The sequence below is a fragment of the Girardinichthys multiradiatus genome, chromosome 3 (genome assembly GCF_021462225.1).
Source record: "Girardinichthys multiradiatus isolate DD_20200921_A chromosome 3, DD_fGirMul_XY1, whole genome shotgun sequence".
In the NCBI taxonomy this organism is placed as follows: Eukaryota; Metazoa; Chordata; class Actinopteri; order Cyprinodontiformes; family Goodeidae; genus Girardinichthys; species Girardinichthys multiradiatus.
This window is the reverse complement of record NC_061796.1, coordinates 49,086,080-49,225,466: the sequence shown is the minus strand read 5'-3', so window position 1 is coordinate 49,225,466 and position 139,387 is coordinate 49,086,080. Positions and strand designations below refer to the sequence as shown.

Here is a 139,387-nt window from a genome sequence, read left to right as displayed (position 1 = left end):
AACAACTGTCCCTATAAAGAGAGAATAAACGTTGCCTGTAAAACCGACGATTAATGTTACGTTAGTTACACTCATTTAAATAAGAGTGTATTGAGAGCCCTGCGTTTGTGTGCTATGACTAATGGTGCTTTCAAGTTGTACAGAAATGTCCTACAAGATCTATAAGATCTAAGTCTGAATTTTAATTAGAACCCCCATGAAGTTGGATTTCCAACTCGGAAAGTCCGATCAATCTCCCTAGCCCAACAAAGAATTTAGGCTATTGTGAAAGTAACTACTTGAGTGCTAGATGAAGCGCAAATTACACAAAAATAATTAGGCTTGGATAAAACAATTTCAAGACTCTACAAAGGTCTATGCCAATCCAAACGAACATTGTCCCATGTGAAACAAAAATGGAAAAAAGAAGGCAATTTAACAATATCTGAACTGGAATGGACATCAATCTGTGAGGTACATTGGATAACATCCAACTCTATGATATGGAGGGGATTCAGCGGGAAGAACATGGTGAGGTTTTTCATAACTCCAATCCAAGGAAAACATTTTACTAAATGCGGAGGACAAGAAGCAAACCATTACCACATATTTTGGACATACCCTTTGATTGTACCGTTTTGGAGTGAATTCCATAAAAAGAAACTTTTTAAAGTGTTTCGCATGGACATACCCTTTTAGCTAAAATCAGTATACCTAGGTTTATTACTTGGGGATAATGTGACATATAAAATTAAATATTTGTTTCAAATCTTGAGTGTGGCAGCCAGGAAAGCCATTACTAGGAAATGGCTCTGCCCTAAACACCAACGCTAAACGAGTGGTTTGATATCATAGATCATATCTTCAAACTAGTGAGAATAACATTTAAAATCAGATTACAAGACAAATTTGAGGAAAAATTAAGTAGGTGGATTGAGTTTATCACAACTGTAAGGAAAGATTTTATTTTCAAATCTGGTGTAAATGGTGATTGTGTTTTATTTCCAATCTTGTATAAATACTGACGTACATCAATGGCACACACTTTGGGTTACATGTAACGTTTAAGTGTCTTTATTGCACTGACAAAAACTTTGAAAATAAAGAATTAAAAAATAATAATAATAATTAGGCTTGGTTTGTTTTTAACTGTGATTGTAAGGGATATTGGGAAATGGTCCAAAAGAAGCAGGTTATATGAAACAGGTCAGCTGATGTGCCACAGACCAGGACAAAATCAGGGATATGTTCTGACACCGTTGGACAGAACTTATAGATTCTACCAGACAGGTAAAATCTGCTGTTGAACCCTAACCCTTAAAGCTATTGTTATAAACATTCACATGGATAAAAACAATTCTCCAACAGAATAAATTCAGACATTAAAATAAATTAATTTAGGCAAAGAGACCAAAAGGAACCCCTAACCCTTAAAACAAGTTAGTGTTGTTATCTGTAAAAACGTTATTTACTACCACATATTCACAGGACTTGGATCAGTGTGTTGGCTTTTTATCAGTTATAAGTGTTTTTTACACATTGGTGTCTGAAAACTTCCTCTGAAATTTATGATTTTTTTTTCTGTCTCAAATACTCATGTACAGTAAATGTGTTTAAAAAGCCTGGATTTGGTTTCTTAAAGCCTTTTTGTCATATTCTGTAAGTTGGGAGTTGAACAAGAACTTGTGATGAGCATGGTGAAGGTTTAATAGTGAAAACTTGCAGAAGTTACAGAATGAGATGAACAGGACATTAGGCACGGGCAGAGTTACAGCAGAGAGGCAGCAACGAACAATAAAAGCCAGAGACTGAGCTCAGAGTGGAGAATTGCATTGGATCCAAGTGGGCTTAACCTGTGTAATCTTTTTCTACCTCAAATTCCCATTTTTCTCTGTAGAGTAGAAAGAGAAACGTTCCCTATACAAGTTATAGCAGGTATTTCAGCAATGGTAGGTAAAACATAAGGCAGCAGGGAAATCCAGTTATCCATTAGGACCACCTGTTTTTATTTTGAGTAAATTTATTGTTTATAAACCATTGTGATAGCGTCGCTTGTTTTTTGCATGTTTTTGTGGTGCTTGTAATATCCTTTGGTGGGGTAAAATTAAGATGCTGGAGACAGTCAATTCCAAATGCATCACTATTTATTTAATCGGACTGTGATGAATTGGCGACCTGAACCCCGCCTCGCACCCATAGACTGCTGGAGATCCGCACCAGCTTCCCTGCGACCCATTATGGAAGAAGAGATATAGAAGATGAACGAATGAATTTATTTATTTAATCGAATGAACCACAAAACACTGACATACACCAATCCTTCTCTCCCGGAAATACATCTCCATTCAGCATTTATGTAGTACGACAACCAATGAAAATGATTGCTGTCAGCACGTGATAGACAGACTTGTCTAATCACATTCAATATGCAACCGATCTTTCTGCCACCATTTGGTGGTCTCTTTCAGCAGAGAGCAACTTCTAAACACCAGAAAGTTTTCTCTTGGCATTTTTTTCACCATTGTTCATTGACGGCAGCTTCACGGAGATCCTGGCCAGCAGAGCTGCGCCTCTATATCGACTATACCACCGGAGACAGCGGAAAGGGAAGAGAGCCGGCGTGTTCATGAAGCTCCTACAGCGGGGACTCCGTTGATCTGCTCCCTTCTGCTTCACGAAACGTGGCTGAGTGAGAACACCCCGGACTGTCCACTTCTGATACCGGGCTTTCAGCTGTTCAGAGCGGACCACAACGCAGACTTATCGGGGAAAATGCGAGGAGGCAGAATCTGCTTTTATATAAAGGAAGGTTGGTGCAGAGACATCAAAGTGTTGAAGAAGACAGTCCCGACAGTCCTGACCTGGAGTCATTATTCATAAACCATTTTATTCACAGAGGGAGTTCTGCTCGTCTGTACTGGTTGGCGCTTACATACCACCTCAAGGCTCCACTTCAGATGCTGAAAAACAACTGGCTGAGCTGATAACAGACATGGGGAAAAAGCATCCAGAGTTTCTCATCATTGTTCTTGGGAATTTTAAAAGTGAAAACCTCTCCAATGAACTTCCCACATAAAGAAAGCACATTAAGTGTCCCAACAGGGATAAAAACACTCTGGACCACACCTACACAACTTTAAAGGATGGATATCATGCTGTCACCAGGGCTGCTTTGGGATTTTCTGACCACTCTCTGGTCCATCTCATCCCAACCTACAGGCAGAAATTAAAAGCTTCCAAACTTCTGGTTCAAACTGTAAAGAAGTGGACTGATGAGTCAAAGCAGATGTTACAGGCCTGCTTTGACTACACAGATGGATTGTTTTAGAAACAGTCCAATCTGTGCATCTGTGTGATAAAGCTTATAGTTTTATCACACAGATATAGTTTATTTTCTGTTATTTCAGCTTTTCACTTAATGTTTTCTCTCTTTTCTCTTCCTAGAAGCTACACCTCGACATGGCTACTGGCTGAGCTTCTACTGTGACTAACTGTATGTGCTCTCTTTCATTCTCTTTCTCTTCTGTTCTCGGTGGGGTCAGATGCTTTTCCACTCTCTCCTTGATCCTCCCCCATTTTTTGCCCTGCTTCAGCTTTTTGTCTATGTTTTTCTTAGAGCCTCTGTTCGCACATCCTCCTAATTTGTTCATTATGGATTTGGTCAGCTGATCTCTCAACGCAATCAATCAAATTTTCTCGACGGGAAGACAGGGTAAAGGGGAACCCTCTTGTCCAGACGGGACATTCATCTCCAGATACGCAATGAATTCCTGGCAGCAGTGTAAGATTGTGTGCCTGACAACAATGTCAGTCAAGGACGTGGAAGATTTGTACATAATTGGATTTCTGATAACAGGATTTCTGCTTTTTGGAGTTGGCGGTTACTTGGCTTATCGAAAGATTTGTAAAACATCGGCAGCTGTTCAAAGCACTCCAAAGGTGCCTGGGATGTTTGAAGGGATCTTTAGAGCTCTCAGCACTCAGACTGATAAGAGAGCAGAATCGCAAGCTGGACATGATCCTTGAACAGAATCGCAGGCTGGCTACGTTTCCTGGACTCAAAGGTGATATGATTTAATCTTGGAGAAAGTTGTTTGCTCAGGATCTACTGAAAGTACCAGAAATTTGGCTATTTGGATTTGAAATTGAGAAATACCAGTAAGACTTTGAAGTCAAGCGGAAAATCACAGCCGGCCTGAACATTTATCCAGGATGTTCTGTAAATACGACGCTCTGCCCCAGCAACCCCCTTCATCAGTGAACTAAACTAAGTGGCCGTTTGATAAAACTTCCATCTCTTTTTCAAGGACAATGGCTCCTTCATCAGTGTTGACAGTCTAATTCTTTGCACACATGATCATACTTAAATATTGGCACCCTCACCATGCCCCTGCAAAATCTTTGCCTATGTGTGTTGCTCCTTATTTTTACCTAAATGTGGATTTCATTTCTTCATTTCTTCTCCTTTTCATTGATTTTTAGATTTACTAGTGAAAGGAAAATGATACCAGTTTCTTAAAAATTTGAACAAAAGCTGTTTTCACACCAGTGACTCAGCTTCCGTAGTTAGAACTCAGTGATTGCTTAAATTTCAATGGATGCAAATGAATGTTATTATGGGACTACAACAGCATTATACCAGCGAATCCAAGGATCTTTCTCTCTTAGCACAAGATGCTTTCCCCTACATAGATGACTTAATGATATAATTACCTCTTTAGAAATATTGTTTTAGAACCAGCTCTTACCAGTAAAACCCAAAGGATTATTAATGTTATATGTATCATTGTAATGTTGGCCAGAGATTTTTAGATTTCTCAGAAGGATTCATAGATTTTTAAATTTCTTAGAAGGATTGTAGTATCATTTGATTTGTTTTTCTGTGTCTCTATCTGTGTTTATTTTCTTTGTGATTGTATTATAATTGTATGTACAGCGCTTTGAGTGTCTCGATACTGAAAAGCGCTAGATAAATAAACTTACCTTACCTTACCTCTAGACTTGAAAACTGGCTCAGAGTTTATCTGTTCTTTCTTTCTAGATGAAACAACTAAAGGAGCTACATCCATTAACATTTACTTTTCCTTCCCATAGAAAGTACTCCTGGATCAGTGCTTCTTTGTTCTCTTTGTGTCTCTGCTCTGTTCTCTCAAACCTCCAGTCAGTCGTGGCAGATGGCCGCTCACACTGAACCTGGTTCTGGTTCTGCTGGAGGTTTCTTCCTGTTAAAAGGGAGTTTTCGGGACTTCCGGATGAGCAAGCAAGATGGCGACAGCTTAACCAAGTGGCTTCCCTCTAAATCCCAGAAACCGCCTCTTTTTAAGCAACTGCGGGATATAAAAAACACTAAAGAGTAATTCAAAATGCCTAAATCCAAACCAAATAAGACTCCGTTGTCTCAACATCTGATTTTACAAGACGAGGAAACAAAGGAAGAGTGCACAGTGAGCCTCTCGGAATCAGAAGTATCACTGGTGTCTAATGATGTAGCTAACAAGACTGCTAATCTATAAATGATTCTCCAAGAACTAAGAGAGTCACATCGTGAAAATGGAGAGGGCTTCCGAGAGGTGAAAGAAGAATTAAAAAACATAAATGGTAGACTGGATGAAGCAGAAATGCGCATTATGGAAGCTGAAAATAGGATCCAGCAGATTGAATAGGTGACTATGAAGCTAATTAAAGTGCAGGACGAAATAGAGGACAAACTGATTGGGCTCGAGGGGAGAACAAGACGTGAGAATATAAGGCTCAATGGTATTGCAGAAGGCTCTGAAGATAGCTCCCCCTCTATCTCAACCTACAGAGAGAATCTACTCCGAGATAAGTTGGACATTCCGACATCATTTGACCTGGGTATTGAAAGAGCTCACCGCGCTCTGGGACCCAGAAGCGAAGCGGGTCCTCAGAGAAAAGAAGATAAATTTTCAAACCCCATTCCCTGCCAAGCTGAGGGTATTCTATGAGAACGATACATGTGTCTACAAATCCACAGCTGAAGCAACAAAAGACATGATGAGTCGAGGCTTCGATGTCACCATCATCCAACCATCTACAACGTGGGCGGACAGAATCAGGAGTGCGATGTGGACCAGGTCTGGAAAGACTGATAAGGAGCTTGTGATGAATGAGATGCAAGAGGGATACAGGAAGAAACTGGAAATCTTTAGAAGAAAACAACAAGCTGAACCATGAGGAACAAAAAGGAGCAGATGGGTTGAATATATCCCGTTCCTATCTTAAGTGATTTGAAGTCGGGGGTCGCACGGAGGGGACAGGAATGGAAAAAAGAAGAGGGGATGGGTGAGATGGGAAAGGGGGAGAAGAAGAGGGGAGAAGAGAGAGGGAAAAAATGGAAGAGAGAGGGGACCATAACCAGGTAACGCCACCAGAGGGCCCTTCGCAGCCACAGGCTTGCGTGGGTTTTCCCTCAAAGTCACTCACTAACTATTACACCATTAAGGTCGTTGACAAGACCAAAGAAATGGAAGTTATTTTTAAATGTATTTGTGTTAATGTGATTAACAATGTTAAAATGTTCAGATTGTTGATAGTTGTTGTTTGTTTGAGTAGCCAAAGGGTGTCATTTACTAAATGAGTTCTGGGTTTATAGAAATCTTTAACTCATGATTGTCCCATCACCAATAAAAATCGTAACCTATAATCTAGAAGGAGTTCTTAATCCCATAAAAAGGGCTAAAATACTAGGCAAAATGAGAAAACAAAAGTCAGAAGTAGTATTCCTTCAGGAAACTCCCCTCTCTGAGATAGAACAAGGTAAACTTAAAAGAATGGGCTTTAATCAGGTATTTGGTGCATCACATAAGTCAGGTCATAAATTGGGGGTGGCAACCTTAATATTCCAGAAAGTGTAATTTGAGAAGATCCGTGAATATAAGGACAGAGAAGGTAGATTAAATATAGTGGTTGGTAGACTTGAGGGACAAGAAGTTACCTTTGTGAACGTGTATGTCCTCCCAGGTTCAGAGTGGACATTCTATAAGCATATTTTAGACATGATGATAACAAAATCACATGGTCTAGTAATCTGTGGCGGCGACTTCAACATAAGATTAAACCCTTCGGAAGATACCTCTAAGCAACCTGCAGTTAACAACAGCATGGGCAAAAGGTTAGGAAGTTGTTGAGCTGGGGATAAGTGATGTTTGGCGGGAACTAAACCCCCAAAAGAGGGACTATACATTCTTCTCAGCAGCTCATCACTCATACTCAAGAATCGATTACTTCTTCATGTATAACAAGAACGTAGGTCGGGTCGAGAAATGTCAAATCGGATTGATTGATCTCTCACATCATTGCCCTCTCCATATAACAATAGATGTCAATAAAGCAAAAACTCAATTTCTGTGGAGACTGAACTCAAGCTTACTTAAGGGTGAAATTAAAGAAGAGTAAAGACAGGAAATTCAGATATATATGCAGGACAATGATAATGGAGAAGTCTCCCCAGAAATCCTTTGGGATGCTTGTAAAGCGGTCTTAAGATTAAAAATAATCGCAAAACCATCCCTTTTAAAAAAAACTAGACAAGAACAATTTAATAATTTGGAACATAAATTAGTTGACTTAGAGAAGAAAAATAAAAACAGAGTAGACCTCAAAACGCTACAGAAAATAATACACACCAGAGACGAAATTAACCAAGAACTTCAGACCCACATACAGAAGAAATTATTATTCTTAAAACAGAGCTATAATGAAACAGGCCCCAAGTCAGCAAGATTCTTAGCATACAGGTTAAAAAAGCAACAGAAAGAAAGAACTATTTACAAGGTGAGAGAACCAACAACAACAAAAAATAATTTATAAAGATAAAGAAATAAGAGAATGCTTTGAAAAATACTACCAAAGACTATATGCTTTAAAGGTTCAAGAAGGAATGGATGAAGCTAATGTCTACTAAATAATCCATTGTTGCCAACTGCGTGAACAAAATGAATTCCTGACCAAAAATATATCAGCCCAGGAAATTGATGCTCACCTTCTACAGATGATCCACATGGCCCTGTCTTTTAGTGTTTAACCCTTTCTCTCTCCTAGACATGGCTACTGACTGAGCTTCTACTGTAACTAACTCTATGTGCTCTCTTTCAGACTCTAACCTTGAAAACTGGTTCAGAGTTTATCTGTTCTTTCTTTCTAGATGAAAGACTAAGGAGCTCCATCCATTAACATTTACTTTTCCTTCCCATAGAAAGTACTCCTGGATCAGTGCTCTTTGTTCTCTTTGTGTCTCTGCTCTGTTCTCTCAAACCTCCAGTCGGTCGTGGCAGATGGCCGCTCACACTGTGAGCCTGGTTCTGGTTCTGCTGGAGGTTTATTCTGTTAAAGGGAGTTTTTCCTCTCCACTGTCGCTACATGCATGCTCAGTATGAGGGGATTGCCTGCAAAGTCAACCACCAGTGACGTGTCCACTGTCTCTACATGTCTCATCCAGGAGGATGTGAATGCTGCAAGTCACTGACTGGATGCAATCTGCTGGGTTTCCTTAGATAGAAAAACTTTTATCCAATTGAATAACTAACTGAATCTGACTGGACTGTTCAATGATTAGGATTACTGGAAAGTATGAAACCTGACTGTTGTGGAAGAGCCTGAGATAACGGGTTGTGAATTGGCGCATATATAAATAACTGAATTGAATTGAAAGAGAAAAGCAGTAATAACTTAAAACTTAACAAAATCACCGGAGCAGATGGATTCAGTGCTGAATGGTATAAGGTCTATCTAAAAGAACTTTCCCTGTTCTTTTGAGAACATTGAACTGGGTCCTAAACGGAGGTCATAAGCCCCCCTCCTGGAGAGAGACGATGATTACAGTTATCCCAAAAAGAGGTAAAGACAAACTGAACTGTTCAAACTATCAACCAATAAGTCTACTGAACCAGGATTATAACTTTTTACTTCTATATTAGCCAAAAGATTAGAACATATCCTCCCAAATATAATAATTTAGACCAGACGGGATTCATAACGAAGAGGCGAACCAGAGACAATATCAGGTGAATGCTAAGTGTTATCAGTCACATTAAAGGAATGACGAGCAAGTAATCATAATGGGTTTAGACACACAAAAAGCATTTGACACGGTTGTAGATCTGGTCATTCTGTTTAGTGCTTTGTCTCGATTCAGCTTTCTAACAAGTTCTTAAAGGTAATTCAGGAACTGTACAATAAGCCTACCAGTAAGATCAGGATTAACGGGGGACTATCAGGGAAAATAAAAATTGGACAGGGTTGCAGACAGGGATGCTCCATGTCCCCGCTATTATTTGCCATATTTATTGAATCTCTAGCACAATGGATTAGACAAAAACGCCAAAATACATGGCACTGACCATAAAGAACAGAAGTTAGCCCTATTTGCAGATGACATTTTAATCTACTTGGCAAGACACTCAGGAGTCCCTTCCAGAATTATACAAAACCTTGATGGACTATGGGAGATTTACTGGTTATAAACTTAAGTCCCACAAATCTCAGGTTTAACTTTCAAATATTCACCTAATAGTACTATTTAAGACAATTTCAAAATAAATTGGGATATGGAGTCAATTACAGGTCCTTCTCAAAATATTAGCATATTGTGATAAAGTTCATTATTTTCCATAATGTAATGATGAAAATTTAACATGCTATATTTTAGATGTCATTGCACACTAACTGAAATATTTCAGGTCTTTTATTGTCTTAATACGGATGATTTTGGCATACAGCTCATGAAAACCCAAAATTCCTATCTCACAAAATTAGCATATTTCATCCGACCAATAAACGAAAAGTGTTTTAATACCAAAAACGTAACCTTCAAATAATCATGTACAGTTATGCACTCAATACTGGTTGGGAATCCTTTTGCAGAAATGAAGGCTTCAAGCAGCGTGGCATGGAGGCAATCAGCCTGTGCACTGCTGAGGTCTTATGGAGGCCCGGATGCTTCGATAGCGCCTTTAGCTCATCCAGAGTGTTGGGTCTGAGTCTCTCAACGTTCTCTTCCCAATATCCCACAGATTCTCTATGGGGTTCAGGTCAGGAGAGTTGGCAGGCCAATTGGCACAGTGATCCCATGGTCAGTAAACCATTTACCAGTGGTTTTGGCACTGTGAGCAGGTGCCATGGTCGTGCTGAAAAATGAAAATCTCATCTCTCCATAAAGCTTTTCCGCAGATGGAAGCATTGAAGTGCTCCAAAATCTCTGATAGCTAGCTGCATTGACCTGCCCTTGATAAAACACAGTGGACCAACACCAGCAGATGCACGGCACCCCAGACCCTCACTGACTTGGGTACTTGACACTGGACTTCTGGCATTTTGGCATTTCCTTCTCCCCAGTCTTCCTCCAGACTCTGGCACCTTGATTTCAGAATGACATGCAGAATTTGCTTTCATCCGAAAAAGTACTTTGGACCACTGAGCAACTGTCCAGTGCTGCTTCTCTGTAGCCCAGGTCAGGCGCTTTGCCGCTGTTTCTGTTCAAAGTGGCTTGACCTGGGGAATGCGGCACCTGTAGCCCATTTCCTGCACACGCCTGTGCTACGGTGGCTCTGGATGTTTCTACTCCAGACTCAGTCCACTGCTTTCCGCAGGTCCCCCAAGTCTGGAATCGGCCCTTCTCCACACTCTTCCTCAGGGTCCGGTCACCTCTTCCTCGTGTGTGCAGCGTTTTCTGCCACACTTTTCCTTCCCACAGACTTCCCACTGAGGTGCCTTGATACAGCACTCTGGGAACAGCCTATTCGTTCAGAAATGTCTTTCTGTGTCTTACCCTCTTGCTTGAGGGTGTCAATAGTGGCCTTCTGGACAGCAGTCAGGTCGGCAGTCTTACCCATGATTGGGGTTTTGAATGATGAACCAGGCTGGGAGTTTTAAAGGCCTCAGGAATCTTTTGCAGGTGTTTAGAGTTAACTCGTTGATTCAGATGATTAGGTTCATAGCTCGTTTAGAGACCCTTTTAATGATATGCTAATTTTGTGAGATAGGAATTTGGGTTTTCATGAGCTGTATGCCAAAATCATCCGTATTAAGACAATAAAAGACCTTAAATATTTCAGTTATTGTGCAATGAATCTAAAATATATGAATGTTAAATTTTTCATCAGGACATTATGGAAAATAAGGAACTTTATCACAATATGCTAATATTTTGAGAAGGGACCTGTATATACTTGGGAGTGACCATTCCCAAAGACACAAGAAACATTGTCTTCTGCAAATTATGACCCCTTAATGACTAAAATAAAAAAGTACTTATCAGATGGAGCCTTATGCCTTATCTGGGACTTATGCAAGGAGTGGAAGCCTTTAAAATGATGATGTTGCCAAAACTATCATGTTTCTTTCAGACGATACCAGCAGAACCAACCAAATCTACGTTCCAAGAAATTGATAAGCTGATATCTAGGTTAATTGGCAAGGGAAACAACTAAGGATTAGATTCAAACTTTACAACTGGAATAAAAATAAAGGAGGCCTCTCACTACCCTAATATGAAAAATTATTACATGGCAGTACAAATAAATCCATTAGTGGAGATGTGTGAACCCCTCTTACACACAGCAAATGGAAAGAAATGTAATGTACAAATATCAATATCCCCTCATTGGTAATGTAGACTTATTGAAAGACTTTAAAGAACTTAACTCATGCTCAGAAACAGCACTTAAGACCTGGTCGAAACTAGCAAAGAAAATAAGGAATCCTGTTTGCCAATCAGATGGATAGCATACAACCAAGATTTTACTTCAAATAAAACAGATGGCAACCTTTAGAAAATGGATTGGAAAGGGTCTGGTAAAATATACTGATTTTTATCACAGAGTGCCACCTGAGGAATTTTTAAGATATTCAACAGAAATCGGTCTCGTTAATAAAGATTCTTCAGTTTTCTACAAATCCGGTATTATTTAGAAAAAACAAACGAGGAACCAGACAGGCCTTTTGTTGGTATTTTAAATATTTTTCTAAGTTCATACCAATCAGCCTCCATTAACAAAATAACTCCAAATGTATAACAAGTTACAAAACCCGGAAGGAGGGGGTTACATTATATATCAAGGAGAAATGGGAGAGGGAGGGTAACTGTCAGATCCACATTGAGGACTGGTTAAATATTTTGAGAAACTTTTGGAAATGTATATCATCACTAATATATAGGGAATTTGTAACGCTGTTACATGCTTCTTCAGAACACCATCCCAGAGAGGCAGAAATGCAGATAGAACATGCAGGAGGTCATGTGGGTTGAAACAAGCTGGGCATTTTCATATTTTCTGGAGCTGCCCTAAGTTACTTTCTTATTGGGGGAAAATTAAGCAGAGTGTGGAGAGTGTTATTGAGGTCAATGTTGCCTTGGACTTTGAGACTCTGTTTTTAGGCAAGCAGCCAAATTGTGTAAAGGGGTTTTACAAGACATATATGCTTAATATAATGCTAATTGCCAGTAAAAAAGCAACCACTTGAAATTGGATGACTGATAAACCACCTACGGTATAGGACTGGATAAATGTCATTCAGGACATTCTCCTGATGGAAGAACTGACATTTGCGCTGAGACTGGAGCAAGATAGATTTGATGAATGTTGGACACCATGGCGGACCTTCATGAACACTAGACCTGAAACTGATGAGATTAAGGTGACACCCACCGTTCCTTAGCTACTCTGTTAGATCTGTTTTACTGTTTTGATATATATCGCTTCAGTATGTTTGTTTTTTTGTCTTTTTTGTTAGGGGGGGGAGAGGTGAGGGAGAAGGGAAAAGGGAAAGAAAGAGTATAAGTTACTGGATGTTTAACAATCACATTGAAAGGTGTAATGTTTAGATTGTTAGAAGTAATTGAGGAATGTATGTGGAGGTTCGTATTGCACTTTGTGAGCGTGGCTGAGAATCACTCTTTTACTCCTAAATAAAAATTTGAATAAAAAAAAAGGGAGTTTTTCCTCTCCACTGTCGCTACATGCATGCTCAGTATGAGGGATTGCTGCAAAGTCAACACCAGTGACTGTCCACTGTCTCTACATGCTCATCCAGGAGGAGTGAATGCTGCAAGTCACTGACTGGATGCAATCTGCTGGGTTTCCTTAGATAGGAAAAACTTTTATCCCAATTTGAATAATAAACTGATCTGACTGAACTGTTCAATGATTACGATTAATTGGAATGTATGAACCTGACTGTTACGAAGAGCCTTGAGATGACATGTGTTGTGAATTGAAGCTATATAAATAAACTGAATTAAATTGAATTAAAGTCAGACAACCGCTCTTGTGATTCAGCACTAGATAAACAAACCAAATTGAACTTAACTGGACCAGGTTCCCCAGTCACAGTCAATTGAGAAGTCGGCTGGTTTGATGAAAGTCTGCAGGCCAAGGAGTTTTTAGACTGGCCCAGCTGGAGGTCCGATCCTGAACTAGTTGAAGAACAGGTTCAGGTTGTTGGTTTTGTCCAGGATGTAAGGCAGATCTTCTTCAGCTCCTCCTACATTCTTGATGTTCCTCCAGCTTCTACCTGAAAATCACACCTCCACATGTCCTTTTCATGTCTGCTCTAAACAATAACATTAACTGAACAAATGGTGTGCTACTTTTTAATTTTTGTGTTGATTTGTTATTGTTTAAATTAATTTATTGTCTGATGGAATATTTTTTATTCACTTTTTTATATATTTACTTTTTCATTATTTGCATAATTTCCCTTCTGTTCAGATCTTAACTTAGTAAGTCAGATTGCGGACATATTCAAATCGTTAAATGATATGTTCGGATAATAAACTATAACCTTTCACTACTGGCAGGAAACAAAACTACAGGAAGTAAACTGGGTTTTATGCTTTATTGTGAGCAGAATTTGCTGATAAAATGGATTAAATTTGTATTTTACTAAATAAAATGTTTAACGATGAGCAGGAAGCTGTCTGCTTCATACAAAATAAAAGCTCTGGAAAACTAAACTTTAACAAGAAAATTAAAGAAACATCAGAGGTGGGTGGAGCTTCCTATTTCTCCTCAAACTACAGATGTTAATTTTTATATCAACATCATAAAAACTGATCCATTTCAGTTATTATGAACAGTCATTGGTTCCTGATCAGGTTTTAACCCCAGAACCTCTGTCTGCCAGTGGGCGGAGCCAAATCTTCATCAGGTGGAGGTGGAACACTGAAGATGGACCCTGCGGCCTCCACTGTGAAGATGAAGTAGAGGTTCGCCACCATCATGGTGACGCTTGGCAGGAAGGACAGGCCGAAACCAAAACCACGAATGCTGCTGCCGAATGCAGCCGCCACCCAGTACGCCAACCTGGAGAGGAAAAACAACTCTTTAAACACTTAACGCCTTTGAGTCTGGTTGATGTTTCTGATGGCCCGCTTAGATCTTCTGTTCCACAGCAACACTCACCGACCAAAGGCGAAGATGATGGTTAGCAGAGGAATGAGCTTCAGCTGCTCTTGGCTCAGATACATCGCCAAGACAACCAGCTGCAGGAAGTAAATCAGGAAAAGGGAGGCAGAGTCAGAGATGAAGCGTCGGTGGACAGTGACTTCCTGAGGCTCCACTTCCCTAAATTCATCCACAATGACTGGCTGAGTTGCACCTGAGCGTAGTCGGCTGACCCCTAGAACCAACCAACCTGAGACAGACAGACAGACAGACAGGTAACAGAGACAGGTGAGAGACACGTCAGGAGGCAGGTCAACCACAGAAAAGAGAGACAGGCAAGGTCAGACAGAGGTGAGAGACAGACAGGTAGAAGATGGGTGAGAGAGAAATGTCAAGGATGAAGGACAGCTAGGAGCCAGGCGAGACAGACAGATCAAAGACTGCAAGAGATACAGATAGGTGACAGAGAGACAGATAAAAAATAGAAGAGGCACAGACAGATGAAAGAGAGAGACAGATCAAAAAAGAAAAAGACAGCAGAGTAACAAACAGGTGAGAGACAGACAGGTGAGAGTCCCAGATCCCCCTCTCTGGTCTCAGACTCACCGAGGAGGATAGGTGCAGCAGCAAACACTGAGCAGCGCATAGTGTAGACTAGCCTCAGGGGGGCGCCTTCCAAGAGGGGGGCATCAAATGGCAGGAAGATATAACCCCCCCACACCAAGAAAGGAAAGAGGAGCGCTGATGTCATCAAGGACACGCCCAACTTCAGTGCATCTCTGTCAGAACATCCCCGATTACCTGAGACAGACAGGACAGAGGGACATCAAGCAGAACAGACAGGTGAGAGTAGAGCCACAGCCACCTGGAACTGAGTTTTAGGTATACTTACAAGTGGAAGGGGGCTTTTCCTCAGTAAACTCACACTGGTAGCCATGTTGGTTGTAGTTCACTTCTTGAGGACCCAAGAAGGGACTCCTTCTCGAGTCCATTTCCCAGAATGCCTCAGTGTTTCTGGGTGAGTGGAGGGAGGGAAGGACAGTCACAGCAGGACTGAACACCTGAGCTGCTTTCTCTGGAAGGTGGTTCTCCCCAGCTTCCTCCTCCGCCTCCATTTTCAGGTGTTTCATCTCTTCACCTGTAAGCCCCGCCCCTTCTTCTGCCCCTCCTATTCTCCTGTCCTGTTCTGCCTTCAGCTCTTGCTTCCTTTTTGTCCAGCTGGACGCCTCACAGAGAGACAAATCTGACCTGACACTTACCCGTTCTTCTTTACTGATCTGTCTACTTGCGTGTCCATCTGTCAGTCCCCCTGTCTTTCTGTCCTCAGGCCACTGCAGGGTACATGGCTCCATCATGGCAGACTTTTTCAGCTCTGCTCCTTCTTCAAGTTGTTTTATGTCCGTTCCCCTGCTTACTTCCATCGGACTTCCTTTCAGGAGCTGAACATCTATGGTAGAATCGTCTCTCCAAGACATGTCCATATCCGTCAATCTAAGAAGAAAAAAAAAAGAGGAAAGTTTCAGCTTAAAGGGAACATATCATGCAACATCATGCAACAACGTCATTGACTAACAGCTGATCAATTTTGCTTATCTGCCATGTTTACTTTTGCTGCAATTTTGTAGTCCAAGCTTAAGTATGCTGAAGCTGAAAGGGGATAAGTTTGGTTCGGTTGTTGGGTGTATTAAGCCACACAATTCATTACACCGTACCCTAGCACCAGAACCTATTCTGCTTCTATGAGCAGTTGAAAGTAATGGAATAATTAGTAACTGCCAACAGAACCCTTTAAAATAATAGATCTATAATGTCCAACTGCCGTTGAATGCATCGCGTCATGATGCTATAATGGCCCTGTGTTCTTTCTCATGGGCCTAACCCAAACCCCGAGAGAAGAAGGAACAACAGAGCTGGTGGAGAGTAATGTTCTCACCACTGCGGTCTCCACATACATAAATCATGACCTCCAACATCTCTCCATTCGGGTGTATGGCAGGAATCCTTTAAATTGATGAAAATATTGTCGTGATGACGTCATTTTTACATTTGTTGTCGGTCCAGGCGACATTAAATTTTTTAATCATCTCATGAACTAATAAAGCAAAACTCTTTGAAACAACAAACTTTTTAACTTTTAATCTGATCTTGGACACAACTTTCTTTGTGGACGTCTCAGCCTGCGGACACCTCTGTCTGACTGTATGAATATGAAATGGTGTCGTCTTTTACTTTGGTAAATATATCTGTGGTCGGCTCTGATTATTTTAAGCACAAATATTCTTGTCAAACCTTGTTCCCTGCCCACCTCCTCTGGTCTTCCACAGGACCTTAGTTTCGTCCATTCGTGCCCAGCAGGAGGCGTTTCATTCCGCATCTTAAAAAAATGAGTCCCTTTAATCTGAGCAGCTAATATGACTCTGATCATATCTGTCAACAGGAGGATTTACTCTGGTTTGATCAGGGCTTGGAATCTGTCAGGTGTCAACTGGACCGAACTGTGTTCAGAACCAGAATCAATACATCCGCTTGAAAAATACAACAAATTAAATTAGAAATTAGATTTAGACTTTTTTTTATTATTTACTTCAACAATTCACCAAAATCGGTTGTTTAAAGGTGACGGATCCACCGGAACCCAAATAAACGGGCCGCGTGTTTACAGTTTGACGTCACTGCCGGTTCGGTCTACCTCAGACAACCTACCTTACGGACAAAACCTCTACACGGATCGATATTGGACCTGCAGACGGAGATAGAGCTAGATCTGATCTTGCTGCTGGTTCTAAAAGGTTTTGGTTGTGACCGTAGTCCTGTACAGGTACTGGTCCAGGCCCAGGCTCGATGTCTCTGGTTCTGGGCTCGGCCTCTTCTGTTGTTTCGACAATCTGCGGAAACTCAGCCCAGGTGGGGTCGGTACAGGTGACTCCTCTTAAAGGAAAAGTGTCATAAAACAAAAACCGACCGATGGTTTAAAAACACGGAACCTTTTTATTCTCATTGACATTAAATTGGACTAAACTTTGCTGTTTTGCATCTAAAACAGGAAGTTTATGTATGTATGTATTTATTTATTTATTTTTATCAAATGCCAGTGAGAATATGTTTATTACTTTCATCAAATTCTTAAGTTTACATACACTAAGGTTACTGTGCCTTTAAAACATTTGGGAAAGAGCAGAAGATGAGGTCATGGCCTTGTAAGCTCCTGATAGGTTAATTCACAACAGTTGAGTGAAATCCATCCATTTACTTTGTGTAGGTGCTTCCAGGGCTGTAGCCAGACTTTAGAAAATACTGAGGTCCACCACCCATTATCCCCCTGCACATCAGTTACTATGAAGACCAAAACTTAACTAAAATAGAAGCATTTATTTAAAACTTAAGTGACTTGAATGTGACATGTATTTGTGTGTGTGAATCCATGGGGAGCGACATCATCTGAAGCAACAGAGACTGCACAACCATGATGACTCACTGGAATGACATGAATTAGTTTATATAAATATTGATTGTTCACACTTCACAAACACATTCATAACAGAAGAATTGAGCATACTTCTTACCTTTGTACTCACGCTTACACCTGTCTCTCCTGACAAATCAAAAACAGACTAAAGTTATCCACCAGCCTTAGTCTGTCATTATGTCTGATTTCATTTTAGATTTTACTCACTGAAACATTTTTCTAGAAGAACACAAATATAATTAAAGCTGCAAGCAACCTTGAAGGCCCTTGCACCTCAGCACAACTCGGCCTGTGCACCGACCGCGGGAGCCTGGCATCGATTCCAAATGTCGCCTTTAGGTGGCGCTGTGAGCGTTATGTCATTATCTTCAGTCATGTAGAATTCTGGTCTAGCGAGAAGTATTGAAAATTTTGGGGGAAATCCGACCTTCCAGATGGAAGCTGCAATCCAGTGGGCAGCTTGCCAGTGGGCTTTTTTATCAGTGGGTAAAGCTAAAATAAAGTCATGAACTGACTATGGCAACATGTTCAGCATTGATCCCTGATGTTGTATACTACATTTCAAGTAGATTCAATGATGTATGAGGGAGATATAGCCCTTGAGGTGTCTTAGGGGGCGCTGTTGATCCAAATTCCAATGTAATCCAATAGAGCTGTTTGGGGGCTGACAAAGATCAACCATATTTATTTTGGAGTGAATCAGATCATCCATGTGTAATTTAGAGGCAAACGTATGGCCGTGGCGTGACATCAGAATTCGCCACACCCTCCAGCTAAAGCAGTCAGTACTGTCAACTGTCTAAGACCATCATGTTATCTGTTACTTGGGACAGTTTCACATTGGTTAGGTGAAGAACATCAAACATTGACTCTGTAAAGGAAAACATGACACTTCCTGTTCTCAGGGGCGGGGCTTCGATGATGTCAGCATCTGATCAGTGGATATTGTTCAGGGCCAGAGGCAGATCAATCTCAGAAGGTTTCAGGTCTTTGTGACTTTCCTTGTAGGAGCTATATCAATTTCGTCTTTTATGGCGAGAAGTCATATTTTGAGGCGTGGCCACGCCCACACACTTTCATGTATCAAAAAGCTTTTGATAACCTTTGATCCCCAATGCCTTAAGAGTAAACTGAGTGATTTTCAAGTCTGTAAGTCAAAAGCTGTAGGAGGAGTTCGCTCAGATATGCAGGCTAGAAAGGGAAAATCCGGGGTCAAAATAACAAATTCAATCCAAAATGGCCGACTTCCTCCAGGAGACTTTTTTGTAGGTCCAGAGAAGATACATAAGTGTACCAAATTTCACAATCCTCGGTCAAAGCATGGCTTGGGGCTGATTTTTTACAATTTTCTAGGGGGCGCTGTGGAAGAATTAGGCCACGCCCACCAAATATGTCATCAGATCTTTGTTGGGGACTGGACTAGGATCAATCACATTGAATTTGGTGCAGATCAGATGATCTATGTGGAAATTAAAGCCAAACGTACGGCCATGGCGTGACGTCCAACTTTGCCGTGCCACCACGGCCACGCCCTTTTATGAAAAGTTACTGTGCTTCAAACGAAGTTAGACCCACTATTTATCTGTCCACTGACACACTTTCAAGTTGATTGGGTCAAGAGGGTCAGAGAGGCACCTTTCTAAGTGAAAAAAAGTGACTTCCTGTTCTCAGGGGGCGTGGCTTTGATGATATCAACATATGACCCTATAGGATCGTTGGGAACCCGAAGGTCCTCCTTCATGCCAACTTTGGTGTGATTTTGCGTTTATTTGGGAAAGTTATTGCAACTTTTCACTTTCGGCCCTTGCGGGCTTCCTGCTCGGGCCTAATTAAAGCGTGCTTTGTCAAGTAAAACACACATTTTATACTGAAACTAATTTGTATTGTATTCTTTGCAGTCAAATTTAGCCTGGATATCACTCTAATAACATCTATCCGTGGTCAGTAGTAGTCTAGAGTGAATGTACTAATATGGAAGCAAATCGTTACCATATTTCAAATGAAAAAGCATTTTCAGAAATGCTTTTTCATTTTAAGAATGTGGCTGCATTATTTGACCCATAAATAAAATTAGTAATCAATCATCCTGTTTGCATTTGCATTTTCTTCTTCATGACTGCACATTTTATGCCATAATCAAAAAGAAAACAAAGTAGTTTATTATCCGAACATATCATTTAACGATTTGAATATGTCCGCAATCTGACTTACTAAGTTAAGATCTGAACAGAAGGGAAATTATGCAAATAATGAAAAAGTAAATATATAAAAAAGTGAATAAAAAATATTCCATCAGACAATAAATTAATTAAAAAATAACAAATCAACACAAAAATTAAAAAGTAGCACACCATTTGTTCAGTTAATGTTATTGTTTAGAGCAGACATGAAAAGGACATGTGGAGGTGTGATTTTCAGGTAGAAGCTGGAGGAACATCAAAGACATGTAGGAGGAGCTGAAGAAGATCTGCCTTACATCCTGGACAAAACCAACAACCTGAACCTGTTCTTCAACTAGTTCAGGATCGGACCTCCAGCTGGGCCAGTCTAAAAACTCCTTGGCCTGCAGACTTTCATCAAACCAGCCGACTTCTCAATTGACTGTGACTGGGGAACCTGGTCCAGTTAAGTTCAATTTGGTTTGTTTATCTAGTGCTGAATCACAAGAGCGGTTGTCTGACTTTAATTCAATTTAATTCAGTTTATTTATATAGCTTCAATTCACAACACATGTCATCTCAAGGCTCTTCGTAACAGTCAGGTTCATACATTCCAATTAATCGTAATCATTGAACAGTGCAGTCAGATTCAGTTTATTATTCAAATTGGATAAAAAGTTTTTCTATCTAAGGAAACCCAGCAGATTGCATCCAGTCAGTGACTTGCAGCATTCACTCCTCCTGGATGAGCATGTAGAGACAGTGGACAGTCACTGGTGTTGACTTTGCAGCAATCCCTCATACTGAGCATGCATGTAGTGACAGTGGAGAGGAAAAACTCCCTTTTTTTTTATTCAAATTTTTATTTAGGAGTAAAAGAGTGATTCTCACGCTCACAAAGTGCAATACCGAACTCCACATACATTCCTCAATTACTTCTAACAATCTAAACATTACACCTTTCAATGTGATTGTTAAACATCCAGTAACTTATACTCTTTCTTTCCCTTTTCCCTTCTCCCTCACCTCTCCCCCCCTAACAAAAAAGACAAAAAAACAAACATACTGAAGCGATATATATCAAAACAGTAAAACAGATCTAACAGAGTAGCTAAGGAACGGTGGGTGTCACCTTAATCTCATCAGTTTCAGGTCTAGTGTTCATGAAGGTCCGCCATGGTGTCCAACATTCATCAAATCTATCTTGCTCCAGTCTCAGCGCAAATGTCAGTTCTTCCATCAGGAGAATGTCCTGAATGACATTTATCCAGTCCTATACCGTAGGTGGTTTATCAGTCATCCAATTTCAAGTGGTTGCTTTTTTACTGGCAATTAGCATTATATTAAGCATATATGTCTTGTAAAACCCCTTTACACAATTTGGCTGCTTGCCTAAAAACAGAGTCTCAAAGTCCAAGGCAACATTGACCTCAATAACACTCTCCACACTCTGCTTAATTTTCCCCCAATAAGAAAGTAACTTAGGGCAGCTCCAGAAAATATGAAAATGCCCAGCTTGTTTCAACCCACATGACCTCCTGCATGTTCTATCTGCATTTCTGCCTCTCTGGGATGGTGTTCTGAAGAAGCATGTAACAGCGTTACAAATTCCCTATATATTAGTGATGATATACATTTCCAAAAGTTTCTCAAAATATTTAACCAGTCCTCAATGTGGATCTGACAGTTACCCTCCCTCTCCCATTTCTCCTTGATATATAATGTAACCCCTCCTTCCAGGTTTTGTAACTTGTTATACATTTTGGATGTTATTTTGTTAATGGAGGCTGATTGGTATGAACTTAGAAAAATATTTAAAATACCAACAAAAGGCCTGTCTGGTTCCTCGTTTGTTTTTTCTAAATAATACCGGATTTGTAGAAAACTGAAGAAATCTTTATTAACGAGACCGTATTTCTGTTGAATATCTTAAAAATTCCTCAGGTGGCCTCTGTGATAAAAATCAGTATATTTTACCAGACCCTTTCCAATCCATTTTCTAAAGGTTGCCATCTGTTTTATTTGAAGTAAAATCTTGGTTGTATGCTATCCATCTGATTGGCAAACAGGATTCCTTATTTTCTTTTGCTAGTTTCGACCAGGTCTTAAGTGCTGTTTCTGAGCATGAGTTAAGTTCTTTAAAGTCTTTCAATAAGTCTACATTACCAATGAGGGGATATTGATATTTGTACATTCAATTTCTTTCCATTTTGCTGTGTAAGAGGGGTCACACATCTCCACTAATGGATTTATTTGTACTGCCATGTAATAATTTTTCATATTAGGGAGTGAGAGGCCTCCTTTATTTTTATCCAGTTGTAAAGTTTTGAATCTAATCCTTAGTTGTTTCCCTTGCCAATTAACCTAGATATCAGCTTATCAATTTCTTGGAACGTAGATTTGGTTGGTTCTGCTGGTATCGTCTGAAAGAAACATGATAGTTTTGGCAACATCATCATTTTAAAGGCTTCCACTCCTTGCATAAGTCCCAGATAAGGCATAAGGCTCCATCTGGATAAGTAATTTTTTATTTTAGTCATTAAGGGGTCATAATTTGCAGAGACAATGTTTCTTGTGTCTTTGGGAATGGTCACTCCCAAGTATATACAGGTCCTTCTCAAAATATTAGCATATTGTGATAAAGTTCCTTATTTTCCATAATGTCATGATGAAAATTTAACATTCATATATTTTAGATTCATTGCACACTAACTGAAATATTTCAGGTCTTTTATTGTCTTAATACGGATGATTTTGGCATACAGCTCATGAAAACCCAAAATTCCTATCTCACAAAATTAGCATATCATTAAAAGGGTCTCTAAACGAGCTATGAACCTAATCATCTGAATCAACGAGTTAACTCTAAACACCTGCAAAGATTCATGAGGCCTTTAAAACTCCCAGCCTGGTTCATCACTCAAAACCCCAATCATGGGTAAGACTGGCCGACCTGACTGCTGTCCAGAAGGCCACTATTGACACCCTCAAGCAAGAGGGTAAGACACAGAAAGACATTTCTGAACGAATAGGCTGTTCCCAGAGTGCTGTATCAAGGCACCTCAGTGGGAAGTCTGTGGGAAGGAAAAAGTGTGGCAGAAAACGCTGCACAACGAGAAGAGGTGACCGGACCCTGAGGAAGATTGTGGAGAAGGGCCGATTCCAGACCTTGGGGGACCTGCGGAAGCAGTGGACGGAGTCTGGAGTAGAAACATCCAGAGCCACCGTGCACAGGCGTGTGCAGGAAATGGGCTACAGGTGCCGCATTCCCCAGGTCAAGCCACTTTTGAACCAGAAACAGCGGCAGAAGTGCCTGACCTGGGCTACTGAGAAGCAGCACTGGACTGTTGCTCAGTGGTCCAAAGTACTTTTTTTCGGATGAAAGCAAATTCCTGCATGTCATTCGGAAATCAAGGTGCCAGAGTCTGGAGGAAGACTGGGGAGAAGGAAATGCCAAAATGCCAGAAGTCCAGTGTCAAGTACCCAAAGTCAGTGATGGTCTGGGGTGCCGTGTCAGCTGCTGGTGTTGGTCCACTGTGTTTTATCAAGGGCAGGGTCAATGCAGCTAGCCATCAGGAGATTTTGGAGCACTTCATGCTTCCATCTGCTGAAAAGCTTTATGGAGATGAAGATTTCATTTTTCAGCATGACCTGGCACCTGCTCACAGTGCCAAAACCACTGGTAAATGGTTTACTGACCATGGTATCACTGTGCTCAATTGGCCTGCCAACTCTCCTGACCTGAACCCCATAGAGAATCTGTGGGATATTGTGAAGAGAACGTTGAGAGACTCAAGACCCAACACTCTGGATGAGCTAAAGGCCGCTATCGAAGCATCCTGGGCCTCCATAAGACCTCAGCAGTGCCACAGGCTGATTGCCTCCATGCCACGCCGCATTGAAGCAGTCATTTCTGCCAAAGGATTCCCGACCAAGTATTGAGTGCATAACTGTACATGATTTATTTGAAGGTTGACGTTTTTTGTATTAAAAACACTTTTCGTTTATTGGTCGGATGAAATATGCTAATTTTGTGAGATAGGAATTTGGGTTTTCATGAGCTGTATGCCAAAATCATCCGTATTAAGACAATAAAAGACCTGAAATATTTCAGTTAGTGTGCAATGAATCTAAAATATATCAATGTTAAATTTTCATCATTACATTATGGAAAATAATGAACTTTATCACAATATGCTAATATTTTGAGAAGGACCTGTAATTGACTCCATATCCCAATTTATTTTGAAATTGTCTTAAATAGTACTATTAGGTGAATATTTGAAAGTTAAAACCTGAGATTTGTGGGACTTAAGTTTATAACCAGTAAATCTCCCATAGTCCATCAAGGTTTTGTATAATTCTGGAAGGGACTCCTGAGGTCTTGCCAAGTAGATTAAAATGTCATCTGCAAATAGGGCTAACTTCTGTTCTTTATGGTCAGTGCCATGTATTTTGGCGTTTTGTCTAATCCATTGTGCTAGAGATTCAATAAATATGGCAAATAATAGCGGGGACATGGAGCATCCCTGTCTGCAACCCTGTTCAATTTTTATTTTCCCTGATAGTCCCCCGTTAATCCTGATCTTACTGGTAGGCTTATTGTACAGTTCCTGAATTACCTTTAAGAACTTGTTAGAAAAGCTGAATCGAGACAAAGCACTAAACAAGAATGACCAGTCTACCGTGTCAAATGCTTTTTGTGTGTCTAAACCCATTATGATTACTTGCTCGTCATTCCTTTTAATGTGACTGATAACACTTAGCATTCACCTGATATTGTCTCTGGTTCGCCTCTTCTTTATGAATCCCGTCTGGTCTAAATTTATTATATTTGGGAGGATATGTTCTAATCTTTTGGCTAATATAGAAGTAAAAAGTTTATAATCCTGGTTCAGTAGACTTATTGGGTGATAGTTTGAACAGTTCAGTTTGTCTTTACCCTCTTTTGGGATAACTGTAATCATCGTCTCTCTCCAGGAGGGGGGCGTATGACCTCCGTTTAGGACCCAGTTCAATGTTCTCAAAAGAACAGGGGAAAGTTCTTTTAGATAGACCTTATACCATTCAGCACTGAATCCATCTGCTCCTGGTGATTTGTTAAGTTTTAAGTTATTAACTGCTTTTTCTCTTTCAATTCAATTCAGTTTATTTATATAGCGCCAATTCACAACACGTTATCTCAAGGCTCTTCACAACAGTCAGGTTCATACATTCCAATTAATCCTAATCATTGAACAGTTCAGTCAGATTCAGTTATTTATTCAAATTGGATAAAAAGTTTTTCTATCTAAGGAAACCCAGCAGATTGCATCCAGTCAGTGACTTGCAGCATTCACTCCTCCTGGATGAGCATGTAGAGACAGTGGACAGTCACTGGTGTTGACTTTGCAGCAATCCCTCATACTGAGCATGCATGTAGCGACAGTGGAGAGGAAAAACTCCCTTTTAACAGGAAGAAACCTCCAGCAGAACCAGAACCAGGCTCAGTGTGAGCGGCCATCTGCCACGACCGACTGGAGGTTTGAGAGAACAGAGCAGAGACACAAAGAGAACAAAGAAGCACTGATCCAGGAGTACTTTCTATGGGAAGGAAAAGTAAATGTTAATGGATGTAGCTCCTTTAGTCGTTTCATCTAGAAAGAAAGAACAGATAAACTCTGAGCCAGTTTTCAAGGTTAGAGTCTGAAAGAGAGAACATGGAGTTAGTTACAGTAGAAGCTCAGTCAGTAGCCATGTCTAGGAGAGAGAAAGGGTTAAACACTGAAAGACAGGGCCATGTGGATCATCTGTAGAAGGTGAGCATTAAGTTGTTGCCAGCAGAAGCTTGGACGATGCCCCTCTCCAGAAAGGTGTCACAGGTAGACACAGAGTCAGGCCAGGTGTAGCTTCTAGGAAGAGAAAAGAGAGAACAAAGTTAAAAACTGAAATAACAGCAAATAATGCAAAATTGGAGAGTAGTGTGAGAATGTAGCGAAGAGGGTGAAAGTGGTCATTATGTCCTCCAGCAGCCTAAGCCTATAGCAGCATAACTACACAGATAGTTTCAGTTCAGATTATTTAGTTAAACGGCGCTTCTTTACAACAATGTCGTCCCAAGGAACCTCACAAAGGGTCCCACTTATGGTCATTGTTCTACTAAAAACCACAAGGATTGGGATACCTCTCTCTGTCAGACTGATTATAACCATTAGAAAAGAGAAGGGGTCATACAGGTAGCAGAAATGGAGGGTGTGTTTACTACACTGGATTATTGAAGCAACATCTCAGAACATCAGCCATGAAGGTGAAGCTAGACACATTAGGTCTTCCAAATAGAAATGTCCCTCAGCATACCACCAAATTAGTTAGGTTCCTGACAGAACTGGTGTAACTGAGTCTGGTTACACCAGTTCTGTCTGGAGGAATGGAACAAATTCCAGTAAATGAATGTGAGGAGCTCCTGGAAGGAAACCCATAACACCTGACCCAAACCAATTCTACCAAACACAGGAGATGGATGGAAAGTTTTGAATGTCAGGAAATGTAATAATAAATATTCGTTCTGGTTATTCTGATGTTTAGCAAATAATAATAATTTCATAAATTAATGCTTACTGACCTGAAACAGGAAGTTTATTCTGATTTAGTGACGGACAGTGATGAAAAAGATTCTGTGTGTATGTAAATATCTGGTTCCAGCTGTGCACAAACTGACAGACAGATAACCTGAGAGTCCAATTTCTGTGAACACAGAATCATTAGATTAAGTAATCGGATCAGAATAATCTGATTTCATGCCATCAACACTAAGTCCATTAATAGTTGGGTTCTGCTTTGGATCAGGTATCTGTTTTGGTTCCATTTTTATCTTTTTATGTTCCGTTTGATTTTTAGGAAACATTCAAATCCTCTGCAGGTTTTTGTGGATGGATTTCAGGTTTATCAGCCTGTTGGATCAGAACCTGTTGTTCTGCTCTGCTGTCCTAAATCTGGAGAAGATTCACTTTTAGATGGAGATCCAAATGTTTCAGCACAGAATTTTTCCCAACATGTAGCCAGTTCTCCGGCTATCGATGCTCTCAGCAAATCATTTTTTCATAAATCAGCTGTCAGATCCTGGGCTGGATGTTCTGATCTGGTTCTGATGTTAAGCTTTGTGTTATTCTTTAATTGTTTTGCTTTTGTTCCGTTTTCTGATATTTTGTTATATTTTACCTAGGGTTAGTTTGTTGTAATTATCTCTGATTTCTTCATTCTCATATTTTTTTATTAAACAACAGATTTTTCCTTAAATGTTTCTGACTCCTCTTGTTCCAGCAAAGTGTTTTGTCTTTAAAGTCACATCCAGTGTTTTCTTGGTTTTTATCCCTGAGTATTTTAACAAATTATTTTTATCCTAACTTTGTGAAACTTTGAATTTAAAAGTCACATTTCACTTCTGTACCATTTTATTTTCATTTTCTTTAGTTTCTCTTCCTGTAGTTTATTTTTAACAACTTTGCATCAGTAGCGACGTTCTCCCGCTGAGGGACAAAGAAAGAATCGTCCTGTTCTGTTCTCCGCATTGTGATCCATCATCTTCTGATCCGTCTTGAAATCTAATTTAACATTAAAACATTTTAAAAGATTATTAACGTTAAATCATCCCGGAAACCCCCTCTTCTGCCTGTACGCGGCTTTTTCCGGTGACAACCCGCCATAACACAGAGGAACCACCTCTGTTTAGTGTTATGACGGGTTGTCATGGTGACAGCGATAGCAGCTGTTAGACGGTGTTATTGAACCTGATCAACTAAATCAGTTATTGTTTACTGTTATTGTTTATCTTCGGTATCGGTTTCTGATCGTTGATCTCTTTGTGTCTGAAGCCGCTGGGGTTTGTTTGGGACTTCACCGGCGCCGCCCGCTCTTGTGCGGGGCGGGAGGGGTCAGATCATTTCAGTTCCACGTCACTCTTCTGTTTGTTGTTCGCTCCTCTGTCGGGGGGTGGAGTTAGTCGATTCGTTCCGGACAGCGGTAGCACGTGACGTCCTCTAACGCCCTGATTGACTGGTGTGGGTCATGTGACATGATGACACGTTGTCATAGAGACTAGCCCCACCCACCCCGTCAGCGTCGCTCTAGTGCTCTCTGTATCGATGTGATGGGCGGGTCCTAAAGTACGAGCGGTGACGAGACTAACCGATCGCAACGGCAGCGGGCTGCACTTTGATTGGTCAGAAGTACAGAGCGGAGCTGTCGGTCAAACACCAGCCCCGCCCCCGACTCAGACTGCGGAGCGCTCCGGGACCAGGACCTGAGGATCTGGACTTTGTTGCTTAGAGTGTGTGTGATTGATCCAGATCGACGGTACCGATCAGCTGATCGATGTCCCGGCTGCTGGAGAGCAGGAAGGAGAAGGACAGGATGAGGGAGACCAGCTTGAAGGTGAGCCCGGAACCCCGTCGCGCGCGTGCACGATCACTTTCATCATTCTTAGTTTATGATGGGTCAAACAGAACCGACCAGACCGAACCGATCTGAATGGTGAATGGTCACAGTCTGACTTTGATTGGTTCAGATACGCGCTGTCTGATTACATCTGGAAAACACACACCGAACCACTGGTTCCGTTACTTCGCGGACTAGCTCTATGAGCGGATCAGGTTTTGGTTCAGGGGTCGGTTCTGGGACCAGTTTAAAGGAAAGCCGATCAGGCAAGTTCGGAGCTCAGAAACGGGAAACAGATTTTTTGTTTTTCCGCTAACTCAAACGAGCACGCGCGTTTTTGCCACCCCTCGTGTACACGGGTGCGTGCTTGCGTGGGTCAGTTTGTGTGCGAGAAGCGTAGGCCGGTACCGAAGCAGTTCGGTGTATTCGGACTTTTTCAAGGAGGCAGCGTGGCCGCTTTGTCCTGCAGGAGGAAGCAGGGGGGAGGGGAGGATGTGCGCGCCTCCGTGCGTTTGGGCGCGCTCGTGTGTGTCTCATACAGGAAGAGATGGGCAGGACTGCAGGTCTGACCTCTGACCTACAAACCCAAACAAACTGGTTCTGATTTGCATGGATTGATCCGTCATTCTGTTACTTTTAAGATTTGGACCAGTGATCCTGAAGAAACATCTGCTCAATTCCGAAAGAAACAAAAGACTCAAGGAAAAAAATAAAACAGCATCAGATCCAGGACTGGTTCCTGCAATCAGAACCTCCTGATTCCTGGAAAACGCTCCAGAGATGAAAATAAATCTGGGAGCACCACATCCTTCAGAAGTTCCTTGTTTCTGGGGAAAACTGCTGCTCTTTCTCACAGGTCGTGTGAACTGCTTTGCTGCTCAGGTGAATTAGACACAGGCTCCTGCAGCAGGTTTGAAGCATGATGGAGGTAGTGTGGAGGTGAGAGGTCATGTCAGTGATCAGTCAGGTAAATTCACTGGTTAAAATGGGAATACTGCATCAAAGACAATGGAAATAATCTGGAGTTACTGGAAAAGTTGACTCCTTCAGCAGAAAAACGATTCAGTAAAGTATGGATAACAAACTGAAGACAGGTCCGTTCATAGTGTCCTGGTCAAATGGTTCAAAAGAGAGTATCTAAACGGAGTCCTAACAGCTGAGTCCAAGTTTGTTCAAGCAGAGTTTAGCATTAATTATATTCCTCTTAATCCTTATCAGGCTAATTGCCACCGATGGATTTGTTAAGAATAAAGAGCAGTGATTGATTGGTTGGTTGGTTATTACTCCAAATATGATATCTACTTTATTCTGACAAATCAGCTCACCAGAGAATTTATGAATTTATCAGAATCAGCTTTATTGCCAAGTTTGTTCAGACAAACAAGGAATTTGACTCTGGTCCACTTTGCTCTCAATAATAAATAATATATTTTTAAATGTACATATAAACACAACTGACTTTCCAATAGAATATAACATGAGATCAGTCCAAGTATGTCTGGTGTTGTTCTGGACCTCTGACTGTCAAGAGTTCATCAGAGAAACATCCTGGAAGAAGAAACTGTCTCTGTGGCGGCTGGTTTTAGTGAACAGTGCTCTGTAGCGCCACCTGAAGGTAAAGCTCTGAACAGTTTATGTGCAGGGTGTGTGGGGTCTGCAGAGATCTTAGCAGCTCTTTTTCTGACCCTTGACCTGTATAAGTCCTGGATGGAGGGAAGGTCAGCTCTGATTATTCTCTCTGCAGTCCTGATTATTCGTTGCAGTCTGGACCTGTCCTGTTTGGTGGATGATCCAAACCACACTGAGATGGATGAAGACAGGACAGACTGAATGATGGCAGTGGAGAAGATGACCAACAGCTCCTGTGGAAGGTTGAACTTCTTGAGTTGCCTCAGGAAGTACAGTCTCTGCTGGACCTTCTTCTGAACAGTTTTTATGTGTGAAGACCATCTCAGGTCCTCAGAGATGGTGGTTCCTAAGAACCTGAAGTGGTCCACAGCAGACACGGTGTTGTTGAGGATGATGAGGGGGGTGTATGGGGGTGGTGTTCTCCATAAGTCCACCATCATCTCCTCAGTCTTGAGTGGGTTCAGTTCAAGGTAGTTCTGACTGCACCAGTGTACCAGCCAATCCACCTGCTGTCTGTATTCAGACTCATCACCGTCCTGGATCAGTCCAATGACAGTGGTGTCATCTGCAACCTTCAGGAGTTTCACGGACGGGTTCACTGAGGTCCAGTCATTTGTGTACAGAGAGAAGAGGAGTGGGGATAGAACACACCCCTGGGGGGCACCAGTACTTATTGATCTGGATCAGGAGAAGATGCTCCCCAGTCTCACCTGCTGCTGCCGGTCCTTCAGGAACCTGTTGATCCACTGACAGGTGGAGGCTGGGACGTTGAGCTGGGTGAGCTTCTGGTGGAGGATGTCTGGTATGATGGTGTTGAAGGCCGAGCTGAAGTCTACAAACAGGATCCTGGCGTACATTCCTGGGTGGTCGAGGTGTTGCAGGATGAAGAGTAGTCCCAGGTTAACTGCATCATCTGCCGACCTGTTTGCCCACCAACTGCAGGGGTCTGAAGGTAGGGGGTTGGTTGGTGTATGGAGAGAATTAGTGTTTGAATGAGATGTGGAGGAGTTGGGTTAAGGTGTGAACTTCTGCATTTCATACCTGCAGTAGAAGCCATTCATGCAGAAGGTCTTGCTCTGCACACATGTCCTCACAGAAACTAATGTATCAACATGAAGTTTCTGAACATTATTGGTCACCTGATGCTGCTGAATTCTGATTGGTTGGTCAGTCTCAGGTGAGCTCTTTGTGCCTGACACTCAGTGTCAGCTGTATATCACATGACCTCAGAGCAGAGCATTGTGTTCTTGGTCCTGATGAAAACGAGGCAGATTGGGTGTTCACACGCCTACGCCTCGCTGAAGCATCCTGTCCGTTGTCATGGTTACCTGCAGGTTACTGCAGCACTGTGTGCCCACTCACACTCACTGCTCAAATATTGATCGAAGCTTTATCATAAAACACGCAGTATAAAAGATTTGATGAACCTGTTAGTTCAGCAGGCAGAGCTGATATAAGGTCAGATTTCATTAAAGTCAACTGCTGATAATAAACTCATAACCTGCCTGCAGACCCAGTTCACCTGAGTTAGTCACATACATAGGAATAAATCCTATAAACTGATCCCACACCAGTTTACACTCTTAACCAACCATTTTATACCGATGACACATCATTTTATACTGATCCCAGAGCAGTGTAGCTTGTTGTGTATTTTTATTGGTGGTTGTCGTCCTCGTCCGGACCAAAGGTCTTTCTTATGGGAAGTGAGAAATTCCAGAGCTATTCGGGATCAGTCGGGAAAACTGAAAAATTCTGCAGGATTTTGTAAATCCTGGTTTCTGACTCTGGTTCTGGTTCCGATTAAGCTCTGAAGCCTTTGAGCCCAGCAGTTCCCATCAGTTCATTGATTAGACCAGCAAAAGCTGTTTTAAATACACTGCTCAAAAATAAAGGGAACCTTCAAATAACATCCTAGATCTGAATGAATGAAATATTCTCATTAAATACTTTGTTCTGTACAAAGTTGAATGTTCTGACAACAAAATCCCACAAAAATCATCAATGGAAATTTATTAACCAATGGAGGCCTGGATTTAGAGTCACACAGAAAATTAAAGTGTAAAAACACACTAGAGGCTGATCTAACTTTGATGTAATGTCCTTAAAACAAGTCAAAATGAGGTTCAGTATTGTGTGTGACCTCCACGTGCCTCTATGACCTCCCTACAACTCCTGGACATGCTCCTGATGAGACGGTGGATGGTCTCCTGAGGGATCTCCTCTCAGACCTGGACTAAAGCATCCGCCAACTCCTGGACAGTCTGTGGTGCAACGTGACGTTGGTGGATGGAGCAAGACATGATGTCCCAGATGTGCTCAATCAGATTCAGGTCTGGGGAACGGGCGGGCCAGTCCATAGCTTCAATGTCTTCATCTTGCAGGAACTGCTGACACACTCCAGCCACATGAGGTTTAGCATTGTCCTGCATTAGGAGGAACCCAGGGCCAACCACACCAGCATATGGTCTCACAAGGGGTCTGAGGATCTCATCTCGGTACCTAATGTCAGTCAGGTTACCTCTGGTGAGCTCATGGAAAGAAATGCCACCCCACACCATTACTGACCCACTGCCAAACCAGTCATGCTGAAGGATGTTGCAGGCAGCAGATCTCTCTCCACGGTGTCTCCAGACTCCATCACGTCTGTCACATGTGCTCAGTGTGAACCTGCTTTCATCTGTGAAGACCACAGAGCACCAGTGGCGAATTTACCAATCCTGATGTTCTCTGGCAAATGCCAAGCGTCCTGCACGGTGTTGGGCTGTGAGCACAACCCTCATTTGTGGACGTCTGGCCCTCATACCATCCTCATGGAGTCGGTTTCTAACCGTTTGTGCAGACACATGCACATTGGTGGCCTGCTGGAGGTCATTTTGCAGGGCTCTGGCAGTGCTCCTCCTGTTCCTTCTTGAACAAAGGCAGAGGTAGTGGTCCTGCTGCTGGGTTGTTGCCCTCCTACGGCCTCCTCCACGTCTCCTGGTGTACTGGCCTGTCTCCTGGTAGCACCTCCAGGTTCTGGACACTACGCTGACAGACACAGCAAACCTTCTTGCCACAGCTCACATTGATGTGCCATCCTGGATGAGCTGCACTACCTGAGCCACTTGTGTGGGTTGTAGAGTCCGTCTCATGCTACCACGAGTGTGAAAGCACCACCAACATTCAAAAGTGACCAAAACATCAGCCAGAAAGCATCGGTACTGAGAAGTGGTCTGTGGTCCCCACCTGCAGAACCACTCCTTTATTGAGTGTCCTTGCTAATCACCAAAGATTTCCTCCTGTGTCTTTTCATTTGAACAACAAGATGTGAAATTGATTGTCAATCAGTGTTGCTTCCTAAGTGGACAGTTTGATTTCACAGAAGTTTGATTTATTTGGAGTTATATTATGTTGTTTAAATCTTCCCTTTATTATTTTTTTTTTTTAGCTGTTTATTTCCTCATAGAAACAGTTTAGCTCCCAGAAGGACTGGTTTTACTGGGATGTCATTTATCAGGATGGAGAAGAGTAATAGGGTTTTATGTTGTGTTCCATTAACATCAGAAGTCAGAACTGGGAAGTCGGAGTTTACGAGTTTCTCCGAGTTTTAGCGTTCCAGTTTCCTGCTTGTTTTCATTTGTATTGCTGCAACTGTAACAGCAGTCTTACAACAACAATAATAACACTGATCTACATGGTATTTTGTGCATATGAACAGCGTCTTATAAACACTGAAAAGCAGCAAATGTGCGACTGACAAAATGTTGCGTAAATAATTAAAAACTTTTAAAAACTGTCACAATAAGACGGTTTCAGTAGGTGAGTAGCAGCCATCTTGAATGCGGAAGTCTGGCGTGCTCTTGTTGCCCCGACTTTCCAACTTGTAATTCCAACTTTCGGGGGCGTTCCAGTTGAAAATTCCTACTTGGGTTAGGTTTTGTTATAAAACCTAAACACAACAGCAAAATTGTTCTTTAATTTTAAAATCAAAACCAATTTCCTACAGTAAACATTGTAAAAAAATAAGCTAATTTGTTTTATGAAGCCTTGGTGGCTCTAAACCTATTCTGTTTAGTTGGATGAGAGGCAAAAATGTCTCTCAGTGTTCTAAAGGTTGCTAGAAAGAAAGATCTATTTTCCATTTCATGTTGTTGGACGTTACACACCTGCATAGAACTTGGACCTCGTTAGAGGTGCTGGGATTGGGATTATAAAGGAGTATCATCCTAATTCAGGGCTGCCCAGTACAGAGGAGACATCCCTTCACCTGAACAGGAAGTTCAATGGTTCTATAGGGAAATACATCCTAGGTGGAGTTCTGGGTTCAGTACCAGCAGATTTGGTTCCTGGTGGATCAACTTAGGTTCCAAGTGGACCATAAATTCTGTATATTTGTTGTACAGGTGATCATATCCAACCCTGGACTGAGCTCAGCACGATAATCTTTTATTTTACGGACTCATTGGCGTTTGAGCCTTTTTTAGAAATCTGTGTTTTTGTGTTTTTTGACTTTGAAGTCTGGTACCATCGGACTTCAGCATATAGACCTCAAACAGTGAGGTTAAGCTGCAGAAACAGTTCTGATCATCGGTCATTGCGATTTGGTTCAGATCTGAACTGCAGAATGGATCGTATTTTCAGAACTACGACACCTTGCAGACTTTTACTACAAAGGGGAGGTGGGGGGGGGGGCTATGGGTTTTTAAAGTCTTGCAGGTTGTCAGTGTGTCAGCAGTCACATGACCCAAAGCTACCTATGGGCTCGTCCTCCTCCATGACTCTTATACTGTCCACAAGCTCAGATCGGTCGCTCTGTTACATGACATCCCCTGCCCCCCACATACAGAGCTCTCTTTCTTCTTCATCATCACTGAACTCTTTATTTGTCCATCAGCTGATCACTGGCTGTCACTAGTTACTGAGCACTGCTTCTCAACTGAATTGCTTGGTTCTGAACCACACAGACCCAATTTATTCTGTACAGACCAAATCTGATCCTGACTGAACCAGTTAGCAGAGCAGCATCAGCACAAATTCAGAAACATTTTCTTCCCGTTTTCTTGAGACAACCTGGAGATTGGATATGTTGGTAAAAGGCATCATGGGAGTTGGAGTCCAGCTTGCTTCCTCTGTGTTTTGTAGTTGATGGTTTCCAAATAAGTAAGTCTGTAGCTTGTAACCCTCTCAGGACTGGGTGGATCAATGCTGATATGCTAAGGTTAATGATGCATTAAGGTGTGCAGAGCCCGCTGATGATGGGTAAATGCTGGGCGGGTTCTGATTAAAGACCACCAATGGAGAGCACACAGGTGTTTTGCAGCTGCTCGTATTTATAAAATCTATAATCATTTTGGCCACTCATAAAAGTAATATAGATCCTTCCAACACCTTTTGAACCCTAACCAGAAACCTGTCCTAACACACAACCAGGACTTGTGATTAGACCCAGCCTCATAAAGTCTCTCTGTTGTAATCCTGAGACTGGTTCTCATGAAGACAGATGGACTTCCTCTTCCTGTTCAGAGAAACAGACAGAACAAAGGAAAGCAGAAGTTTTACCATGAAGACTCAGTGACAAAGACCTACTCCCCACACCGTTCTGATCTGGTCTGACCGAGGCTTCAGTGATACCTCTGTGTTTCTTCACCTGCTGGAAGCAGACGTCTGTTTAGGGTCACTGCAAACAAACACACCAAAAGGTCCGTCCTCTCTGTTTGAACAATGAAACAGACCAGTTTGGACTTGAAAGTTGTTGAACCAGAGTTGCAGGTCCATCAAACCAGGGGTTTCTTTACCAGATCTAAAACGCATAACTTTTAGCATTCCAGCTGATGTCCAGCTCTTTAAGCCCACTCCGGATTTCTGAGTCTGGATCTGAAAACATTCTTTGGAGATGAGTGGAGCTGAAATCTGAGGCAATTAATCAGGTGGTTGATGATCATCAGAGCCACATCTCTGAATCAGGATGGATCTGACTCAGTAACTCCAGGCAATTTTCAGACCTGAGAGGAAGTTTTAGCTCTAAACTGAGACGTTATCTAAACTGTCCAGTAGGAGGAGCTACAGAAACTGTGCCACCATCTAGACTCTGGTAAATGATGGACTGAAGTCAAAGACAGACATAACATGATGCTGCTTTGTGAGCTCCGACTGGTTCTGATAGATGCCAGATTTAGAGAGTTTCATAAAAATATTGACTATATTTAGTGTCTGACCTTCGGCTTCATCGGGATCAGTTCTGCTCAGATTTCTCTCAGGAAGTTAAAAATATATTTCCGTGTATAATATGGATGTATTTGTTTTATAAACCTTTCATGTGAATCTGCGCTGTATAAATAAATCTGTATTTCATTTATCACCAAGTCAGATGTTAAACCACATAACAGGTGTCCTTGCCCTCACCTCCACCTAACCCAGAGAACGTTGGTCTCCAGGTATTAGTCTGGTCCCTCCACCTGCTCTCCTTTTAGCCTCCGCAAAGACAGAAACCTAAAACCCGGTCTACTTGTCTAATACAACAAAAATCTTATTCACATGTTCCCTCAGCAGATTTCCATCCATCATACCTGTGGCCACATGACTCCCTGTGCATCCAGGTCTCTTCTGAGTCTACGGGTTCTACCTGATCCAGCACCATCTCCTCAGATCCAGACTGGCTTAGACGATGTCTAAACATTAGGACTTGAATTATAGACACTTCAATCTGAAAAATAGAAGCACGGATTGAAAATGGCTGAACAGAAAATGAGACATTTCCAATAAACCCAGTTACTGGTTTCAATGGTTTCCTGTTTGCTTCAGAACAAGGAGAAGGAGCGCCTGAAAGAGCGCGAGAAGGAGACGAGAGAGCGGGAGGCACGTTCCAGCAGCGGCCACCTCTTCACCTCGTTGAGTGTGTCAGCCACTACGCTGTGCTCATCCTGCAACAAGAGCATCACAGCCAAGGAGGCGCTGAGCTGCCCAGGTAACCACATCTGTCTATGTAACCACGCCTGCCCAGGTAACCACAACGTTCAGGTAAAAGTAACTGCATTAGTTCCTTGACACTTGAAAGTGAGACAGACAGTGTGTTAATCCAGCCTCACTGTGAACAGTTGAACCCCCAGATGAACAGTCTAAATATGGACCCCCCTCCCCCCCCCCATCTGTTCCTTCCCATTCATCCATCGCAGCCAATCAGAGGCCAGAATGAGGACCCAACTGCCACTCCCAAACACACACACACATATATACAGATATGTCTGAGATTATCTTAGTCTTCCTGTGAGAAAGCTGCACTCATAGTGTGTGTGGGGGGTGTGGGGGACCTTCCTAAAGTTGGTGTGAAAACCTCAGCTGATCTTCCTCATTTTGTGGTCTCACTAATGTCCCCTGGAGGACACTAAACGTTGGACGATGTAGCAGCTTCCTGTGGCTCAAAGGGACACATACCAACAGACACAATTAGCTGATGTATCACAGATGCATTTTGGTTCAATAATGACATAATCAGTGGAAAAACTGATGTAACATTTATGAACAACTGGCTGTGTGTGTTCAGGCTCTTGCTGCAGGACTGAAACTCTTTCAGCTGCATTTGAGGAATAAAGTCTTCCAGGAAATTTTTAATGATTTGATGCGTTGGTTGGAAATGATTTCTGATGATTAAGGTTAGGAGGAAGAGGGAAGCTTGAACCCTGGGAACACCATCTCAACTGTGAAGTACAGGAAAGGCAGCATCATGCCGTGGAGGTGTTTTGCTGCAGGAGACTCTGGTGCACCTCATGAAATAGATGGTATCATGGATAAATAATATTATGTGGAAATATTAAAGCAACATCTAAAGACATCAGCCAGGACTCTAAAGCTTGGACACAAATGGATTTTCCAATAGGACAATGTCCCTCAGCATACCCCCAGATTAGTTACAGAGTGTCTGAAGGACAACAAAGCCCATGCTCTGGAGAGGCTGTCCTCTCCAGAGTCCTTATCTCAGTCCCATAGAAAATATATGTGATAAATATATATGTTTGTTAGAGTGTTTCAGCTCAGATCCCAATCCTTCATCTCTAAGGGTACATCTGAAAGTCCTGTTCCAAGATAGAATAGCAGGTCCAGTTTAGTCCAGGTTCAGTTCAGTTCAGGTCGATTCTCTGTTTCCTTTGACAATAAAAACTGCTTCTCCAGCCAACCAGAGAGCAGATACTGAGTGGAGACTTTTCTGTCTCACAGGATGTAATGTCACCATCCACAACCGCTGCAGGGACAGTGTGGCCAGCTGTGCCAAGATGAAGCAGAGGGTAAGACCTGTCCATCTGCTTACCTGTCTACCTATTACCTGTCTTTCTGACCGCCTGTGTTTGTCTCACAGCAACAGAAGCTGACCTTGGTCAGAAACAATTCGGCTCTACAGAATGTCGCCCTGCGTACCAAAAGTGAGTCCAACTTTCTGTCTTTCTGCCGCTCTCTTTTCACCTGTCCGACTTCCTGTGCCCCTCCCACATTCTTGTCCTCTCTGCTCATCCACAGCTCCAATGATGAAGGAACGTCCAAGCTCAGCCATCTATCCCTCAGACACTCTGCGACAGTCCCTGCTCGGATCCAGACGGGTTCGATCTGGCCTCACGCTCGCCAAGAGTGTCTCCACCAATAACATTGCAGGGTGAGTAACAACCAAGAGCTGATTGGCTACAGGTTCTTCTGGAAAGCTTGTTGTTATGATGATTTTTCTCAGAGAACACACCGATACAGGAATGTTTGGGAACCTTATGAAACATCTACAGCTCTAATTTCAGTGATCTTGATCAGAAACCAGTCCAGCTGACAGTTGCTAACAAGGTACACGTCCATGTGGTACCACGTACCACCTTCAGACCTCTCAGACTGTTTAACCTATAGTGATTATTGATCTTGCTGTAAACTGTAGTCAGGAAGGTTTAGCTTCTTTTAAACGTCTGCAGCTCCACCAACATTCAGCTTCATGCCTGATCTCCTTTTTCCTCCAACATTATCTAAACTCCTCAGCTCCAGCTTTTCTCTCACTAACACCCCACTTCCTGTGGTGTTGCTGAATGTAATGCGTCATTTGTCGCATAATAAAAACTGACAGCTGCAGGTGTCATCAATCCCCCACATTCGACTCAGCAGGATCAGAGTTTGGTGGAGTGAAATTCAGGTTCAGTGCTTTAGAACCATAAAGATTTCTTTTTACCGGGTCTGTTACAGTGGTAACTGATGCTGAAAATCCAACCTGCTCTGGAGGTCCACATTAGAGATCAACACACCAGAAAGCTCCGCCCCTCTGCCCATCATTGACAGCAGAAAGTCTCCCTCACCTGAGATACAGCATCCTTTTGACTTTCACCTGTCTGACTCTATGTTTCCCAGGGGGACGGAGGATTCTGTGGGTCTCAGGAGGATTCTGTCTCAGTCCACAGAGTCTCTGAACTTCCGCAACAGAACTTTATCCATGGAGTCTCTCACAGATGACGGTGCTTTAATCAATCATTTATTGATCAGCTGTTAGTGACAGCCTTGATTCACTGCAACGACCCTGCTGCTCGCAGCAGGGGGTGCTGCCTGATGATAACAGCTGACTGTTCATGATGCTGCAGGTGAGTGGTGGTGGAGCCCCCTGCTGGAGGAACTGCAGAAGGAGGGCTGCTGCGTTCAGGCCGACAGCTGGAGTTTGGCCGTGGATTCAAAGTTCCTGCAGACGCAGCACAAAGACGTCATCAAGCAGCAGGACGTCATCTACGGTATGGATCAGAACCAGCATGTTGGGGCTGTTTACTGAGAGAAACGCATTGAGAGTCATACAGTGCAGCAAACACCAGGGAGAGCTGTTACATTGAACCACAGAATCACCAAGTCCAATCTGAACACAGAACCTTAACTCCACCTGTCTCCCCTTGTCTTCACCTGTCTTCACCTGTCCCTCTGTGTCAGAGCTCATTCAGACTGAATTCCACCACGTTCGGACGTTGAGGATCATGGAGGGTGTGTACCGGAGAGGGATGCAGGAGGAAGTGATGCTAGAGGCGGGTGTCGTCCACATCATCTTCCCCTGTCTGGACCAGCTGCTGGAGCTCCACTCCAGTTTCCTGTCACAGCTGCTGAACCGGAGGAAGGAGGGACTGGTGGAGGGAAGCTCCAACAACTTCACCGTCCGCCGGCTGGGAGACCTGCTGCTCCGACAGGTATGGTCCAAGTTCAGGTGAACAGAAGACAACATGTCTATCAGATTCCTTGAGGTCCAGGCAGAATCAGGGCTGATGAGTTATCTCCAGCTGGAAGTCCAAGAAACATCAACAGTTGCTTTGTTTGACTCATAGCTCAGGTTGTGACATTCCTGCAGCAACCAAACGAATTGAACCTAGTCCAATTTAAATCAATTTAAAGGGTTGACTTAACGAGCCACTGCCGTTCAAATGATCGCTCTCACAGATGATTGGTTACAGTTAGAGGTACTCCTAAAATAATCCACTGCAGTTTCAATTCAAGCTCATCTCAGTGGGTGGGGAGGGGCCTTTAGAGGGACTGAATTCAGTAAGCCGTGTTCTGCTGGTCCAAACCTTGTTGACCAGAACATTACAGCTGCTGTAATTTATGTTACAGTTACTGATCACAGACTCATGGGCAACATAAACCTAACTGTGAAACATGAGGAAGTTCTGATTAAACAAACTTTCCTGTAATATGACAGCTCCAGTTTTTGGTTCTGCTTTGCTTTAGTTTAATTAATGGGCCGAGTGTTTAGTAAACGCCACCACACAGCGCCTGCAGGATACGATGTCTCCTCTCTGTAAGTATACACTATGCTGCTACTAATCTATATCGCTCATGGTCTAGAACCCCACATCACCCCTTAGATAGTGGTTCTGGGTTCATGGCTACCCCCACAGGTGGGTAAAGAGCATCATATCGGTGGGCTGCCATTCAGTTGATCACAAGCCGTAATCAACACAATTGGATCACAGGATAAAACTGTATTTTTTTATTATTGGTTTGATTGTCCAGGACAGTCCATCAGAACATTGCAACAGGTTCATCCAACATATTACTGATGGGTTGCATTTCTAGCCAATGGCTAATTTGCAATCCTAGTTCCTGGTTTGGCTTTTCTCCTCAACAATACAGTGCAACAATAATCATGAAATACTTTCATCAAACAAATGCTAATTAAAATCATATCATGTAAAACAATACTTCCAAGTTACAAAATAAATACAGCTACAGGGCATAGGTCAAGGAATCCGAACCTGGTCTGGTGGTAGCTGTCTACTGATGGACCCTAGATCAGGGGCCACATGTCCTAAAGAGTCTTCAGCTTTCATACTAAAGGTTGGAGGTATGGAGAATTTTGTCTTAGTGGGTTGTTTCATAAGGTTTCTCCAGAGGGAAGGAGGTTGCTATCAGAGCAGATCTCAATGGACATGTTATTGTGTAGGTATGGTGTAAGACAGAGGAGGACAGATGGTTGTGGGTTTTTCTAATAAGATGAAAATGACTGTGGCCAACGTGTATTTTAGGAAGGAGGAGGATCATTGGGTCACATATAAGAAGAAAGTCCACAGAGGTGGACTACTGTACATTCTTAGCAGGAAATGTCACGTGAAAGAAGCAGATGGTAAGGTAGATGGTGCCTCTGTCTCTTTTGCTGCCTGACCTGTTCATCAGTGATGCCTACTCTGAGTTGATGTAAGATCACCAAACTTTATTAGATATTCTGAAAATTAACGATAATGGACCAAAAATAATATTTTCACCAATCTTCTGGGATTGGGAGCTTACCTGTGCTGTGCCTCACCTGTCAGTAGGAAACATGTCAGACGCCAGGAGGGACGCAGCAGTCGGCGGGTGAAGCTGAAGGTCGGTCTGATGCATTCCTGAGGACACTTTGGCAAATGATCGAGCAGCTCTTAGCTGATACCGATAATCAGATGATCAATTTCTTCTGCCTCGCCTCTGTCCCTCTTGGTTCTACAGTCGGCGAAAAACCCTCTGGAACCTCCAGCACGTTGTGTTGACCAGGATGGCCTTGGTCAACACCGGGTTCCTTTCCAATTAAACATTAATCTTGAATGGCTTTCTTGGGTGTCCTCTGCATGTCTTTTGCAGGTTTTTAATGACATCATAGTTGCCACTGCCTCTGGGGATCCAGTTTTTTCTAAAGCTTTTAGATTTGACTGCAGCTTTTGACATGGTTGTTCATAAAAATGTTATCTCGCCCTGAACTCTGCGTTGGCATAAAGGTTCTGCTCTAAGGTGGTTGAAGTCCTACTTGGCTGAGAGAAGCTTCTCTGCGAGTTATCTGTGGGGTGCTGCTGGGTTCAGTTCTTGGCCCTCTTCTTTTTACTTTGTATTTACTCCTAAATATAAGATCTCTTTTTCTGCAGATGATTGCATAGTGTATTGCAATCGTCCTTATGGACAAAAAGGACATAAACAGAGACACAGAGCAGCCTGCAGGCTGATCAGTTTTTGTCATCCAACTTCTTAAAATGGTGCTGCAGTTTTTGTCCAGCAGTCTGCCTTTTGGACTCATAATGGGACAGAACATGTGGCCTAGTACAATATTTTAAATAAATGTGTGTGTTTGCGTGTGTGCAGTTTTCAGGTCAGTGTGCCGAGGACATGAAGAAGCTGTACTCAGAGTTCTGCAGCCGCCACCCTAAAGCTGTTAAACTCTACAAAGAAGTTTTAAACCGAGACCGAAGACTGCAGCAGTTCATCAGGGTGAGAGCCACAACTGGTTACATTCCAGTTTACACTGTCTTAAATCCAGTTTAATACTGGGATATGCTCCAACTTCACCTTTGAACTCGTTGAAAGTTTAAAGTTCCTCTGTGTCGATGGTTTGTTTCTGTGCTCAGCGGGCCTGTCGTGGTCCTCTGCTGCGTCGTCATGGCGTCCTGGAGTGCATCCTGCTAGTAACCCAGCGGATCACAAAGTACCCGGTCCTGATCCAGAGAATCCTGGACAACACCAAAGGTAATGGACCACCTCCATCTCTACCCTCTGTTATGAACACCTGGCTGTTCACACTGATGCCGTTGTAAACTCTTGCAGGTTGTCCAGAGGAGCGGCAGGACATAGAGAAGGCCTTGATCCTCCTGAAGGAGCTGATCAGCTCAGTGGACCAGGAGGTCCTGGAGCTGGACCGGAACCGGAGGCTGCAGGAGATCCAGGCTCGTTTGGACCCACGAGCCGAGGCTGAGGTTAAAGGAGGAGGAGTCTTCAGAGGAGGGGAGCTCCTGCGGAGGAAACTAGTCCATGAGGGGACCCTCGCCTGGAAGGTCCAGGGCTCCAGAATGAAAGGTATAGGAGGAAGAGGGCGGGTCCAGTATCCTGTGGTATATCTGTCCTAAGGGAACACCTGTGTAGGTGGACCTGCTGACAGCTTATATTGTTTTTCTCCAGATGTGCAGGTCTTGCTGATGTCAGACATCTTAGTTTTCCTCCAGGAGAAGGACCAGAAGTTCACTTTTGCGTCACTAGTGAGTATTATTTGTTTCCTCCACATAACCACCTTTCAGCAGTGGTTCTGACCTGATCACATTCAAACTTGATTGCCCTGCTGTAGTTTTGCATGTGCTGATAACCCAAAACAAAATAGCGGTGCACCGACTGCAGTTTTCTGGCCGATCACTAATGACCGTTGTTTAAAAAGCCTGACCTGCCATTCTGATTTACGATAACACCTGACACTGTCAGGTGTTATAAGGTCACAATAAACCTTCAAAGTTCTAGTTTTGTTTTATTGAAAAACATTTGAACCTGTGAAATAATACAAACATGTAACTGCACACGAGGCAGTGCTCTCAAATATGACTCAAAAGTCTAGAGCAGGGGTCCCCAACTAAAATAGCAGGAGGTCCGAACATTTTAAATCAACTGACAAATGTATTTTCTTTCATTTTTATTTAACATTTAATTAACACTAAAGTTTTTAAACTACTGATCAATTATTCATTTGGCCATGAAATCATCTGCTAAACAGAAAAGTGCAATCCTATTTAAGCACAAATATTAAACGCTTTAAATGACTCAGTCCAGATGGGCCAGTACATCTTGGTAGAACAGTTCTGCTCTCCTTGTTGTGCTTGTGGCAGGCATGAAACTTTGCTGAACCTTTCTTTAAGTTGTTGTCCTTCTTTTACACCTAAAAGCGTTTCTGCCACAGCTCCCAGTCAATGAAAGGCTTTTTGTGTTTTAAAATCCACTGTACTGGCAGTGAACCCTCTATGCTCGCTGTTGTGCTGCAGGAGACCGTTATCAGCCGTGCAGCTCCTCATTCTGGCCCCACTCTAAGTATTTCTGACCAAGCTGTCTTTTACTCACCAAGTCATTGTACTGTAAGCAGAGCTCCCAAGCTAGTGCCTTAGCAGCTATTAACAGTAAACTTAACAGCGCCACAGCGCACTACACACTACACTCCAGCCATCAGTGGGTCAGTGGAAACCCAGCTGGTACCGTAACGAGTGGAGCGAAGCCGAGTGAAGGGGAGCCGTGCCGCCCAAAACGAGCCAGGGGAAAAGAGGCATTAGCAACCCACGTTCAGTGTTGCCAGATCTTGCGAGAAAAACAATCAACCAGCTCTATGAAAACAAGCCCAATGGGCAACCACCACACTATGCAAAACAGAGGGCAATTATCAACATTATAAATGTATATAATTATAGTGTTATACATAAGCAACAGCAAAATTATGCTAAACACTTAAACCATGAAAATATTGAATAACTTAAATTCTTTGAATAACTCCTACTTTTAAACTCTGAAAAACGTGCATTTTGCATACATAATGGCAGAATGACAGTAAACACAGTCAATAAAAAACGTTCTTTAAACTGTTTAAAAGAAAAGACACAAATGAGCCAATTCAAACAGGCTCAGTGTAAAACCATCTGCATTTGTGGTCAGAAATCACGTATGCAAAAATTAGCATAAAGCCTGGCACAGATAAAAAAGATGTAAAACGGCATCATTTACCTGGACTACAATACTACGGAGCCCGCGAGGGGACATGGGGGAGGTTTATGGTGTTTTTTTTTTGCTTCCCCACACAATACTCTTTGCATTATCTCAAAATACTTTGAGATAGTTTCCAAACCAGATAACTACAAAAATGGAACAATCACTACACCCGTTAAGATTTATTGAGTTTTATTGTGAAATCAGCCTTAAATAAAAGGATCTTAAATCAGACTTAATGACAGTTATTATTCACAAGCTGTCAAACTACTGAATTCTGGACCATAAAACTGCACGAAACCACATCTGTGACACTTTATTTGCTTATTACTGCTGCATGTGTACTTTTTTATTGCACGCCATTAGTGTTTTTGTTTTTATCGTGATTTGAACGGTTCTTCTTATCCTAAGCATTTCATCGCATTGTTTACTGCGTGTTAACCTGCATATGATAAATAAATCACATCAATGTTGTTTGTTTTGTGAGCAGTTTGTCATCTGTGCTGCTGTTCGAAAATGCACAGCTTTCTCAAGGTGATTGTTGTGAATATGTATATATTATTTAATATTAATATTTTAATATTTTATCAAATAATATTTGGGTCTGTTAAGGGTTGTCCTGTGAATACCAGCCAAGTAAGGCGATGGTATTAGAACAAAATAGAAAGGTGTGAGACGAGCTCTGACATTATTGAACAGCATAAACTCTGCACATATATGGAATAAATTCACACAATTTCTTAAAATACAAGAATTTATTAACAAAAATAAGTCAACTCAAAGTCAAACATATTTCAATCAACAAACTCTTTACTTTGCTAAAACAATCCAACTAAACTATCAAGCAGAATTAAAGAATAATGAAGACTAATGGACTATGTACAATATAAACAAGTTGATTAAAGATAATTGATAATTATGACCAAAAGAGTGATGCAACATTACCATGCAATGTTTATGTTTGAGAACCAAGGATTATCTTGAAGGATCTGGAAATGAAGTTAAGTTAGTCTTGGAACCAACTTAGACAATAATCAGCAACATCTAGACAATCATTCACAATGCAAGATCAGATAAAATATTATTTTAATAAAATAATGTTTTAAATAATGATCTGCTGAATAAAACCAACCTTCTGGATGACCATTTCTCAACAGTGTATCATTAGCTGCCTTTATTTATTGAAATAATATTTAAAGAAATATTATTAAGGGAATATTTTGGAAAAGAGACAAATCATTCTGGAGAAATCGGGCTTAATGATGTTTACTTAGTTATCAAATTTAGTAACATTATGTTAGGGACACATTATTTACTGGATTGAAACTAAACCTTTCTGGGTAAATATTATTTGGCAGCTACCACAAGTCCTTAGCTGTTAGCAGTTAAGCTAACAAAAGAAGCTAATAGCTTAGCACCAGAATCAAACACACACGTTTAAAATACCGTTAATAAAAGAGTTAAAATGCATAAGCACGGACAGCGCGTTATGAGCAATCTTCTGTGTTTAAAATCACCCTTTAAATAAAGTTTGTCTTAACTTTAAAAACATACAAACCGAATACAAAACTGAGCACATATGCCTGCTAGCACCAAGATAGCTGAGTTTCAACATAAACAAAACCAAACTTCATAAAATGAAAAACGTTTAGATCATTTCATCCTAAATCTTTATCACTCTGCCCAAACACTTGACCTCATGACCTGTGGTGAGGAACGTTGTCCTTGTTTGAAGAAACGTCCACAGTCAACAAACAGTTAGCTACAGCTAACCTCCTTAGCTGTGGGGAGCGGCACATTCTGTCGGCCACCAAACTACACGTTACCGTAACCATGGTGATGCGGCTCCTGCTGTCTGTCTTTCGGACCGGGAAACTGCTTCACTCAGCGTCTCTACCAGGAACTCTCTATAACACAGCTTGATTCTGTAGGCCTCAGAGAGAAAAGTCAAGCCAGGCTTGTACCTTAATTATTATCCCGTTATGAATGAATCTACCAGATACACGAACAGTGACTCATTTGTACTTATCTTAATGCATATGATCGATGATCGTATGACACTCTCGGATCCAGTTGAAGAGTTATGTCTGTTTGCCAGAAAAGAGACATTGGTGCGCTGTGCCTCTCCTGTGCAGGGGAGCAGTGGAAGAGAAAGATTCCTTGGAAAGGGGGTGTTTTTATACAGCCAGTGGCATCATGGGAAGTCCGCTGCTTTCCCCCCTTCCTCAGTTGCTGGAAGTCGGTTAAATGCAATTTATTTTTAAAGTTCCAGAAAAGTTTGTACCGCATCTTTCATGTTGTATCCATGGCTGTGGGTCCCTACATGATTAACAACTTTTGCGAGCGAACGCAAAAGTATTGCGTGGGGACGCAAAAGAAAAAAAATCCCCCATTGCTGTTTTCCCCACTTACTGCAACTCATTCTCCCGCTGTCACTCTGAGCTCCGGCGTGTGTGTGTTTGGGGTCTGTGGTCAACTCGGGCGGGCAGTGCGATCACCAGGAAATGGGGGCGTGGAAAGGACAAACTACCTACGACTCGTGTTTTGCTTTATTGTGGGGAACTGGGAGATAATCAGGGTGTTTCACTTGGAAAGAAAGTCAAGCCCAAATAAGCAACTTCACATTCAAAAACAAGTCTAAAAAACCGCGACTCGCGAGATTTGGAAGCGACTTTAGAAAAGTAAACCCAAAGTTTAATAAGCGGACTTGGCAACACTCAAGGAAACTCAAGGAATAGCTTCTTCTTCTTCTTTGTCATTTTCTGGCGGTTGGCATAGGTCCGTTACCGCCACCAACTGGCTTGGAGTGTGGCTGCTCGTCGCGCTTGTTCAAATATCGGACGCAGCAGGAGTAAAATGTCTAAATCTACTACAGGGGTTGGACAATGAAACTGAAACACCGGGTTTTAGACCACAATAATTTATTAGTATGGTGTAGGGCCTCCTTTTGCAGCCAATACAGCATCCATTCATCTTGGGAATGACATATACAAGTCCTGCACAGTGGTCAGAGGGATTTTAAGCCATTCTTCTTGCAGGATAGTGGCCAGGTCACTACGTGATACTGGTGGAGGAAAACGTTTCCTGACTCGCTCCTCCAAAACACCCCAAAGTGGCTCAATAATATTTAGATCTGGTGACTGTGCAGGCCAAGGTGAGATGTTCAACTTCACTTTCATGTTCATCAAACCAATCTTTCACCAGTCCTTGCTGTGTGTATTGGTGCATTGTCATCCTGATACACGGCACCGCCTTCAGGATACAATGTTGAACCATTGGATGCACATGGTCCTCAAGAATGGTTCGGTCGTCCTTGGCAGTGACGCGCACATCAGCACAAGTATTGGACCAAGGGAATGCCATGATATGGCAGCCCAAACCATCACTGATCCACCCCCATGCTTCACTCTGGCATGCAACAGTCCTGGGTGGTACGCTTCTTTGGGGCTTCTCCACACCGTAACTCTCCTGGATGTGGGAAAACAGTAAGGTGGACTCATCAGAGAACAATACATGTTTCACATTGTCCACAGCCCAAGATTTGCGCTCCTTGCACCATTGACACTGACGTTTGCATTGGCATGAGTGACCAAAGGTTTGGCTATAGCAGGCCCGGCCGTGTAGATTGACCCTGTGGAGCTCCCGACGGACAGTTCTGGTGGAAACAGGAAGTTGAGGTGCACATTTAATTCTGCCGTGATTTGGGCAGCCGGGGTTTTATGTTTTTGGATACAATCCGGTTAGCACCCGAACATCCCTTTCAGACAGCTTCCTCTTGCGTCACAGTTAATCCTGTTGATGTGGTTGGTTCCTTCTTGGTGGTATGCTGACATTACCCTGGATACCGTGGCTCTTGAATCACAAAAGACTTGCTGTCTTGGTCACAGATACGCCAGCAAGACGTGCAACCAACAATTTGTCCTCTTTTGAACTCTGGGTATGTCACCCATAATGTTGTGTGGCATTTCAATATTTTGAGCAAAACTGTGCTCTTACCCTGATAATTGAACCTTCACACTCTGCTCTTACTGGTGCAATGTGCAATCAATGAAGACTGGCTACCAGGCTGGTCCAATTTAGCCATGAAACCTCCCACACTAAAATGAGAGGTGTTTCAGTTTCATTGTCCAACCTCTGTACATAGTAAATGAGACAATGCTTTGCGGTCTGGAAAAAACACTCTCTGGGTCCAAATTTGGACCGGATTTCGGCGTTTGGGGACCCCTGGTTTAGAACATTGCAATTCCTTTAGTTTTTCATTTTAAAAAGAAACAAAACAGCTCAGACAAGTAGATAAGACCAGTGGTTAAAATCGGTTTCACATGTAAGCATCGGCCGATCACCCAAAATTCAGGAAATCGGGGCCAATCGATCAATCGGTGCACCCCTAAAAACAATCACGGTATTTACATGAAGAAACAAGAAAATCTGAGAACTCATTCTTAGCGACTTCAAGCTGCTGTGGAGAGAAACAAACCCCTTTGAACAGGAAGAAACTTCTGGCAGAACCAGAACCAGGATCTAGGGAGGAGGCTGGCACTGAACAACAGGAACTCATAACCAACAACAATGGAGGAGGGAAAATCGGGCAACAAAGTGGCATGGAGACAAAGGATGAAGTAGGAGCTGCAACAATGGAGTAGAACTGCATTGAGGAATGATTAGTGGAAGGAGGACCAGGTGGGTCTAATATTGAGTAGCAACAGAGGAACTAGGAGAATGAGATAACTGATGGGGGCTGACTGGAGGAAATTATAGAACCCAACACACCAGGGAAGCTCAGGAATACAGAGTGCACAGTTTAATGTTCTCCCCATGCATGTGTGAGTTATTTCTGGCTACTCCTCCCACAGTCTATAGCCATGAGTGTTAATTGGTCTTTCTAGATTGCCTTTAGGTATGAGCGTATGGTTGGTTTGTGGTTGCTTAGTCTGCTGTATCCATTCCAACACTTGTTTGGATGAATGTTTGGGAGCATTGTTGTGGTGGAATATCTCACTGTGTCCAGGTTTAAACTATCAACTTATTTATTTTCTTTCTATATAATTCAGTTCACTTTGTGCAATGTTACCACTAGCAGTGAAACACTCCCACAGCATGACGCTGCCACGGCCGTGCTTGACAAAGGGCAGTGCTGTAAGGTTTGAAAAGCCTTACCACGACTCTGTCATCGTCATTGTGCGCAAACAGCTCAGGCTTTGTGTTGTCAGACCTTTCTCACCAGGTATTGATGGGTCGTCCGTGGGCAGATGCAGGTTTTAAACTTAGCTTGAAAAGGTTATTGATCATCTTTATCTCTGTGACTGAATCAGAGTTAGTATCAGAAGAGAGCATCCATCACACAATATTCTGCTCTGGCAACTGTGAACAAGGACATGATCCCGCTGCTGGATACTATCTGGTCACACCTAGCACATCAGCCACACCTGGACTTGTATTATGACCCCCCCAGGACCTAACCACGTCTGGGATTCTTATCTGTGAGACAGTCTCCACTGTCTTCTCACTTATCTATCTGTCCACCTGTGTCTCAGGACAAGTCTCCGGTGGTCTCCCTGACCGAGCTGATCGTCAGAGAAGTAGCCAATCAGGAGAAAGGGATGTACCTGATCAGTAATTCCCCCCCCCCAGAGATGTACGAGCTGTATGCTTCGTCCAAAGATGACCGGAAGACCTGGATGAGCTGCATCCAGCAGACCGCTGCAAGGTCAGTTCCATGCTGTACCACGTTGCACCAGTTTGCACCACCACGTACCATGCTGTACCACGTTATACCATGCTGTACCACGTTGTACCACATGGTACCACGTTGTACCACATAGTACCACGTTGTACCACATTGCACCACGCTGTACTGCACTGTTCATAACACATGTCATTTCAAGGTGCTTTACAGTTAATTTACTCAATTAAGTCCAATCATCTATGCAGATTCAATCAGGTTCATTCAATTATTTAGATCACTGAAAAGTTTTCTATCTAAGGAAACCCAGCAGATTGCACCAACTCATTGACTTTGCAGCAGTCGCTCATACTGAGCATGCATGTACCAACAGAGCAGAGGAAAACTCCCCTTTAACAGGAAAAAACCTCCAGCAGAACCAGACCCACACCCAGTGTGAGCGGCCATCTGCCACAACCGACTGGAGGTTTGAGTGAACCGAGCAGAGACACAAATTGTACACACACAGTGCCGCACTGTATACTGTACCAGACTGTATCAGAATCAGTATCGCATGTACTACACTGTGCTGCATTGCACTCCATTATACTGTACCACACGGTATCTTACTGTGGAATAGTTTGCAGTGCCTGAGGTAGTACTTTTTAGTACTTAGAGTAATACTTTGTATTTGATTTGCAGCTGTCCACCCAGAGACGAGTTTCCTCTCATTGAAACTGAGGACAAGGCTTTACTGCGCAGACTAAGAGGTACTGCTGCTCCTCCTCTGAATGAAAATATCAGTTATAATGACAGTGACTTGCAAAAGTATTTAACCCCCCTGCCATTTTTCCTGTAGTGTTGCCTCACAACCTGGAATTAAAACGGATTGAGAATTGTCACCACTTCTTTTACTGAACATTCCTACAACTTTAAGATGTATTATTTTTTTATTGTGAATCAGTGGGGATTTCTGCCCATTCCTCAAGGCTGAACTTCTTTAGCTCCTTCATGTTGCAAACAACGATCTTCAAGTCTAACCACAGATTGTTAATGGGATTGAGATCTGGAGTTTGACTAGGCCCTTCCAACATATTTAAATGCTTCCCCCTAAATTAGTGTTGCTTTAGCAGTATTACTTAGATTGCACACAGTTGGACTTTATTTAATGTTCTGACATCCGGCTGGGCTCTTCTTAGAGTTACTGGAAATGTTCTGAGTGCTGAAATCTCTGCTTTGGAACACACTTAAGGTTTTTGTGATTATTCATCATGGTTTTCAGTTTCTCTGGAGGTGATGACATCATGGATCAAAGGTTTCTAAACATCTAAAGGCACAGGTCCACTGCAGCTTGGACTATTTGAAGCATAACTTTAGTGATAGTGATATGGACCAGGGGAAGTGGATGATTGTTCATATTTTCAGAAGCTCTGGAATGTAGTTATCCATGAGATGTTTGAGAGTCAGAATCAGGAGAGTTTAGGTGGAGTCCACCAGCTGCAAAAAGATCTGTCCTGTTCCAGAAGACATCCAGATTGTCCATGAAGCCCATCCCTCTGGAGGGAGAGGTGAAGCAGTCCCAGGTGTCGAGCAGCTGGATGAAGCAGCCTATTTCATGGCAATGGGTGGGGGAGGGGCCATAGATGTATACACTGAGCTGGAGGTGTTTGATGGAATCAGAAGTCCAACACGGATAACCAACCATCAGAGTTCACAATGCCTGCTGCTCCTTGTGCTTCACCTCCGGAGCTGAACCCTGACCCAAACTTAAGTTAGATCCTTATACCCTTTTCCTCTTCCTCGTCTCCTTGCCGTCTCTCCACAGCTGACATTCAGCAGAAGGACAAGGAGGTTCTGGAGCTTCTGCAAGAGCGTGCCACCTTGTTCTCAGACCTGGTACAGGCAACAACATGTGGAGAAGCTGGGGAAGAGAAATGTGTGGAGGTGAAGACCTCCTCCAACAGGAACCTGTTCAGAGCCGACACCCCTCACGCTCCCAAAGCCGAACCGCTCCTCCTTGCTGCTATTGGAGAAGGTAAAGAGGTGCTCCTTGGATCTCCTGGTGAGAACAATTTCAGGAAGCTGACCTCCTTTTCTGTTTTCTGTTTCAGTCAACAAACTGACGGCGCTGCTGTCCGACTCCAGCACGCAGAGATCCTCCGTAACCAACGGCAACCAAGACATGAGCAGTGAGTCACACCTGTCATGCTCTTTACCTGAGATGGTTCGCTCCTCTTCTTACCTCTCTCTCTCTCTCTCTCTCTCTCTCTCAGATGGGGACTCTGGTTCTCTCAATGATTCTTTTAAACTGAACAACAGTTCTTCAAAGGTAAAGCTCCTCCTCACCAGAACATCTCCATCAGTTTGATCCTAATCAGATCTCCGTCTGTTACTTTCAGTTAGTTTTAACCAGTTTGACGGATTTTGTCTCAGTTTGGCTCCACTTGGATCCATTAGGATCAGTTTGGACCTGTTTTGTGCATTTTATATCATATGGATCAGTTTAGATCCCATTGGCCCAATTTGGCTCGGTTTGTTTCAGACGGGCTCAGTTTGACTCATTTATTTTAGGTCTGGATCAGTTTGACTCTGTTTAGCTCAGGTTAGATAATATGGCTCAGTTTTGATCCGTTTGGCTCGGTTTGATTCATTTAGACTCAGTTTACCTCAGGCTGGCACTGTTTGACTCTGTTTAGCCCAGGTTGGATCCTATTGACTCAATTTGAGTCAGTTTGGGTCAATGTCATGACTCCGACCTGTAGAGGTTGAAGAACCCTTGAACTCCAGAGATGATCAGCCTGAAGATGCAGCTTATTTCCTCTCTTGGTGTCCTGTTTGTAGGGAGTTCACTGGGAGGAAACCAGTATTCTCTTCTATTTACTGGGAAACTGGAAACCATGTGGAATATCTAACAAGCAGGGAAAGTCCAATAATGATAATGATTCCAATGGGTTCTGGTTTCCCATCGGCTATTGGTGGAGTTTGTGCTGTCCCCGTGGCAACAGAAGCAGCTGCAGGGCAGTGTTATCAGTCTGTAGTACTGGGCAGGACTGTTTTACTCAGTTGGTGGATGATCCAAGAATGTTCTGTTGATTTTCAGCCTGACATCTGGAGGCAGCTGATAAGAGCAGATCTGCTGGGTTTAGATGAGCTGCTTTGAGTTCTAGTTGTTCGTGAAGTGGGTCAACTTGTTTGACATGCTCTCCGCAGAACATCCTCTATAGATGTTTCATTCTCAAAGATCCATAGATCCGACCTGTAGACAGTTGGACTTTTCTGCCGAGCCATCGTGATCATCAGAGCGTGTGAGTGACGGTGAATGTTCTGTGTTTCAGGACAGGAACGGGAACCAGCTGCAGGAGCGGAGCCTGAATGAGGTAACCACTGCTTCCTCTTTCTTCCAGTCAGCTTTCAGTGTTAGCCTGAAATAAGAGAGTTCTTCTAAACATTATCCAGAGGTTTGGTTCTGAGATCCAGTTTCAGGTTGAAGTTCAAAAACTGCAGAATCTGAGAGCTGCAACACCAGAGGCTGGTTCTGATCTGGCTCTAGTCCGCAATGAAGAACACTGGTTTGAACCTGAGAGGAGTGGACCATAGCAAGTTAGTGTTCTGACTATGGTCCGGTTCTGATTTGGGTCTGTGTCAGCAGTGAGAAACAACAATCTGGACTGGGACAGATCTGGTTGTAACCCTGTTTTGTAAAGACTCTGATCTAGTTCTGCTCCACATCATATCCAATTCTGATCCTAGCTGGTACTGATCTGGGCTTGATTTGATTCTGATTGGGCTGTAATCCCATTCTGACCCCGCACTGTGTCATCAGTGTGGAAGAGTGATTTGGACCTAGAATGTTTTGGCAGTAACCGGTTTGTGTTGTCTCTACAGGAAGTGAGCCAACGGCTGGTCGGTCTGAGCACACAGCTTCACGCCCTGCAGGTCTGGCCAGATTATTCAGCGCCATTGTCTTCAAACTCCTCCCCCCCCCCCGTAGGTTAATGCAGGAAGTGATGTAACTAATCTGTCTGTTTAACTCCGCCTCCAGGCTGCGGTGATTCGTCAGGATTCGATCCTAGAACTAACAGTCAGCACTGGCCCTATGCCACCCGCTGCCCCAGGCTTCGCCCCTGGCTCCCGCCTTGTTCGATCGATGTCCCGAGACGCGGCGCTGGATGCCAGTGGGGAGGCAGTGCTTCTGCGACGGCAGGTGGAGCTGCTGCAGGAGGAGCTGTCACGGTTGCGTCTGAAGGCAGAGGAGTGCAACAAGAAGGGGTCAGGAAAGAAGAAGAAGAAGAACAAAGGAAAGGGTGATGCCACCAAGGACCAACAGGTGAGTCTGGAGAGCCAGGTGAATGAACACAGCGAAGGTGATGAGCCAAACACCGCTGTGTCTCCCTGCAGGTCATCAAGAAGCAAGAGGAGCCCGAGCCACAATCCCTCGCCCCACTGGCTATAGAAGATCCTGTCGACCAGTTAGATGGCCTGGAAGAGGGAAATGAGGAGGAAGAGGAAGTGATGAAGATCTCTCCACGCTCTGACAGCCCCAGAGGTTAGTACCAACAACCGATCTATAAGTTATCAATTACTGCTGCCTTGTTAGTCACCATGGTAACCACAAGCTGACCATCAGACCTGCAGGACATCCCAGAAGAGAGCGAGAGTTAACCTCGTGGCTTCCTCTGTGGACCTCGCCGCAGTGATGTCATCGTGATGTCACCGTCGCTGCCAGAGATCCATTCACCGTTGGACTTTTTTCCTTGAACATTTCTACATTTTTCTGTTAGATACAGGAAGTATAACCGTGGGAACTGTTTACGGGATCATGTCTGCTGGAGGGGGGGGGGGTAAAAGAGGGAGGGGCTTAAAAAGGCTGGGGTCATGTCTAGATGGAGGCCTGGCGTCAAGGCAGGTGGGAGGAGTTTGTGTGTCTTAGTCCAAAGTTCAAAGTCTGCTTCAAAAAACAAACTTCAGGAGATCAGTCCTTCTGAGAGCTGCTGATCCCTGAAAACCACTGAGAGAACTCCTGAGAATCTCCAAGATGATTCCTGGGAATCTCTGAGAGGCTTCCTGGGAATTAGTCCCTTCTAAAGCAAACCAACACCTCAGGCTTCTGGTGTTAGGTGAGAAAGGGCATTGGTGATTGAACAGAACCCTGTAGCTTTTTTGTGAGCATTTTTATTGGAATCGTAGTAAGAAACAGAAACTTCTAGATGTTTCATGTGGTTTGTTGGTCTATGAAGGCAGGGCAACTTTATTTATAAGGCACCATTTATACCCCAGACAATCCCAAGTGCTTTATTGGACATTAAGGGAAAAACATAAAAATAACAAACCTTTATGGTTTGAAGAACACTGCATGAACAGAAACACATTTTAACATAGAATATAATCTAAATTCCCCCACTTCAAAAACTCATCAGTGATCAGGCAAACAGTTCATTACTGAAATTCTTTGATCCAAACTGCTGTAAATAAACATTTTTCATCCTGAATTAAAGGAAACTACAGTTTCTGCACATCTCGGGTTTTCAGGCCATTTGTTTCAGAGCTGAGGAGCATGGAAACTAAATGCTGCCTCACCTTGTTTAGTTCTGGTTCTGGGGTGTCTACATGGTTCATACCTGACCAACAACCAAGAACCAAGAAATGTAGTGATGACAAATAGAGGTCCAGTGCAGTGATTTAAGAACTGGTTCTGACATGATCCATTTTTCTGGTGTCAGTCAGCAACATTTTGACAAGAGCTGCAGCTGTCTTGATTTGGTTTTTTCCAGAGACCAGTTAAGACACTGTTGCAGTGATCTGACCTACTGGAAATAAAGGCATGCGTCAGTTGTGTGTCGTCAGCATATATATAGTAGGAGATGTTGCAGGGGTCTGAGCTTGGGAGTAAAGCTCAGAGTTACCATGGTAACCGGAGAATGGGCCCCACAGTTGATTTTCTTGGAAGTTGAAGTTTCCAAACGCTACTGAATATTTCTGGAGGTAGCAGGAGGTTCCTGAGTCTTTCAGGATTCTTGAGGAAGGTTTCAGCAGTCTTCATCAATACAAACTGGACAGACCTCCTCCAGGACCTGAAGCAGAAATATTTTTTTCCTCACTCAGAGCCAAACATGAGACACATGAACGGTCACCACACTACATTACCCAGAAGGCCTTTGGACCTGCAATCTGACTGTGTGAACTTTATTTAAACAAAAGTGTAGTTTACGAAACATTAGTTTGCTACTGTCTGAATATTTAGCTTCAAAATCTGTTAGTTTCAGGTGAAGCCAAAAAAGTTTGGATTAGCCTTTATTGTGCAGCAGCAAGGGAGGAACCAGTTAGTGATGGGGACTGGGGGGGGTGTGCTGGGTGAATGGGAGGGCATGGGAGGGGGGACTGCATGACATCACAGCTGCTGTACATTAGCACATAGCATGTTAGCATGTCTTTTCTATAAGAGTTAATTAATGATCTCGTAAATGTTAAAATGTTAAAGATGATGATGATGCGTGTAGAACACGTGTGTTATGTCCAAATGAACTTTAAGCTTCTGCTACAAAAGCTACAAATCTGAAGAATCTGCTGGACACTGTTGCATGGAGGCTGCTGATGGAGTGCTGAGGTCACATGATGCAAAGCATCCACAGCAAACAGCTGATAAGGAACACTATGAACCTGCTGATGGACACAAATGACTCCAGCTGCTTCAGCTGATGATGATGAGCAACATACTGAAAAGATGAAGTTTTACTGTTTTATTTCAAGGTCCAAAAAATGCCTGAACATTTACAGAAACATCCAGGTGTTCGTCTGTAAGCTCCAGATTTTTATCAGGTTAAATCCGTGCTGTAACATTTCATTAACTGAACTGAGCTCTGATCTGTCTCTTTGATTTCTGCTGAAAATATAAAGATCATCAGCTGCTTTCTGTCTTTCAGTTTTTATTCTGCTCATGGATGGATGGAAAATAATTTCATTGAGAAGTATGAGTTATTTATCTGCCATCAAAATCAATCAACATCTTTAGTAATAATGAAAGTTGAAGAAAACAACAGCAGAAGAAGAGGAACAACACGTTATTGGTTTATTTATTGATTAATGTAAAGCTTTTGACGAAGTTGATCTGTCTCTACTGTTGCAGAAATTGGAATATTATGGGATTAGATGCGTCAGCTAACACTGGGTAGCAATTTATTCAAATAACTACTGTATGAAAAAATGTATAATGCTAAACTTAATCCCTCAAAAATAACCTTGGTGTTCTACAAGGGTCAGTATTGGGTTATAGGTTTTTGTGTGTTTATATATGGTAAATCGCCTACACTTGTATGGTGCTTTATGAAGTCCCCAGAGACCCCAAAGTGCTTTACACTCCAATCAGTCATTCACCCACAGATCCACCCACTGACGGTGTAGACTACAATGTAGCCACAGCTGCCCCTGAACAGACTGACAGAAGTGAGGCTGCCATACAATTGGCACCACTGAGCCCTCTGATCACGATCAGCAGGCAAGGAGGGTAAAATGTCTCTGCCAAGGACACAGCGACTGAGACAGACAGAGCGAGGGTTTGAACTGACAACCCACTGGCTACAGGATGAACCTCTACCACCATCGCCCCTCATATATACATAATTCATTGGCGATTGCTCTAAGACTATGGTGCGTTCACACCAAACGCGATTTCTGCGAAATATTCGCCTCATTTGTGTGCTTTTGTCCGCTTCACATTCCGCGTGAACTCCGCGTTGGCATTTGGCAACAAGCGGCAACGCTTTGCCGCGTCATCAAATAGGAGGAGCTTCCATCTGCTGCTTGCTGGTTTCAACTGAACATGCTGGACATAGATTTCACGGATAATTACGGTGTTTTACCTGTGGAGAGCTGAAAAACGTCGTCAACGTCCCTGGGTTCACCAGATTCTTCAGGGACGGGAACAGTTCGGAGATTACCACCACCTACTCCAGGAGTTGCGTCTGGATGACGGTCGAGTTCAGCGGTACTTCCGTCTATCCAGGACCCAGTTCGAAGATCTGCTGCCCCACGTTGGGAGATGACTCAGCCTCCGGGACGCCAACTACCGGTGACCGGAGTGAAGCCCGCCCGAAGCCGGACACTCAAGCTCCGCGGAGCCAGCGGCATCCAGCCCACGGCCGATCCGAGTCAGGCACCCAGATTTCGGGTAGCTGCTCTCTGTTGCTCCCTCTTCTGACGCGCGGTGGTTCACTAGGGACCGTCAATAAGTTTCCGTAACAAACAATCGTGGAAAATCTGAGTGCCTGAATCGGATCAACCGTGAGCTAGATGCCGCTAACTCCACGGAGCTTGAACATCCAACTTCAAACTGACTTCACCGCGGTCTACCGACGCTGTATCCCCGCTGCTGAACGCCTGTCCAAATGTCTTCGGTGAGTAAATAAATCTCAGCTCAGTAAAAAAAACAGCCGATTTTTAATGTCCACATCTCCTAAATATAAGATATTTGTGCCTAAACATAACCAGGTCCTTTCTGTACTTGTCTCGATAAAAGTAATTAGTTGAGTCATACAACTCTGGTTTGCTGCACACCACCACTATGATCTGGTCCTCCATCATTGACAACTGCTTCTTCTCCGCTTTGGTCCTTCACCCTACGTCACAGCCACATCCAGTCCCTGATTGGTTGACGTGACGCGAATTTAGGAAAATGTTCAGATTTTTCAACTCGCCGCTTCGCTTTCCGCGCCGCGCACTCCGCATCCTTCGCACCGCGCCGCTCCTGAACACGCCTCAACATAGGGATAACATGTAAATTGGCCGCTCCTTTCGCAGAAATCGAGTTTGGTGTGAACGCACCTTTAGAATGCAAGGGAAGCTCAGCTTCGACAAAAGTGTCAAAAAATAAGTGATCAAATATACACTGTTGTGTGTACATGTCACTGACTAAATATGCGCTACAACGCGCTCAACTTTTGTTCAAAATCATCTTCTTATCACTAGTAACGACGCGGCTTTCCTCATTCCTGTATGGAGGACCGATCCTGACAAAATTAAAAATAAAAGCAGAAATATATATATTTTGTTTTTCCTTTTCCTTACACATGCCTTTTTTCTTTTGACATTTCCTCATCTCTCTTTTTCCTTTACCTTTTCCTCTTACCCTGCTAATTGAACCTTCACACTCTGCTCTTACTGGTGCAATGTGCAATCAATGAAGACTGGCTACCAGGCTGGTCCAATTTAGCCATGAAACCTCCCACACTAAAATGACAGGTGTTTCAGTTTCATTGTCCAACCCCTGTACATAGTGGCGGATCCTGGTCTTTCAAGGAGGGGAAGCTCAATTTCAAGATCGCTGATTCGCTCATTTCGCTGTCAATCAAAAAGGCTCAGACAGATCATCCAATTATCATGCAGAAGCTGAGCGTCCGATGGGCAGGACAAAGCCCAGCATTTCTGCTTCTCTATTGAACTCACTGTTTAAAGCTCTGTGAAGCTGCGGGAATATGGAGGACCGATCCTGACAAAATTAAAAATAAAAGCAGAAATATATATATATTTTTTTTCCTTTTCCTTACACATGCCTTTTTTCTTTTGACATTTCCTCGTCTCTCTTTATCCTTTACCGTATGCATTTCTAATTCATTATGCAAATGAGGAGGGCTGCCTTCTTCTCTCCAGCTCCTCTCCTATTGGTCAATATACAGGAAGGAGGAGGATCCATGTGCAGGCCGAGGGTGTGTCCCAATTCAGGGGCTGGATCCTTCCAAGTCCGTACTTGTGGGCTGATTACATCACAGCGCGGCGCGTAAGGTCTGTCAGATGCTGCCGACAAATGTGTCCTTTTGCCCGATTTGAAGGATACGTTGTGAGTATCCTTCACGGTCCATATTTTCCCATGATTCATTGCGGGTCTTTGTTGGGCTGTGAGCACAACCCCCACTTGTGAACGTCGGTCCCTCATACCATCCTCATGGAGTCGGTTTCTAACCGTTTGTGCAGACACATGCACATTGGTGGCCTGCTGGAGGTCATTTTGCAGGGCTCTGGCAGTGCTCCTCCTGTTCCTCCTTGCACAAAGGCGGAGGTAGCAGTCCTGCTGCTGGGTTGTTGCCCTCCTACGGCCTCCTCCACGTCTCCTGGTGTACTGGCCTGTCTCCTGGTAGCACCTCCAGGCTCTGGACACTACGCTGACAGACACAGCAAACCTTCTTGCCACAGCTGGCATTGATGTGCCATCCTGGAGGAACTGCACCACCTGAGCCACTTGTGTGGGTTGTAGAGTCCGTCTCATGCTACCACGAGTGTGAAAGCACCACCAACATTCAAAAGTGACCAAAACATCAGCCAGAAAGCATCGGTACTGAGAAGTGGTCTGTGGTCCCCACCTGCAGAACCACTCCTTTATTGAGTGTCTTGATAATCACCAAAGATTTCCTCCTGTTGTCTTTTTCATTTGAACAACAAGATGTGAAATTGATTTTCAATCAGTGTTGCTTCCTAAGTGGACAGTTTGATTTCACAGAAGTTTGATTTACTTGGAGTTATATTATGTTGTTTAAGTCTTCCCTTTATTTTTTTCAGCAGTATATATATATATATATATATATATATATATATACACACACACCACCAGAACATGACTACTGTATGCAGGCAGGTATAATACAGGTCCTTCTCAAAATATTAGCATATTGTGATAAAGTTCATTATTTTCCATAATGTAATGATGAAAATTTAACATTCATATATTTTAGATTCATTGCACACTAACTGAAATATTTCAGGTGTTTTATTGTCTTAATACGGATGATTTTGGCATACAGCTCATGAAAACCCAAAATTCCTATCTCACAAAATTAGCATATCATTAAAAGGGTCTCTAAACGAGCTATGAACCTAATCATCTGAATCAACGAGTTAACTCTAAACACCTGCAAAAGATTCCTGAGGCCTTTAAAACTCCCAGCCTGGTTCATCACTCAAAACCCCAATCATGGGTAAGACTGCCGACCTGACTGCTGTCCAGAAGGCCACTATTGACACCCTCAAGCAAGAGGGTAAGACACAGAAAGACATTTCTGAACGAATAGGCTGTTCCCAGAGTGCTGTATCAAGGCACCTCAGTGGGAAGTCTGTGGGAAGGAAAAAGTGTGGCAGAAAACGCTGCAGAGCCACCGTGCACAGGCGTGTGCAGGATATGGGCTACAGGTGCCGCATTCCCCAGGTCAAGCCACTTTTGAACCAGAAACAGCGGCAGAAGCGCCTGACCTGAGCTACAGAGAAGCAGCACTGGACTGTTGCTGAGTGGTCCAAAGTACTTTTTTTCGGATGAAAGCAAATTCTGCATGTCATTCGGAAATCAAGGTGCCAGAGTCTGGAGGAAGACTGGGGAGAAGGAAATGCCAAAATGCCAGAAGTCCAGTGTCAAGTACCCACAGTCAGTGATGGTCTGGGGTGCCGTGTCAGCTGCTGGTGTTGGTCCACTGTGTTTTATCAAGGGCAGGGTCAATGCAGCTAGCTATCAGGAGATTTTGGAGCACTTCATGCTTCCATCTGCTGAAAAGCTTTATGGAGATGAAGATTTCATTTTTCAGCACGACCTGGCACCTGCTCACAGTGCCAAAACCACTGGTAAATGGTTTACTGACCATGGTATCACTGTGCTCAATTGGCCTGCCAACTCTCCTGACCTGAACCCCATAGAGAATCTGTGGGATATTGTGAAGAGAACGTTGAGAGACTCAAGACCCAACACTCTGGATGAGCTAAAGGCCGCTATCGAAGCATCCTGGGCCTCCATAAGACCTCAGCAGTGCCACAGGCTGATTGCCTCCATGCCACGCCGCATTGAAGCAGTCATTTCTGCCAAAGGATTCCCGACCAAGTATTGAGTGCATAACTGTACATGATTATTTGAAGGTTGACGTTTTTTGTATTAAAAACACTTTTCTTTTATTGGTCGGATGAAATATGCTAATTTTGTGAGATAGGAATTTTGGGTTTTCATGAGCTGTATGCCAAAATCATCCGTATTAAGACAATAAAAGACCTGAAATATTTCAGTTAGTGTGCAATAAATCTAAAATATATGAATATTAAATTTTCATCATGACATTATAGAAAATAATGAACTTTATCACAATATACTAATATTTTGAGAAGGACCTGTAGATGTGATTCATGTTTGAGGGGTATAACTAATTGTCATATTTTGTGAGCACCATCTTCTAATTCTGCATATTCCTGACTACATCTTAGTGATGTGGTCCAGCCAGTCCTTTAAACTTGATGGACGATGACAGCAGAGAGAGGAATCACAAACATCTGCAGACCACCTGTGTGATGCTTCGCTCAACATCCAGAAAGACAAACCAAAGGTCTCAGTTGCAGCATCCATCCAAGTCTCTGACCTTGTGAGAGATTTAGCCACATCTCCAGACTTTCTGTTCAGAAAGACATCTGCCTCTTTGTTCTGTTGAAGAGGTTTTTCCAGGAATCAGTCATTCAGGTTGATCCTGCTGTCTCCATTGTAAATATTTGTACATAGTTTTATTTTTTACCTTTTGTCTTATAACCCTGATCTGTTTGAATGTTTTCTTCCCTCATTCTGTTTAAAATGTTATTTGTAATTTTCATAATAAACTGTGTTTATAACTTTAAATGAAGTTGATGTATTGTTAGATCAAATGGAAATAACTAGTGACAAAAACAAATTAGAAATTTATTAGAACACCTTAAAATTTTAAGAAACAATCTGAACAAAACTTAATATTTCTTATATAGCATCTTATTTCAGTACCATTCTTTCTAAGATGGAAAACAGTCTGTCCATTCTCTGTAGCCTCATGTCCTCCCTGATCAACTCCATCATCTCTGTCCCTCTTTCTTTTCTGACCCCTTCCTGCTGGCTCACTGTCTTCCTTCTCCATCTGGTTGTCCACCGCTCCGCTTGGCCCTGGAGTGTCCTCAGGGATGGAGGCAATTAGGACAGGAGGTGTTGTGGAAGACCTCTGTCCCAACATCTCATCCATAAAGACAAACCAGGGCCAAGTAGCAGCAGTGGGCTTTTCACTGACTCCCTCTCCTGACCCTGGATACTTACAATCCTAAAGTTAGATGGAATAAAAGAAGAGTTGACTAAACAGAGAAACCAATAAGACTTTTAGAAATATTTTTTTATTTGTGTGACATGAGAACTTCTGAACAAACTTTATATTTCTTTTTCATATTGTCCCACTTTTTATTTGGCCTGCAAGGTGGTGACCTTCCCCTGTTGGACCATCTTCTCCAGAATTGTCTTAAACTGAAAGAAGTATGTTAATCACTGGATGGATATTTATGAAAGTTAGAAAGATAGAAGTTATTAAAACTGGACAGAAACTGACTGTAAAGAATGTAGTTATTGTACCTCCAAGCCACGGTGGCTGAGTTTTTAGCTCCAGTAAAAAGGTGGTGGTTCTCAGCCCTGAGCTTCATAAACTGACCCGTCTGCTGCTTTGTACCTAAACAATAAAAACAACAAAAAAAAAACATCTTGCTTAATATCAGTGTAAAAAAAGCCTTTTTTAATTTTACATTTGTCTTAATTTTCAGAACATATTAAAATATTTCTATGCAAATGTCTAAAACAAGCTTTTTCAAACTTTTCACTTCTTTACTGAGATTCACTTACATTTGAAAGTGTATTTCTCTTCAGCTGTACCTGGAATCACGAATTATAATGCTAGCTGAATTATAAATATACTTTTAAAAACACATATAGCACATTTCTTCATCAAAAATGAATATTTAAAAGCTTATTTATTCTCAATCACACTCTTCAGCGATACGGTAAGATTACATAAAATCATCCATTTATTCAGGTTAACTTTAATATCACCTGTAATGTCAAATCGACTTCCAAGAACAAATGACACAATACATTAAAATAATAACATAAACTGTTAGAAATCACTTGTGTTTAACGTTCACTGTGATGACTGGCAGCAGGAGCTCAGTACCGATAGTCCGGTCAGATCTCTACCGGGTCTAGCTCGCTCCACCGCCGGTAGGACTGGCGAGGCAAACCGGTTACTACGGTGGGAGCGGAAAACTCCGAACACGTCGGAGCACGTTTGAAATTAAGCGATGTCTTGATAAATCAAGCAGATATTTCACGTCTACATAGTTATATTCCTGCACTAAAAACATTGTAAAAGTTAATTTGTGTCAGAAAGTGTCATTTTTCACAGTTTACTCACAGCTTTTGTTGCTATGGTCCGCCATGGCTTCCCCTGTTTGACCAAAACGCTTTGACCCGCAATGAATCATGGGAAAAGATGGACCGCGAAGGATACTCACAACCCATCCTTCAAATCGGGCAAAAGAAGGACACATTTGTCGGCAGCATCTGACAGACCTTCTGCGCCGCGCTGTGACGTAATCAGCCCACAAGTACGAACTTGGAAGGATCCAGCCCCTGAATTGGGACACACCCTCGGCCTGCACATGGATCCTCCTCCTTCCTGTATATTGACCAATAGGAGAGGAGCTGGAGAGAAGAAGGCAGCCCTCCTCATTTGCATAATGAAGCAGAAATGCATACGGTAAAGGAAAAAGAGAGACGAGGAAATGTCAAAAGAAAAAAGGCATGTGTAAGGAAAAGGAAAAACAAAATATATATATTTCTGCTTTTATTTTTAATTTTGTCAGGATCGGTCCTCCATATTCCCGCAGCTTCACAGAGCTTTAAACAGTGAGTTCAATAGAGAAGCAGAAATGCTGGGCTTTGTCCTGCCCATCGGACGCTCAGCTTCTGCATGATAATTGGATGATCTGTCTGAGCCTTTTTGATTGACAGCGAAATGAGCGAATCAGTCAGTCAGTCAGTCATTTTCTACCGCTTATTCCATAGTGGGTCACGGGGGAGCTGGTGCCTATCTCCAGCAGTCTGTGGGTGAGAGGCAGGGTACACCCTGGACAGGTCGCCAGTCCATCGCAGGGCAACACACAAACAACCATGCACACACTCATTCATACACCTAAGGGCAATTTAGAAAGACCAATTAACCTAACAGGCATGTCTTTGGACTGTGGGAGGAAGCCAGAGTACCCAGTGAGAACCCACGCATGCACGGGGAGAACATGCAAACTCCATGCAGAAAGACCCCTGGTTGGGAATTGAACCCAGGACCTTCTTGCTGCAAGGCAACAGTGCTACCAACTGCACCACCGTGCGAATCAGCGATCTTGAAATTGAGCTTCCCCTCCTTGAAAGACCAGGATCCGCCACTATGTACAGGGGTTGGACAATGAAACTGAAACACCTGTCATTTTAGTGTGGGAGGTTTCATGGTTAAATTGGACCAGCCTGGTAGCCAGTCTTCATTGATTGCACATTGCACCAGTAAGAGCAGAGTGTGAAGGTTCAATTAGCAGGGTAAGAGCACAGTTTTGATCAAAATATTGAAATGCACACAACATTATGGGTGACATACCAGAGTTCAAAAGAGGACAAATTGTTGGTGCACGTCTTGCTGGCGTATCTGTGACCAAGACAGCAAGTCTTTGTGATGTATCAAGAGCCACAGTATCCAGGGTAATGTCAGCATACCACCAAGAAGGACGAACCACATCCAACAGGATTAACTGTGGACGCAAGAGGAAGCTGTCTGAAAGGGATGTTTGGGTGCTAACCCGGATTGTATCCAAAAAACATAAAACCACGGCTGCCCAAATCACAGCAGAATTAAATGTGCGCCTCAACTCTCCTGTTTCCACCAGAACTGTCTGTCAGGAGCTCCACAGGGTCAGTATACACGGCTGGGCTGCTATAACCAAACCTTTGGTCACTCATGCCAATGCCAAACGTTGGTTTCAATGGTGCAAGGAGCGCAAATCTTGGGCTGTGGACAATGTGAAACATGTATTGTTCTCTGATGAGTCCACCTTTACTGTTTTCCCCCACATCCAGGAGAGTTACGGTGTGGAGAAGCCCCAAAGAAGCGTACCACCCAGACTGTTGCATGCCCAGAGTGAAGCATGGGGGTGGATCAGTGATGGTTTGGGCTGCCATATCATGGCATTCCCTTGGTCCAATACTTGTGCTAGATGGGCGCGTCACTGCCAAGGACTACAGAACCATTCTTGAGGACAATGTGCATCCAATGGTTCAAACATTGTATCCTGAAGGCGGTGCCGTGTATCAGGATGACAATGCACCAATACACACAGCAAGACTGGTGAAAGATTGGTTTGATGAACATGAAAGTGAAGTTGAACATCTCCCATGGCCTGCACAGTCACCAGATCTAAATATTATTGAGCCACTTTGGGGTGTTTTGGAGGAGCGAGTCAGGAAACGTTTTCCTCCACCAGTATCACATAGTGACCTGGCCACTAACCTGCAAGAAGAATGGCTTAAAATCCCTCTGACCACTGTGCAGGACTTGTATATGTCATTCCCAAGACGAATTGATGCTGTATTGGCCGCAAAAGGAGGCCCTACACCATACTAATAAATTATTGTGGTCTAAAACCAGGTGTTTCACTTTCATTGTCCAACCCCTGTAGATATTTATATATATATATATATATGTATTGTTTTTAATTGAAAGAGTCTGTGAATTAAACCTGCTTGGAGTGATTCAAACTGTGTTGGAATAATGACAGGAATCTAAATCTATCACTATTGTTTACAAAACAAGGAAGAAGTGTTTGGGTCTGCCAGATTGTTCTTTTATAAAACCTAATCTGTGCTAGTGTGTTCACTTGCTGTATTTTCAGAGCTGAACCGTGGTACAGTTGTTGCTGCCTTGCATTAAGTCGGTTCTGGGTTTGAATCCTAGTCTCTGTGCATGGAGTTTGCTTGTCTTTCCCTCTGGGTTCTCCACTGTTTAAGAAGATGCATATTAAGTCGACTCTGAATCGCTTTAAGTGTGTGAGTGACAAGCCTGCATAGAGAACTGATGGACGTTGTTCTGGTGACGTTAAGGAGGCCGTTTCAAGTGAGTCCAGCAGGGGGCAGCGGTGTAACTCAAGTCATCTCTCTCCGTGAAAAAAATAAATGACGTCATTTCCAGTGGAGGGAACTTAACCCGGAAAAGGGTGTTGGCTGAAGAAGAAGAACCAGAACCAGAACAGAATCCCGAGCTGGATCTTGACTCGTAGCCAGAATCGGAGTTGGTACCGGGACATCGATCAGCTGAGACCCGAAACACCTCATCAATCCGCGCAGCCGCAGTTTGATCCGGAGACTCCTGTTAGCCGCTAACAGCTAACCGTCTGGTAAGTTCGGAGAGGTGAGTGGTTCTGTAGGTACACTAGTGACCTACTGGGCCGGAACCGACTATCTCATCCTAACAGGGAGCGATCAGAGGGTCAAAATCCGAAGGAGTCGTAGCCGACAGGACAGGAAATGACGTCAGCACCACACTTACTAAAATGACTTGAAGAACCAGGAGTTGATCTAAAGCTGATTCTGTCCACAATACATTCAAAGAGCACCTCGACAACACAGGAGGCCTCATGTCATTTAAAGCTTAATCAGGAAACCAGTGGAGGGATCTTCTCCAACCTTTCTGTTCCGGTTAGAAGCCACGATGCAGCTTTTTCTACCAGTTGGTGTTTATTTAGGGACCTCTTTAATGATTGATTGATTACTTTATTCAACAGACTCATGGTCCACAAGAAAACAACAACACGACATATAAAAAAGAGAAGAGAAATTATAAAAGACTTTCATACCAATGTTTCCACAGAGCCGACTGGTATCTTAGTGCACTAAGAGATGGATGTGAAAATATTACAATAAGACTGTTCAATGAGCATCACAAACGACACATAAACTTATATATCAGATTTCTCACAAGCGCCTGGAATGTTCTGACATGTGCATCACAAAACATCTCACTTGCTCTGCAGAACCTGGGTTTCTTGAGCAGAATTCTCTCTGAGTCATTATAAGCAACCTTAAGCTTCTGCATACTAGCTTTTTTAAATTTACACCACGAAGGAGCTGTATAGAAGGATGTACAGTAAGCTTTAAATAGGCTTATTTTTACCTCATCAGTGGACATATGGAATATCCTGGGCGTACAACATGCGACCCTGCCGATAAATGTCATCATCATCACAGAGCTGGTCTGTGATGTAGTGACCCAGATATTTAGTTTTGGAACAAACATTTAACTTTTGCCCTGACAGAAAAAAATCAGGAAAGCAAAGTTGTTTGTCAGCTTTAGTCCTACAAACTAGTACAACACTTTTCTTATCATTATACTGCACATCAAAACTCAACCCATAATCAGAGCAGATGTTCAATAACTGCTGAAAACCTGCACTGCTGGGTGAGATGACAGCCAGGTCATCAGCATGCATGAAGTGATTGACCAACGTATCACCAATCATACATCCAGTTTTACAGAGGTTCATTTCTTGTGACAGGTCATCCATATACAAGTTAAACAAGGCAGGCGAAAGACGTCCACCCTGACACACACCAAAGGAAGCAGAGATGTCATTGCCCCATTTAACATGCATTTTCTGGTTAGAGTACCAGTAAACTAAAATTCGTGTAATAATATCTGGAACACGTCTCTGTTAATATTCCAGCAAACAGCGCATCACATTTAAACCAGGTTGGGTCAGGAAGGCTAAGCTTTACTTCCAGATATGTTTCTATGGTGATAAAAGATGTATCATGTTTGTGTTTGTTAAAAGTTTAAGGTAATGATCCAAAGTTACAGCCAAGTTTTTGACAGTGGCTTCACATTGGACAAAATAATGTTCCTTAGGTTAGAAGGTCCTATAAGAAGAACTTTAGGAATTTCCTGGACAGCATTCAGCATTTGACGTCATTGCATTAGTCCGAGGTTAATTACAAAGTAAATGTTGTCAGCTTAAACGGATATCTACAACTGGGCATCGTCAACGTAAGAATGTTATTATGCTGTCTAATGACAGAGCCAAGAGGAAATGTATATAAACTAAACAGAAGAGGTCCAAGAATCGATCTCTGTGGAACACCATGAGCAACAATGACTTTATGAGATTTAAAGTTACCAATAAAAAAGAGAAGAGGTTCTACCAGTTTGGCAAGATGACAGTCAACTGAGAGCAGTACCAGCTAGATCTAGATGATGTTTGACACGCTGAAGGAATACAGAACAATCAACTGTATCAAAATCTCCACCGAGGCCAAGCAGAACCAAATAGAAATGTAATAAAGATCATGGTAACTTTAATTCATTTACTGCTCTGACCAGCGCCGTGGTTCGTTCTGAAACTGGGCCGATGCATATCAAGTTAACTGTCTTGGATTAAATACACATGAGCCTGATGATCTACAACATTAACTGGCGTTGTGGCCCAGAAGAGGGATGAAACAAAGTTCAAGCTGTACACAGAAAATAGACTGAATCCCAGAATACACTGTTTGACCCGTCGTCCTGCACACCTCCCAGAAATGGTTTGGAGTTCGCAGGCCGAGAAAACGGCATCTTTCAAAGAAACATTTGATCCAAAGTAAAGTGCAATCTGCTGTTTGTGTATCCAGTCACCGTACCACGGCAAAAAATCAAACTAGCTGTCTGAACGTTTCTGTCAGAGATTCAGCAGAAAAGAATCTAAGCCAGCAGAGAACATTCATTTAAGGTTGAATGATTTTAATACGTTTTTTTTTTATTGTGTTTGCTTTGTTTTTTGGTGCTTAACTGCTGGAATGTTTAACACAATTGATCATAGAGCTGCAAATTTGGTTTATAATGTTTGTGGATGGTAAAGAGTCACTACACTCCAACAACATGATCATTTTCCATTTAATGGGTGTTTTCCCTTCATCTCCTCTCACTAACCTGCATTAAATATGCCCTCCTTTGCCTTATAAACGTGCTAAATCATGTTTGTTATCTCAGCTGCTATAGCTCCGCTAATGTGAAGCCACCATTGGTTCTGCTGCGTTTACGAGCAACTCGTTCAGTTTGCGCTGCGATCAGCCGACACGCCGCCAGCGCTCATTCACACATTATTATTTGTATTAATGGGACTTAGAGGTACATGTGGGTTGCTATATTTTCTTTGTTGTTTGCTGAGCTGCTAATTCCAGATAAGACGTCGCCATGCCCACCGTGCGTCCGCTAAATTGTGAATCCATAAAGTTTTTCACCGCCATCTTGGTGGTCCATCATTCCATTCAATCAGTCACTGTAATGGGTAGTTAACTCTTCAGTAAGAATCAATTGTACATCATGTTATTGATTTCTGGTTCAGCAAACGATTTAAAAACATTATTTCATTAAAATCCTATTTTATTTTTCATTTCTGCTCTGCATTGTGACCCGGTTGTTTGAACACAGAAAACTGTTGTTCCCTGTTAGCTTCAAAGCTAATTGGACCTAATTCCCAGTTCCTCAAACCAACCCTTGGTTCTTAAACACATTAACACTGAACTGTGATGTCACTGCATCAATTTATTGGTTTCACTTTTATGCCTATTTATTCTTTTTCACTATGTTTTGCCATAATTTATTAGTTCTCATCCTTTTCATTTTTACTCAGTAGTTTAGTTGAATGTTTCTGGTCTAGTTAAAGAGTCATTCTCACTGCAGCTGAAGGTTCTATGACCAAGAGATGAGCCCCGGGTTCCTCAGTCGTAAGATGGACTTTCAGAGCCCGAGCACACAGAGACAGGACCCTGATGGTCAGAACTAGATGTAGTGATGAGTGATGCAGCTGACTGAATTGGGTCATGTATGATTTTTCTTGAAGTGTTTTATCTGTGTTTTTATTTCGTTTGATTTTTTGACCTGTTGAAGGTGCTGTAGAAATAAAAGGTTCATTCTTAATTAGTTGCTTTTCTATTTGAATGTTGGCCATTCGCTCTATGTGCGCTAGAACCCGTCCACAATAAATCAGGGCTTGAGATGAAATCACAACATGCAGCAGGACTTAAGTCTGGAGACGCTCCAGGCGGCTGAAGGGCATAAAACGTTTTCCAAGGCTTTCTGTGGTGTGACGGCATGTCGTTTACAGACGCTTTGTGCCCTTCAGTTATGACACGGTTTACCGAGGGATGCAAGAGCTGGAAGCAGTTTATTGAGGTATTACTTTGGCATCAGGGACACTATACAGTTGTGTTCAAAATAATAGCAGTTTTTTATTTCCATGCATTGGGAACTGTGCATATTATCATATAAATCAGACTATGAAGAAAAATAACTCAATCTTTTAATGCCGTTAGAGAAAATGAAGAAAAATCAGCTTTGGTTCAACATAACAGCGTTTGCATTGTTCATTACAGGCTCAAACATTTACTGGGGAAACTTTAGGATTTATCCTTCCCCTGAATCACTAAAAATATTCAGTCACAGAACCACTGGTTCTGAGAACTGCTTCACATCTGTGCTGTTCTGGCTCCTCTGAACTGGTGTTCCAGCCCAGGATGGACCTCAGAAGCAGCACTTATAATGTCGCCCCACAAGGTTTCAATCGGATTAAGGTCTGGGGATTGGGGTGGCCCTTCCAGAACTTTGGTTTTGTTGGTCTGGAACCAGGTGCTGCTTGCTTACTGGTGTGTTTGGGTCGCTGTCTTGTTGAAACATCCATTTCCTCTTCGACATGAAGCAACAAGGCCTCTGCAAGTATGTTGAAATACTGAAGCACCGCTTCACTGTCTTCAGAGTGGACTGTGGCTTCAGTTCAGTGTTTGGGGGTCGACTGTCTTCGGCAGATCGTTTCCTCTTCAGCACGTCTTTTCTAAAACAGTAGGACTTTGTGGGGCTTCTTGCTGATAGATTAGCTTCACACAGACGTCTTCTAATTGTCTCAGTCCTCACAGTTGACTTTAGACCTTCTCTGATTTAGACCTTCTCTGATCATTGGCTGAGTCTCTGTCATTCTGGCTGTTCTTCCTCCATTCCAATGTTAGTCTCTGCTTTTCTTCCATTTTAAAGCCTGGGAATTAATTTAGCTGAGCAGCCTATCATTTTCTGCGCTTCTTTATAAGTTTTCCCCTCTCCAATCAGCGTCCTATTTAAAGAACGCAGTTCTTCTGAATAATGCCTGGAACGACCCATTACATGCATGAACAGCATGTACTGGAGTCACCCTTAGATAAGGGCCACCTCATGGACTCCTGGTTCTTCACAGAATGAAGGACATCAGTAACCTGGACACCAAACACCTCCTTCAATCAATTATTCAGTTACAGAGACTCAGGCGCGTGCATATTATGACAAACCGCATCATTTCACTAACCAGATAGGTTCTGGTAGAAAACACCAACAATCTGAGTCAATAAACCAGCAATCGATTCTGATCTTCAGGATCCAAACTGCAACATTTACAATCATTCAAACCAGGAACTGTAAAAATATAACTGTTTTGTGTTGGATCATTCATAACATGAATCTTCCTTATATTCAGTGTTAAACTGGTTTACCCCCAGTTTGACCAGTTAACCACACCAATATCCTGATACTATCAGTAAACGATCAGATCATCAGTTTATTGATTATCTGTAACTGAAACCAATCAACCAATCAGCTGCTGTTTTCCTGCAGGAGAAGAAGAAAATGAGCGGAGGGATGAACAGCATTGATGCAGTGAAGAAGAAGATCAAGGTGTTGCAAGAGCAGGCGGAGGAGGCCGAGGAGCGAGCCGAGCGACTGCAGAAGGAGGTGGAGAAAGAGAAGAAAACCAGGGAGGAGGTATGCTCACCTGTTCTGGTCCGGGTGCAGCCGCCCGCAGCCTGTAATGAGCAGACGGGTTGACGAAGCCGCCATCTGCTTTGTCAACAGACGGCCTTAGCAAAACATCAGTTTATGGTTCCTGTTGTTCCGGTTGTAGCAAATCCGTGGCTCCATCCATCGGCTGTCTGCGATGTGTCCATCATGTTGCTCTCTGCTTTCCTCCATGTTGCACCCACACCAGCCTGACCTATGACCGTGTTGGTTCTGATCCAACAGAGAAAGGTTAACAAATGACAGCATGCAGGGATTTAATCGGGAACTTGTAAAATAATATCAAGCTGTCCTGGACAGAGTTGTCTCAGTCTTCTCCACAGCGTGCTGATCTTTGTGAGTGCAGAACAAACACATTGTTCTAGATAAAACATTACTAGTGTTTCAGGTCCATATCGACGTCAGATGGAGCAGGACTCAGTCTTAGAGATAGGGTGAGGAGCTCCACCATCCGGGGGAGTAGACCTGCTTCTTTTCCTCATCAAAAGGAGTCATCTGAGGTGATTCAGGCATCTGATCAGGATGCCCATTGGGCTTTGGAGATTTTCTGGGCATGTCCCACTTAAAGGAGATCCCAGTGAAGACCCAGAACTCACTGAAGGGACTATGTATCCTGCCTCGCCTGGGAATGCCTTGAGATCCCCCAGAATGAACTGGAAGATGTCACCAGGGAGGGGGATGTCTGGATTTTCGTCCTGGAGCTGTTGCCCCTGCGACCCAATCTCAGATTAGCGGAAGACGATAAATGGATGGATGGAGGGATTAGTGTCCCAATATGGTAACAGTCTGATCCAGAGCAAAACCTCTTGGTTCTTTCCATCCTGGCCAGGACGTTCTGCTTCAGTACCGACTTTCCTAGATGCCGGTTTTCCATTCGCTGACTCTGTTGAGGCTTTGTCTGTTGGCACAGAGGACAGGTTGGGATTCTGTCCCGGAACTAGCTGAAGTGGACTGGAACCATGTCACTTTGCATTGTGTACTTCGCCATGAGTTGAGCAAGATATTTGGTTGTGTTGTCCCAGTCGTCCATTTCTCCACAGGACGTATACAGTCTTTGTCTCAGCGTGTCCTCCCCCACTGATGAGCTGTCCTCTGCTGTCACGGATTCAGACATGGATCAACTGATTTACCGGGTCTTTGTGGTCTGGATGTTCCTGCACTAAATCATGTGGACTTACCAATAGTATGGCGGTACCACATCTGCCCCTGCAGATCTTCTGTCACACTGTTCATCCTTAGATTTCAGATTTCAGTCTGGTCCTGCTGTGTGTTTTACTGTTCTCTGCAGAACAATCCCACATCTTTGTTCCTGTTGGCAGAACTTGTAAGAAGCCTTTGAGGTCAGTCTGTAGAAACGTGACTCGGGTCAAGTTCAGGTTTTCTGAAACTGTTTTCTCATAGATTTACTGGACAGGCCTCATCATCTGGATTGCCTGTAATGTTCCCTCAGGTATGCGCAGAACATTACTGACTGGTGGTTCCATATTCAACTCTCTTTCTCTGAGGAGTCTTTGCTGGTCCATCTTCCCTTCCAAAACAACACAGTCTCATTACGGGCCCTTCCCAGAACTTGAAGGTCATGTGGCTTCATGCTGCTGAGTTCATCACAGCTCTGTCTGTGCGTGCCGTTGCAGAAGCAAAGCGTCACAGATGTCTTTTCTTCAGTAGGTCTTTCTGTCTCAGAGGGACGTCTCCATCTTCTGCATCTGTTGACCTTTTCTCAAACGTTCTCACCTTAGTTTCCAGCAAACATTTAGGAGGAACCACTGGTTCTGTAGCTGCTGTTGAAGTTCTTGACTGTGCTCCTGAAGTCTCCCACAGATTTGGGCGTACTTGACTCTGTAGACTTCTGTGCATACTCAAGGTGGACTCAAAGCGGACGGCTGCGCAAAGCTCAGTTCTTATGACCCCATGCGTGGTGTCACACAATAAATTGCTCTCCACCTGGAACTGTTTTACATGTGACACTCTGCTCCGAGCAGCCGGTCGCCAGCGTCACGGCCACACTGACAGGTATTTTCCCCTTCCTCTTCCCTAGTCTGGGTTAATGGCCTTACACCTTTTTCTTTTAGTTTTTTCAAAGCTACAAATTGAGTTGGCTCTTCCTCCTCATCCGATGACGCCGGGGCAGAAAGTCTGGGAAATGGAACAATTTGTCACCAGAAATATAGGAAATTGGCACGCTGGACCATGAAACCTCAAGCATCCCAGACAGTCCACACAGAGTCTGTCTTGGTCCCAGTAGGCACGAGTCTGTGGCAGCATGAAATTACCTGATTGGATCCGGGCCCTGATCTTTGTCTTACAGGCAGAAGGAGAGGTGACATCTCTGAATCGGCGGCTGCAGCTCAGTGAGGAGAATCTGGACCGAGTTCAGGAGAGACTGGCCACCGCTCTGCGTAAACTGGATGAGGTGGAGAAAGTTGCTGATGAAAGCGAGAGGTCGGTGTACCTACTGAACACACCACTGTCAGTACTGTCAGAGTACCTAGGTCTGCCCAAAACAGGATGATCAAGATCAGATCCTCCTGATCTTCATCATAGCTACTGGGTGCTCTCATGTCCTCAGTTCTTTAGTTCCTTCAGAACACAGTGCCATCTTAATGTAGGCGGTGGATTTTACTGACCTCAGTGAGGCTTACAAATGTCTTTAATTAGTCTTTGACCCCTCCCCCTGCCACAGAGGTATGAAGGTGATCGAGAACCGAGCTCTCAAAGATGAGGAGAAGATGGAGCAGCTGGAGGTTCAGCTGAGGGAGGCCAAGCTGATTGCCGAGGAGGCTGACCGCAAATATGAGGAGGTACCTGACAGGTCACCTGGTAACCACACCCACATGTGGTGACATCACCAGATAAACCACACCTGCAATCATCTTCTCACATGTTCAACTCCTGCAGATCAACATGAGCTGCTGTATGAAGATGAGTTAAAGGAACTCTGAAGGTTACTTTTAGCTAATTAATAATCAGTAGGGTCATTAAGATAAATGAACATCTGCAAATCAAACCAAGTGACTTTAAACTGAACCTAAATGGATCTTAATTTACCTCAGAATTAAACTTGTTCATTTCAGCTGAGCTCTATTTCAATTTTTCTCATTATCACAGAACCACCAGCAGAGGGCAATAATTATGTTTCTGCCCCTTCATAAATTGATTCTCTTGTTCATAGTGTTTCTTCATCATTGTGTGATGCATTAGACAATGCAGCCCCCTTGAAAAATACGGTAATCATTAATAGGAGGCTAGCTCCTTGGTTTAATTCAGAGCTGCATACTTTAAAGCACAATGTTAGAAAATTGGAGAGAAAATGGCGCTCTACACACCTAGAGGATTCCTACTTAATCTGGAAAAATAACCTACTGTTGTTTAAAAAGACACTTCACCAAGCTAGAACAGCTTATTTCTCATCATTAATAGAAGAGAACAAGAATAATCTTAGGTTTCTCTTTAGTACAGTTGCTAAACTTACACAGAGTCATAGCTCTGTTGAGCCATCCATTCCCTTAGCTCTTAGCAGTCATGACTTTATGGGATTCTTCTTAAATAAAATTGATTCTATTAAAAATAAAATCTTTGACATATTCCTGAAGATGATTACTTCATCCTCAACAAGTGAGACAACATTGGAAATAACTGTAGAACCTGATCTGTGTTTGGACTGTTTTGATCCAGTGGAGCTTCCTGAGTTATCAGAAATATTAGCTTCATCTAAACCTTCAACTTGTATGTTAGACCCAATCCCAACCAAATTATTTAAGGAAGTGTTCCCTCTGATTACCAGCCCCATTTTTATTTTCTCAGCGTAGAGGAGCAGAAGATCTGAAATGTCCTGGAAGCTTCTGAGCTGCAATTCTCTCTAATTCAAACGGTTTTTCAAGCAGTGAATGTTCCGAACCACAAAATGAATGTATTAGTAATGCACTTTAGTCATGTTATGTGTTTTTTATGCAAGACAGTTTGGTTTTCATTTCACAGCTTCTAAAAAGTTTGTGAAAGTAAGAAACAATAACAGTCCCTTTTGGTAAACTGATGATTTTATTCATATTTATTATAAGTTGCCTTAAAATGTTATTAATCTTCATTAATATTTTTAACAGATTTGCATTAATTAGTTAATTTTTAGTAGTAGATTTGCAGCCCTAAACTCAAAATATATAAATTATAGAGTAGATATAAAACCACTTCACCACCGCGCGCTCTAACACACTCTCTGCAGGAGGAGACCACAGTTCTAGGTTTGGATGCAAATTTCCAGAAGCTCCTAGTGATCATCTTGATGTTCTTCCATCGTCTGCTGTACTGTCTACATCTTCTACTTTATAGGAATATTTGTGTATGATTATACAGTTTAGAGGAATCAAATTCCTGCACTTCCAGACTGATGATCAGATTTTTATTCTAATAAATACAATTTTTTACTAGTAACATTTTTCTGTAGTTATCTGATATGAGTTTACCTGATGATAATAAAAGAAAAATAAGTGTGTTAGTCAGTGTTTAGTAGTCATTGTAAATGACTACAGCAACAACTCTGGTCAGATGCCGGTTGCTAAAGAATTTATTGTAAAATAATGATTTAATCTTTTCCTCCTTATGGATTTAGAGCAGCTTAAGGAATAATGGAAGAAATTAATCAATGGTACAACTCTAAAGCTGCTCATTATTTCCTATTTTACTGGACTCGAGGTGTATTGCAGTTTTCTTTAGAGCTTCCCCAGACGTCATCAAGCTGATTTAAATAAATGTTCTGGGGCCTCTCTTGGAAATGGAAATAGAAAGCACAGAATTCCCTGGGATTCCTGTTATCCGGGTAAAACAAATCCCAGGGCTTTCAGTGGAAAAGGAGCTAAAGTTACAGAGATGATGAAAGTTGGACTCTTGAGGGACACCTGCAGTGGTAATTTGTTCTTCTCCAACAGTTTATGGAAACAAAAGGTAACATGGTGGGTGGAACGCAACAGAACCTGCTCTGTGTCCCTATGCATCTATTGCAGCTTGACATCGTCTCATCCTGTTGACAGGTCCACTCGCTGTCTCCTGAGACATGTCTTCTTGGTTTCACAGGTGGCTCGTAAACTGGTGATGGTGGAAGGAGAGCTGGAACGGGCCGAAGATCGGGCCGAGCAGGCGGACAGGTGCACAACGCAGAGACACAATCAACACGATGCAAGCTTAACATGGTGTTGACGTATGACTCAGAACCAGAACACAGGGTCCACAGATTGGGTTTATACATTGAATGCAGCCCCAGTTCTGCTGCGCTCTGAAATCAGGTTGAAGTTTGTTGAACTTTGACCTTGGTGTGCTGCAACAGATACTCACGCAGCCAATAGAGACAGGATATCTGACTGGGCTGAAAGCAACCAATCAGAGTGGTCAGTGAGATGCTGTCTGGAACAGAGGATCTCACCATCATTTCTTCTGTCTCACTCCACCAGGTTTACTTCTGTTGTTGGTTTTAGCAAAAGAAAAGCTGTGTTTTTGTTTTTGCAGATAAAATCATCTACTTAGTTTAGAGAGTCCGCCACCTTGGTTCTGTCCCCTGCTGACGATGGAGCGAGCTCAGCACCATCAGTGATTCTTTCAGTTTAGCTCCACAGGGGTCACCGCAGGAAGCTCAGCAAAGGCTGGTTTTGCTGTGGAAGCCCCATCACAAACGTTTCATGATGTCACACTGATAACCTCAGGATTTTCTCAATGTATTTTACCTGTTTGTTTCCATGGAAACGGCTGCATGTGCTACCCCCCTGTCTCAGTTTCTGCCTGTCTGTCTCCACCTCTTCTTCTATGCCCGTTTGTCCTCAGCTTAGTTTCGATTTGTCTGTCTGTGTCCTCTGTTTCCACCTCTGCATCTATTACTGTCTCTCCACATTCCACCTGTCTTCATCCCTCCTGCTATCTCTGTCTCCACCTGTCTGTCTGCCTCTCTTTCCTGTCTAACAGTAAGGTTTGGAGGTTGGGGAACAGATGAGGAGTTTCCACCAATCACCGAAGAGCCTGCAGGAAGACAAAGTACTGCAGGTCACATGACCTCCCACCTGTCAGTCAGACCAGTGAAGCTCCTCCTCCTCACCTCCTGTTGCCTCAATGACCTCTGACCTTTACCTGCTGCTTCAGCCCCTTCTCCACCCACTGCACGCTCTAACACACACACACCTGACAGCAGGCCACGCCCACACCTATCTGACCCTTTGTGTTCTCCGCAGTAAGGGTCGGCTGGTGGAGGAGGAGCTGAAAACTGTGTTCACCAGCGCCAAGTCTCTGGAGGCGCAGTCTGAGAAGGTAGGAGGGCAGTGGGGGGTTCTAGCCATCGTCTGATCCAGAAGAACCTGATTATTGATCAGAGTTGGTTCTAATCAATAGCTTCAGCTGCTGATGGTGCGTTCACCACAGACAGAAAATCTGAATTTTCAGCCTTTAGCTAAAACAAACCAGAGATGCGTCTTAGAGTCGCTGGTTCGATATCAGTGTGAGCCGAGGTCCTGAGTGATCGATTGGTTTGTTGGCATAACTGCCCTCTGATTGGACGCTGTCTCTGTCTTGCAGTACTCTCAAAAGGAGGACCGCTACGAGGAGGAGATCAAGAACCTAAGCAGCAAACTGAAGGAGGTGAGCCACATGTCAGCAGATGTTTCCTATCACCTTTCCAGTTTACTTCCTGTTACCTTTCTGTTGCTTCCTGTGTTCCAGGCGGAGACCAGAGCTGAGTTTGCAGAACGTACGGTGGCCAAACTGGAGAAAACAATTGATGACCTGGAAGGTCAGACTAGTTTTATGAATATTAAGTGGTGATGCCGAGGATTCACAGTGGGATGAAGATAAATTTAGACCAGACTGGGACAAATGTTCCCAGTTCAGACAGGTTGTCTTTCTGAACCCAGATAAAGCTGCAGCAGCTGTTATGGATCATTCAGTCAGAAGCGACTTAAGTACTGACTAGTTCTGTTGATAACAGAACCAAACAGCTGTGGTTGGGTTGATGATTTCTGAGTAATTGGTCAGTTATTGATCTGTGACTAAATGGTAATTGATCTGTTACAGACGCTCTGACTTCAGCCAGAACCACCAACTCGGAGCTTCAGGCAACTCTGAATCAAACCATGGAGGAGCTCAACTCCTGCTGAAGCCTCTTCCACTGTGTCTCCTGGCTGAAGGCTCTGCTGCCAAATCTGCTGAAGCTCCTTCCCCTTCCAGTGGACAGGTGGAGGTGTGGTGAGGGCGTGGCGTCCTGTCTCCTCCTCCTTTCTGGATGATTCCTGATGTCACATTTGAGTTGTTTTCTTAGAACCTCATTCCCAGTCACTAACTGCCTTGTTTATGACTAGTTCAGTGTTTTCTCTGAATGTTAGTTTGCTTTGATAATTGATTCATTGATTAAGGCCAAATATTATTTCAGCCAATTATTTTTGTTTTGAGGGGCGTGGTTTAAGTGTGTGGTCAGCCAATCATGGAAAGACATTCCACTGCCAAATACGGCGAGCCAGGGGCCAATCAGAGGTCAGACATGATGATGTAATAGTGTTTTTACCTGATGATGTCATCACTGTGATGGTGTCAGAGCTCATTGTAATGACCCAAAGTAAAACATTTTATAAAATAAAAGCACCGCATGTAAACCTGAGCTGAGACTCTTGTGTCTGCTGTCGATCGATTGACTCGATGACTGCTTGATCGCTGACAGGCAGGAAATTATTAAGTTTATGGATGCTGTCACTCACTAGGCCGCCATCTTTTCTAAACCAAACCAGGAACATCTGTATGCAGGAAGTTCACTACGTGTCCTTGAGCAAGGGATCAAGCCTGGAGGGAGAGGTTGTGGTTGTACTGGGACCGGAATGTTTCTAGTCCACAATTGGAACAGTCCGAGTCTGCTTTAAGATCCATTTATATGCCTTCGGAACCATCAGAGTTTGGATCTTAGTTGAGCTCCAACTCTTCAGGACCTGGTCGTCTGCGTAACCATGGAAACCCACACATCATTTCATTGATTTAATGGAGTCATTTGTAATAAAGTTAAGAAACAAAATAAAACCTTTTTAATTGTGAAAAGGTGCGACTGAAGGTTATTTCACCTGATCTGTCCTAAACAAAACATATTTACAGAATAAAGAAATCAGGCGTGCTGTCGGCATGGTTTCTTTAAGCAGATGTCACTGCTGCATGTAATGGAATCAGAACCCAGTCTGGAACAGTTCAACCCAATGGCAAAAAGACACTCATGTTAAGATTGAAAGGGTCCTCAAACAGCGCCCTCTACAGGCTTTATTTCCAAATGTATGAAAACTACAACATTTACTTTTTCAGTTATTTAATTAGAACCAATTCACAACTGATTTCATCTGAAAGCATCATAGAGACAGATTTAAATGAAATGATATTTATGTTCCATTCATGCAGGCAGGTCCTCCTGTTAAACATTTTCCATCCCTGACTGAACATTCACTTTCAGCGTTTCTTCGTCTCCGCCGGGGATCCCCAGGAACCGAAAACGGTTCCACAAGCGTAAAGTAAAGCCAACAAGACTGCTGTATGTCATCACTGCACTGCTTAGGTGTGGAGGGCTTCAGATCCTCATCAATGTACACGAGCGCCCTCTGGTGGCTGTCTGTGACTGACGTTCGTAGTGTAAAGATGAGGCCTCCAGCTATTCAGGTCCCATAAGAACATACTACGGTAATGTTTAAAATTTATCACTTGAGGATGTCTTTTGGTTGCTTCAATCATTCACATTTTAAGTCTCAATTTGATCATGGTTGAACTTTCAGTGGTCTGAACATCAACTTGGTTTGGATTTTATTATGTCCTTCCCCCATTCAGAGTCTGAATTCAACACTAACCTGCTGATCCCTCTCAGCCAATCAGGACCCAGTTCTGACATCATAGAGGTGCTTCAGCAGATTTGTACCCAGCATGCAGGTGAGGGTATGGTGACAGGTGAGGACACCTGTATGCACTCACCAGGTGAAGTAAAAGGATCAATAACTGACTGAGACTAAGATTCTGCACATGCTCAGTAGGGGTCCCGCCTGCTCAGATGAGACTGTTTCTAGTGATGATGCCATTAATCATCAGTTGAATTCATTTTTGTTCTAAAACAATTATGTTTAAAAATGAAGCTGATTGGCCAATAAGTCTATGGATCAGCTCTGACCAATGAAGCCGCTTCCTGCGCTGCTTTCAGGATCGGCTGCAGCTGCTCCTCCAGAGAGGGAGCGTCGGCCTCGTTAGTGATGATCCAATCAAACTCCACGCCGCTGTCCAGCCCGCACTCCGACTCTGCATCGTCCACACCTGAGAGACAGGTTAACTCCTAAGCAGGTAAACAGCTGCACAGCATTCACACACACAGAGATGGGTCGTCTTACCTGGTGTGAAGCTCCACCCCCTCTGCACCCGGGTTTCCTCTGAGCACTGAACTCTGACGTTGCGGGTCTGACGAGGAAACTTGGACCAGAACCACTGTAGGTCTGAGAGCCGCCTTGCATCACTCACCACCTGGCCAATCATAAAGGAAAGTAATTATCAACTGACCAATCACAGAACAGGGTTAACATGAACTGACCAATCACAGCACTTACCCACACAGGTTTTTGATCTCCACTGGTTGCCAGGCGACAGAAGAAGCCAGAGTCCTGGTTCCGACGGTTCTCTCCCCATCGGATCATGTCAGCCCGGTACAATTCCTTGTATGGACCAGGACCCAGCAGTTGGTCCAGATCCAGATTGTGTTCCTGCAGCACCAGCAGAGCTCAGGTGTGTGTTATCATGACAATATGTTGGTGAGCAGGTGTGATCTCACCTGAGCATACTGCTGCTTGAGAGGTCCAGACAGACGCAGGATGCAGCAGACCTCTGAGCCCAGACTGCAGAAGAAGAAGATGATTAAATTTATTTCACCTAAAGATGTTTTCTAGCCTAACGAAATGAAGCTGTAAACTTTTCAGCATTTGGCGACGGCGAAAAAAACAACTCATTTTTAAACAAGAAGAAACCTCCAGCAGAACCAGAACCAGGCTCAGTGTGAGGTTTGAGAAGAAAAATTCAAAATTGCTTCACGGTTCCAGCGCCGCACGGATCCACTCGGCTCTACTTAGCAGGAAACCTGCTGCGTTTGAATGAACAGCTGGAGGTGTGGCTTCAAACCCCGCCTCCAGCTGTCAGCCTCGTGTGCAAAATAAAATAAACGCTCTCCGACGCTCATCGTGTCCTCTAACAGCGAGGTTGCAGAGTCCTGACCACCCTCCCATCCACAACTCGAAGGACGATGACCAGAAATGGCGTCCATGAATTGGAACTACCGCCACGGCCTTCGGTTTGACCCATTTCGTCCATGATGGTCCTTAAAACTTTTGTAGCTGCTCTTGAGTTTTTCTTTTAACTTTTCCTGGCACTGTGGTGAACAGCAATCTGGAAACAGTCACAAAACAGGCCGGGTGGAGAGGAGCCGGGCTAAAGTAGAGCCCATGGAAAAGGAACAAATGTGTCACTGATCGGGCTACTAAAGAACTACTTTCTTTCTTGCTTCCAAAATAAAAGTCTCAACATTAAAACAAAACACACATTTTATCAACCAAGGCTCATTAGAATAGCCAACTTAACAAAGCCTATTAAATATTATTAATACCAGAACTGTTGTAGACTGGAAACAGCTTCCCATTCACCAGTGTACTGGTACCAGTTTGTTTTAAACACTGGTGTGATGATGTGGACCTGCATTTAGGTCAGTCTGAGTCTTTGGATTTTACGTGGTTGATTCTCTCTGAGTATGTCATATCGAAGGATCATCAGTCCAAACTCTGCAGGTGAACATGTGGTTCTGGTCCTTAATGTTCTTGTCAGAGCTGAAACTTAAGGCTGTCTTTGACCCATCAGAACTCCCAACATAAAACTCTGCAGACACACGAAACTTCAAATGTGATACAAGGGTTTAAACCTGGACTTTCAAAATAAAACACACACATGCTAGTTTAATAATTCCACTCGTTGCTATGGTAACTGAACCAGGTAAGACCTGAACCTGAAGTTTTGTTTTCTAGAAACTTGGAACTTGATTAAATTAATGTGCTAAAAATCTAAAACATATGGATCCAAAAGACCAGAACAACCTGGGCATCATGTCCTAAAAAGTGCGCTGAATTCATAGAAAAGTTGGAGGTAGGAAGAAATTCTGAAACACCCAAAAACATTCAGATGTAGAAACCTGGACACGTAGCCTTCATACATCCAGTCTGCAGTGAACTGGTACCGGTGATGCACAGTTCTATAGCGTTTGTCCACCAAAAGAAGTCTCGTTCCTGAACCAGTTCAGACTTTGGTGTTCTGCTGAGCATCAACGCGCGTTTCCACCAGTTTTGTGAACCAAGCACGAGTCCTCACCAGTGGGCGTTACACAACACCAGGGAGGGCGAGTGGGAGCTTAGTGGCGAGACAGCGGAGCCTCCTGAGCTCTGTACTGTCTTCACCTCCTTACTTGTTGCTTCTACTGTGTGCAGCTCCGACCCGCCCGCTGGTGGCGTTACAGTTCGCGCAGAAGAACCAAATATTCTGCCGGGCCCGACTTGAACCAGAGTTCTCGCTCTGGAATCTCTTTTCGTTGGTGAAAACACGCGTCACCGGTTCAAAATCATGTCCTGGAACAGGCTCCAAACTGTGTTGGTGGAAAATGGATAAGTGTAGCACTGAGGTCAGCTCCATGCAGAGCTCCAAGATGATAGTCCTGGACAATCTGAACCAGCTGCTGAGCCATGCATCATCATGTACCAGCAGGTCAGGAGGATCTCTGACTTCTTCCATTGGTGATGTCCTCCAGCTGAACCAAAGCTGCCATCGTTCCACAACTAGGAGCAACTTTAGCAGCTATTTATGGACATGTGTGATTCTCTCCAGCTTGTCCACCTTAGGAACCATTAAACCTGACATGTTAGGAGTTAATCTGCTGATCCAACAGCGTTTTCTTCTCAGTGAGAATGAAAGTGTCCCTCAGATGATTCTGATGCATTTTCTGCTCCTCAGCGCTCAGACTAATGAGCATTTCCATCTACAGGTGACAGAAACGGAGGAAGTTTCACAGTTTCCATCCGACTGAGGTTGTTTTCATCATTTTATTTTCTTAATACAATCAAAATCAAAAAAGGTACCATGAAGTTTATATGTTTCTAAATGTACAAATTTACAAAGAATAAAAAGCAAAAGGAACATAATACTCAGTGGGGTTAATGTTATATACAACATAATATTCAGGGAAATAAATTCAAATACAAATGTTTTTAACAAGGAGGTCAACTTAAAGGCTCCTTTTGACTTCACAAAAAACGGACGAATAAATCAAATGTACGGTAGCTCTTTCTAACAATGAATGAGTGTTCTGGTTTGATGAAGCAACATTTATGTAGTTTGCTGATGGTGGTCAGAGGGTCCGGTGGTGCCGATTGTATGGCAGCCTCGCTTCTGTCCCAGGGCGGCTGTGGCTGACAGGTGGTTTGATAAAGCGCTATACAAGTTTAGGCCATTCACCGTTTACCAAGAATGTATTGATCGACTAATGAGAAAATGATATTTAAACCATATTCAATATATTTGTCATTAATAAAAAACACCACATTTAACATGATGGATGGATGTATTCGTCAAATGAAACCCTGAGCTCAAATCAACTGGTCATGGGGGAAGTGGGGGCCTAGTGGTTAGAGAGCAGGGCATTTTGAGTCCCAGAAAGGCCACCAGTACCCTGGTTCAAATCCCACAGCCTGCCCCTCTGGGTCCCTGAGCAAGACCCTTAACCCCTGAATGCTCCCCGGCGCCGGACAATGGCAGCCCACTGCCCCCTAAGGGATGGGTTAAATGCAGAAGATCATTTAAAAGACCAGTTTAAACATTTAAATATAATGGTGAAGTGATTAGTTTGGGTGATTTCAATATAAACCGGATGGATCATAAAGTGAGAAACCACTCAGAGAACTGACGGTAAAATTTGACTTCCACCTGTTAATTAACGGTGCCTCTTACTAGAAATAGTCAGACTTTAATAGATTTAATCTTTTCAAATAAACCTGATCGAATTACAAAATCTTATAACCTAGTATGTGGCCTATATGACCCCAATATGATTCTGATCAGAAGAAAACTACCTCGAAATCGCTCTGTCAGACATTACAGTTCACAGAAACAGGCTATATTACAAATTCCTCAGAAGGATGAACCCAAATTTGAGGCTGAACAAGCAAGTTAATGGGGATGAAGTTTCAGATAAATGAGTGTTGCAGGATTTTTCCAATTTTATTTTACATAAGAACTGCAGGGCAACAGCAGATCTACCAGAGCGGCTTCTGCAGAACCGCTTAAAATGCTCTGTGTGAGAGGATCTGCAAGTTGGACCTCACTCTCTGTCAACTTAAAGTCCATGACCAGCTCTGATTATGTCAAAACCAGCGTTGCACCCACTCCTAATGTTGCTTTCTTATTGTCATGTTTTTAATGTATCTTTTAAATCTTTTTTTATGTGATATCTATGATTTTTCATATGTTGTCAATACCATGGTTTATTATTTTACAATATTATTACTTTCTAATCGTTTTAAATATAGTGTCTATCAAAGCCCATCTGGGGACAAGTGCTGCAACTTAGCTTAGGCTCCGAGCGCCATGATGCAGGCTAGGGACTGCTGGTTCATTCAGTCTGTCTGTGTCACCGTGTGTCTGTCCCCATCAATCAATAAAGTTTCTTCATTTGAAGCTCTCTGGTGGAGCAGTTTTTAGATAAGCAACTTTTTGGTTTTAACGTCACAGAAATCAGCACCTTCAACACTGATGGTCTCTAATGGTGTGTTCAAACCGAACGCGGATTCTGCGATAGCAGCGGCCGTGTTATTCCTATGTAGAGGCGCGTTCAGGAGCGGCGCGGTACGAAGGACACGGTGCGGAAGGCACGCCGAGTGAAGCAGGAGCGGAGCGATGAATGAGTTGAAAGATCTGAACTTTTTTCCTAAAGTCGCGTCAACCAATCAGGGACTGGATGTGGCTGTGATGTAGGGTGAAGAACCGCAGCGGAGAAGAAGCGGTTGTCAGTGAAGATGGAGGACCAGATCATAATGGCGGTGTGCAGCAAGCCAGAGTTGTATGACTCAACTAATTACTTTTACCGAGACAAGTATAGAAAGGACCTGGTTATGTTTAGGCACAAATATCTTATATTTAGGAGATGTGGACATTAAAAACCGACCTGAAGAATCTGGTGAACCCAGAGACGTTGACGACGTTTTTCAGCTCTCCACAGGTAAAACACCGTAATTATCCGTGAAATCCATGTCCGCCATGTTCAGTTGAAACCAGCAAGCAGCAGATAGAAGCTCCTCCTACTTGATGACGCGGCGAAGCGTTGCCGCTTGTTGCCAGATGGCAACGTGGAGTTCACGTGGACAAAAGCACGCAAATGAGGCGAAATATTCGCAGAATCCGTGTTCGGTGTGAACGCACCATAAGAGAAACCTTGGCTTATATTAAATCCTGTCCAACCTTGGACTAAAGCTTTGATGATTTATTAATATTTGCTGGTTGCAGCAGATTTGAGATTAGTTGTATGTTCCCAGTGGACCACAGACCAATATAAAAGCCTGCTTCAGTAAAAATGGATCTCTGTTGATCTGTATGCATCTGTTATTCCATGCTACTATGTTGTTGTGTTTGAAGATCACCTTCCAGGCCTGTTGGCAGAAATCTGATCATCTTTTAAGATCCAAATCCCATCTAAAGAGGAAAACAAGTGCACCCAGTTTTGTAAAGATTAAATTAGAAATATGAAACTAACTTTGCTTACAGTTTCAACCACTTTATTTTTGAAATCCCATTTATCAAATCTAAATCTGTGGCATTGCCTTCTCCATCCTCATTTAACTGAATTAAATCATGATTTACAGTATAATGACATTTATTTCTCCAGATAATTTTGAACTGTTAATAGTCTTAATTATCTTGTTCGATGAACGTAAGGAGTAGGCCAGATAAATCCGTCTAGAATAACTCTCCATCTTGGTTGTTAATGTTCTACCAGAAACCCAGAGGTCTCTCTGTAACCATCGATTTCAAATTAATGTACATTTGTCCACTTGATCTCCTATATTAAGCTCAGCAGAGAAAAATCTCCCGTCACGATGCCTAAATATTTCCCATCTTTACTCACATCAAGATTCCATATTAATAGAGACGATCGATCTTTGAGAGCCAATAATTCACATGGATTAATATTTAGCTGTAACCCAGAGGCCTTAGAGAAATCATGATGTAACGCCAAGCGAATGATTTTCAGTTTTATCTTCAGCTAATATTATTATTAATTATTATCTGTTTGATATGTCAAAACCAACCAGGATACTATTTTGAATTGAAAATGGCCAACATCACACTAAACAGTGGAGAAGTTAACCCTTAACCCTTAACCCCATCCCTTCATTCCTCTTTCAGTAGAAAGAAACCAACTAAAACTCGTGTCCTAACAGAGAATATTAATCATACATTTTCTCCAAAACTCTGCAGTTTTAAGATTCAGGAGCTGGACCGAGTCAAAGACCTTCTAGAAGGAGCATGATTCCCGTTCATCAGTGGCTCCGAAACATCAGGTTTGATGGATCAAATAAACTGGACCGAGTCATATCTAAGGGTGTTTAGGGGAGTTGTAGTTCTCTGTAGTCTGCGTGGATCACCGCACGTTTTCACACAATATTCATTGGCGTACATTGCGTACAAATGTGCGTCAAATGTTGCGCCCCAACGTTTTTTGTGCGTACGAACGCTTCGTATATGACCCCCCCCCCCCCCCCCCCCCCCCCCCCCCGCCCCCCCCCCCCCCCCCCCCCCCCCGCCCCCTGATCACGTGCTCCTCACGAAACCGAACCTTACCGGTTCTGGATCAGATCCGTTATGAAATCTTTCCCGGACTTCCGTTTCCCGCTAAAGACCAGAATCAATTCAGGTCCAGACCCTCGGTCTTCCATCTGTCACTAGAACTGAGACTCTGATCGTCCTGTTGAGTCGCACCTGAACCGGTACCGTACGGAAGCTCTTGACAAAACGAGTCCAGTAAGACAGGGAGGTTCTGCAGGAACTGTCCGGGTCGACTCGCGACGGCGGTTTGGGGTGTACCACGTGACTAGCGTCAGCTCCAGATTCAGCCAAAGAGGAGGGGTGTGAGGCCCGGAGAACTGCATTTCCCATGAGGCACATGAACGGGAAGAAACAAAATGGCTTTCACACATAGAACTTTAACTAGTTGTAATAAAACTCCAGTAAACGAAGACGACGAACCAAAATGAACCATTTTACACTCCTCACTAGACAATATTTATATTCATAAAGCCGAGGAAGCCTGCATTTGGTCTAAAGCAAAATGATTGGAGGAGCGAGAAAGAAGTTCGGCATATTTCTGCAGGCTAGAAAAAAGAAGACAGGAACAATTAAGAAACTGATTATTGATGACCAAGAATGCACTGATCCAGTTTCAATCTGAAAGGAAGTTTTCAAATTTTAGAGCAAACTCTTCTTATTCCAATATAGAGACAGAAAAATTATTTGAGTCTTTTAGAGAACACCTCTCTAGTTGTAAGGATTTATGTGATGCAGAAATAATTAGCTTCAGACAAATCTCCAGATGGCCTCATGAGTTCTTCTATAGACACTTCTGGATTCATCTAAAATACCCAATATTCAATATGCTTAAATAAATCTCTACAATGTTTATTCTACCAACCACAATGAAGCAAAGAGTCATATCCCTGATTGCCAAACCTGGCAAGCATCCAAAGATATTTGACAATCTCCGCCCCATAACTCTAATAAACAATGATTACAATATTTTAACCCATATATATGCAAATAGACTTAAAAGTGGTATCATTTAAGAAAACTATAAATATTGATTATAAACTAGTTACTGCCATGATTTCACAGAGATTGGAAAAATTCTTGCCAGAAATAATTCCTAAGGACCAAACAGGCTTCATCAGAGACTGACAGAAAAACTCTACATATTCTAAATTACGCAGTACAACAAAAAATAGAGGCCCTGGTAGTACGTTTGGATGCAGAGAAGGCTTTTGACTCTTTCAGGTGGTCCTTGCTTCATAAAGTGATGTCCAAGTTTGGGTTCCACCAGACCATAATTGATGTAATTGCAGCATTATACCATAAACCATCTGCTAGGATAAAAATTAACGGAGATCTTTCTGATCCCTTTGTTTTGGAAAGAGGTACAAGACAGGGATGTTGTATTTCGCCACTCCTCTGACCTTTTCATAGAGCCATTAAGTCAGTGGAAAAGGCAGAGGTCAGATATAGCAGGAGGTGGAGCAAAAGTTGTCATTGTTTGCAGATGATTTACTGTTAACTATAACAAGGCCAGCTCAGACTCTAACCAAACTTATGGGGTTGATTGAAGAGTATGGTTCATTATCGGGTTATAAGATAAACATCATTACCAAGACTCAAGTTTTACCGATAAATTACAACCCACAGAACAAAATCAAAAGCTTTTACAAATGGAACTGGGAAAAGGACTCCATAAAATACTTAGGGGTCACACTGTCCAATAATTTCTCCAGGATTTTTGATGCCAACTATGGTCACTTGATCTCAAAGCTGAAATAAGATATACAGAGATGGAATTTAATCCCCTTTTCAAATTTATATTCCAGAATAGAATCAGTCAGGATGAACGTCCTGCCCCGCTTTCTATATCTATTACAATGTTTACCTGTTCAGAGAGCAGACGAGCATTTCATGGATTGGAATAGATTATTATCACAATATATGCTGCAATTAAAGAAGGAGAAGGGTGGACTGGCCCTTCTCAACTTACAGGACTATTATCTTGCAGCTCAATTAAGACCAGTGATAAGTCTTTGTTCGCCATAGACATCGCCAATAATATGCAACATTTTCTCTGAAAGTTGATCTAACACAATGTCCTCAATTAGATACAACATATTTTCCCAGTCTGTCAGTGAATGTATTTCCTTTGATTGCAGCAGATATTGTTTTTTCTGTTGCAACAACTGACTCATTCAACTTTTTTTTTTTTTACATATTTCTTGGCAGTAAGTGTTAAAAAGCATCTTCAAGTGGGATGTCGGCTCATTTATTTTCAATATGTCTTGATGGTTCAGTTAGCAGCTTAAAGAAGAGTTTAGTTTTTCACGCTTTGTAAACCCAGTTTACATGTGTGTTCATAACCTGTGAGATGGATGCAATGTGGGTTTACAATACTGATTAGCTATTCTTTTTGTCTGTGTGTTTGGATTTCTTTAATTGCATTCAGTCAAATCAGTTTTAAATCACTCAAGTGTTTGTCTTTTGAGGAAGATTTGGTTTAAGTGGGCTAAATATTTCTCAAAATAATGTCTGAACCTGAAGCAAAGTAAAAAACAAATCACAGTGAAAACACAAATGTTAGTTTCTGTAGCTTTAGTACAATTGTATTCCTTGATTCTTATCAGTCAGCCACCGTTAAAAAAATAGCACTACATTGTTGATGGGTTTCATGTTCTTTACATTATTGCATATTGCAGTGAAGGTTTGAATTTTTTTATGTGCCCAATTTAGAAAAGGTTATATCTCTAAAATATAAAAACCTATGTGAGTCTGTTAAACCAGTTGCATATTGATTTCTGATATTTACAGGTTTGCATCTAGTTCAGGTATCTATTTTCTTTAAAATGACAACAGTGGGCCAACCTTTAAACAAAAATGGCTTTTCTAAATATTTAAAAATTTACTCTAATATTTTATTGTGTCTCAGCCATAATTCTCTGTATGATCTATTTATACAAAATGTAGAATCATATATTACTCATCAGTAATATATTTCATTTTAGTTAAGGGCCCAGAGTTATGGAGAATCATAGCAACATATTGAAAAATGATCTGGATGATTCATTTCTACAACCTTGAACTTCATATTACTCATCTATTAATAGACGACAACAGAAAATGCCTAGGTTTATCTTTAATGCAGTGGCAAGACTAATGCAAAGTCTCAGCTTACTGAGTATTCCTTTAGATCTCAGTAGTGATGGAATTTTAGAATTGCGCCGCTCAAGGTGGCAGCAGGTTGGAGTAGTTCTGTTACTTTTGATTCTGATTTATTCTTTTTTGGGAACTATTCCTCTTGTGGTGGATACAGTTGATTTTTTTTTTGATAACTGTCCACTCCGGTGTCGGATGCTGTGCAGCTTGGAGGATTTTTCTTAATACTTTCTATTTTTGGACATTTGTTATGATGCATTGCCATGGCAACGAGGTTGTTTCTTACAACTGGGGGCAGCTGATTAATATCTCAAAAGCTCAAATAATACTTCAGCTACAACCCCAAATCCCTGATGAGTTGAAAAGGAGGCGCCGTGGATGCAGAACAGGAGCTAAGAGGAGAGAGAGAAGGAGGAAGTTCAAACCATCTTTTCCGTCGATTTTGATGGGCAATGTGGGATCGTTGGGAAACAAGTTGGATGAACTCCAAGCCCTACAAAGGACCCAGCCAGCGTACCGGGTATGCGGTATCATGTGTTTTACTGAGACATGGCTGCAGGATCATGTCCCCGACTCCGGCGTCTCTCTGCCAGGCTTTTTAACCATACGAGCAGACAGAGATTTAAGGAGGAGCGGCAAATGTAAAGGAGGAGGTGGACTAGCAGTACTTGTGAACAACAGATGGTGTAATCCAGTACATGTAACTGTGAAGTGTCATCTCTGCAGTCCAGATATTGAACTGTTGGCAGTAAGTTTTCGTCCATATTATTTACCCAGAGAGTTCACCAGTGTTATTTTGGCAACAGTTTACTTTCCACCTTCCACTGTTGCCGACACTACATGTGATGCCATCAGCTCAGTTGTTGCTAAGCTACAGACACAAAACCCCAATGTGTTTGTGGCAATTTCTGGTGATTTTAACCATGCTTCACTCTCTGCTACACTTCCAACGTTTCTACAGTTTGTCAGCTGCTCTACCAGAGAAAACAAAACATTGGATTTGTTTTATGCAAATGTCAAGGACTCATACATCTCTACAGCAAGACCTCCTCTAGGCAAATCGGATCACAATCTTGTTTTTCTCTGCTCGAAATATAAGCCCCTTGTTCAGAGGCAACCTGTAATAAAGAGGACTGTGAGAAAATGGTCACAGGAAGCTGAAGAAGCTCTGCAAGGTTGCTTTGAGGCTACAGACTGGGACGCACTGTGCCAGCCACATGGAGAGGACATCAATGCCATGACTGAGTGTGTAACCGACTATATAAACTTCTGTGTGGATAACATCATCCCCACCAGAACCGTGAGATGCTTCCCCAATAACAAACCTTGGATCACCTGTGACCTGAAGGACCTGCTTAACAAGAAAAAAAGATCCTTCAGAAAGGGAGACAGAGAATTATTGAGGAGTTTACAGAAGCAACTTAAAGTCAAGATAAGAGACAGCAAGGAGGTGTATAAGAAGAAGCTGGAGAGCAGCTCCAGCAAAACAATATCAGAGATGTGTGGACAGGGATGAAGAAGATCACAGGCTTCAAGCAGAAGGATGATCAGACCGATGGAGGTCTGGACAGAGCCAATGAACTGAACACATTCTTCAATAGGTTCAGTTCAGAAACAAGCTTTGCATCCTCCTCTCCTGCTCACAGCCAAACAGACATCCCATCCTCCTTTGACCCACAGGACCCACAGCTGTCCAGTAACACCTCACATTTTTCATCTTCCACCTCAGCCCTAGACCCTTCTGCTTCTACATGTTTGCCTTCAACCATATCAGAAGATGCTGATGCTTCCTTTGCCCTCCCCCTTCCACCTGTGTGTCTCAAGAAGTCAAGTGAAGAGACAACTTGAGAGACTGAATCGGAATAAGGCTGCAGGTCCAGATCATGTCAGCCCTAGAGTCCTGAAGACCTGTGCAGAGCAGCTCTGTGGGATTCTGCAGCACCTCTTCAACCTTAGCCTGGCCCAGAAGAAGGTTCCGGTGTTGTGGAAGACCTCCTGTCTTGTTCCGGTACCAAAGAAAACTCACCCATCAGTCCTCAATGACTATAGACCCGTTTCCCTGACATCCCACATCATGAAGGTCCTAGAGAGACTCCTGTTGGCCCACCTGAGTAAGCAAACAATAAACCATCAGGACCTCCTTCAGTTTGCTTATCGCTGTGGAGTTGGAGTTGAAGATGCCATCATGTACCTGCTTATTTAATTTCCCTTTGGGATTAATAAAGTATTTTTGAATTGAATTGAATTGAATTCAACAAACCCACTGTCATCTGGACAAAGCCAGCAGCACTGTGAGGATCATGTTCTTTGATTTCTCCAGAACATTTAATACAATCCAACCTGATTTGCTTTGTCAGAAACTCCAGAAGACTCAGGTGGAGGCCTCAACAATCTCCTGGATCAAAGACTACCTGACAAACAGACCACAGTTTGTGAGACTGAAGGGTTGTGAGTCTAACCAGGTAGTCAGCAGCACAGGAGCACCACAGGGGACGGTGCTCTCACCATTCCTTTTCACTCTGTACACCTCAGACCTCCAGGACCAGACAGACTCCTGTCATCTGCAGAAATCTGTCATCTCGGTGTTCACCTGGACATCAGACTAGAGTGGAGATGCAACTGTGAAGCCATCTACAAGAAGGGACAGAGCAGACTGTACTTCTTGAGGAAGCTTAGGTCCTTTGGTGTTTGCAGCAAGATGCTGCAGATCTTCTATAAGTCTGTTGTGGAGAGTGTGATCTCTTCTGCCATCATCTGCTGGGGAAGCAGCATCAGAGCCAGGGACTTAAACAGCTCAACAAGCTGATAAAAAAGGCTGGCTCTGTTCTGGGGACTCCTCTGGAGATCATTGTGGAAAGAAGGATTCTTCATAAAATGAAGAACATTATGGAGAACCCTGAGCATCCTCTTCATGAGACTGTCCTACAACAACAGAGTGTCTTCAGTCAGAGGCTTCTTCAGATCTGCTGTAAGACGGAGCGCTACAGGAGATCCTTCCTGCCCACAGCCATCAGCATCTACAACGACTCTTTGAAGAAACCTTCATAATATGAGCTACAACAACATTTAATTTCCCTTTGAGATTAATAAAGTATTTTTGAATTGAATTGAATTAAATTGAATTGAAAGATAGAGGGCACAATGGTGGAAATAATACCTTTAATATCAGTGTTAATGGACAAGGACATACAAGAGAGGCTGACAGGAGGCCACAGGACTCAATGCTACACACAATGCTTGTCTCCTAGAGAAAGATAGTTAGAACTTGTAAATTAGAGAATCAGATCAGAATACTCAGATGGTTTGCATTCGATTCAGCTTTTAAACTAAACAAGAATGATGGGAGATTTAAGGAATGGATTCTAAAAGGATTAACCACTTACATAACCACTTACATTTACCCAGAAGGGGGACGCTCAGAGTTTTGAGGAACTTCAGAGATCTAACGGGTTGGAAAAGGACGACTTCTACAGATATCTACTGGTTAGGGCCTACTTTAATCATAATATACGAGATCATTGGGAAACAGCTAAACCAGAACTTTTTAATGTGTTCCTGTCTCTGCTGAAATCAGGTTCATGCAAGAAACTTATTTCTATACTATACAATGGTATTCAAGATTTTAAACAAAGTGACACGGACTACATAAGAAACCGATGGATAAAAGAAGCGATTTGACCATCTCTTCTGGAGGCTGGGAACAGATCAATAAACTACACTGGATGACCTCGAGCTCCAACACATGGAGAGAGTTCTGTTGGAAAAACACTGTTAGAAGTAAAATGGGAGGCAGATCCTTTAGTTATCAGGCTCCTCTCCTGTGGAACCAGCTCCCAGTTTTAGTCCGTGAGGCAGACACCCTGTCTACTTTTAAGGCTAGGCTTAAAACTTTCCTTTTTGATAAAGCTTATAATTAGAGTGGCTTAGTTTATCAGGGAGGGAGCCTTCCTCCCTCCCTGTTGGTTGGAGTAAGGGGGAGTTAGTTTTAGCCTAAACCGGCTCAGTTATGGTTGAGGTCCAAACACACCCTCCATTTCTGCTACCTGTATGACTCCTTCTCTTTTCCAATGGTTATAATCAGTCTGACAGAGAGAGGTATCCCAATCCTTGTGGTTTTTAGTATAACAATGACCACCAGTGGGACCCTTTGTGGGGTTCCTTGAGACGACATTGTTGTAAATAAGCGCCGTTTAACTAAATAATCTGAACTGAAACTATCTGTGTAGTTATGCTGCTATAGGCTTAGGCTGCTGGAGGACATAACGACCACTTTCACCCTCTTTGCTACATTCTCATACTACTCTCCAATTGTGCATTATTTGCTGTTATTTCAGCTTTTAACTTTGTTCTCTCTTTTCTCTTCCTAGAAGCTACACCTGGCCTGACTCTGTGTCTACCTGTGACACCTTTCTGGAGAGGGGCATCGTCCAAGCTTCTGCTGGCAACAACTTAATGTTCACCTTCTACAGATGATCCACATAGCCCTGTCTTTCAGTGTTTAACCCTTTCTCTCTCCTAGACATGGCTACTGACTGAGCTTCTACTGTAACTAACTCTATGTTCTCTCTTTCAGACTCTAACCTTGAAAACTGGATCAGAGTTTATCTGTTCTTTCTTTCTAGATGAAACGACTAAAGGAGCTACATCCATTAACATTTACTTTTCCTTCCCATAGAAAGTACTCCTGGATCAGTGCTTCTTTGTTCTCTTTGTGTCTCTGCTCTGTTCTCTCAAACCTCCAGTCGGTCGTGGCAGATGGCCGCTCACACTGAGCCTGGTTCTGGTTCTGCTGGAGGTTTCTTCCTGTTAAAAGGGAGTTTTTCCTCTCCACTGTCGCTACATGCATGCTCAGTATGAGGGATTGCTGCAAAGTCAACACCAGTGACTGTCCACTGTCTCTACATGCTCATCCAGGAGGAGTGAATGCTGCAAGTCACTGACTGGATGCAATCTGCTGGGTTTCCTTAGATAGAAAAACTTTTTATCCAATTTGAATAAATAACTGAATCTGACTGAACTGTTCAATGATTACGATTAATTGGAATGTATGAACTTGACTGTTGTGAAGAACCTTGAGACGACATGTGTTGTGAATTGGCGCTATATAAATAAACTGAATTGAATTGAACTGTTAGGTATTTTGAAAGTCCAGCTCAGAAAACGTTTCTGGGCAGAGAAGGCAGCTGTTGGAGACTCTGTGGGACAAACGAGGCAAATCATCACCATATTTTCTGGAGCTGTCCAGTGATTAAACCATTCTGGGAGCAGATAGGTAATCACTAAAATAACATTTTTACAGAGAGAATCCCCTGTAAATATGAAGTCCTGTATCTAGGGGCTATTCCATTTGATAATTGGACTCTAAAGGATAAAAAACTGTTGTTAATGCTGCTTGCAGCAAGTACAAAGACAATCACCAGAAAATGGTTAAAACCTGAAGCACCTACAGCAGAGGAGTGGTACAAAATTGTACAGGAGATTTATATTCTGGAGAAAATATCATTCTCTGTTAGAGGTCAAAGGGAATCTTTTTTTAAGATCTGGTGAAATTGGATAAATTATGTAAAATCAGTAATCCCCGTGGAGAAAATATGTCTGTCACATGAAAACACTGTTATGTCATGTATCCCGGCTTTGGTTTCGGACAAATATATAATCTCTGACTGTGTTAGCCCCAATAGTAAGACGTTTTAGACCATCCTCCCCCTTCCTCACTCACATGTTATATTTGTTTACTTACTGTAAAAAGCAAAAACTTTTATATGTTGATTTCTTTACTCACAGTAAATGGGTTGGACATTGAAGTAGAGCAGAAGAGTTTGTCCGTATCACTTGCTTCTCCAATAAAAGATAAAATAATTTAAAAAAGTGGTATCACTGATATTATTTCAGACACACAATCGTTTTGTTTTTTTATCAAGGCTCAATTCACATCATATGACTTGTATTTGATTTACTTGATTACAACCACCTAATACAAGATGATGGCCTTATTCTATTTTTTCCTTAAAGGCTCCCACATGATTGAACACAAATTTATGTTTCACACTCTAGAGCTCTGTTATGGATGTCTGATTCTGTGGCCTTTTCTAATCATCTCTTTGCTGCCTTAATTAAATATATCTGCCCTTATTGCTTATCTGCCTCACTGCTACAGCTTACACAACATAACCACTGATCACATAAAATGCAACACATAGTCAAGGATGAACTGATACAAGAGGATAACACCCTTTGGAGGGTTAAGAACAGGCTTAGATAAAAGCAGGACTCACGCTCCGCTCTGGGTTTCATTTGGCTCATCCTAGATGTGCTAAGTGGAGCCTGGTAACGAAGGTGAATATCACTCTGTATCTGTTCATTGGCATATTTTGTACACTGATTAATTTTATATTAAATCTTGATTCTATACTTAACCATTTCTCATTATTTCACAAGGTAAATACTTTGCTGGTTTTACTGGTTGGGTCTTGGAACTGGAGAGAAACGGACCCGGTGGTGCACAGGGAGGAAAGAGAGAAAAAACTCCCATTATACAACAGTTCTTTGGATTTGGTAAATGCTTTTTGAATATAATTCAATAAATTTATAAAGATACTAAGAGTTCAGTTATACTACCTCAGGGTACATCCCTAAGATTTTCAATTGATAAGGGCATTAAATTGGGATGTCCAATCTCTCCCCTACTATTTATTGCAGCACCAAAGATGTTCTCCTTTTTTGCCAAAAAATCTGAGTTTGAAAAACCTTCAGTTTTGGGTAAACCATTACCTATCAGCCAGCTGGCTGACGATAAAGCAAAATTGATGAAAAACTGTGATCAACTTCCTGAAATCCTTGACATAATGGAATTTTTTGTCTGGACTTTATTTAATTTGAATCTCAACAAATGTGAATTGCTACCTATTCATAACTGCAGTCAATCTTCTATTCACAAACATTCCTGTTAAAACCACTGTCAAATTTAAGCATACACATAACTAAAGACCGGGACTCTTTAACTAGACTTAATATCTGGAACAACCTGGAAAAAAGTAAAACTGGTCTGAACTCTTGGTCCCAGAGAGACCTCTCCATTATAGGCAGAACTTTTCTTACAAAAAGGGAATGCATCTCTCGTTTTATCGACCCAGCTTACTCTGTCCATCCCTAAGGATGCGATTAAAGTTATAAATCAAGCCAATTTCAAATACATCTGGAAAGGCAAAAGCGCACTATATTAAAAAAGGGACTATGACTCAAGAATATAAGGTGGCAAAAGACTCATTAAAGAATGTATTAATGGTACAATCAACATAAATTGGTTAAGAAACTATCTTAAACATCAGAATACCTTTTGGTTTTACATCACAAATGAAATATGTTTGAAAGTAGGAGGTGTTGAATTTTTCCTGAAATGTGACTATGACCTTCCAGAGCTTCTCCATAAAATTTCTTTATTTCACCAACAGGTAGTGTTTTATTGGAAAATTATTTACAAACACAATTTCAGTCCCCACTATACTCCAGTATGGAGTTGTAGATACATATTACATAACCACAAATCTATATTTTTACAAAGCTGGCTAAAGAAAGGCATATGGTCTGTTATGCACTTGCTCGATTACACTGGAAATATTATTTTGTGTGAAACTTTTTGTCTCAAATTTAACTTATCTGATAAAAAGTGATATTATGAAATTGTCAATGCAATACCTCGAGCTATTATATCATTATCTCTTAATTTCAATACGTACGGTGTAATTCCAAATCTCCCGTCGCTTCTGGTGAATAGTCAAACTTTGTTGGACTCTAAACTAACCAATTTTGCCATTCGACATATATTGAACATAAAGCTATACCCATTTCTAACTTCTCAAAATGCATCTCTAAATTTATTTTTGAGAAAAGAGATTGAACACTTAAGATCCAAATTCTACACCTATTATATTACACCAAAAGTGAAAGAGATTGATTTTAAGATTTTCCATGGAGTATACACCCCCTCTGCTGATTTTCTATGTAAATGTTTTGGATTTGAATGCAATAATTGTTCATTCTGCAACAAACAAGTTGAAACTACTGAAAACAGATTCTACGACTGTATGTCTATAAATGCCTTTAGAGACGATTTATATCTGTGGTTGTCTAGATATGTACCAATTCCAGCTGTAAAAATGGAAAGTGTTATCTATGGTTACATTGTAAATAACTATCAGAATGGTCTTATGATTAACTCTGTAGCCATTTTAGCTACAGTGTATCACAAAAGTGAGTACACCCCTCACATTCCTGCAGATATTTAAGAATATGTTTTCATGGGACAACACTGATAAAATGAGACTTTGACACAATGAAAAGTAGTCTGTGTGCAGCTTTTAACATTTTAAATTTATTCTTCTCTCAAAATAACTCAAGATACAGCCATTAATGTCTGAACCACCGGCAACAAAAGTGAGTACACCCCTAAGAGACTATGTCCAAATTGAGCACTCTTGTCATTTTTCCTACAAAATGTCATGTGACTCATTAGTATTACTAAGTCTCAGGTGTGCATAGGGAGCAGGTGTGCTTAATTTTGTAATACAGGTCTCGCACTCTCTCACACTGGTCACTGAAAGATCATCCAGCGTTTTAAAAGAGCAGGGTCCACTCACAACAGACCTCGCGTTGGTCGTCCAAAGAAGCTGAGTGCACGTGCTCAGCATCACATCCTAATGCTGTCTTTGAAAGATAGGCTCAGGAGTGCTGTCAGCATTGCTGCAGAGATTGAAGAGGTGGGGGGTCAGCCTGTCAGTGCTCACATCATACGCTGCACACGACATGAAATTGGTCTTCATGGCTGTCATCCCAGAAGAAAGCCTCTTCTGAAGTTTCTCCACAAGAAAGCCCGCAAACAGTTTGCTGAAGACACGTCAACAAAAGACATGGATGACTGGAACCATGTCCTTTGGTCTGATGAGACCAAGATTCATTTGTTTGGTTCAGATGGTCTCAAGCATGTGTGGCGGCTATCAGGTGAGGAGTACAAAGATAAGTGTGTGATGCCTACAGTCAAGCATGGTGTTGGGAATGCCATGGTCTGGGGCTGCATGAATGCAGCAGGTGTTGGGGAGTTACATATTTTATTGAGGGATGCATGAACTCCATTATGTACGGTGAAATACTGAAATACATGATCCCCTCCCTCCGGAAACTGGGTCATAAGGTAGTGTTCCAGCATGATAATGACCCCAAACACACCTCTAAGACGAGGCTGAGGGTAAAGGTGATGGACTGGCCAAGCATGTCTCCAGACCTGAACCCAATAGAACATCTTTCGGGCATCCTCAAGCGTAAGGTGGAGGAGCACAAAGTCTCCAATATCCGTCAGCTCCGTGATGTTGTCATGGAGGAGTGGAAAAGCATTCCAGTGGCAACCTGTGAAGCTCTGGTAAACTCCATACCCAGGAGATTTGAGGCAGTTCTGGTAAATAATGGTGATCACACAAAATACTGACACTTCAGGAACTTTCACTAAGGGGTGTACTCACTTTTGTGATACACTGAAAGTTTTTCAAACATAAAAATAGATTTTTGAAGTCCAGACCAAACTTTTTTGCTTTTCATAAAGAATTTTGCCTGTTCTTTTCATCACTGAAACATATGAAAAAACGGACTGCTGTGAAACTCTTCAAGATGGTAGAGGACTTTAAACTTATGGAAAACCCCTATTTAAACATTACTATACTCCTTGTTTATTAAGTATTGTTATTCTATCCTTTATTTTTTTATAATTTAGTATATTATTGCCTGCCTTATATTCACAGTTTATGTTTCATCAACATATTTTTTGTATGTTTATTTTGATGCCTGATCGCCTGACTGTAATTCAAGTTGTTCATAACTTCAATTAAAAAAACAATAAAAAACACACAGAACTTTAAGAGTTCTGAAAAGGAAATCACATAAAATGTGGAATCAGAACCACAATAACATGTAGACAACAAATAGAAAATGAAGACATGATAAAAAGGGACCTGATAAAGGAAACTTTGACCTTTATAATATAATAATGTAGACTTTATGGGTAAGCTGAAGTAAACGGTAATGTTCTCTGTCCAGACCTAGAGGAACCAGCTGTTGTTCTGCACATCTCAGGTTTTCAGGGAGTTTGTTTCAGAGCTGAGGAGCAAAGAAGCTAAATGTTTAGTTCTAGCCCTGAGAAAACAGAGGGAGCAGGTCTCTGAAGACCTGATGGGTCTACATGGTTCTTTCCAGACCAGCAACTCTGAAGTAAATTAATGTCCAAGACCATTTAGTGTTTTATGGATCACCAGGGAGTTGATGCAGTGATCCGTGTCCCTGGTGTTGGTCAGGACTCTAGCAGCAGCCTTTTGGATGAGCAGCAGCTGCCTAATGAAAAAGACACCATTTGATGAAAATAAAAGCCTGAAGCAGTTTTCTCTTTCCAGGTTTAAAAGACTAATGTTCAGCAGGACCTGGAAAAAACTCATCCATGTGTTTATCTGAACTGATCACTGCAGGTTCTTCACAGGTCTGCCTAAAAAGGTCCATCAGACAGCTGCAGTTGATCCAGACCCTGCTGCCTGGTCCTCACTAGAACCTAGAAGATAGAGAACATCAGCCCAGTTCTAAAGTCCTTCCACTGGTTCCCTGGACCTTACTTCTGTTAGTTTCTAAGTCACTGAATGGCTTAGCACCAAAATACAGTAAATATCTACTGCTGTTGTATGAACCTTCTAAACCACTCAGGTCTTCTGGTTCCAGTCTACTCTGCATCCCCAGAACCAGAACCAAACATGGAGAAGCATGTAAAGCATTTTGAATTGTTTTGTTGCTAAAATGTTCTGAATAAATGAAGTTGGCTTGTTGTACCAGGAAACGGACATGCTGTGGCTGTTCTGAGGCCATTATTTTCCAGTAAGTTTTAGTAACTAATGTTATTTTAATAATAGTAATAATAAGACGAAGAAGAACAAAAACATTTACAGGAAGTGTAAAAATCCGTTTCCTCCCCTCCACCCCTGCCAAGTCACCATGTTGGTACGTTCCGTCATACGTCATCAGCTTGTACCAACATGGCGGCTGTCATGATTCGCAGTGAGACTGAGTTTGTGAGAGCAGGGAGAAAACTTCTGCAGGTGAGTCAAACTGCGTTTCTGATGCACTGTGTTACGTCCTCTGTGACGTCAGAGCGCAGCGTAAAGCGTAGATACGGAATGCACGAAGGATTGAAGTTTTTAATCAGGGTTGACCCTTCACCGAGTTTTCTTTTGAGTTACGCACACTTTTCTGCCAGCGACCACGAACAGCTGTAGTTTATCCTCTCACCCCCAGGGGGCTCCAGCTGTTTGATCCAAGACTTGGAAGATATTTTATTGATGAGTTTTCGTTAGTTAATGAGCAAAACATAAGTCATTAATGCCAGGCGGTCATACATAAATAGACACTCAATTAACTGACAGAAATGTTAAATGTTAAAGAAAGAGAGGACAGGTCAGAGGTCTTGATAGCTTCAGTTGTCCTTCAATGTTGAAGTATTAAAATATGTTGTTTGAACTCTTCTTTAAAATTAGAAAGGGAGGTTTGTGGTTGGAAAATTTGGATATTTGCAATAAAATCAGGTTGATATGGAATTGGTCTGTTTTACTAGTAGGATAAGAGACAAATCCAGACAACACATTTGCATAATTGGGGCCAAACACACGAGGGAGGACAGGAGCAGAATAAAGGACACAGATCAGATCTTATTAGAGTCCGTAGGATGAACAGTTTACGTCAGCTTGCAGGGATAAAAACGATGGATCATCTTAAAAGGTACCTTTTTAACTTTATTGATAATCAGACCTTTAGACACCAAATGTTCTTCCAGTTCAGATCTGGAGCAAGGTTATTTCAAGAAGAGATTACATTTGGAAACGTTCATCATGGTTGCTTCTTTGCTTTTTAGTGGAAGAACAGATTTGACCCTTTCTAGTGTCAGCAGGGTCCAGATATAGTGAAGTCACAACAGAACTTCTAGATGATTTAAGAAGCTTTATAACCCCAGACGGGATAGCGTCAAAAAGAGCTTGTTCTTTTGGCGGTTTAGGAATCCCAAACTCATCTAGTTCAGAGGAAGACATTAAGACAACATCAGGACTGAAGAGCTGCTGAACTAGAAGGATTCCATGTTCAAACCAGTTCCCCAAAAATAAAGATCTGTTTGTATTAAATGTCTTTATTGTTCCCAAAATAATGTCGATGGGGTGACCAGGAAGACCAGAAAAGAAGGATTTGTTTATGAAAATGAGATGGCTATACAGGGAGTTTTTACTTTGTGGTTCCAAAGTAAAATTAATTTAATGTCACCAAGTTGTGAGAATAGATAATTGGGTATAAAATTCCAGATCGAAGATGAGTTTTTAAGTAATTGTTTGGAGCACATCTAGTATTTTGATCTTTGTTAATCTTTATGCTGAGGTAGGTGATGGAATCTTTTACAGGAATATTACAACATTTCACACTTAACTAATATTTATTTAGAGCCCGGAGGCTCTAGAAAATCACTTAATTATAGTGAGAAACCTGTGAAACATCCTTTAAAAATAAAATGGTTGACTAATCATGATGTCTTTTTACCAGTAAAATGGTTCAGTTTAATGACATCTGGAAGTAATTGAGTGCAGATCAAGAACAGGTACAGGGAGACCCGGCTGCGCTTCAGGTCAAATCTAGATGTGCCTGTGTTTAGTTTAGTCTTGATTGCTGCACAAAAGTAAGGGCCGAAACCAAAATGTTCTAATGCTTGAAAAATAAAAAAGTGTTTAATGTGTCGAGGGCTTTACGGAAATCTAAGGCTGTATTCACACTTGTCACTTTTGGTCCGCTTTAAACGGACCAGGGTTCGTTTCCCCCCTTGGTCCGGACCTTTTGTGCAGGTGTGAATACACTCAAGCGAACCCTGGTCCGGACCACACCACCTGACTGAGACCCACTTTTTGAGGTCTCAGTCCGCTTCCAAACGGACTCTGGTGCGGTTTGCTTATGGTTTGAATACAAACCGGCACCGATCCGAACAAACTACAAAAAGCGTACGTCTCTTTGGACATAAAAAGCCACCATAGCCGGTAGCAAAGGTGTGTAAGGTAATCCTACCTGATAAGCTGTGTGTTGCTTAGCAACGCTACCGGCTTGTTGCACGTAGAGAACGTCGGCGTTCAGCACGCGTTCTCCGACGGGGTTCCAACATTATAAATGGAACATCTCAAAGTCTGTGTTGAATGAGCTGCTCTTCACCCTCACAATAATATTACAGCTTTAATAACGGCATAAATATACAGAACAGAGGTGCTGCACGCAGCACGTCTACAGATGTTTTCCTACATTTCCGGGTCTGTGCTCTGTCCCGCCCCCATCATTTCTGTCCAATGGGAGCAATGATCGTCACCCGCGTAGCTTTGTTTACAAGTAATAGTTCATTTGTCTGTGTGTCATAAACCCATTTTCAATTATATGGCTAAGAACACTTTTCATTCTCATTGCAAAAATTTATAGTCGTTAAGAAGGCAGATCTGTCAATCAAAAGCGGGTCATTCTAGGGTAAAAGGTCTGGACATAGAGAAGAAGTTTGCTTTCTGTGAGGACCCGGTGGAGGAAATGGTCCATTTGTTCTGCTAAGGCAAATAGAACCACTGGAGATCTGTTGAGTTTCAGGTGTTTGATGGCAGTTAGTACCTCAGCTGGAGATTTTTATGAGATGTGCAAAACAAGTTTCAGATTTATTGTATTGTAATTCATACAAAAAATAGAGTAATTAAAGTCCTGCTTTAATTAGGCCCGGGGGGAGTAATGTTAGGAGACAGTCAGTGATACTGCTTTATGATCTGTGAATGGTGTTGTTAATAAACTAGCAGTAATGTTATCCTCATCTATACAATCAGAAACTAGCCGGTAATCTATGCGAGACATTTAAGTGCAAGGCAACACTAGATGGCGTTTTAACATTAGATGGCGCCCGAACACTAGATGGCGTCCTAACACTAGATGGTGTCTTAACACTAGATGGCGTCCTAACACTAGATGGCGTCTTAACACTAGATGGCGCCCGAACACTAGATGGCGTCCTAACACTAGATGGTGTCTTAACACTAGATGGCGTCCTAACACTAGATGGCGTCCTAACACTAGATGGTGTCTTAACACTAGATGGCGTCCTAACACTAGATGGCGTCTTAACACTAGATGGCATCTTAACACTAGATGGCATCTTAACACTAGATGGCGTCTTAACACTAGATGGCGTCCTAACACTAGATGGCGTCTTAACACTAGATGGCATCTTAACACTAGATGGTGTCCTAACACTAGATGGCGTCTTCACACTAGATGGCATCTTAACACTAGATGGCGTCCTAACACTAGATGGCGTCTTAACACTAGATGGCATCTTAACACTAGATGGCGCCCAAACACTAGATGGCGTCCTAACACTAGATGGTGTCTTAACACTAGATGGCGTCCTAACACTAGACGGCATCTTAACACTAGATGGCGTCTTAACACTAGATGGCATCTTAACACTAGATGGCGCCCGAACACTAGATGGCGTCCTAACACTAGATGGCATCTTAACACTAGATGGCATCTTAACACTAGATGGCGCCCGAACACTAGATGGCGTCCTAACACTAGATGGCATCTTAACACTAGATGGCATCTTAACACTAGATGGCGTCCTAACACTAGATGGCATCATAACACTAGATGGCATCATAACACTAGATGGCATCCGAACACTAGATGGCATCTTAACACTAGATGGCATCTTGACACTATATGGCGCCCAAACACTAGATGGCATCCGAACACTAGATGGCATCTTAACACTGGATGGCATCATAACACTAGATGGCATCCGAACACTAGATGGCATCTTAACACTAGATGGCATCTTAACACTAGATGGCGTCATAACACTAGATGGCATCTTAACACTAGATGGCGTCCGAACGCTAGATGGTGTCCTAACACTAGATGGCGTCTTCACACTATCAGGCACTAGTGCTTGTTTGCAGAGCTGGACGGGTGCATTAAAGAAAATAATAAAACAACAGTAATTTAAAGATATATACATAAATACCCATTCACTAGGATTGTAACTGAGACTGTACAAGAAGCGCAAACAGTGAGAGCACAATCCCCACAAATGCTATGAAAAGATATAAAATACATAACAAATTCTCACAGATTTATGTAAGGTAAGACACTGTGCCTATATAGGGACAATTTGCATTTAGATTTGAATTTAGAAAGGATGACGATGAGCAAAGTCCATGTTTCTGTTATGTTTCCCTACAACAGCAGAGCAGATGTTGGAAACTTTGCCTTTAATGTTGTCCTGTTTTTCTTCAGGGATTCCATGTAGTCCGAAGTCCCATCTATGTTTCTACTGTTGGGTTTCAATGATTCTCACTTCAGCCTCTGACAGTCTCTGGGCAGTGTTTTAAGATGTAAGGCTCATAGCTTTAATGTCAATCTTGAGTGTTTCAATCTCCGTAAAAATAAAGTGAGCCGACATCTTCAAAGAGTCAATGCTAACAGTGTTTTGGTTGATCACACACTCTAACCTGTTAGCACGCTCGTTGATTATTTTACCAATATTGCATGGCAACTAAGAGAGTGTTAAGTCACCTTTCAGCCTCTATTTGTCATTATCTGGGTCAGAATCCAGCAGTGGAGACAATTCTGAGCTTTCTGTCCATGAAGGAACCGTTGTCGTTATGATTGCCGACAGGGACAGCAACAGCAGCAGTTGGGGAGCAAATCGGGGGACTGCTGGTAGTAGCCGTTGAAGTGTCTTTTTGTAAGACTGTTGACCTCTTTTGGTTTTTCCATTCTCTCTCCTTATAGTGCCATGCTCTGTCTGTAGCATGATATCAACTGTCAAGTTCTGGAAAAGGTTTGACTAGTTAGCTTTTTGATAGCAGTTACCATTAGCCTTTTGTCACGCTTGACCGCAGCCTTAGGGGAACACCACTGTTGCTCAGGCTAAGCAGAAAGATTTAGAATGAGGTTGCAAACATTTCTGGATCAAAACAGAGATAATAGCTTAGGTATGGAGGGGGGAAAATTGAAAATACGTCTCAGCTATGTAACACTAGATGGCAACCACCTTAGCCCGCCCAACCCCAAGACTTGGAGATTTTGTTTGAGTTTAGGGGGGCTGTGAAGTCAGAAAGGCTCTCAGACAGTTCTGAACAGACTCACAATGAGAGGGGAAATTAAGTTCTGGTTCCAGAAAGCAGGTTATGTGAAATTCGAAGGAATTCTGGGAAGCTCTCCATTTTCCATTCCAGAAAGAGCACTCTTGAGTGTATCGCCATGGCAACAACCTACAGATTTTCATTGAGAAAGCCTGAGTTTGCATCAGCCCTGCCCACTTGATTTATAACCCGACAGTTCCAAATGTCTCACCCATCCATCCACACATTGTCTTCCTTTTACCTGTTCCCACCCCCGAACCTCCGGGCCTTGTTCTCGGATCCATAACTCTGCTATTAATTGATGTTCAGGTTCAAACATCAGTTAGAGGAACCATACCAATCCAGATGCTGCACTGTGTGTTCAGAGGAAGTGACATCATGTTTGTTTGATTATTGGCCCAGGATCAACAAACAGCTGCATCAGAACTCAGACAGAAGAAAAGATTAGAGTCCAGAAACCATTTAACTCCAAAGCAGCTGAGGAAGCAGACCATGATTCCAAAGAGTTGACAGAGACCAGACAGAAGCTTTTCACTCAGTTCTCCATTGTCCAGAAGGTTTCTCTCAGAGGACAATCACATTGAAGCTTCTAATGGCAGAACTTCCTTTATTAGCTCCTTGAGTAAAACCTGGAGATGGATTGATGGAATTAATTCAAGCAATTCCATTAATTAATGAGTTAATTCAATCTGCTCTGTGATTATTATTATGTTTTCATCCAGTGGTTCACAGACTGAGGCTGTGGAGCTTCAAACATCAGCTGGGTCTGTGCTGAATGTTTCTGGACATTTTACTGAACCTGAGTCTGTTGGAGCAGTTCAGAACTACACTTATTATGCGTCTGTGTGCCATCTCAGCCATGGTTCCACAGGTTTGCAAGCCTCCAGTCCTGTTCTGCTCCTCACTCCCAGTTCTTCGCTCCGTCCGAAGGCATCATGCTGCCAGCAGGAAGTTTCAACAACAGAGTGGCCTTTATCACTGGAGGCGGTACCGGACTGGGCCGAGCCATGACCACCGTTCTGTCCCAGCTGGGAGCCCAGTGTGTCATCGCAAGCAGGTCAGAGGTCACATGACCTCGAACAGGTGCACATGCACCTTCAACTACTGAAGTTTGTTTTCTTTTTGTTCAGGAAGCTGGACATCCTGCAGCAAACAGCCAACGAGATTAGCAGCCAGACTGGAAACAAGGTAACCATCCAGAACCGGACCGATCAGACCTGAACCAGGTGTGAACAGTGTGACTCAGACAGATTCAGTCTGACCAGATCTGACTCTGTCTGACCCAGCTCTGTCTCTGTACTCAGGTCCATGCAATCCAGTGTGATGTCAGAGACCCTCAAGCCGTTTCTCATTGTGTGGACCAGATGGTGGCGCTAACTGGACTTCCTGATGTAACTGCACACATCCTGAAATGGGTTTAGTTGTCCAGATAAATCCAAACAGGGTCATGTAATCAAAGTCTTTGTTTGTGATGACGTCTTGCTGTACTGTGTCCTGATTGGTGCAGGTGATCATCAACAATGCTGCAGGGAACTTTATCTGTCCATCAGAACGCCTGTCACCAAACGGCTGGAAGAGCATCACTGACATCGTTCTGAATGGGACAGCGTTTACCACTCTGGAGCTGGGAAAGAGACTGATCCAGAATCAGAAAGGTCAGGGAGTGGCCGATCGGACTGAAAATGTGTTATGCAAACATGTCAGTCAGAATATTCTGATCAAATTCAGCAAGATCAGAATGAAATTGTAATCCGATTGAGAGGGGTGGTTTATACCGATTGACAATCCGATCAGTCTGCATGAATGGTGTCCTAACACCAGATGACGTCCTAACTAGATGGTGTTCTAACCAGATGGTGTTCCAACCAGATGGCGTCCTAACTTTGGATAGGGTCCTAACCTAGATGACATCCTAAAACTAGATGGCGTCCTAACTGTAGAGGATCTTCTAACCAGATAGCGTCCTAACACTAGATGGTGTCCTAACACTGGATGGCGTCCTAACTAGATGGCGTCCTAACACCAAATGGCATCCTAAGACCAGATGGCCTCTTAACACTAGATGGCGTACTAACTTTAGAGGATCTTCTAACCAGATAGCGTCCTAACACTAGATGGTGTCCAAACCTACATGGCGTCCTAAAACTAGATGGCGTCCTAACCAGATGTCGTCCTAACTTTAGATAGTGTCCTAACACTAGATGGCGTCCTGACCAGATGGTGTCCTAACACTAGATGGCGTCCTAAAACTAGATGGCGTCCTGACCAGATGGTGTCCTAACACTAGATGGCGTCTTAACACTAGATGGCGTCCTGACCAGATGGTGTCCTAACACTAGATGGCGTCCTAAAACTAGATGGCGTCCTGACCAGATGGTGTCCTAACACTAGATGGCGTCCTAAAACTAGATGGCGTCCTGACCAGATGGTGTCCTAACACTAGATGGCGTCCTAAAACTAGATGGCGTCCTAACCAGATGGTGTCCTAACACTAGATGGCGTCTTAACACTAGATGGCGTCCTGACCAGATGGTGTCCTAACACTAGATGGCGTCCTAAAACTAGATGGCGTCCTGACCAGATGGTGTCCTAACACTAGATGGCGTCCTAAAACTAGATGGCGTCCTGACCAGATGGTGTCCTAACACTAGATGGTGTCCTAAAACTAGATGGCGTCTTAACCAGATGGTGTCCTAACACTAGATGGCGTCTTAACACTAGATGGCATCCTGACCAGATGGTGTCCTAACACTAGATGGCGTCCTGACCAGATGGTGTCCTAACACTAGATGGTGTCCTAACACTAGATGGCGTCTTAACACTAGATGGCGTCCTGACCAGATGGTGTCCTAACACTAGATGGCGTCCTAAAACTAGATGGCGTCCTGACCAGATGGTGTCCTAACACTAGATGGCGTCCTAAAACTAGATGGCGTCCTGACCAGATGGTGTCCTAACACTAGATGGCGTCCTAAAACTAGATGGCGTCCTGACCAGATGGTGTCCTAACACTAGATGGCGTCCTAAAACTAGATGGCGTCCTAACCAGATGGTGTCCTAACACTAGATGGCGTCTTAACACTAGATGGCGTCCTGACCAGATGGTGTCCTAACACTAGATGGCGTCCTAAAACTAGATGGCGTCCTGACCAGATGGTGTCCTAACACTAGATGGCGTCCTAAAACTAGATGGCGTCCTGACCAGATGGTGTCCTAACACTAGATGGTGTCCTAAAACTAGATGGCGTCCTAACCAGATGGTGTCCTAACACTAGATGGCGTTCTAAAACTAGATGGCGTCCTGACCAGATGGTGTCCTAACACTAGATGGCGTCCTAAAACTAGATGGCGTCCTGACCAGATGGTGTCCTAACACTAGATGGCGTCCTAAAACTAGATGGCGTCCTGACCAGATGGTGTCCTAACACTAGATGGCGTCCTAAAACTAGATGGCGTCCTAACCAGATGGTGTCCTAACACTAGATGGCGTCTTAACACTAGATGGCGTCCTGACCAGATGGTGTCCTAACACTAGATGGCGTCTTAACACTAGATGGCATCCTGACCAGATGGTGTCCTAACACTAGATGGCGTCCTGACCAGATGGTGTCCTAACACTAGATGGCGTCCTAACCAGATGGTGTCCAAACACTAGATGGCGTCTTAACACTAGATGGGGTCCTGACCAGATGGCGTCTTAACACTAGATGGCGTCCTGACCAGATGGTGTCCTATCACTAGATGGCGTCCTAAAACTAGATGGCGTCCTGACCAGATGGTGTCCTAACACTAGATGGCGTCCTAAAACTAGATGGCGTCCTGACCAGATGGTGTCCTAACACTAGATGGCGTCCTAAAACTAGATGGCGTCCTAACCAGATGGTGTCCTAACACTAGATGGCGTCCTAAAACTAGATGGCGTCCTGACCAGATGGTGTCCTAACACTAGATGGCGTCCTAAAACTAGATGGCGTCCTGACCAGATGGTGTCCTAACACTAGATGGCGTCCTAAAACTAGATGGCGTCCTAACCAGATGGTGTCCTAACACTAGATGGCGTCTTAACACTAGATGGCGTCCTGACCAGATGGTGTCCTAACACTAGATGGCGTCCTGACCAGATGGTGTCCTAACACTAGATGGCGTCCTAACCAGATGGTGTCCTAACACTAGATGGCGTCTTAACACTAGATGGCGTCCTGACCAGATGGTGTCCTAACACTAGATGGCGTCCTAAAACTAGATGGCGTCCTAACCAGATGGTGTCCTAACACTAGATGGCGTCTTAACAGTAGATGGCGTCCTGACCAGATGGTGTCCTAACACTAGATGGCGTCCTAAAACTAGATGGCGTCCTGACCAGATGGTGTCCTAACACTAGATGGCGTCCTAAAACTAGATGGCGTCCTAACCAGATGGTGTCCTAACACTAGATGGCGTCCTAAAACTAGATGGCGTCCTGACCAGATGGTGTCCTAACACTAGATGGCGTCTTAACACTAGATGGCGTCCTGACCAGATGGTGTCCTAACACTAGATGGCGTCTTAACACTAGATGGCGTCCTGACCAGATGGTGTCCTAACACTAGATGGCGTCCTGACCAGATGGTGTCCTAACACTAGATGGCGTCCTAACCAGATGGTGTCCTAACACTAGATGGCGTCCTGACCAGATGGTGTCCTAACACTAGATGGCGTCCTGACCAGATGGTGTCCTAACACTAGATGGCGTCCTAACCAGATGGTGTCCTAACACTAGATGGCGTCCTGACCAGATGGTGTCCTAACACTAGATGGCGTCCTAAAACTAGATGGCGTCCTAACCAGATGGTGTCCTAACACTAGATGGCGTCTTAACACTAGATGGCGTCCTGACCAGATGGTGTCCTAACACTAGATGGCGTCCTAACCAGATGGTGTCCTAACACTAGATGGCGTCCTAACCAGATGGTGTCCTAACACTAGATGGCGTCCTGACCAGATGGTGTCCTAACACTAGATGGCGTCCTAAAACTAGATGGCGTCCTGACCAGATGGTGTCCTAACACTAGATGGCGTCCTAAAACTAGATGGCGTCCTAACCAGATGGTGTCCTAACACTAGATGGCGTCTTAACACTAGATGGCGTCCTGACCAGATGGTGTCCTAACACTAGATGGCGTCCTGACCAGATGGTGTCCTAACACTAGATGGCGTCCTAAAACTAGATGGCGTCCTAACCAGATGGTGTCCTAACACTAGATGGCGTCTTAACACTAGATGGCGTCCTGACCAGATGGTGTCCTAACACTAGATGGCGTCCTAAAACTAGATGGCGTCCTGACCAGATGGTGTCCTAACACTAGATGGCGTCCTAAAACTAGATGGCATCCTAACCAGATGGTGTCCTAACACTAGATGGTTTCCTAATACCAGATGTCCTCCTAACACTAGATGAGATGAGGTCTAAATGTTGTTTTGTTGATAGCTTGTGGATTTGTGTCTCAGGAGCCTCCTTCCTTGCCATCACCACCATCTATGCTGAGTCCGGTTCTGGTTTTGTTGTCCCGAGTGCGTCAGCCAAGGCTGGAGTCGATGCGCTCTACAAGTCTGTTGGACCTTTTCTGTTTTAAATAAGCTGAAAATCTGAAGCTACATCCGTCTGGCTCTGGTTGCTGCATGTTACCACGGTAACTGCGTGGATTTTGTCTCTCAGGTCTCTGGCTGCAGAGTGGGGACGCTATGGCCATAGATTCAACATCATCCAGCCTGGACCAATTAAGACAAAGGTATCACCCACATTCTCCAGCTGCTGATGTGTGTTGTGTTTACCTGGGTGGGTGCCATGGTTACCATCCTTCTCATTTCCAAACAGACTTTGTTCTGCTGCCCTCGTCAGCAGAGCTTTCTCTGTGTGGACCCTAGAGATCCACTCTGGATACTTTTAGCCAATCAGATGGTCTCATTGTGCCAGGACTGGAACTCAGCCAGTTATGAACCCTCAAATCTCAGATTGTTATTGCCATCCTCTGTAATAATCAGTTAATTTTTGATACACTATTAATGTGCATCAAACCAAATCATCTTCTTAAAAGATGCTTGAACTCAGATGTTCCTGAGCAGCAACTGTATGAGGTACCTGACTGTTGTGAAGAGCCTTGAGACAAAAGTGTTGTGAATTGGCGCTATACAAATAAAACTGAATTGAATTGAATATGATTGGGTGAGTTCTGGACATTAAAATCCTTTACATTGACCGATTGGTTTTATGGTGTTTGTTTGTGGTGCTCAGGGAGCCTTCAGCCGCCTGGATCCAACCAGAACCTTTGAGAAGGCCATGATTGATCGTATACCAACGGGTCGGCTCGGAAAACCAGCAGAACTCGCAAACCTGGCAGCTTACCTGAGCAGCGACTATGCCAGCTGGATTTCTGGAGCGGTGAGTTTCCACTGTTCGCAGATCAGGTTACTGATTGACTTCTGAACAGAACCAGTGTTGGGTTGAAGGTTCTGAGCAGTTAAACAGCAGAACTGTGCCAGTACAGTTTGACAGTTCTAATATCTGATTTCATAAAAAAATCTGTAAAGAAATAAAAGTTTGGTAAACTGTTCAGAAACAGAATCCAGAAAATAAAAATGATCTTAGAAGGCGATAGAATGATCCAGAGTCATTTGGTTTTTGGTTCTGGAGCTTCAACTGACGGTGTGACAACGATGATGAATCAGAACCAAAGTTCTTTCATTATACTGATCTTGAGATGTGTTCAGGATCCAGTTCTCCTGTGTCTTTCTTCAATCTGTCTTGCAGAACTCTTCCTGCTTTTAAATGCACAATTTAGGTTCTGTTAGAGCAGTGGATAGTTCTGTTTAGTATAGATCCAGATCAGTTGGTGTAACAGCCAGTCTGAGATGGGCCGAGACCAGTGTGTGGTGTTTGATGAACCCTTGAACCTTCACCATGTTTCCACCGGTAGCGTTAGCTTGGCTGGTGCTACCTAACCAGATAGCCGCCGCTGGTACGGCTCTCTAAAAACACCCAGATGACCTGCACCTACAATCAGAATCAGAAAAGCTTTATTGCCAAGTACGTTTTTGGACATACAAGGAATTTGTTTTGGCGTAGTCGGTGCAATACAATACAAATGAAACAGTATAAACATATCTACAATATAATATAAATATATGTGCACAGTTTTAAGTGACTGAGAGTAAATATAGAACTGTATACGATGCCAGAGCGGTACCACAGTGCAGGTGATCATTGTGCAAGTATGGCAGTGCAAGCTGGACCCTGTTACAATATGGACTCATGGCTTTTTCAGGAACATGCCTTCTTCCTCCCTGATGAAGTCATGAACTGTTTGATTGTATAAAGGACTCTGGAGGATGAAGAAAAACACAAGATTTGGGTCTTTAGGTCTGGGTCCGATTCAGCAGATAGACTGGGCTCATTATATTTATCAGATTCAGTCTGGTGACCTTCACCTGATAACTGTTTCTGTTGTCAGGTGATCCGTTTTGATGGAGGAGAGTTCGTATCGATGGCAGGAGAGTTTAACGAGCTTCGCAGGGTGAGTGTAGATGATCACCTGTCCGACCACCTGATTGGCCTGCTGATTACTCGGTCCTCTGACTACATTTTCTCTCCATCACCCACGTTGCAGGTGACTCAGGATCAGTGGAAGATGATGGAGACAATGATCCGAAGCACTAAGGGATCCTAGGAACACTGAATGCTCATTGGCCCCGCCCTCTGCTGAACTCTAGGAATTTTGATTGTTGTCATTAATAATTGATAAGTTGATCAGCCTGGCCCACAGCCAGCACAAAGCTGGTGGGACTGTCTGCACATGCTCAGTGAGAACAATGATGTCTGATAATAAAATAATAAATGACACGTTATGATTTTCATTCACTGAAAAACGTTTAATGTTTGATTGCCACACTCACAGAGACCTCTAGATCAGAACCTGACAAGAACCAGCTTACATGCTCGAACATTTGTGATCCACCACAACACCTTCCAACCCAGCAGAACGAAACTGGTGAACCCAACAAGAACCAGCTGATCCTGGCCCTGTCATAGATGTCCGTGTCTCAGGTGTGAGTCAGTGCGTGTTGATGTTCTGCTGACAGCGGCCAATCAACGTGGTGACAAGTTTCTGCAGAAGCTCCGCCCTCATCTTGCAGATCTCCAGAACCTCATTGTGGTTCACCTTTTCTTCATGGCTGTAGTCCAGAGACACCTGTGGAGCGACAGGTGAACACGTTACAGACGTGTGTCAGATAGGAAAACAGAACCACTCTGCATTTGGTTTACAGACCTTGTTGGTGACGAGGGTCAGACCCAGAACTCTGAGTCCACAGTGTTTGGCCACAGTCACCTCAGGAACCATGCTCATGCCTGGAGGACGCATGGAACATGAGACATCAGAGAACACACAGAACAAAGTGGCGAGCCAACGGCGCGTAGTGACCTCGAACACAACAGTTCTGACCTTACATGCACATTAAACTGCTTCCTTCCAGTACCTTGAAAATGTTCTTGCTGGATTCTACGTTGGCCACCACAACCTGTTATCCCACACTGATAGTGGACACGACTCTTTAAAATATCAGTGTATTTATGGACCTGAAGTGTTGCTCAAGAGGGGTGTGGTCTGAGTACATGTCAGAATGTCTGTTATATGAAAGTTGTGTAGATCTGTGAAATGACCTGTTTTTAATTCCTCACGATGACGATGCGTGAAGCTTTGAAAGGGAAAACCACTTCAGCAGGAGACGGAATATCGTTAGTCATGCTTTACATCTCTGGGTTTTTCTCGGTTTAAACTGGGTCATATAAAGAAATAGATTCTGCTTTTCTGACCGATTTCAGTTGTGATTAATGTTTTGGTCTAATTTTTGAAATGGGGCACAACACGATCCAGACCTCATTAAAGGTGGTTTTCTAGCAGACAAACATTTAGGATCAAGGGTTGTTTTCATGCAACACAGAACATCATCCACTGCAGGAGAACCAAGAACCAGAAAACCACTGGATGCAAAGAGTAATCAGAAACCATGGATCACTATGGGACCCTTTCAACATAAAGACATCAGCCAAAGACATGGACCAGGTCAAAGAATAATCAAATCAGCTTCAGAACTATGTTCCTCATGTCTATCTGATCCCCCCATCTGTCTCAGTTTCTCTCCCTTGTCCCTCCATCTTGTCCATGTCCTTATCTCTCCTTCTGTACTGTGTCTGTCTTACCCACAGAGTCGCAGCCCAGCGTCAGCAGCATTCTGGCCTCAGCGATGGTCTCAAAGTTGGGTCCGCTCACCATACAGTAGACTCCGGTTCTGATGAAGTCGCTGCAGCCAAGCTCAGAACTGACATCCAGAGCCAGAGTCCTCAGGTCTTTGCTGTATGCGTCTGACATGCAGGGAAACCTGATCCCAAACCTGGACAGAGGACAGGTTTAGGATGAAGGAAGTGGTTCTTCTGGTTCTGGTTTGTGTCCTTTTCTCACCGCTCATCATTGGGTCCACACAGAGGGTGCTGTCCAGCAAACCCCGGTAGGTTAATGTGGTCTTTAATGATCATGATGTCTCCGACCTTAAAGTCCGGGCAGATTCCTCCAGAGGCGTTTGTCACCAACACGGACTCCACTCCCATCAGCTTGAAGATCCTAACAGGGAAGGTGACCTGAGACAGGTGAACAGAGACGTTAACATCTCAGACCAAGAATCAGAACCAGAAGACACTGCTGACTGTAGAGAGAAAGCTCTGCAGGCCTGACTGCCTCAGTTAAGGTCAGAGGTCGTGATTCAATGGTAAGAAAAAGAGACTGCACAAAATTGGCCTCCATAAAAGAGTTCCAGAACCACTGCTGACCCAAAAGAACACAAATGCCCGTCTCACATTTAACAAAAACATCTTGATGATCTCAAAGACCTTTTGGAAAAATATTCTGTGGACTGAAGAGCTGGTGATGCTGCTTGGGCCCAGCAGAAGTTTTACAAATATTCATTCAACTGATATTTACATTGAATAGTTTTTATTGTGTTGAAAAAATTAATATTTCAGTTTACTACTTTACTTGGTATCTACGACCTTCTCCTGGAAGGTGTGGTAAGGCGTGTTCGTCACTTCCTGTTCTCACTGTTGGTGAATTGTTTGGTGTGTGATCTGATTTCTCTCTACTGTGATATCTTGTTATAATACATAAACACGTTAAAACACTTACTTTCTGTTGCTGCATTTAACATTTGGGGACTCTCCGTGTTTTACACAGTTTTTCTAGTAGTGGTAAAGGGTTGCTAGCTTAGCTTTAGCTCCATCATGGCTACCTGTTCTGCTGTTTCTCTCTCTGAGTCTTCTCCTCTCTCCTTCTCTCTGTATCAGATGTTCAGTTACTCCTCTGCCTCCTTTAGTGATAATTGGACGTGTAATAAATGTAGCATTTTTGTAGCTTTGGAGGCGAGGGTGTCAGAATTGGAGGCCCGGCTCCGCGCTGTTGAAAATCCAGCAGATAGCCGAGGCCCCTTAGCCAGCGCTGAGCCATCGAGGGTAGCTCCCCGTAGCAGTCCTCCAGCAGAGCCCGTGCAGCCGGGGCCTCAGGCCGGCTGGGTGATGGTACGTAGAAAGTATAGTCCTAGATCCCAGCCCACAGGTCACCACCAACCCGTCTGCGTTTCTAACAGATTTTCCCCGCTCAGCAACACACCCGCTGAGAAACCAACTCTGGTCATTGGCAGCTCCATAGTCAGAAACGTGGCACTAGAGACACCAGCGACCATAGTCAAATGTCTGCCAGGGGCCAGAAAAGGCAGCATCAAATCCTACCTGAAACTGCTGACTAAGGATCAGCATAAATACAGTAATATTGTTATTCACGCTGGCAGTAAGACACCTAGTTACGTCAATCGGAGGCCACCAAAGTTAGTGTTGCTTCGGTGTGTAATTTTGCCAAAATAATGTCGGGCTCCGTCATTTTCTCTGGTCCCCTCCCTGATCTGACCAGTGACGACATGTTTAGCCGCATGCTGTCATTCAACAGCTGGCTGTCTAGATGGTGTCCAGAAAACAATGTGGGTTACATTGATAACTGGTGAACATTTTGGGGAAAACCTGGTCTGATCCGGAGAGACGGCATCCATCCCACTTTGGATGGAGCTGCTCTTCTTTCTAGGAATCTGGCCGAATTTATGAGTTCTCCAAAACTCTGACAACCCAGGGTTCAGACCAGGAAGCAGGGTCGTAGTTTAACACTCCTCTCTGCAGCTTCTGTACTGCTACCCAGCCATTACCCTATTAAGACAGTGTCTCGCCCACGGCCAAAACTGAATAGATTAAAAAATAATCTAAAAGGAGGAAATCAGGAAAATCTCATAAAAATAAACACAACTCAGACTGAAAAGAAAAATAAAACAATTAAATGTGGCTTACTGAACATAAGATCTCTCTCTTCAAAGACTTTGCTAGTTAGTGACCTGATTTGCGACAATCAGATTGATTTATTTTGCCTCACAGAAACCTGGCTGCAGCAAGAGGATTATGTTACTATAAATGAGTCAACTCCTACTAATTATTTAAATTTTCACATTCCTCAAAATACTGGGCAAGGAGGAGGAGTAGCAACCATCTTTCAGTCTGATTTATTGATTAGTCCCAGACCAATCAATAGCTACAACTCTTTTGAATATTTAATCCTTAGTTTTCCTCATCCAAATTGTAAACCAATAAAACCACTTCTGTTTGTTGTTTGGTACCCTCCACCAGGCCCTAATAAGGTTATTATAGTGGGGGATTTTAACATTCATGTTGACCCTGAAAGTGATAGCCTAAATATAGGGTTTAATGCTAAATAAGCAACTTTAAAGTTTATTTAAAGGTGATAAAAGGTTAAAGGCCTTGAAGGTTAAAGTCCTAATTGCTGGGCGTGGCGTCCTCACTTATTAATTGACGAATTAATAAAGATAAGCTAGGTTGAAGTCCTGTGTTTTGGCAAAACACAAATAATTACAAGTTAAAAAACATGTGACTGATTCAGTCAGAAATTTATGAAGGGTTAGAGTCCCATCTAGTGGTCACACGGAGGAATTACACAAGCGACTGGGAGTGCAGTCGAATTTAAATCTTTGAACAATCATTCTGAAAATGGAACATTTGTAGTGCAGGGCTTGGACATTCCAGCTGATAAAGGTGGATCTTTCAGCGGATGTTCCAGCTCATCCATGTCAGTAGCTGCAGGTTCCTTCTATGATGCAGAAAAGAGAGCATTTCAGGACAGAGAGGTAAGAGAAAGACAAGAACAGCAACAACGAGGCATAAGTAAAACAAACCCCTTCTACTCGCCTCCACAGCCATCCTCCCAGCCGGCCTCTCTACTTTCAGAGGCTGGGGCACGGGAACCATTCGGGGCACCCGGCCCAGGCTCTGGCTTACAAGGAGCAGGGACTGATCCGGAAGGTTCAGTGGCTTTAATGCTAAGTGGATCCTGGAGGCCAAATAGGGTTTTGTGTCTCAATTCTTTTCTCACACCCACACCTTGTTACACCTCTACCCCAGCTGTAGAGCTGCAGGTAAGCAGGCACAGCATGCCACAGGAAACTGGAAAGACAGAGCAGATCCGCAGCAAAACCATCCTGAGGACGGATCCCCAATACGCAGTCACACAGTTGGACAGTTAAGGGAACATTTACCCCGCAAAGCTGCAGCTAAACCAGAAGGCTTTAGTTATGCCCCAAAAACCAATTACCCCCTTTTACAGCAACAAGGCTCTGGAGCCCCCTGTAGGTATAAACCTTTCTCTCTGGGTGACATTACGGCTCTCTGCGACAAACTGCCCCCCATAACTGAAGGAGCAGCAGTGTGGCTTCAGACTTTAGACACCCTGACGGCAGGCACCACGCTAGCATTGGGAGATTATAGAGCAGTGGCAGGACGGTGCATACCACACCACACATGTAGAGAGATTGAGACTGCTGCTTACACCTCAGGAGCCCCGGATTCTGACCTCTTCACCCAGCATGTCCACTGGCTAGGTGATGCATTGAGAACAGCATACCTAGTAACCTGGGGGCACACCATCCCCAAGTTTGAATGGGACCCTAAAATTAACCCCAGGGAATACCTGGATCAGTGTAAATCCATGTGGTAAACTCAGACAGGAACTAACCCAGCTAATGAGGGGGCACAGCGAGACTGGTTCAGAGATGCTGTCCTTAAAGGACTACCCATCAGGTGAAGGCCAGTATGGACGACAATCCTGACATGTTTGGAGCGGACACTGGAACTTGGGATCGCCATCTGATCCATCACCTGTCCAAAATAAGAGAGGAACATAAGAAAGATGAGGAGGAACTTAAGACCCTGCAGACCCAATTGTTAAAAATGCAGTTAGCCGAAGCAAAGCAGAAAGCAGGAGACAAGAAGAAAGACAACAAAACTCCCAAAATAATGTATGAAGGTGCGGTTTCTCAGGGCCCCCAGACTCCTCCATTTCCTGGTCATCAGGACACGATTGCACCGAGGTCTGCAACCTCTGGTCCTTATCATGCCCAACCAGGCCGGTTCAGGGGCAGAGGCGGGCCAAGGGGCCGTGGATTCCGTGGAGGACCACCAAGGCGATGGGAGGGTGCTGACGCTTGCTACCACTGTGAGGAGCAGGGTCATTGGAGCCGAGAATGTCCGTACAAGGCATATGGGCGTGGGTATGGACCCAGAGGAGGCCCAGGGCGACGCCCGTATCGAGGATGGGGTGGTCCACCACGTGGAGGTCAACATCAGCAACCTTCACTTCAGCTGCCAGCCTGGGATGAACCCAGCTTTGGGCCAGACCACTACTGAGGGCCCCCACAGAACCCCCCGGACAGAGGGACTGAGGACCCCTTACTGTCCGTGACGGTGTATGGACAAACTCTTCCTTTTTTGGTGGACACTGGGGCCACATGTTCAACTTTTCAACGAGCCCCTCCTACCACCCTCTCCACCATTATTAATGTGATGATACCCTGCTTCATTGTTGTCATGAGCTTTTTATTCTGGATGCTTTCCATAATCGCATTAAATAATAACATTTTTATCTTTTTCCAAAAGAATTTGTAAAAATTTGCAGTTATACCATCAGATCCAGGAGCTTTATCCGATGCTACAATTTTAATAACACAGTCAAATTCTTCTATATGGAAATCTTCTTCACAAATATTTCTAAATGTAGTATCTATGGTAGGAATAACATTTTCAATTTTTCTAAAAAAATGATACTGTGTCTTATTTGGAGTATGAAGATGTAAAAAGAGTGCTATAAAATTCCCTAATTTCTTCTGATATACGTTTTATGTTTGTACGTTCCTCACCATTAATTATGAGATAGTTAATTGAATTTTTTTCCTGCCTTTGTTTCTCTAACCTGAAAAAATATGAAGTATTTTTTTCTCCGTCTTCCATCCATCTGGCTCTTGAGCGTATATATGCTCCCCGTGCTTTATTTTGATAATGTTGATCCAGTTCAGACTGTAAAATGTTAATATTGGTTCTGTCTTCCTCACTCCAATCTGATTTATGATAATATGAAAATAATTCTGTGATTAAGTTTGTTGCTTTCAGTTTTTGTTTTTATCATTTTTTACTATATGAAATAGAGAACTTTCTTACGGTAAATTAAAAAAATTCCCATTTTTGTATTGCTGTAACTAAATTAGCGTCATTTTTAACATCTTCAATTATTTTATTAATGTTTTCACAATATTGATCATTTTTCAGTAAGTTAGAATTACTGAACCTCTCCCCAACCCGAAGGCCATGGTACTCGACCGGAAAAGGGTGGCTTGTCCTCTTCAGGTTGGAGGGGAGTTCCTGCTTCAAGTGGAGGAGTTCAAGTATCTCGGGGTCTTGTTCACGAGTGAGGGAAGAATGGAGCGGGAGATCGACAGAAGGATCGGTGCGGCTGCCACAGTAATGGGGGCGCTGTGCCGGTCCATTGTGGTGAAGAGAGAGCTGAGCCGAAAAGCGAAGCTCTCGATTTACCGGTCGGTCTACGTTCCTACCCTCACCTATGGCCATGAACTTTGGGTCATGACCGAAAGAACGAGATCCCGGATACAAGCGGCTGAAATGAGCTTCCTCCGTAGGGTGGCCGGGCACTCCCTTAGAGATAGGGTGAGGAGCTCGGAGTAGAGCCGCTGCTCCTCCACATTGAGAGGAGCCAGTTGAGGTGGCTCTGGTATCTATACCGGATGCCTCCTGGACGCCTTCCTCGGGAGGTGTTCCAGGCACGTCCCACCAGGAGGAGGCCCAGGACACGCTGGAGGGACTATGTCTCTCAGCTGGCCTGGGAACGCCTTGGGCTCCCACTGGAGGAACTGGAGGAGGTGTCTGGAGAGAGGGACGTCTGGGCGTCTCTGCTGAGTCTGCTGCCCCCGCGACCCAGTCCTGGATAAGCGGAAGACGACGAACGAAGAATTACATTTCCAGTAACCCTTGATTTTATTTTTAGAATTTTTTTTTGTAACTCGTAGGTTTATCGCACAATGATCACTTAAAGGGCTGCAAGAGATGTTGGCTTCAGTAATGTGTTCCAGTATGGAGTCGGTAACCAACCAGTAATCGATTCTTGATCTTGACATTCCATTTGGTTTAATCCAACTGACATTATAATTAAAGTTTTTCTCCAGACATCAATTAGTTTATTTGTATTTAAAAATTCCTCCAATATTGGATTCAAAGTCACCTGAAAATACTTTGATGGACATCGGTCCATCCATTCATTCGGTGTTAAATTAAAGTCTCCTCCAACGACAACATGTTCAGTGGAATAATTCTGCTGAAGTTTCTTAATAATTGTTGTGATCTGATGTAATAACAGTCTTTTTTTGATCAATATTATATTCATAAACATTAATTGTAATAATCAGATTATTGTCAATATCTAACACACATTGCTGCTCAGTGTCCATCTTTATCTGATTCTTGAAAAAATAAGAACATCTATTAAAGCAAATTGCTATTCCTGCACAGCGATTTGTTCCATGACTAAAAATAATCTTATCACCCCATTGTTGAGTTCAAAATTTCACATCTGTTGATTCCGAGTGTGTCTCTTGAAGAAAAGTACAGTTGGCCTTTTGACCTTTGCAAAATAAAAACACTGCTTTATGCTTAACAGTCTTTGAGCCCTATCACATTGAAAGAAAAAAAGAGAATATCAGTTTTTAAAACAAATCCTGACTGAATTGTGAACAATAACAGAAGAACACTTTAATAGAAGAACAAAATTAACAAAGAATAAACCTCAAGTCCTAGGTGTAGCTATCTCCAGTCAGAAATTAAGGTGAAGCGTACTGATGTTTTATAAAGTTCCTTTAATGTGATCCGTGTCTTCACAAAACAACGTAAAAGCTAGAAAAAGAAAATAAGACAAGGCTCGTAACCACAGGGGTCTGAATGACTAGTTAACATCACAGATCAACATGTCCTACAAATTTGTTTGAACAGCAAATAAAATAAAACCAACAACTCATACCTTGTTCCCAATCTGACCTGGAAGCTAAATGGAAGGACAATCATTTATATTGGAGTTGACAACAGCAATTAAACTCCAGTAAGGAAGATATTTTTACCAAGTAATGGCGGACCGGTAAACCAGAGAAAAGAAACTGAGCTAACTTCCGCCGAAGACCTTCAAAATAAAGCATAATAAATAACACTAACAAATGTAACCCAAAAAACAAGAGAATTAACTATTTGCTATTAATTTGTCACCCTTATTTCTGTACTGGCCATTTTAGTTTACTTATCCTTATAAAAGATTTTAATAGTAGTTTGTTACACTAGGAGATAGAGTATAAACACTTGAGAAGAGTCCCCTGAACAGTTCCATGAATCAAATTTCTCCACTATTAATATTCAAACAACCCTATTATACTGCTAACACTTAAACCTGAAATACGCTTTCCTTCGATGTAGGCGAAGCCTTACCCTCCTTCCATGCCTTCTCAATTCTTGGCCATAGCACCTGCCTGGATTTCCAGTCCTCCTGGGTTAGATCCTCCGCAAGCTGAATCCCTTCTTCTTTACAGATCCTTGATGACTTAGTTTACTTTCACACCTCATCTCTTACACTTCTTTTGGCAAAGACGATTAATATCTGTCTGTGATAGTTTTCTGCTGGTCTCCCCACTCTATGAACTACATCAATGGCATCCTCCATCTTATCAGCCTGATCAGGTAAAATTCTGCTTAGCAGCTGCACAACTTCCATTTTGAGGTCTTCTTTAACTTTTTCTTTTTTACCTTCGTTTGTATCTTTCTTGGCTCCTCAAATGCTCCTGCATTTCCTCCTTTTCCTTTTGAAGACATTCTACTTGTGCTTCTACGTTTCTAACTTTGTTCTTGCACTCTTTAATATCTTCTGAGTTGATCTGTACTGTTTTAGCAATTGTAGCTAGCATGGCTCTGTGCTGCTGTAGCTGGGTGCTAATATCATCCAACCGGTTATCAACCCGTTTTCCTAGAGCTTCTAAAGCACCAAGTATGGATCCGACTGCTTCCTCAGGAACTGTCTCGTCGCTATTACCTTTAACTTTCTTTTCCATTTGTCCTTTTTCAGGAGTATTTGTCGGCGTGATGGTCTCTCTGTCTCGTTTGCTGTTAACATTAGCATTAGCCACCTCAATTGACATAGCATAGTTGTGCCCAGAGTCTTCTAATTGATGACAGCGTGGGTTTAAAGAGTACTTTTATTGATATTTGGGCTTCCTTTTGTTGACTTATGTTTATATTTTGAAGTCTAACAAATATATTTATAGTGGAGAGTCTTTATTTTTCTCTTAACATCGAGACTCATGCAGGAGATTCGAGTAACGCAACTGCTTAGCACGCCATTAACCTGGAACATGTCAGGATTCCTACTTAATCTGGAAAAATAGCCTACTGTTGTATAAAAAGACACTTCACCAAGCTAGAACAGCTTATTTCTCATCATTAATAGAAGAGAACAAGAATAATCATAGGTTTCTCTTTAGTACAGTTGCTAAACTTACACAGAGTCATAGCTCTGTTGAGCCATCCATTCCCTTAGCTCTCAGTAGTCATGACTTTATGGGATTCTTCTTAAATAAAATAGATTCTATTAAAAATAAAATCTTTGACATACTCCTGAAGATGATTACTTCATCTTCAGCAAGTGAGACAACATTGGAAATAACTGCAGAACCTGATCTGTGTTTGGACTGTTTTGATCCTGTGGAGCTTCCTGAGTTATCAGAAATATTAGCTTCATCTAAACCTTCAACTTGTATGTTAGACCCAATCCCAACCAAATTATTTAAGGAAGTGTTCCCTCTGATTACCAGCCCCATTTTAGACATGATTAATCTATCTTTAGTAAATGGATCAGAACCACAGGCTTTTAAGTTAGCTGTAATTAAACCTTTACTTAAGAAACCTTCGCTTTATCGAGATGATTTAATAAATTACAGACCTATATCCAATCTTCCATTCTTATCTAAAATTCTTGAGAAAATAGTTGCTAATCAAATGTGTGAACATTTATACAGCAATGATCTGTTTGAAGAGTTTCAGTCAGGTTTCAGAGCTCATCATAGCACTGAAACAGCTCTGCTGAAAGTCACTAATGATATTCTTATGGCCTCAGATAACGGACTTGTGTCTGTTCTGGTTCTGTTAGATCTCAGTGCTGCATTTGATCCAGTCAATCATAATATTCTCTTAAAAAGGCTGGAATATGCTGTAGGGATCAGGGGAACAGCGCTAGGCTGGTTTAAATCTTATCTGTCTGACAGATTCCAGTTTGTTCATGTAAATGATAAATCACCTTTAAACTCCAGGGTTAATTGTGGAGTACCACAGGGTTCAGTACTTGGGCCAATTCTCTTTACTATATATATGCTTCCAATAGTTAAAATTATCAGGCAGCATAGAATATATTTTCACTGTTACGCTGATGATACTCAGCTTTACTTATCCATAAATCCTGATGAGCCCAACCAGTTAGATAGACTACAAGCATGTCTTGAAGAAATAAAAACTTGGATGACGTTAAATGTTTTGCTTCTAAATTCAGACAAGACAGAAGTTGTCGTCTTTGAACCGGAGTCTTTAAAAAACGTAACCTGGATGGCATTAAATTGACCTCTGGTAATAAAGTAAAAAACCTTGGTGTTAACTTTGACAAGGACATGTCATTTAAATCCCATATTAAACAGGTTTCTAGGATTTCCTTCTTTCACCTCCAGAACATTGCCAGAATTAGAAATATCCTGTCCAGGAGTGATGCTGAAAAACTAGTCCATGCATTTGTTACTTCAAGGCTGGACTATTGTAATTCTTTACTATCAGGATGTCCACAAAATGCAGTTAAAAGCCTTCAACTGATTCAAAATGCTGCAGCAAGAGTTCTGATAAAAATTAAAAAGAGAGATCATATTTCTCCTATTTTAGCTTCTCTTCATTGGCTCCCTGTTAAATCCAGAATATAATTTAAAATTCTCCTCCTCACATATAAAGCCCTTAATGATCTAGCTCCATCATACATCAGAGATCTGATTGGTCCATATGTTCCTAACAGAGCACTTCGTTCTCAGACTGCAGGTTTACTGGTGGTTCCTAGAGTCTCTAGAAGTAGAATGGGAGGCAGATCCTTTAGTTATCAGGCTCCTCTCCTGTGGAACCAGCTCCCAGTTTTAGTCCGTGAGGCAGACACCCTGTCTACTTTTAAGGCTAGGCTTAAAACTTTCCTCCAATCTTGTATTATTTGCTGTTATTTCAGTTTTTAACTTTGTTCTCTCTCTTTTCTCTTCCTAGAAGCTACACCTGGCCTGACTCTGTGTCTACCTGTGACACCTTTTTGGAGGGGGGCATCGTCCAAGCTTCTGCTGGCAACAACTTAATGCTCACCTTCTACCGATGATCCACATAGACCTGTCTTTTACTGTTTAACCCTTTCTCTCTCCTAGACATGGCTACTGACTGAGCTTCTACTGTGACTAACTCTATGTTCTCTCTTTCAGACTCTAACCTTGAAAACTGGTTCAGAGTTTATCTGTTTTTCTTTCTAGATGAAACGACTAAAGGAGCTACAGGGGTTGAACAATGAAAGTGAAACACCACTCATTTTAGTGTGGGAGGTTTAATGGCTAAATTGGACCAGCCTGGTAGCCAGTCTTCATTGATTGCACATTGCACCAGTAAGAGCAGAGTGTGAAGGTTCAATTAGCAGGGTAAGAGCACAGTTTTACTCAAAATATTGAAATGCACACAACATTATGGGTGACATACCAGAGTTCAAAAGAGGACAAATTGTTGGTGCACGTCTTGCTGGTTCATCTGTGACCAAGACAGCAAGTCTTTGTGATGTATCAAGAGCCACGGTATCCAGGGTAATGTCAGCATACCACCAAGAAGGACGAACCACATCCAACAGGATTAACTGTGGACGCAAGAGGAAGCTGTCTGAAAGGGATGTTCGGGTGCTAACCCGGATTGTATCCAAAAAACATACGGCTGCCCAAATCACGGCAGAATTAAATGTGCACCTCAAATCTCCTGTTTCCACCAGAACTGTCCGTCAGGAGCTCCACAGGGTCAATATACACGGCCGGGCTGCTATAGCCAAACCTTTGGTCACTCATGCCAATGCCAAACGTCGGTTTCAATGGTGCAAGGAGCACAAATCTTGGGCTGTGGACAATGTGAAACATGTATTGTTCTCTGATGAGTCCACCTTTACTGTTTTCCCCACATCCAGGAGAGTTACGGTGTGGAGAAGCCCCAAAGAAGCGTACCACCCAGACTGTTGCATGCCCAGAGTGAAGCATGGGGGTGGATCAGTGATGGTTTGGGCTGCCATATCATGGCATTCCCTTGGCCCAATACTTGTGCTAGATGGGCGCGTCACTGCCAAGGACTACCGAACCATTCTTGAGGACCATGTGCATCCAATGGTTCAAACATTGTATCCTGAAGGTGGTGCCATGTATCAGGATGACAATGCACCAATACACACAGCAAGACTGGTGAAAGATTGGTATGATGAAGATAAAAGTGAAGTTGAACATCTCCCATGGCCTGCACAGTCACCAGATCTAAATATTATTGAGTCACTTTGGGGTGTTTTGGAGGAGCGAGTCAGGAAACGTTTTCCTCCACCAGTATCACGTAGTGACATGGCCACTATCCTGCAAGAAGAATGGCTTAAAAGCCCTCTGACCACTGTGCAGGACTTGTATATGTCATTACCAAGATGAATTGATGCTGTATTGGCTGCAAAAGGAGGCCCTACACCATACTAATAAATTATTGTGGTCTAAAACCAGGTGTTTCAGTTTCATTGTCCAACCCCTGTACAGGTCCTTCTCAAAATATTAGCATATTGTGATAAAGTTAATTATTTTCCATAATGTCATGATGAAAATTTAACATTCATATATTTTAGATTCATTGCACACTAACTGAAATATTTCAGGTCTTTTATTGTCTTAATACGGATGATTTTGGCATACAGCTCATGAAAACCCAAAATTCCTATCTCACAAAATTAGCATATTTCATCCGACCAATAAAAGAAAAGTGTTTTTAATGCAAAAAACGTCAACCTTCAAATAATCATGTACAGTTATGCACTCAATACTTGGTCGGGAATCCTTTTGCAGAAATGACTGCTTCAATGCGGCGTGGCATGGAGGCAATCAGCATGTGGCACTGCTGAGGTCTTATGGAGGCCCAGGATGCTTCGATAGCGGCCTTTAGCTCATCCAGAGTGTTGGGTCTTGAGTCTCTCAACGTTCTCTTCACAATATCCCACAGATTGTCTATGGGGTTCAGGTCAGGAGAGTTGGCAGGCCAATTGAGCACAGTGATACCATGGTCAGTAAACCATTTACCAGTGGTTTTGGCACTGTGAGCAGGTGCCAGGTCGTGCTGAAAAATGAAATCTTCATCTCCATAAAGCTTTTCAACAGATGGAAGCATGAAGTGCTCCAAAATCTCCTGATAGCTAGCTGCATTGACCCTGCCCTTGATAAAACACAGTGGACCAACACCAGCAGCTGACACGGCACCCCAGACCATCACTGACTGTGGGTACTTGACACTGGACTTCTGGCATTTTGGCATTTCCTTCTCCCCAGTCTTCCTCCAGACTCTGGCACCTTGATTTCCGAATGACATGCAGAATTTGCTTTCATCCGAAAAAAGTACTTTGGACCACTGAGCAACAGTCCAGTGCTGCTTCTCTGTAGCCCAGGTCAGGCGCTTCTGCCGCTGTTTCTGGTTCAAAAGTAGCTTGACCTGGGGAATACGGCACCTGTAGCCCATTTCCTGCACACGCCTGTGCACGGTGGCTCTGGATGTTTCTACTCCAGACTCAGTCCACTGCTTCCACAGGTCCCCCAAGGTCTGGAATCGGCCCTTCTCCACAATCTTCCTCAGGGTCCGGTCACCTCTTCTCGTTGTGCAGCGTTTTCTGCCACACTTTTTCCTTCCCACAGACTTCCCACTGAGGTGCCTTGATACAGCACTCTGGGAACAGCCTATTCGTTCAGAAATGTCTTTCTGTGTCTTACCCTCTTGCTTGAGGGTGTCAATAGTGGCCTTCTGGACAGCAGTCAGGTCGGCAGTCTTACCAATGATTGGGGTTTTGAGTGATGAACCAGGCTGGGAGTTTTAAAGGCCTCAGGAATCTTTTGCAGGTGTTTAGAGTTAACTCGTTGATTCAGATGATTAGGTTCATAGCTCGTTTAGAGACCCTTTTAATGATATGCTAATTTTGTGAGATAGGAATTTTGGGTTTTCATGAGCTGTATGCCAAAATCATCCGTATTAAGACAATAAAAGACCTGAAATATTTCAGTTAGTGTGCAATGAATCTAAAATATATGAATGTTACATTTTCATCATTACATTATGGAAAATAATTAACTTTATTACAATATGCTAATATTTTGAGAAGGACTTGTACATCCATTAACATTTACTTTTCCTTCCCATAGAAAGTACTCCTGGATCAGTGCTTCTTTGTTCTCTTTGTGTCTCTGCTCTGTTCTCTCTAACCCCCAGTCGGTCGTGGCAGATGGCCGCTCACACTGAGCCTGGTTCTGGTTCTGCTGGAGGTTTCTTCCTGTTAAAAGGGAGTTTTTCCTCTCCACTGTCGGTACATGCATGCTCAGTATGAGGGATTGCTGCTAAGTCAACACCAGTGACTGTCCACTGTCTCTACATGCTCATCCAGGAGGAGTGAATGCTGCAAGTCACTGACTGGATGCAATCTGCTGGGTTTCCTTAGATAGAAAAACTTTTTATCCAATTTGAATAAATAACAAACTTTGACTAAACTGTTCAATAGTTACGATTAATTGGAATGTATGAACCTGACTGTTGTGAAGAACCTTGAGACAACATGTGTTTTGAATTGGGGCTATATAAATAAACTGAATTGAATTGAACTTCTCTAGATGCATGTCAGAACTAGTGTCTTTGTTCAGGTCCAGATCTTCAACATCAACTGTGATATCATGATGATGTCTGAACTCTGTGTGGAAGTTCTAACCTGCCTGGATGTTCTGATAACACACAGCATCCATCACAGCAGGAGAGTCGAAACTGGTCCTGAGAGACTTAAATCTAAAGAATGGTGTCCTCTCTGGCTTACCATCCTTTTCACAATCTTTCTGATGTTTCTGTCCCAGTGCATGCTGGGTAGAGGTGAAGAGGACCCACCTGACAGAGCGAGTAACCTTCGTACAGATGGAAGTGACCCTTCATGAAGACACAGGGGGTTTCATCGATTGTCCCAAACACCAGGCAGCCTTCATGACCTGGAACTGGAGAACAAAAAGACAGCTGTTACCATGGCTACAGCTCAGTAAGCCCAAACCACAGCTGTCACCATCATCTCTGTAGACCAGCCACTGCATCCAGGATGACACCTGAAAAGGTTTTAGAGAAAGACAGATCAGAACCATGGTAAGTTCTCTGGACATCAGCCTGTCTGCTGTTGACAGAGAAGCAATGGACATATTTCCTGTGGATATGTCTTCTCACAGGTAAGTTGAAGGGAGAGGGACTATTATGGTCACCAAACAGACTAACTCCAACCTGACTCCAGCAGGATTTTATGCTAGTCATCTGGCCCACTCCCCCAGGAAAACTCTTCAACAACGGAGCACCTTTGAAGAAGGTAAGGAGCTTCGGGTTCCTTAGTGTCCAAAGTCAGAAAAAACAGAAAGTGCTCCACAAATACAGATTCTGTGCTGTTTGCAGGAAAGCAGCTGAGGAGGTTTAAAGGCTCCCCTGTGGTCCTACAACCCTTCTACTCACAGCTGAGAAGGCACTCCAGACTGGGAGCATCAGCTCCAGGTTCAGGAACATCCAAAATGCTGATTGGAGCAGCTGGTAGCTGATCTCCAGGACATTTCCATCCAACACTGCACAGGTTTTATTGTTGTTCTTCACAGTCCGTTTAGCTGGTGGCTAGCAGGCATCTCTACACCCATCCGTTGTAACAGCAAAAATGGAAACAATAAAAATAACAAAAATGCATGCTCAGTATGAGGGATTGCTGCAAAGTCAACACCAGTGACTGTCCACTGTCTCTACATGCTCATCCAGGAGGAGTGAATGCTGCAAGTCACTGACTGGATGCAATCTGCTGGGTTTCCTTAGATGGAAAAACTTTTTATCCAATTTGAATAAATAACTGAATCTAACTGTTGTGAAGTGCCTTGAGACAACATGTGTTGTGAATTGGCGCTATATAAATAAACTGAATTGAATTGTTCTGTCCCACCCCCCGTCATTTCTGTCCAATGGGAGCAACGATAGTCACACGCGAAGTGGAAGTTTCATGGTTTGGCAATGCCTTATTGCAGCAGGACCTGGTCAAGTCACCATCATAGAGTCCACCGTGAACTCTACCGTGCATCAGAAGGTGCTTGAGAAAAATGTGAGACCATCTAGAAAAATCCTTAAAACAGGAAGCAGAAGTGGAACCTGCAACATGATGTTGACCCAAAGCAGTGATCAAAGAAATGGAAAGTTCTGGACCAAGTGACTTGAAATGGGTTGAACATGCCAGAAACCCCTTAAACAGCTAGGAATGAAAAGTGGGACAAACGTTTCTCAGACTAATATCAGAGATGGTAGATGGAGACAAGAGACAACTTTCTGAAGGTATTTCAACCAAAGGGGGTAAGAATAGACATTGGGGGTTGGGTGTCCTAACTTTTCTCTCAGCTAAAATATAATTTTTTTAAACTTTTGTTTGATAAGTAAAACAAGGTTCATGTTTGGTGTTTAAGAAGAATTAAATGACAGACATTGATATGTGAACATTTATTTACAAAGAACTGAATATTTCATGAGATATCTTAATGTGTACGTGAGTGTAAGGAGGAGATTGATTTCCTGAATCAGAACCTCCTCTCAAACTGTTTCCTGCTGCTGACCTAAAAAAACATCTGCACCATTACATACAATTACACCAGGTGAAATCACCTACTCACCTGTACTGACGGGGAAATTCGGGATGTCCTGGTACCTGAAGGTCTGTTTGTTAGTAGCTCCTTCAGCCAGTAGCCCAAGTCCTGATCCACAGATTACGGCCACCTTGGGTCGATGCCGGGTCTGGTTCAGTAGCCATTCAGTGGTCAGCTTGTAGTCCTCAAAGGAGCAGCAGCTGGATCCAAGTTAGACAAACAGAATCAGGTACTCTCTGCAGTTAGATCAAACTGGAGTCTAACAGAAGTGTAGAAATAAAAAGCAGACGCAGTTGAGTGAAGATCATCAGCTTCACTGGAACTCTAAGACAAGCTGCTGACAGCTTCACATCTGTTACCTGCCCATGGACGACCCCATGACCAAACTCAGACACTCACCTGTTCAGTCTGGACCAACTATTCTATAGAAGAACTATAGAGAAACACAGTGTTTACTGGGAAACAACCAGTTAGAACCTGTGAATAAACCAGCAGCGGATCTGAAGACAGAGTGAAGGAGACAGGAGGTTAAGAGTGAGGGGGACGAGTATCTCACCAGGAGCTTCCTTTAGTCTGCATCGTTGGGCTGCAGATATACAAGAAGAAGAAGAGCAACAAGATGAGGAGGAGGATCAGAGCATTCTCTCCTCTGATTGGCTGATTCATACACCACAAACATTCTCAGGTTCATTGACTCAATGTGACTACGACCTTTAAAATCTACAGTTTGCTTAACTTGAACAGTCAATCAGGTGAAGCCAGGTGATTAAGAGAGATACCGGTCCCACAGCAGATGGTTTTGGTCCTTAACCATTAGCTAGACCTCCTCTGATACAAAGTCTAGAGCTAGAATCCTGGTAATCCACTAAGAAGTCTGCAGATTCCTTAGTATCAGTCCGTCCAATCAACAAAGCCCAGCTGAGCGTGCTCTGTGGGCCAAACCAAACAGAATCACTGATCAATAACAGTTGTCTGATTCTGTAGATTCTGGGCTGCAGTTACAGAACAAAACGGACTCAACAAAACCCACTGCTTAAGTTAAATTATTGTTTTAGACCACTTTACAATTTAGATCATTTTAAATTTTAGCAATGAAAATGTTCAAAAAAATCACATTTTTGTTTTGTTTTAATGTTCCAAATCTTTTAAGTTATTAGTTTTTTATGGTAGTTTTGGACTTTGAATTCATTTTTTAAATCAGTGATTGAGGATCTTATCACTTGACCCTGTGGACTCTGTCCTTCCAGCTCTTTGTTCTGCTGTTTTTGACCAGTTTCAAACAGAACCCCTCGGTGTACTGACCGCCTCAGTAAACTAGTACCTACCTCACAGACTGTCTCTCAGTTAGCTTCTCTGCCTAGCTGCCAAACCTCCCCTCTGTATGTCTTACAGACTGGCCATCCTTCCACCCACCAACCTTTCCATCAACTCATCTGGAATTAAAGACGAGGCAAAGGTTCTTTAGAACCATCCTCAGGCTGCAGGGTCATCCAGCCCAGATAAATTCAACCATCTGTCCGGTGCGTCAGTTCTATGGTTCTGCTCTATGTGCGTTTAGTTTTGTGAAGAACTTGGTAAATTTTGTTTCCATCCACTCAGTTCTTTGAGTGGATGGAAACTCACTCTGTTGGTCTAACTATGATCTATTAACTCTGAACTGAGTAAAAAACAATTTAAAAAAAATCTGAGTGAAAGAAGGTGGAGGAGGAGGTGATATTATTTTTTTATTTTTTTTTCTAAAGGATTTTGATGCTTTTATAATCAAACTTCAAAGAAGGACAAGTTGACGACAGCTAATCAGCACAAAATGCCTCCCTTCACCACAGAGGACTTCAACAAACATTTACAGAAATTGTCTGTTTTGGAGATGAAAATCCATGGACTAGAAGTGAATGTGGAGTTGAATATGAGGTACAACGATGATTCAACTCTACCTGTGATCCCAAGCAGTGACAGCCAGCTCAACAACTCAGCCGTCAATCAGAACACTGAGAATAAACCTACCAGCAGACCCCCCTGGCATGTTTTAGGGGCATGCCCAAAAAAATCAAGGTGGACGACTCACTGGAAGATCTCAGCAATTTAAGAAATTAGAATGGCCAGAATTACAGAGAAATGTCCCCATTTCCCCTGGGAAAAGGAGACTTTGACAGCGAGCTGCTGTCACAACAACTGATAGGAGTGAGACAGCTGGAAATGATGGAGTTCTCCTCCAGAACAGATTTGCTCCACTACAGAATGAAAACCAGGAAAATGATCCATCTTCTGAGAACAATAAAAGGTTTGAGAACAACCTTCATTCTAAACAGTTTTCTCCTAAGCTGCCAGAGAAAAAGTACCCCACCAGACCAAGAACCCTAATAGTGGGCAACACAGCTGTGGATGGGATTAAAAACTTCTGCAACAAGAAAAACACAGAAGTTCGGCTTGGTACCAGTAACGTGGTGTCTGATATCTCAGAGAATATTCTTGCAATCACAGAAAAGCGCCCGTCTCTAGAAAACCTTATTATACATTGTGGAGCCATGGATGACGTAGCTAAGAAAAAATCAGAAGGATTGAAGGAGGATTTCACTCGTCTTCTGAATATTGTTGGAGGTCTCAATATCAAGGTGTTTCTCAGCAGACCCTTTGCACAGATTTTCTGTGGAGATGAGGTTTTTTCCAGACTTCTGATGATTAATAAGTGGTTGAATAAAACATGTGCCACCACACCTGTGAACTTCATCGACAACTTTAATATTTTTTGGGAAAAAAGACAAATCTTCAAGCAAGATGGTTTCTGTTTGAACAACCCAGGAGCCAGACGTCCAACATCTAATCTCTTCTATTCAGTAAATAATCCACCAGCAGCTTCAACCTTCAGCAGAGAACATGGAGTATCAACAACAATGATAACGCTGCCTCCAACAGCTCCAGCAGAAACAATCAGCCAGTTGGCTGAGAAAGAGAGGTCATCACAAAAGGTCTCCCCGTCGAAATCCACAGGAGAAGTGGACCCCCCCATTATACCCCCTTCAAACCCAGACCCCGACCCAGAACGCACAGAACTCTCCCATCTCCCCACTGAGCCCAGTTCTTGCTTTTCTGGATTCTGATAACATGGAAGGAGCTCTTAAAATTGGGACCCAAATGGTTCTGACATCTTCTCCATTCAACACCCCCCGTGGCCGAGGACCTGCTACTAAACCAACATCTTCCAAATGCCACAGACCTCCACCACCTCCTAATCTATCTCCTCCTAATCAGGACCTTCAAATCACTTCTCTGTGATACAGTCTGGACTCCAGTGGTAACTCTATCAGAAATGATCATCTCCAGGAAAAACTTGGGCCCCTAATAGGAGATAGTTGTAAAATCTCTGTGCTTATACGTGACAAAGAACAAAGCTAAAAGGATAAGAGACAGTAATAAACAATCAATGAAAGCCATAAACTGTCAGGTACAACCAGACACAGAGTTAATATCAGCAACTAAGTCATATAAACTGGCTTTATTGAAGATTAGATCTCTATCAGGAAAATCATTTTTAATCAATGACTTCATTACTGACCACGATCTTGATGTTCTGTTTTTAACAGAAACATGGTTACATGAATTTAATGAAGCTCCCATTCTGATAGAGTCGACGCCTCCAAACTACTATTGTCTTTGTGAGAGCAGACAGCAAAGAAAAGGTGGAGGGGCCACTTTGTTTAAAGATTTATTAGAGTGTAAAAAAGTATTTCTGGGCAAATTTGACTCTTTTGAATATTTGGCTCTCCAGGTAAAGAACCCGGTCTGAACCATGTTCTTGAATATTTCCAGGCCTCCTAAGTCCAAAACAAACTTTATCAATGATTTTAATGAGCTTTTATCTGTGATATGTGTTGATTATGACTGTTTAATTATTGTGGGAGACTTCAACATTCACATGGACAATCCTGAAGACAGAAGTCCAATAGATCTATGTGACACTCTTAGAAATGTTGGTTTGACTCAACATGTTAAACAGAAAACGCACAAACAGGGACATATTTTGGACTTTATCATCACTAAGGGTCTAAACATTTCCAAGGTGTCTGTAACTGATGTTGCTCTATCTGACCACTTTTCTGTTAGTTTTGAAAGCATCATCTGCAATGACTCAGTTTGTCAAAGAGACATGATAAGAAAACACATCTTTAAGGACGGTGCTGCTGAAACCTTTAACCAGATTTACTCTTCTACCTCCACTTTGACCTGTAACACTGTAGATGAGCTGGTAGAAAACTTTCATTCTAAAATCTCAGACATCATTGATTCAATTGCTCCAATTAAAGTGAAAGTTGTTTCTGGGAAGAAAATGTCTCCATGGAGAAGTGCTCCACCAGTCAGAAGTGAATAAAAGGAGTGTTGAAAAGCTGAACGCAGGTGGAGAAAGACTGGACTCCAGGTTCACTATATTATCTATAAAGAGAGACTATACAGATATAACCTACAACTGAAAAATGCAAGAGAATCTTTCTTTTCTGAGATCATCAGTAAAAACATTAACAATGCTGGTGCATTATTTGCCACGATCGACAGGTTAACAAACCCTCCTTTAACTGTAGCATCTGAACTCCACTCTACCAGGACCTGCAATGAATTTGTTAACTTCTTCACTGAAAAAACCCAAAAGATCAGAGAGGCAGTCAGAACATCCACATCAACTCCAGGACCAATGTTGTCTCCAACTAGAACTGATTTTGACAAAATTTCCCAGTTTCACCAAATAAACTACAAAAACCTAGCAGAAATCGTACAGCAACTAAGCTCTTCTTCCTGCTGTCTCGATGTTTTACCCACAGCTTTCATTAAGAAAGTTTTGCCTGTAATAACATCTGATTTAACACAAATAATAAACACGTCCCTTTTATCAGGTGTTTTCCTCCAGGCCCTGAAAACAGTAATTATCAAACCTCTATTGAAAAAGAGCAACTTGGACAAGCTGCTACTACAGAACTACAGGCCTATATCAAACCTCCCCTTCATCAGTAAAATTATTGAAAAAGCTGCGTTTCAACAGTTAAACAACTTCCTAACAACGACCAACCGCTTCGATGTCTTCCAGTCAGGCTTCCTGCTCACCACAGTACAGAGACTGCTCTTGTCAAGGTGTTCAATGACATCCGTATAAATGCAGACTGTGGAAGAACCACAGTGCTGGTATTATTGGACCTTAGTGCAGCATTCGACACTGTTGATCACTCCATTTTATTAGAGCGCCTGGAAAACTGGGTCGGCCTTTCTGGTACAGCACTCAACTGGTTTAAATCCTACTTGAAGGACAGGGACTTTTTTGTGTCAGTAGGTAACTTTACATCAGAGACCAGAAAAATCACATGTGGCGTTCCC

General features: G+C 42.7%; 7 protein-coding genes across 8 annotated transcripts; 3 read left to right on the top strand and 4 right to left on the bottom strand.

Annotated features, from left to right (window-relative positions):
* Positions 1 to 13,814: 13,814 nt before the first annotated feature.
* On the bottom strand, positions 13,815 to 17,693 carry LOC124866161 (transmembrane protein 79-like). Its single transcript, XM_047361837.1, has 6 exons — positions 17,632 to 17,693; positions 17,085 to 17,309; positions 15,274 to 15,872; positions 14,988 to 15,182; positions 14,400 to 14,631; positions 13,815 to 14,300 (listed from the first exon to the last, which is right to left on the bottom strand). The coding sequence occupies exons 1-6, from the start codon at positions 17,691 to 17,693 to the stop codon at positions 14,096 to 14,098; spliced, it is 1,518 nt and encodes a 505-aa protein (XP_047217793.1). The 3' UTR covers positions 13,815 to 14,095.
* Positions 17,694 to 28,213: 10,520 nt separating this feature from the next.
* On the top strand, positions 28,214 to 57,553 carry arhgef2 (rho/rac guanine nucleotide exchange factor (GEF) 2). The gene is given in 22 exon segments (XM_047361117.1): positions 28,214 to 28,415; positions 36,831 to 36,993; positions 38,241 to 38,308; positions 38,380 to 38,443; positions 38,538 to 38,670; positions 39,396 to 39,499; positions 39,623 to 39,766; positions 39,957 to 40,207; positions 42,621 to 42,746; positions 42,884 to 43,001; positions 43,080 to 43,328; positions 43,431 to 43,507; positions 50,519 to 50,691; positions 51,349 to 51,416; positions 52,472 to 52,681; positions 52,758 to 52,835; positions 52,920 to 52,975; positions 53,982 to 54,023; positions 54,532 to 54,582; positions 54,689 to 55,052; positions 55,055 to 55,192; positions 55,274 to 57,553. Coding segments are annotated over 22 exon segments (2,772 nt in total). The 5' UTR covers positions 28,214 to 28,355; the 3' UTR covers positions 55,309 to 57,553.
* A 10,101-nt stretch (positions 57,554 to 67,654) lies between these two features.
* On the top strand, positions 67,655 to 80,952 carry LOC124865449 (tropomyosin alpha-4 chain-like). 2 transcript variants are annotated; one of them, XM_047360539.1, is made up of 9 exons: positions 67,655 to 67,889; positions 73,149 to 73,295; positions 75,637 to 75,770; positions 76,012 to 76,129; positions 78,396 to 78,466; positions 79,538 to 79,613; positions 79,878 to 79,940; positions 80,022 to 80,091; positions 80,373 to 80,952. In XM_047360539.1, the coding sequence occupies exons 2-9, from the start codon at positions 73,161 to 73,163 to the stop codon at positions 80,453 to 80,455; spliced, it is 750 nt and encodes a 249-aa protein (XP_047216495.1). In that variant the 5' UTR covers positions 67,655 to 67,889; positions 73,149 to 73,160; the 3' UTR covers positions 80,456 to 80,952. The 2 variants fall into 2 exon arrangements, with proteins under 2 accessions (XP_047216495.1, XP_047216494.1); XM_047360538.1 differs by having other exon boundaries at positions 67,656 to 67,875.
* Positions 80,953 to 81,552: 600 nt separating this feature from the next.
* Positions 81,553 to 89,481, bottom strand: pmvk (phosphomevalonate kinase). The gene is made up of 5 exons (XM_047360540.1): positions 89,223 to 89,481; positions 83,131 to 83,194; positions 82,910 to 83,062; positions 82,697 to 82,826; positions 81,553 to 82,622 (listed from the first exon to the last, which is right to left on the bottom strand). The coding sequence occupies exons 1-5, from the start codon at positions 89,315 to 89,317 to the stop codon at positions 82,465 to 82,467; spliced, it is 600 nt and encodes a 199-aa protein (XP_047216496.1). The 5' UTR covers positions 89,318 to 89,481; the 3' UTR covers positions 81,553 to 82,464.
* Positions 89,482 to 103,356: 13,875 nt separating this feature from the next.
* Positions 103,357 to 116,444, top strand: decr1 (2,4-dienoyl CoA reductase 1, mitochondrial). The gene is made up of 10 exons (XM_047360328.1): positions 103,357 to 103,465; positions 109,426 to 109,625; positions 109,699 to 109,756; positions 109,873 to 109,959; positions 110,076 to 110,223; positions 114,056 to 114,155; positions 114,264 to 114,336; positions 114,840 to 114,986; positions 116,056 to 116,118; positions 116,212 to 116,444. The coding sequence occupies exons 1-10, from the start codon at positions 103,403 to 103,405 to the stop codon at positions 116,269 to 116,271; spliced, it is 999 nt and encodes a 332-aa protein (XP_047216284.1). The 5' UTR covers positions 103,357 to 103,402; the 3' UTR covers positions 116,272 to 116,444.
* On the bottom strand, positions 105,664 to 107,814 carry LOC124865329 (neurofilament heavy polypeptide-like). Its single transcript, XM_047360326.1, has one exon. The coding sequence runs from the start codon at positions 107,437 to 107,439 to the stop codon at positions 106,243 to 106,245; it is 1,197 nt and encodes a 398-aa protein (XP_047216282.1). The 5' UTR covers positions 107,440 to 107,814; the 3' UTR covers positions 105,664 to 106,242.
* Positions 116,445 to 116,452: 8 nt separating the features above from the next.
* Positions 116,453 to 134,662, bottom strand: pnp4b (purine nucleoside phosphorylase 4b). The gene is made up of 7 exons (XM_047360329.1): positions 134,586 to 134,662; positions 134,057 to 134,229; positions 132,273 to 132,376; positions 118,063 to 118,238; positions 117,804 to 117,994; positions 116,872 to 116,951; positions 116,453 to 116,793 (listed from the first exon to the last, which is right to left on the bottom strand). The coding sequence occupies exons 1-7, from the start codon at positions 134,606 to 134,608 to the stop codon at positions 116,656 to 116,658; spliced, it is 885 nt and encodes a 294-aa protein (XP_047216285.1). The 5' UTR covers positions 134,609 to 134,662; the 3' UTR covers positions 116,453 to 116,655.
* Between the last annotated feature and the right edge of the window lie 4,725 nt (positions 134,663 to 139,387).

Bases quoted from the DNA above. Each gene is read 5' to 3' on its own strand.
- LOC124866161 (XM_047361837.1), bottom strand. From the start codon at position 17,693: ATGGGTGGTGGACCTCAGTATTTTCTAAAGTCTGGCTACAGCCCTGGA. The intron at 14,632-14,987 runs GTGAGTCTGAGA...TGTCTGTCTCAG, and splicing joins TGCTGCACCTATCCTCCTCG to GTTGGTTGGTTCTAGGGGTC. The intron at 14,301-14,399 runs GTGAGTGTTGCT...TTTCCTCTCCAG, and splicing joins ATCATCTTCGCCTTTGGTCG to GTTGGCGTACTGGGTGGCGG.
- LOC124865449 (XM_047360539.1), top strand. From the start codon at position 73,161: ATGAGCGGAGGGATGAACAGCATTGATGCAGTGAAGAAGAAGATCAAG. The intron at 76,130-78,395 runs GTACCTGACAGG...TTGGTTTCACAG, and splicing joins CTGACCGCAAATATGAGGAG to GTGGCTCGTAAACTGGTGAT. The intron at 79,941-80,021 runs GTGAGCCACATG...CCTGTGTTCCAG, and splicing joins TAAGCAGCAAACTGAAGGAG to GCGGAGACCAGAGCTGAGTT.
- pmvk (XM_047360540.1), bottom strand. From the start codon at position 89,317: ATGGAAGACCGAGGGTCTGGACCTGAATTGATTCTGGTCTTTAGCGGG. The intron at 83,195-89,222 runs GTAAGGTTCGGT...CTTCTTCTGCAG, and splicing joins ACGGATCTGATCCAGAACCG to TCTGGGCTCAGAGGTCTGCT. The intron at 82,623-82,696 runs GTAAGACGACCC...CCTGTCTCTCAG, and splicing joins GGGGTGGAGCTTCACACCAG to GTGTGGACGATGCAGAGTCG.
- decr1 (XM_047360328.1), top strand. From the start codon at position 103,403: ATGGCGGCTGTCATGATTCGCAGTGAGACTGAGTTTGTGAGAGCAGGG. The intron at 103,466-109,425 runs GTGAGTCAAACT...GTGCCATCTCAG, and splicing joins CAGGGAGAAAACTTCTGCAG to CCATGGTTCCACAGGTTTGC. The intron at 114,987-116,055 runs GTGAGTTTCCAC...TTCTGTTGTCAG, and splicing joins CCAGCTGGATTTCTGGAGCG to GTGATCCGTTTTGATGGAGG.
- LOC124865329 (XM_047360326.1), bottom strand. From the start codon at position 107,439: ATGTATATATCTTTAAATTACTGTTGTTTTATTATTTTCTTTAATGCA.
- pnp4b (XM_047360329.1), bottom strand. From the start codon at position 134,608: ATGCAGACTAAAGGAAGCTCCTG. The intron at 134,230-134,585 runs GTGAGATACTCG...ACTTGGATCCAG, and splicing joins CAGACTAAAGGAAGCTCCTG to CTGCTGCTCCTTTGAGGACT. The intron at 116,952-117,803 runs GTAAGACAGACA...TGCGTCCTCCAG, and splicing joins GCTGGGCTGCGACTCTGTGG to GCATGAGCATGGTTCCTGAG.